The sequence below is a fragment of the Orbicella franksi genome, chromosome 7, assembly GCF_964199315.1.
Source record: "Orbicella franksi chromosome 7, jaOrbFran1.1, whole genome shotgun sequence".
In the NCBI taxonomy this organism is placed as follows: Eukaryota; Metazoa; Cnidaria; class Anthozoa; order Scleractinia; family Merulinidae; genus Orbicella; species Orbicella franksi.
Window position 1 is genome coordinate 9,675,817 of NC_138151.1, and position 128,858 is coordinate 9,804,674.

General features: G+C 40.5%; 12 protein-coding genes and 2 pseudogenes across 18 annotated transcripts; 6 read left to right on the forward strand and 8 right to left on the reverse strand.

Annotated features, from left to right (window-relative positions):
• The first annotated feature begins 5,922 nt into the window (after window positions 1-5,922).
• LOC145493215 (transcription factor Sox-14-like) lies at window positions 5,923-7,394 on the forward strand. The gene has a single exon (XM_081472630.1). The coding sequence runs from the start codon at window positions 6,155-6,157 to the stop codon at window positions 6,893-6,895; it is 741 nt and encodes a 246-aa protein (XP_081328756.1). The 5' UTR covers window positions 5,923-6,154; the 3' UTR covers window positions 6,896-7,394.
• A 2,881-nt stretch (window positions 7,395-10,275) lies between these two features.
• On the forward strand, window positions 10,276-22,572 carry LOC145491957 (vacuolar protein sorting-associated protein 37A-like). Its single transcript, XM_081471258.1, has 15 exons — window positions 10,276-11,000; window positions 12,758-12,832; window positions 13,488-13,569; window positions 13,973-14,005; window positions 14,568-14,668; window positions 15,135-15,333; window positions 15,867-15,967; window positions 16,405-16,474; window positions 16,958-17,015; window positions 17,123-17,181; window positions 18,277-18,345; window positions 19,370-19,438; window positions 20,237-20,261; window positions 20,400-20,449; window positions 20,946-22,572. The coding sequence occupies exons 1-15, from the start codon at window positions 10,891-10,893 to the stop codon at window positions 21,003-21,005; spliced, it is 1,161 nt and encodes a 386-aa protein (XP_081327384.1). The 5' UTR covers window positions 10,276-10,890; the 3' UTR covers window positions 21,006-22,572.
• Window positions 22,573-22,949: 377 nt separating this feature from the next.
• On the reverse strand, window positions 22,950-31,896 carry LOC145491955 (uncharacterized). Its single transcript, XM_081471257.1, has 5 exons — window positions 31,640-31,896; window positions 28,201-28,421; window positions 27,227-27,765; window positions 25,057-26,104; window positions 22,950-24,220 (listed from the first exon to the last, which is right to left on the reverse strand). Exons 1-5 carry the CDS (start codon window positions 31,726-31,728, stop codon window positions 23,892-23,894), a joined length of 2,226 nt encoding a protein of 741 aa, XP_081327383.1. The 5' UTR covers window positions 31,729-31,896; the 3' UTR covers window positions 22,950-23,891.
• A 3,440-nt stretch (window positions 31,897-35,336) lies between these two features.
• Window positions 35,337-45,802, forward strand: LOC145492154 (uncharacterized). 3 transcript variants are annotated; one of them, XM_081471493.1, is made up of 3 exons: window positions 35,337-35,705; window positions 41,786-43,326; window positions 43,845-45,802. In XM_081471493.1, the coding sequence occupies exons 1-3, from the start codon at window positions 35,570-35,572 to the stop codon at window positions 45,102-45,104; spliced, it is 2,937 nt and encodes a 978-aa protein (XP_081327619.1). In that variant the 5' UTR covers window positions 35,337-35,569; the 3' UTR covers window positions 45,105-45,802. The 3 variants fall into 3 exon arrangements, with proteins under 3 accessions (XP_081327619.1, XP_081327620.1, XP_081327621.1); XM_081471494.1 differs by lacking the exon at window positions 35,337-35,705 and adding an exon at window positions 36,377-41,008; XM_081471495.1 differs by lacking the exon at window positions 35,337-35,705 and adding an exon at window positions 36,377-40,780.
• A 2,517-nt stretch (window positions 45,803-48,319) lies between these two features.
• LOC145493216 (uncharacterized) lies at window positions 48,320-55,106 on the forward strand. 2 transcript variants are annotated; one of them, XM_081472633.1, is made up of 6 exons: window positions 48,320-49,374; window positions 49,804-49,833; window positions 49,948-50,271; window positions 51,895-51,985; window positions 52,812-52,887; window positions 53,530-55,106. In XM_081472633.1, the coding sequence occupies exons 1-6, from the start codon at window positions 49,302-49,304 to the stop codon at window positions 53,536-53,538; spliced, it is 603 nt and encodes a 200-aa protein (XP_081328759.1). In that variant the 5' UTR covers window positions 48,320-49,301; the 3' UTR covers window positions 53,539-55,106. The 2 variants fall into 2 exon arrangements, with proteins under 2 accessions (XP_081328759.1, XP_081328757.1); XM_081472631.1 differs by having other exon boundaries at window positions 52,812-55,106.
• A 2,901-nt stretch (window positions 55,107-58,007) lies between these two features.
• LOC145491764 (uncharacterized) lies at window positions 58,008-94,990 on the reverse strand. Of its 3 annotated transcripts, none has more exons than XM_081471017.1 (24): window positions 94,800-94,990; window positions 85,731-85,767; window positions 80,872-82,667; window positions 80,263-80,458; window positions 79,293-79,562; window positions 78,089-78,427; window positions 77,283-77,618; window positions 76,415-76,774; window positions 75,485-75,805; window positions 74,836-74,994; window positions 74,162-74,302; window positions 73,116-73,403; window positions 72,026-72,538; window positions 70,871-71,176; window positions 67,918-69,141; window positions 67,212-67,382; window positions 66,283-66,612; window positions 65,476-65,565; window positions 64,562-64,783; window positions 63,950-64,082; window positions 62,787-62,980; window positions 62,048-62,138; window positions 60,493-60,543; window positions 58,008-60,077 (listed from the first exon to the last, which is right to left on the reverse strand). In XM_081471017.1, the coding sequence occupies exons 1-23, from the start codon at window positions 94,803-94,805 to the stop codon at window positions 60,504-60,506; spliced, it is 7,563 nt and encodes a 2,520-aa protein (XP_081327143.1). In that variant the 5' UTR covers window positions 94,806-94,990; the 3' UTR covers window positions 58,008-60,077; window positions 60,493-60,503. The 3 variants fall into 3 exon arrangements, with proteins under 3 accessions (XP_081327143.1, XP_081327144.1, XP_081327141.1); XM_081471018.1 differs by lacking the exon at window positions 94,800-94,990 and adding an exon at window positions 86,385-90,420 and having other exon boundaries at window positions 67,918-68,196; window positions 85,731-85,772; XM_081471015.1 differs by lacking the exon at window positions 94,800-94,990 and adding an exon at window positions 86,385-90,420 and having other exon boundaries at window positions 85,731-85,772.
• Window positions 93,446-99,059, forward strand: LOC145491775 (uncharacterized). Its single transcript, XM_081471034.1, has 4 exons — window positions 93,446-94,583; window positions 95,396-96,061; window positions 97,125-97,587; window positions 98,403-99,059. Exons 2-3 carry the CDS (start codon window positions 95,407-95,409, stop codon window positions 97,583-97,585), a joined length of 1,116 nt encoding a protein of 371 aa, XP_081327160.1. The 5' UTR covers window positions 93,446-94,583; window positions 95,396-95,406; the 3' UTR covers window positions 97,586-97,587; window positions 98,403-99,059.
• Window positions 99,060-100,267: 1,208 nt separating this feature from the next.
• On the reverse strand, window positions 100,268-100,819 carry LOC145493567 (uncharacterized). The gene has a single exon (XM_081473065.1). The coding sequence runs from the start codon at window positions 100,817-100,819 to the stop codon at window positions 100,268-100,270; it is 552 nt and encodes a 183-aa protein (XP_081329191.1).
• LOC145491770 (uncharacterized) lies at window positions 100,815-102,163 on the reverse strand. The gene has a single exon (XM_081471028.1). The coding sequence runs from the start codon at window positions 102,160-102,162 to the stop codon at window positions 100,819-100,821; it is 1,344 nt and encodes a 447-aa protein (XP_081327154.1). The 5' UTR covers window position 102,163; the 3' UTR covers window positions 100,815-100,818.
• A 172-nt stretch (window positions 102,164-102,335) lies between these two features.
• Window positions 102,336-103,782, reverse strand: LOC145493568 (uncharacterized; annotated as a pseudogene).
• A 4,870-nt stretch (window positions 103,783-108,652) lies between these two features.
• Window positions 108,653-113,340, forward strand: LOC145491774 (uncharacterized). Of its 2 annotated transcripts, none has more exons than XM_081471033.1 (3): window positions 108,653-109,288; window positions 110,103-110,768; window positions 111,828-113,340. In XM_081471033.1, the coding sequence occupies exons 2-3, from the start codon at window positions 110,114-110,116 to the stop codon at window positions 112,286-112,288; spliced, it is 1,116 nt and encodes a 371-aa protein (XP_081327159.1). In that variant the 5' UTR covers window positions 108,653-109,288; window positions 110,103-110,113; the 3' UTR covers window positions 112,289-113,340. The 2 variants fall into 2 exon arrangements, with proteins under 2 accessions (XP_081327159.1, XP_081327158.1); XM_081471032.1 differs by having other exon boundaries at window positions 108,654-109,107; window positions 111,828-113,339.
• A 1,595-nt stretch (window positions 113,341-114,935) lies between these two features.
• Window positions 114,936-115,388, reverse strand: LOC145493569 (uncharacterized). Its single transcript, XM_081473066.1, has one exon. It carries the CDS (start codon window positions 115,386-115,388, stop codon window positions 114,936-114,938), a length of 453 nt encoding a protein of 150 aa, XP_081329192.1.
• Window positions 115,389-116,040: 652 nt separating this feature from the next.
• LOC145491778 (uncharacterized) lies at window positions 116,041-116,907 on the reverse strand. Its single transcript, XM_081471039.1, has one exon. The coding sequence runs from the start codon at window positions 116,898-116,900 to the stop codon at window positions 116,043-116,045; it is 858 nt and encodes a 285-aa protein (XP_081327165.1). The 5' UTR covers window positions 116,901-116,907; the 3' UTR covers window positions 116,041-116,042.
• Window positions 116,908-117,127: 220 nt separating this feature from the next.
• On the reverse strand, window positions 117,128-118,316 carry LOC145491773 (uncharacterized; annotated as a pseudogene).
• Between the last annotated feature and the right edge of the window lie 10,542 nt (window positions 118,317-128,858).

Here is a 128,858-nt window from a genome sequence, read left to right on the forward strand (position 1 = left end):
GAGGCCCAACAAGCCTTGAAACAATGCTACAATTTTAAATATACATACGTAAAAAGCACTTCTTTGACAGTTCCGCCTACACTTTTAGGAAGGCTTCGATAACCTTTTTATAGGTTTTTTTTCTTTTATTCCTTTTCATTCTGGGTTACTTTGCAGCAATTATAAGGAATCTTTAAATAAAAATAAGAGATGCAAGTATTGTTCGCGCGAAACAATGCTATTGAAGTCGCACACGAAAAGCCACCAAAGTTTTAAACTGAACTCTGTTGAAATGGTTCGCTTGCTGAGAAAGCCTTTGTTTACGCTCACACCACCATAAGAATGAAAGCAATTTTCCCAGTGGTGTAGAAATCTTTTCAAGCTCTTTTACCCCCAGCTGATATTTACATAAACAACAAATTTTCGAATGTTATTTCATCCTTGGCAAACAATAGCGCGAGTCTTTAGGTCTAATGAAAATTCGGCTCCATTGAATAGTACAAATTACTCGCAAAGTTTGGTGTTAGCAGCTGAGACAATGAAGCATTGTTTAGCGAATGAAAGTCAAGAGCTAAACAAAGAAGTCGGCACGATAAAGACGACGCTATGCTAAAAGAACACTCGTAAATAAGCCAAAAATGCTTTCGCGGGCGTTCTGTTGCTCTAGAACACAGACTAACCTCTTAAATTCATTTATGTTTTGCAATCTTAATCCAGAGACATAATCCCAAAGGGTAAAACAACTTAAGTTTTAAATGGTTTGAGTATCCATATTTTTATCTCGCTGCTTGAAATAAGTTTTTTTAAGTTTTTTTTTTTCTTTCTACAAGGGCAAAATTATCTTCGAGAGGAAACCATTTTAATGCAATTCGTTGAAAGTCGCAGGGCGAATTATTTTTTTTCTTAGCTTATGTGTTGGATTACCTTAAACGATGTTCCGTTTACGATGAAAGCGTGAACGTTTACCAATGTTTACCGACGGAGTAGAATTTCACCGTTATGCAAACGAAACGTGGGTAAGATGAAAGTTTGCATGATTTAACAAAAAGCACTCTTCCTCATTTCGCAAAAGAAAAAATAATAATAAACAGATCACCTACAGAAAAAATTGGATTCTGTTTTTATCCCCGATTGAAAAGATCTAACATTTTAATTTCAATCGAGACAATTACAGATTCATGTGATTATTCAGCCTTTAAGGAAAATAATCACCCATATTTACATTGCAGCTTATTTAGTTGTGTCTATCTGCTCTGTTGACGAAATTATCGAGATATATTACACTTGCCCAAGGGCATGTTTCAAGGCCATCAAAGGTTCTATCTTTTAAGTGTATAAATTGCAATTTTGGTAACAGAGAGAATATTACACCATCGTCAATTTTCGTTTTTCTGCCTTTCTCGTCAAACCGAAAAAGGCGCGCGCCGTATCGCAGACTTTTCCCCGTTTCATTATGCAGTTGCGTCTGTGAATTACTCATTCAAGCATTTTTTAAGCAGATGACCTTGGATTTAAGTTTTGAAGCTTTCTCGGAAGTGGTTTCGAAACAAACCTCTTTGGGTTAAGTGCTAAAGTGGCCTGGTTATCCATGTATATACTTTTTTAAAGGTTCTAAATGCCCTTCGTGTCCAGTTTGACTTATTTGTTTCGAAAACATGGCTTCACAAGCTTACAGTTTAAAACAAGACCACGCATATGTATTTATCTCGTGTTATATGTGATTTCTTCGCGAGATTAGAGGCGTCGATTTCATTCTCAATTGCGTCAGTGATTACTGATTTGAAAGGACTAGATGTAAGGTCAATAACTTGCTAGCGAACAAATTCACAAAACTGGGAATCTGGCATGTTAGACTTTATACGTCGAAGGAATTAAGCTAGAATCTTCTCTTAAGTATGGCTATAAGTCGCGCGGATTTTGCGGTGCGGTAAAACAACTTTATACCCAGACAACGAGGTAAAATATGTACAATATGTTTGTCGTAGTTATTCTTCAGAAATTAAGCTTTTATACCGAGTTAACTACCTAGATATCTCGAGCAAACAACGTAAAAATACCACAAAAGAAAAATTCGAAGAGATGCATTGGTAAAGACTCATGAAATTACAGGCCTTTTGAAACGCTTCAAAAAATGATTAACGCACTTTATCAGTGTATTTACTGAAGGGTAAATCAACTGTCGAAAGTTTCTTTTTAAAATGTGAAATATAGCTGGCTCCTTCTTTACCCATGAAACGATTAAAAAGCAGCTCGAAATTTAATTCTAAATTTAACCAATTTAGAAAAATTGCTTTTCAAATCTCTTCTCCCATAATGATTAAAGAAGGTTTCAATCGAGTAATGTCGCTTTGAAGGTGTACAGATGACATTTATCTAAATATAAATCGTGTGAATGTGTAGGCTTTTATTTGATACAGCTACGGGCTAAAGCTAGAAAAAAATGACTTGAAACAGGCAAATAGGAGACACCAATTAAACATATCTCACCGAAAATTATACCCATCTCACTCCAAACTCATAAGATTATTACATGAAAAGTTGTTTCATTTGCTTCGCACTGTCGGTGAAATAAAAGATGTATTTTTATTTCTAAATTTGCTGAAGGACTAAGCGAAATAATATTCAACTATCTTATGACCAAGACAAGTATAAAAAAAAGTAATGTTAATCATTAAAAATAAAATAAATGTAAATAGATGGTTCAATGACATACGCGGAAATTTCTGACTGTCGACAAATCAACACTAAGTTTCCCATCTCAAATAAAAAGCCGCTGCGTCTTCCAGTCTTCGAATTTTAGATGGTATAGTTGTTCACCGATTAAGACTTGCTTTCATTTTTAAAAGTTTTGTACTCCAGCATAGAGCAAACTGCAGACCACTGACTTAAATATCAGTCAGTCAAACAAGAACTGCAATACATGACTGACCGCGATTGACTTAACAACCTATTATCTCCACAGAGGATACAGACATGCGTAAGAGATCGAAAGAAACTCCGTTTTAAAAATACGACTCAAAGAGAATCTTTAATAAGGAAATATTTATAAGCGAATGTCAATTTGCCTCATATTTGTTTCAGTATCGGTACACATATCTTTTTCAACGATATGAGTAGTGCTCCGATCATCAGTTTATCAGTAACAAATAGTAAACAAGTTATCTAGAAGGACCGTTAAGAAATGAAGAAATATCGGCGCTATAGTCTTGTCAAACCATATTTCATTTTCACTTAAGGTAGCAGCCCGATTTATTTCAGCCCGAAGCAATTAAAATTAAAAAAAGGATGCATTACTGAGAAAAATCTTAATTTGTCTTCACCAGATTTAAATGTATGGCGAGTGATTGATTTGATAAAAGAAAAAATCAATCAAAAGTCAGTATCAATTCGAGTACGCCATGACAGCTATGCTCATTTTTAGTCTAGCGAGAGATGGACTGGTAAAGCTTAGTAAATAGAGCGGACAGAACGACACCTAGGTGAAGTCTAACGAACCCAAAAGACTGTGTTTGTTTAGTTGTTCACCAAGGCTTCTTAAACAAACCAAGCGTAATTTTGCATACATTTTCATTTATCTGACTCTTAGAACTCAAATAAATTGAAAACTGAGATGGTTTTCTTCAAGTCCCTGGTTGTTATGGCGAGAACAGGTCACGCATGGAAGGAAGTCCAAAATTGTTTTATGCAATCATGCATAGATGCGCAGATGGGAATTAAGCCGTGAACAGCTCATTTCATACGTGTCTTCTTGTTTCTCTCCTTTGTATTTCATTTCAATGGCAATCTAGTGGGTTGATGAGCGAAACGTTTGTGAAGCGCGTACAGCAACACGAGTAACAGTCTCAATTTCCTTTCGCTCTTCATCAATGACAGGAAATGAGGGATGAACTTCAACAAAAAACTCTCACATCCTTCAGCGAAGTCAGGGGAAATTTCAATATAGACATGCATATTCCAATGTTACATTCACGCTTCTTAATCTAACCATAAAACAAAGAACGGGAAAAGTCTTACAATAGACGCGATTAAACTTTAGAATGATGTTCTACGCCCAGGCCGCAAACAATCTCCGTGGACAAAGAAAGCCCTTTGAAGGGCAAATAAGTTTTTCGACCGTGATGAATGCCTTTCTTGCAAAAACCTCTCGAAACTATTTATTTTTGTTTGCTCTGAGAAATACCGCTCTCTTTTCAATAAATTTTTAAAGAATAGGGCGAGCTATTATTAAAATTGGGTTCGAATAATTATTTTTTGCATCCGCCTGAAACATTTCACTTTTTCTAAAAGAAAACACACACAGAATTGTAAAGGCTTAATTAGTCAGGTCGTTATCAATGGTCTGTACTGTTAAACGGAGCAAAGATATACAATGATAACAAACCAATTCATTTTACAAGCAAACAAGCATAGGTAAACGGCGAGAAAAAAGATCTTTCGGTGTGTTCAGAATTCTATTTTTGTGGCTGGCAATTTTTTCTCCAACACAAAAGCGCGCGCAATTGTTTTTTCGATCTAATTACCAGGCCTAAAGCTTCAGATTTTTCGTTGCGGGTCGCGTTTGGAATATCACTCTTTCAAGTTCCGGCTCGTTTGCAGATCTCATTTTCGATAAGATTGCCTAAAATTGAAAATAATTCCTAGCCTCTCAAGATTGATAGCACCGACTGATAGAAAGGTCATTAGAATAATAAGATCCAAAACAACTCTTTTAAACATGTCACATTTGCGACTTTTTTGAACAGCGCGCTGTCGAAATGTTTAGTTCTGCGGGGGTACATTTTAAATAGCTCTCTTAGAAATTGTGGGGAAAAAAACGCTTAAATGCGACACTGTTTTTTTTTAAAGATCTGGGTACAATTTTAATTCGAAATCTGTTTCACACAGACGATGCTATTTAGATGATTCATTCGAGCTTTTTTCATGGTAATACTCTCAACGGAACCCTTCTAACAACAAGCTTTCAGGAGTTTTCATTCAGGAATTACCATGATAACGACTGATCTATTGTCCGCAAACAAAAGATTATTAAACGAAAGGAAGTGGGGTCTTTCATAAAGGGCACTTATGTTTTACTGCCATTCACTGCCTAGAGCGATTAATCAGCCAGCTTTATAGGCAAGGAATTGAAAATGCAAACGAACCTTCATCTCGCGATAAGTAATGAAAAAGTAAAACCAAACTCCTCCGACCAAACCATAATTGAATAAATTGTGAAAAAAAACTTCAATAAACTCACCACTTATATTAAATATCGATGTACAAAAACTGGGAGAAACGATACGCTGCTTTAGGCAAATTCGCGCGAGCGAACGCAGAATTGCTGCCGAGGGTCAAACGCTGGAAAAGAAAAAAAGGTTCTGTTGTATATTACTGAAATATCTCGTCATTGCAGTTAGCAATTTCACGGCGAGACAAAAGCTTTCATAAGCGAAAAGTATTCTTATGCTAAACGGGCGAATAAAAGGCCCGATAATTGATCATTTGTAAGGCAATTCGTCGCAAGAAAATGACAGACCCACAGAAAGAGTCGGATATTTACTTTGGTTTACTTTCAATATAAATTAATAATTTCCCAGTGCAAGTTGAATATTAACGCAATGTTTGTGAAAACTTCTCGCCAGGAGCGATGGAAGTGCGGAATTGAACTTTCAAAAGAAAAACATACTCGCCATTGTTCTCGGCGGCTTGCCTCACAAGGGCCGCTGAAAGCATAAAGATAGCTGAATTTTGAGTGCATTGTCTCTGAACAATGGGAAAGCAATTGATGACTAGAAAACAAAAGTTCGCCCATTGTACTTTCGCCAAACCAAAATAGAAAATTATTTACAAAATCCAAATATCTCTTTGAAACGCCAATCAAGGTAATATCGCAAAACATTTCTAAGGAACCTCTTCAGGGAAATTTTCAAATATAACTTCCTTTATTTTAATTGGATAGCCTTTTCGTAAAATGACGTGGTCCGAATACTTTGTGAAAGCGAGAATGAAACTCAATTATTTCGCACGCATGCTCCGAGGTGCCAGCTTTGATCTTTACCGCGTGAAACAATCAGCGTTGAGTTCAGTTTCAACGAGCTATCGACGAGCACGGATCGTGTATTTACTCTTGACAACCTAGAAGTCTCTGGGAGCTTGAATATTCCGAACAGCGCGCGCTACGTAAAGATTCACTGACATGGCTAAACCAGTGGAACACGTCAAACGCCCCATGAACGCTTTTATGGTTTGGTCCCGAGAAGAGAGGCGAAAAATCGCCCAAGACAACCCGAAGATGCACAATTCTGAGATCAGCAAGAGGCTGGGAGCGGAATGGAAGCAGTTGACAGACGAGGAGAAAAAACCGTTCGTCGAGGAAGCGAAGCATCTGAGAGCGCAACACATGAAGGAGCATCCAGACTACAAGTACAGACCTCGGAGAAAACCCAAATCACTGCTCAAGAAAGTGGATCGCTATCCATTCCCTCTGCCGTGTTTACCAACTTCTGACGAATTGCTGAAGTGCAGTCCGCCTGGTATTCCGACAACGTCTTTCGTGACTGATCCTTACTCGACCACCGTGAACGGCAAGACGCGATCGTTCCTGCCCGTATCATCAGGGTACACTTACGACTCAAGTTCTGGGCACTCCATTACCACATCAAGATTTGACCGCGGACTAGAGATTCCAAGTGCTGTACGCCCCGATATGCTGACGGGTGGGCAAATGTACCCACATTCACTGTACCCAAGCGCTCCAACCACAAGTTCTCCGCTTCTGAACGCCTCTGGAATGCCCGTACTTCCTGGGAGCCAACTCAGCCCCCATTCCCATCTTCACGCCGTTCAAGGGGCTAACGGACAGTACACTGTCCCCTGTAACTGTACGTCGTGGCAAGGACAAGATGTTCGTAGGCCCGTGGCCTATCTACTCCTTTAGCTCAAGTAACTGACTCTTAAATCTATTTATCACAATGAAACTATTTATGTATAATACAGCAACTAACTGGTGTAAATTATTCTTATCGAGCAAGCAAGAATTTTACTATCCCGTGCGAGTTTCAAGCGAGTTTTTTTTCTGGGTTCACTGATCGCCGACGAAAACATTTCACAGCGTGGAGATGTTGAGTAGCTCAGACGAACAAATTTCTGACCACATAAACCGTTGCTTGCTCGCGGCGCGTCAGAATTTGTATATTATAAGGCTAAATGTGTGAATATTTGAATATTGAAATAATTCTCAATCGACCTCATTTCAAGGGTAAGTTGCTTAAAGGACCTTCTTCAATTTTCCGACTCGGTTCGCCAGTTCCAGAGCGATTCTAAATGGTCCGCTCGCGCGCTATTTACAAGAGCGAATTTCACTTGTAATTTAAATTTGACAAAACTAACCCAAAGTTTTCACCGATCTGTCACATTAAAATTAGCATTGAATGTAATTTGTTGTCAGCTTTTGTTGTCTCAGTTGGGTTTATTTGACACTAGCCTTCACGGTGAAGGACGAAAAAATACCGTTACCATCGTAAATTTTCCCTTGTCACTAGTTGGCAAGCCTTTCCTCCCGACTATACGTGGCTACTGCGTTCGTTTACATCCTTTGTGTTTAGGTGTAAACTATGTGTGTGTGGTTTGAAAGAGCAAATAGTTTTGGTGCTCAGTCAGAGGAAACAATCTACGGATAACAAGCATTTAAACGCGGCAACTAAGGGCTAAACACACAAAATTTGGCGAGAGAAAGTTTGCGTATGGGAAGCACACTTTCTTCGGGGTTTCCTTCGAGTTCAAAGAAGGTGAATTTGTATAATAATTACAGAAACCCTAAACAGATGGCGTCCCGCGAAGAAAATTATTTCCTTCAAATGCATCTTTGAACGGAAGCATCTGTAATCTTATTGCTGCTTAGAAAGCCTTACAAAAAACTCCCCCTTCCATCGATTTAGGTTGGCATCCCGTCGTTTCAGTGAAAAACACAGCTGTAAAAAACCGTGGACAGAACCTCCGCGGCAAGTCATTGTAAATCTTGCTTTCGCATGTTGATAATTGTATAAAAGAAACAGAGAGACAAGGGTCGGGAATAACAACATAATAAAAAATACATGAGGAGTTGAATGAAAGAGATGACATAAATAAATAAATGGACGATCAAGACGAGATAAAATGAATAACAAAGGTGAGTGAATTACAATTGCCTTAATACTAATATCTCCATAACAATAGATTACATCCACAAAATACAATCAATGAATAGCGGCACAATGAGGGAATCGGTAAATAAGAGAAAAGCAGGAATGAATGGCACGGCTTTCGGAATAAGCGAGGCTGTGATGAAATGGCTCGAATGGGTATTACATGTTTGTAGATGCTTAAAGAACGCGGCAGGCCACACAATCAGTTCAAAGAGGCTACCGCTTAGAGCGCGCCTTAAACAAACACCGAAAGAAAGGGGGTCGAATAGGCCATAATCGAGCCTATTCTAATCGTCTTTTAAGCCATTGAAAAAGGGAATCGCGAGAAATATTTTGCGTTGATTCGCGAAAAACCTGAGCAAAAAAGGCCTCCAGTACAAAATCGCACGGATTACATTAGCGCGTGAAGGCAGATGGTGAGACAGCGACGGGTCTTTGTAAACTCGGTGCGGCATTTATTGGGCTTAAAGAGGCTATGCAAGTGACAAAAATCAAAGCTTTCAATTATGGCCATTGTCTTTGTTTTATAAAACACAGGGATTGTTTGTAAAATGTGTTCGAAATGATCTGTTTGCCGATTTACGAGAGCGTTTGATTTCGGTGAGTTTCGTCGATTTTTCCCTTTTTGGGCGCGCGACTGTTTTTTTTCTGATGGTTTCCGCGGGAAAACTTTCACGTTAAACGTTGGCTGTCGCGAACGTGACAACGCGGGAGCGTGTGGCGTTTTTCGTCAAACAAGTTTCCCTTATATATAGTAATAGCCCAGTCATTAGCTGTCAATGTGTCTTTTTCGGCACTTGAATTTAAGAAAACATAATCTTTAATCCCACGCTCGGAGGTGTGAGCCAGAGAAAGCGATATCCATAATCGATCAGTGTTGTTTGCCGAGCGATCTCAGTTCTTTGGTAAAAGACACTCCAGTTTTATCGCTCCTCTTAAGATAATCAACACCGACAAGAATTGTACCTCTGGGCAAGGAAATGGAAAATACAAATTTGCTTTACACCGACATTTGTCAGTAGAATTTTCCACTTTTTTTTTCTTCTTTCTCTTAATTGTTTAGCCTTGAAGATCATCAACACCTTACCAACGGGGTTGCCAAAACTGTTCGCCCCGAAATTACAGCATTATATTTGGTGACCTGTGTTTAGTTGTTTTCAATTCTGCCTCCCGCTGAAATAAATGGAAAAAGAAGAGTACTTATTGCAAACAACGCCAAATAGCTTTGATTGCCTTTCAATGCCTCGGTAAGCGGCCGGTAAGCGGCCTTCAGCGTCGCGAGTTTTTAAAAATTCGTGAACGCTGTGATTTTTCCACGGTAATTACAACGTTAACTTTGTCTAAGCGGTTTTTTGATCTGTTCGTGCGACATGGAGAAAAATCATCATAATAAAAGGGGTCCCCCTTTACGACTAAAAACGCACGGAAAACATGCTAGAAGACATTTTAAAAAAGTCAAGACGAACGATGGGCTGAACGTGTGATTTGTGGACTTGGCCGCTTGACTACAAGTTTTTCGCCTATTGAGGCGACCGTAGACCTTTTCTAATCGCTGTTTTAAAAGCTCGCTTGGTGAAAACTGTACTTCTGTCAAGGCCGCCTGTAGTGTTTGTACTTAATTACTGGCCAAACAAAGAGTCGAAACACAGGTTTTAAGTTTTCGAAAACTATTACAATTATTCAATTGCATTGAACGCCGAGACAAAGAGAGCGTCAAAGCTAAAAGTTTTGATTCATTAGGGCCGACGTGAAATTGAGCCTAGAAAGAACCGAAGCCAAATAAGTCATTATAAGAAAATAATGGGTTGATGAGCGAGTGGCTGGCATAAATATAACCCCGTATTATTTATTAATGCAAATGTTTAAACTAAAATGAAAACTTTCATTACGAAAGGATGTTTCTGGAATAATGAATGCCGTTAAGTCGCATTTTATCGAGGAAGACAGCAGATTCTAAAGTGGATTTACACTCGTCATTCGCCAATCCAAACAAGATCTTCGAATATTCGGCAAGCGTATCGATTTCAAGTGCGTTTCGAATTAAACGTGCTAAATTTCTCAGGTACTTTACCTTGGATATTAAAACACAAAACTGCGAATTTCAAATCGATAAAAATTACCGATAGGGGGTCAACGTCGAAACATATTAATTTCTAAAAAGCGGTCCATTTCTGTTTTTCAAAGCTGGGGGAAACGTTAATAAAAATAAAGGACGCACTAACGACAGATCAAAACAAACGACATTTTCTGTTGACCAATTTCGACTTTCGGGCGCATCAACGTCAAATGTAACTTTTCATTTTGTTATTAGCTTTCAGCTGACACAAAGTTATCACGTTTTCATTAGGAAGGGATTACAATCAAAATTACTTGCTATGTGTCGGGTATGCAAATATTGAAGATAAAATCCCCATTTTTGTCTGTCGATAACATCAGTGCCAGAAGCAAATTGTCCCGTGACGCTGTCGATCGTATAATGTTGATTGAAAAGAGAGCACTGTTTTGCGCCTGCAAAACTAAACAGTTTCCCTCTTGTCTTTTCGTATTTGGTTGAGATAGAAGTATCCGCACTTTTTGTAATTCCTCCCCATGCTACAAAAGAACTCTGGGATATCCTGAGCCCACGATAGTCAGCGGCTATTCACCATTTCATCATGCTTATAATTAGTTCAAAATGGCGGACGAAAAGGCCGCAACATAAGCTTTAGCGGTACATACTTCTCGGTCGATCTCTCGCAGTTTAAGCATTATGAGTTGGATATTTGGGTCATCGAAGACGCCAAAATCTCAGCTACCGCCTGCAACAGCTCTTCAACAACAAAGACTAAAGCAAATTGAATCACTGCGTACCTTTCACAAGTAAGTCAATTTGTTCCTTCCTTCACGGTTTTTCATTGATTCCAGCGGAACACCTTTCATCTGCTACCACGTCACAGCCAGTTTTCTTTTTAGCTTCAGTGGTTCTTTTTAGAACCCGAATTACTCCCAAAATGACTTCAAGTAAACAAGTTATCGTAAGGTTAGAGTCTAGCTAGGCAAAACTACTAGACCGGCAAGTGGGAAATTTAGGCTTAAAGGTCGACACAAACTAGGGAACATGTTGCAGTTACGTGAAGCGGGAACACGACCCTTCGCGTGTACGCATAGGACGCATGTTGCAGGGACAGTAAGCAAGCTGGTGCACACAAAGCAAATATTGGTTCATTTCTATGTTGTAGCGGGGACAGTTTGCAAGAGCAGTGCAAACGATGTGGCATTGAAAATTGAGATCATTTTGTCCCTGCTTCATGATGCACGAATTCAAACCAGCTGATTTCATGCCACGTGTTGCAGGGACAAAATTTTGCCTGGGAAATTTTGTCCCCACACCATAACTTTTTCGCTTGAAACAGGCATGTCACGCAAGGAAAACTGTCGCTGCAACATGTCCCCGTACACGCCCATGAGGCAGATATTGATTCATTTCTATGTTGTAGTGGATCAATACGACAGTCTGCAAGAGCAATGCACACAATGTATCGCTGACAAGTGAGGTCATTTTGTCCCTGCTTCAGAATGCAGGAATTCAAACCAGCTGAATTTCATGCAACATGTTGCGGGGACAAAATTTTGCCTGGGAAATTTTGTCCCCGCAACATAATATTTTCGTTTGAAACAGGCATGTCGCACAAGGAAAACTGTCGCTGTGCACAACATGTCCCCGCTGAATTAATGTATTGACAAGAAACACATAACAAGAAACACATAACAAGAAACAAGATGTGTGACCAATCAGCAACATCAGTCGCTTGACTGTCAGTCAATGATCTTGCTAGCTTGGATCCAGTTAGGAAATCTTAGCTTAAACTTGCATCAATGCAAGAGTTTCACTTTCTAGTTTTTAAGCCAAAAACATCTATTCAATTTAGAACGAATGTTCCTACCTCGTTTCACTTCCCCACTGGATATACCTTCTTGTGAACTTCTTTCTAGGTCCTCTTACCAGAGTGAATGTTCAACCAATTGTAACTTTACCTTTTTAAAGCAAAGAAAAACTGAGGTTCAGATGATAATCATTTGCATGTACCTGTGCTATTCAGTATAAAAAGAAATTCAGACATGAACTTTCAAGCAGAAAGAAAGAAGTCTTTGTTTTAATATGACTTTTGATAACCAAGTTAGAAAGTCATGTAAAAATATCAGTTTTCACTTTTAGCATGTCATGTTTTCTTTTACACTGTAGCAATGTGTAGTTCCAGAGAATATCCATAACTTCCCCAAAGAAGGGATTTTTTCAAAGACCCCCCCCCCCCCCCAACGCCTATGGAAATTACAATTATACTTCATACATTTCTTTAAATTTTTGGTCCTACAGAAGGCTCACCCCCCAGGAAATTCCAGTCCCTTCTGTGGGGGGGGGGGGGGGGGGAGTATGGGTATTTTCTGGAACTGCACAGTCATATTTTTACTACCTCTTCCTCTCCTTCTTGTCTTTTTTTCTCGTTCCATCCTTCCTTCCTTCCTTCCTCCCATTCTTCATTTCCTTTCTCTCTCCCTCCCTTGTATTACATTTTTGTATGCATTATGTTGTTTACTCTTATGGTTCATGGGTTCATTATTCTTTCTCTTTTTTTCAGCATCACAGAAGTACAAAGGGATGTGGAATACAGAGTTACCTTCAATGTGGGGAATTCAACTGTCTTTCTGAACATGTATGAAACAGCAACCAACTTTGATTTAATTCACTTATGCAATTCACTCATTAGAATGTTTATTTGATCAATCTGCAACTTTTTTAAATACTCATTAGTAATAACCCCTGTAGTGTGCAACTACAATGTCAATAACATTCCTTACAAAGTGAGCAGACACCCTGACAGTCCATATTAGGGTTATGATGTCATCTGCCAAATAGAGCCCATTTATGATCATGTCTTGACAGTGCAGTGTTTGCGATTAAAATTTATTTGCCATAATCATTTGAAATGGCACTGCCCTAGAATGAGCGCTGGTGATGAAAGCAACACTAGCAGCCCCATGGCCCACTGAGGACAATAAGGATTAACAATGATGATGATGATGATGATGATGATGATGATGATGATGATGATGATGATGATGATGATGAAAGCAACATTAACAATTAGCATGAGGCCACTGCGCCTCCCAACTATATTGTATTAAAGCCGACAAAATACCTGGCATTGATGATATGGCATCTTAAGCTTTTTTTAATAGACTTGACTAATCAGAGTACACACTAGAAAATCCTGACCAAACTTTTGTTTCAAAAAAGAGAATTTTGTATGGTGGGAAATGCAGTTCTATTTAATTAAAACCCTTGTTTGTTCTTCCTTATCGTAACAGAACTCTACCACCACAATTTCCTAATGAGAGACCTATGGTCAAAGTGTCACCTCCCTTGCGTCATCCATGGGTTAATGATCAAGTAAGAAAGCTTTTTTTGTCACATACTCATCGCCAATCATCTATATTTTATGAAAATAAAGTTAGTTTACAATTAGTGATTTGCATCTTATAGTTATTTTCTCATTTACTGACATCTGGGGATAAACTGTAAAATTGACCAATGTCAACCACTGATTTCTGAACAGATTTACTTGTGTTTAAAATATTTTCTGCAATAATTACAAACCTCAAATCAATAAGGTTATGTACACTGCAGTGCCATATGAAAGTGGAGAAACTCTGCAATAAATATAATATTGGAAACTTATGTAATAAAAATTATTAACTAAACTAAAGATTGGAGGAATAATGGTAATTAACAGAAAGTTGCAACAAGGTATGTTCTTTTCACATTATTATTATTCTTATTTTTCTTTTTTTAGATGGTGGTTGTGGGATGTCCTGGCATAAATAGTGTAAGAACATTTTAAATTGAGTGATCTTGTGTTTTTTCTTCTTCTTTCCCACACATGAAAGCATTATTTTACTTGTTAGGTGGCTATACTTATATCTTTTAGTAACCTTTTGACTGCTAGCAGTGATAGGCAGTAACAATCATTACTGCTCAACTACAAAAAAATGATTATTTGATTATGCGTTATATAATATCAAGAGCAGAAACGTGTTAATAAAGGAAGGGAATCGCAATCAATATTTTTAATTAGTAATTTTAGTATTTCAAGTTTGGGACAGAATTTATTGACTTCTTTATCTCCCAATTTGTCTTAAAACACCCAGAACTGAAAACTGTATTTTTTCAAATTATGTAACTCGAAGGCTCAGTGAATTTGGGACACAGACCCCACGCCCCAACGTCTTGTTTTGGATGTACATGCAAATAAAAGTCAGCAGATTGGTCAGCATTTCATCTTAATACATTTAATCAACTAAAACTGACAAGCGCTATCAGGGAAATGATTCATTATTTGTGGCCAATTCAATAATTATAATTTACTGTCTAATTTGCTTTACCTTTAGTTTTACATGCACTCCAACCTGGGTAGAACCATCACAGAGATTGTCAACGAATTCTCCGACCACCCCCCGCAGTTTCTTGGTCCACTGACATCCCAACCACAGTGAGTATTGTTTAATTTTTATTTATTAATTTTCCCTGTTAGTGCTGTAATGTGCAATCTAAATACAGGACATAGAGCATCGCTATCTGGAACTTGGTTATCTCAAACTCCTCACTATCTCAAACTCAAATCAGTTCCTCTTGGACATAATTTTCAGTCACTTACTATTGGCTATCTTGAACCCCTGACATCTTTTGGTATAATTTTTTCATTTGCCTTAGGCTTAAGAGTTCAAGTTGGTGGTGGTCAACTGTAGTTACAATATTCTTTGTACTTGTCATAATTTTTTTTTTATTTGCTCATTGGAAAGTTGATCATAAATTAAGGCCTTCCACTGCAGCCAAGCCTCATTTTCTGACCATAGCTGTGTGCATGTGATCAAATATGATATCAATTAAATTCAACATGGGTAGCTTTAAACGAGCATTTTAAATTAACAAAATTCTCTTCAATTTTAATTTTGCAGATTTCCAGCAAGTTCTAGTGGATATCAACCCTTAAACCACTACAGCTTTTCTGGTTTTCCTGGCTTTCAGTATGCGCCACAATCTACTGCACCTTCCAGTACACCCTCTTTTTCTTCACTTCATTCACCAATAAGCCAGTATTCACCTCTAGCCATTACAAGTGCAGGAGCTATGCCACACTTGTCAGGAAACTCTCAGGTACCGTGTTCAATTTGAGTTTGAAAGCAGCGTAAGCCTCTCGCAACTTCGTCGCTCACTCGGCAGCTTCATGACCTAAACAACCTCGTAGCTCGCTTCACTCGTTTAGCTATTCTACCCTGAAACTCACGAGGTTGACTTTCAGTACGTCTGGGGGAGAGGGAGGGTATGCAAATTCAGTTGTAAAAATAGAGCTGGAAAACAGGTCTGAAAGGACTCAACCCCCTTAAAATGAGTTACACTATATCAAGCCAACTAGAAGCTGGTAACTTTCTGAGTTCGTCATTTTCCCCGTAGAAGATGAAGATATACAGTGAGCATAATAATTATAAAAATTATGAGTTTGAGAGTGAGGTAGAACAGAGTTACTGATTCAGATGAAAAGATATGATATGTTAAGCTCTTTGATAAGAAAAGCCTTTTGATAGAAAACTGCACAGTCACGCAGACTTGCATGTGGTAAAAAATGCTTAAAAAAGAAATAATGACAAAATAACATTTAAGACTAATAATGTTGGTGTTTTTTCCATTAGATCACTCAGACGACTCCGTCAAGGCCACCTGTTCCACCCAGGCCTTCCCAACCAGCCAAAGTACATGTATCAAGCTCCATTCCAGAACTTGATGGTTTGAGGTAAGATTTATTATATACTTGGTACCCTGTTCAATTTTTGAGGTAGGTGAGGTCATGGGACAACAACATAAATGTTTGTGTTAGGACAAGAGGGGCTATAATTCATCTGTTGCTACTCGCAAAATCTTAGGGGATTCAAACATAAGTGGAAGCCATTTCTGCAGTGTGAGAAGGATGCTTCATGATAGCTTCATGAAAGGGATGGAGCCCCTTCCTTCAACACTGGCTTCCTGTCTCAGTTTTACATGTAGGTATTCATGAACAACATCAACCCCACCTCTCTCCAGCTATTTCCCCACATCCTGTTCTTGTAAAATAATGGCAAGCTGCTATAATACCTACTTGAAAATCCCTCGACTCAAAAGTGTTCTAGCCTGCAATTCCTAACGGTTGGTTATTTCTAGTACTAATAATACTTCTGTTGATTTGTATTCCAGTCTAGAGGAGCTGAAGGATCTCAGTGATAAACCTGAAATTATGGACTTATTCTTGACAAAACTAGAATCAGTAAGTAAACAAATCATTGGGGACACTCATTTGCGAAGAGAATTCTTTTTACTGAAAAGATCATTATCATATTCAGTTGACTCTCCTTGTTTCCTGACATAGTGGCTTGCCTAATGGTTGGTGTGTAGGACTACAGATCGAGTAGTGTGGGTTCAAGGACTGGCTGTGTCCATAGTGTTGTTTTCCTGTGCAAGGCACTTAGCAGTCAAGTGTCAAGACAACCTGGCAAATGCTGGGGCCTGGGAGGCAGAAGGAGGGGGAGGGGAAGGGGAAGGGGAGGAGGGAAGTGGACGGAAGGGTTTATTCTGGAATGGACAAGTACCTTCCTTTAGAGGCAGCTAGCCGCACCCTTGCTGCTGCTAGATTCACAAACTGAAATCAACCCCGATGGTGTTAGTCAAGTGCTCTAGGCCCAAATGCACCCTTTACTGTGGAAGTCTTCTTCTTTTTTTCTAATTTTATTTTATTTATTTTCTCTTTCAGGTTAAAAAGTTAGAAGTTGATAAGGAAGAAGTGGAGAAGAAAAATGAAGAAATAGCCAGTAAGTTTTTGTCTTGTCCATATCAATGGGTGTTTTATATCATGAGTAGAATTCCCGTTCCATGTTGTAATTTGGATTTCAATTAACTGAGCTGTATTTTCCGACAGGGTTTAACTTGTCCCTGCAGTCTAAATTGGAGGGTAGCAAAGATGATCTTTTAAAAAAGGTGAGAGATATTTTAGTTCGCCTCTGAAGCTATTTTACAATTAAAAATTATTCTACGAGCTCGCGTTGGATATCAGTTGGCTATAGTCATCTCATATCCAACTAGCGCGAGTGGAATAGTTGTTTTGTTAAAAACGCCATCAAAATATAGAAAACTAAAATAAGTTACAAACAAAGACGCCCCAAAAAGTCACGCATACGCTTACCATATTTGTAGAGCAAATTATTATTATTTATTATATGGTATAATGGCTCATATATCACGATGGCTAAGCCAATGAAAACTCTTGAATTGCATTATCAAATGATCCAGGTTTGAAAGGAGCTCAGTCACGGTATTTTGAGTTATTTTAGCCACATACAAAATTACCTTTAAATGGTAGGAAGCCTGAAAATAAGAGTTTAATAAGATAGAAAAACTCCAAAGTGATAATGATAAATCATAAAAGAACAAGGATGGCTAAGGATGGAGAAGATTAACACGGATTACAAACGACGAATTTGAAAAATTGAGGCGAAACTTTTCAATATGCGCAAACCGTTACTGAGCCCCTTTAACAATAATGAAATAACTCGAGTAGATTTTGAAGAATATCGGTAAAATCAAAGAGGGTACTTGCAGTACAAAAGTTTTGGTTCTTCCAACGTTAATGTCTTAGAGAATCGTTCACAGTGCTTGCATATACTACCGTTTCGTGGTAAAATTCCTTTACTGATGTCCCCTCAGTTGTGGTAATTATTATGTTTAGTAATACTAACAAAGTATATCACACAATTTGTCGAGGTTAACAAAGGAAATCACGAAATACCGTAAATCCTCGAAGTAGCGCCCGGGGCACTTATTTCAAATTTAGGAGAAGACGGGGGTGCTTATTTGATTTTTCCCAAATCGTGGCCTGACATGATCATTTTTTGAATACATCATCTGCGCGTAAACAACAACATAAGCTGTTTATCGACATAAAAAGCTTATTCTAAAGTTTAAATTGCGGCACTGTTAGCACTTGCATTTTTTTTCCAAACTTAACGTGCTCACAAACTGAAACAATGTTCAAATCTAATACAACCTTTGTTGTCTCCTTAACTTTCTCTGCAGTGCGAGCGTGTGTCTGAGCTGAAACAAGAGTTTGCAAATAATAGCCAGAAGCAAAGAAATCTGACTGAGGTAATGCTTTTGAATGAAATAATCTGCAGGGGTTATTCAACCATAAGTTGTGAAGAATTCTGCAAATGTAGATAGCTTGGAAAAAAGGGGAAAACAGTAGACATGGCTGACTCTGACCGTGATCGTCGCTTTTGATTCTTTTCCAGTGAAGTACATCTGATCTTAACTTGGAAAGCCAACTAAAGGAAAATAAACTGTTGAATAAACAACAGCCAGAATTCCACTCTACGAACCTTAAGCCCTGGTCAAACCGTGTCGCAAGTAGACCCAAGTCTTCAACTTGCGTCTACTTGCGAGTCCGTTTGGCCAGGGCTTTGGCAACAAATGCCTTGCTAAACTTCGTCGAAACCGAGTAGTGTTGTGAAAAGTGAACTGATCAAATGACAGGAGCGTGGGACAAATAATAAATCTGAGTCCCCGACAAGAATCGAACCCATGACCTCCCGAACACTGGACGGGCGCTATATCCACTGAGCTACGAGAACTCATGGAGAGCAAGGTCATTTAACTGAGTTCATAGGTGACAGGGGTCCTGTATACTGCTGCGATCACCACTGTCGAAGTCATCGTGAGTGTGATAAGTGAATAAAGATGGTGAATTCTAAGCTCGGTAATGAAATGTGAAGGGTGAACTTATCAACATGACACGAGCGTGGGACAAAGGAAAAAATTCGAGTCTCGTGAGCTGAGTAATGTTGTTCACCAGAAAATTCACTCTGTATTGTTAACATTTATTCACTGGACAGCGATTTATCTAGCTTGAGATTCAGGAACCTTTTGGGTATTTCTATAAGGATTTTTTCAGGTTGCTCGTAGCTTTAGAAGTAAAACAGAATGGCACATCATTCTTCTCAAACGAAGTGATTTGTTTTGTTCTTCTGTTTTTGTCTGTTTGTTTGTTTGTTTGTTTGTTTGTTTTCTATCAAGGTTAATTTAACCAGGTGGGAGGGGGCGACTCTGTAGTTTCCAGTATTGATGCTTGACCGATAAGCTCTGCGTGATTTGCAAATTTTGAACTTTACAGGCACTCTCCATAGCCGCGATACAAACGCATTTGCAAATAGCTGCCACTCAAGCTGAAGAAGAATCAGATGTAAGTGAATAACTACAGAAAGATTTATGATCAACATTTATTACCGAGGCAAAAAGCTAGAAAATGGCGTATAGAAATTGAAAGACGAATGTTCAAAAAATGTTCAAATGTTGTTGTTAATAGTTGTCAGTGTGCTTAGCAACACCTAGCTAAGTTCACAGGCATGCCACTGACTTGAAACTGAAAGAAACAAATATATCAGCTAAATGAACAGGCTTAAAAATCCCAGCTAGCGGGAGGCAGACTAGTTGGCTATTTACAAGCATGACCGAGGAGTTGAACCAGGGTCTACCAAGAAAAAACTCGAGCTAAGTGGTCAGAGCGGGCCTTGAAACCGTGATCTCCAGATTTCAAGTCCGGCGCCCTGACCATTCGGCCACAATGTCTACTATTACGAGCCGGAAGAGAGGTTACGTATTCTTTAGGAAGCTAAGGAACCTGAAAGAGTGATAATTGATAATGCCGTTCTCATTGTGAGGTAGTTGAAAAAAAAATCGATAATAAAATTTCATGAACATGTTCACAAATGGTCAGGATTTTAAACTGGGATACAGAGCCTTAACTTTGACTGGTTTGTTGATCGAAAAATCATTTCTCATTAGAATATCAATGTATTGGCAAGTAACTAAGTGGTAAGAATAACGAAAATCATAAATGACAGGCAGATGTGTTGTCTTGACGTGTCAGACAATTCTTTGACCTAGTAGGAAAGAAGTGTATGGTAATTAGTGAGCAGAATTGATGTGCTAATGTTTGATGTAATGAGCTAAACGCTTTTCTTCTTTTTTTTTCCCCAAGGTCATCGCAGATGAATTTCTTTCAAGTAAGTATACGTGTTTCCACTTTAGTTCTGGAAAGTCACATTGCTTTGAAAATGACATCTCTTAATTTGGCTGTTCGTTCATTCGGGTTTGTTTGTTTGTTTTTAAATTTGCCTCAATTACCTTGTTGTCCTTCGCAGAAAACATAACACCAGACGAATTTATTCAGAAGTATCTAGCAAAAAGAAAGGTAAGAGTTTATTTGTAGTTGACTCTTAGCAATAGAATTCTGCCATTTTCTTTTCTCAGTCATAGTTGAGAATCGCCTCTAAACCCATTCAGGACGACTGGAAACAAGTCAGTCTTCTTTCCGTCAAAATATGGAAAAACAAATATTATAAATTGCCTTTAACAAAAATATGTTGTCAATGGCTTAAAAGATTATTTCAGGACGTTTAGGTTGCTGCTGCAATAGGCCATTTTACAGTTGTGTGCTCAGTTACCTGGCCTTTGAATGCAAGCGAGGCTGGAGGTGACCTTGCTTTGATACAGATCTCTGCTTTTTCATTCAAATGCCAACTAGTTAGCATAAGAACAACTTGATTTACACAACAAAAGCATTGAGGTCTGTATCACGTAATTGTTACGTAATTATTACGCAAGGTCCCGGCAACAAGTTCAGCGTCGGTGCGAAAACGAAGGTTGCTTTAATTCAAGTTATAATTTCCCTTAATTCTCCATTTCAGTTGTGCCACAGTAGAAGAGCGAAAGAAGAGAAAATAAGAAATCTCCACACAAGATATTGATTAGAAACTAAAAGCTAGTCAAGGAAATATCCGACAAAAGATTTCCAGATGTCTTCGTGAAGGCACGAACCACCGAGTTCGTCTTCGTTGTGTTGGATGGTCACGTGACAGTTCAGTGAGTCACATGACAGTTCGGTAGTCAAGTGACAGTTCGGTTAGTCACGTGAACGTTTCAAGATCGTTCAAGAAACGTCTCGAACTAATCAAACGTTGTGAACAAGCGGATTTGCGTAAAACTCATTTCCATTTTTCGAAGTGAGTTTGCATACAATACGAAGCGTTGTAAAACTAAATTTTCAGCGCTCGCTTCAAATTTTGCAATTATGTCGTCATTTTAAGACACCTTGAATGACACTGTAGATGAACATTTGTGTTGCAATGTTACACGTGTAAATACCAAAACTAAATGGAATCTGGTGACAATTTTATGAATTCTATCAAGAATTGTAAAACCCATCTTGAATGATGTAAAGCAAAATAGTTTAAAAGGGATATTTAGGAATTTATTGCAATCGCCGAGGTGAGTTTAGATTTCATTTATAGAAAAGAAGTAGCTGAAGCCTTGTAAAACTCGATCGAACGCGATAATAAAAATAAAGAAGTTTTCATTTCCAGATAAGCATAACGGTAGCGTGGACGCCCACAACACAAGCATTCTCGACCCCAGACCCCTCGCTTTCTTGACCGCGTGCGTCATGCGCAAAAGAGAAGAGCTCTGGGGTCGAGAATGCAACACAAGCAGAAGCAGGTAAGCATGCACAGAATGGATACTTGTCTTATTTTCGGTTCCATACTTCCACTATACAGTAAAACAAGATGGCTGACTTTCGCTTAGCTTACAGCAGCGCTTTCTCACCTGACATAAGCATTAGCACAAGCACAAGGGAGCCACAACGTTGTTCTTCTTATGCTAGTGTCGCGAGCGTCCTCACTACCCTGTGCTTATGCTAATGCTAAAGCTGTGGGCATGTCCTCACTACAAATAACAGTTATGCTTATGCTTGTGTTGATGTCGTAGTGAAAACCAGGCTTAAAGATGATTTCCAGTTAGTACTGCGCAATCTCAGCACCCTAATGTTTACAAACAAAAAAAAATCTCACTCGATGGAATGCGAATCGATGTTATTCGTTACGAGCCACATACCTTTTAAAAATCTTTGAGGCCTTTCAAATTCTCTTTCCAGCTGCCTCGATTCATTGATTTTTACAGCTGCAAAGTTGTTTCATCAAGTGATACGAGAAAGAACGAAACAAAGTTTCGCGTCCATAATGGCGGTGGACATGGAACTTTGAATTTACTTCATGTAAGTAGTTGTGAAATGTTCACATTTTGTTATGTCCTACATAACTCTCGAGAGTGCGCGGTACGGACTGGAAATCATCTTCAATGTGTAAATGTATAGAAATGAACTACAACCTTGTCGGTTGAGACAATAATTACAATTTAAAGAGGCAGCACTATTATGAGCATGACCTCGAAAAGGTTTAATACATAGCCTCTTACGGGAACTTGAAATGAATAAATGAAATAATTTTTTTTCGCCGAGGCATGTGTCTTTTTTCGCTTGTTACTAGCTACGGCCCTCGCATGGAAGATTTCACGGTTCCGCCAACGTTCGCAGAAAGCGCGTAGACACCCTTGAATATTTCTACCCATTTTTTAGAACACCGAATTTAACCTCGAATAATAGTTTGACAAGACTTATCAGTGAATTCTGTCATCGGATTTTCATTAAACGACTGCATTTCCCACCAGTGGGTACCCATAAATGGTGGCCACGACCGGTTGTGTGATCTGATCGAGTCTTGGCCTGTACGATTTTTCGTCGTAAAGAACGCAAAATTATTGGCAGCCTCCTATTTTATCCGTGAACCTAATACAAGATATGTTTGAAAATTCGCAATTCATTCAGGGTGAATTTACTTCTATCATTGAATAAAATTAGCTCTCGGACTTTCCCGAGTACTGTGTGATTGCTCTGTTTTTTGCCAAACGTTTCCAGGCTTATTGTTTGTTGGTTGGTTGGTTGGTTGGTTTTGCTTTACAATCTGTCTAATTCCGTGTTATGTGACCTCTTGTTGAAATGATCAGGCGTTTGAAGAAGAGAGAGAGATGGGGAGGAGAGGGGTGGTGAAGAGGGCGATGGTCAGTGTTCACTACCTGTCGAGAACTTACTATGGCAAGTGTTAAATTACAATAATCATCAATAAAAGAAGAAAACAAAAATGGTCAATAAAAGGACGATTTTAATTGTTTTCAACCGACCAGTCGAAAATGAATGGTCAAAACGTCGAACTTCATTGCCAATTGTTCATCATAACTTTCGTAACTGTTTAACAATGCAACAGTAAGCATAGTAAATATTTAGACGTTTTTCTGTTTTAATTTCGAGGGAAACGACCTTATTAGAAATCTCGGAAAATACGAGGAAAAAAGGCCTTTGGAAAGATTCCAAGAAAATACTGTTCAGATACAACATTGGGGAAACGACAACGCAACAGCCAACCTTGAATAGTTGTAGAACTAAGAATGAAACTTCTGAAACGACGAGTCTTCAATACGAGAAGAAATCTGAGGCGAGTCTCTTCGCGCAGTGGCTTGTGGGACCTCTTGTGTTTGTTTTGCCCCCAGCATGCTGAAGTCCCAATACGAATGCGAGGTTAGACTCGTTCAAGATTTCTTCTCGTTTCTAAAGTGGTGAATTGTTAATAACACAACGCGCAAAGCTTAACACAACGTACATTCCGCGACGTCAAGTTTGCTTGACGTCAACATTTTGTCACGCTATACCTGTTTGCCAACCTGTACACTGCAGAAAGAATAACCAACGCTTTTAACGATTCTTGAAAAAAGTTTAATTGTACAATGGGCGAAGTATCGAGGAATCAACAGGATTCAAGTTCATCGCTAGGGAGATTTTTCGTCGCCATTTTTTCGATGGTCTGCAACAGCTCCTCTTTCTTGAGAAGCAGGTCACTAATCTTGCTTTCTCGTAACTCAAGCTTCCTTTGAAGTATGTCGTCATCATATACCCAGCATTCCTCGTGATCATTGGAAGCTGATGAATCGGTGTCATCGTTGATTGACAAGTGTGACCAACTGACGTCACCAGTGACGTTGAACTTCGCCGGGAGTGGCTCTGCGTCGCTGTCCTCTACGTCGTAATAAGTGACTTCACTCTTGGCCGAGATGTTTTGTTGCTTTTCAGCGATAACTAATGAGGAAAATAGTAGCCTTTATTTTGTGGTGACTAAGAAGAATTTCCGGGATTTTTTCAGTCCTTCTAATTTGATGAATCAATACCTCCACTGTTTTACAGTTAATGCCACAATAATGACATTAAAAAAACGCCCAATCATTGGTTAACAAGTTATGATCATTTTCTTGACTTGCAAGTTACAATAAAAACGGTGTGACCTGTTAAAAAACACCCTTAACTGCGTATAACTAAAAAACCGGTTTCTCATATTTTTTTTGTTTAGGATTATGGCAAGATTCAACTTTTCACAAAGTTAAAAGACTTTAAATTTTCGTAAAATTAAAGTAGTTGTGAAGCCCCTCGCATGCACAATTTTTTTTTTTTTAAACTTGGCAAAAAATTTTATTTTTTAAAACTAAAAAGTAAAAACGGAGCTCTGGATCGAGTTCATCCATGTATACAATTCCTATCAGAGTTCCATATATACAAACTCTTATAGTACGCTTTGGTCATATGCATCGCGCGGAAAATTACAAACAAGAGTGCCAAATGTGTGGGTGGCTGAAACACAACTCCATTCCAAGCACACTGAAATCGTTTTACTGTGATAATACTGTGATAAGTTGCATTTTTTTCGGTGTGTAGCCGGTTTAAACATGACTTCTGCATTCTACTAAATTAGCATCGGATTAACATTGGAAACTGAAACACAGCGTGTGGGATCGTGAAATGCAAGTTTTCACCACTTTGAACTGATCTCAAATCGTTAAAGAGTGTTTAGGGCAATTCTAGCCGATGGAAACGAAAGTATTTAAAAGCTTACACAACCTTTCATTCAAACAATTTCTTACCTTCCATTTTCTCTTGATCTATATTTAGCGGAGGCGGTAGATATTTCCAAACCACCTTCCTCGGCAAAGATTTGCAGCGTCTCTTGGCGGATAGACCATTGAACACACCGTCTGCTTGCTTTCTCTTCGGCACCTCTTTGCTGTCATTAACTCTGCGGTGATTCTTGGACCCGCTTCGATTGAACGTGTTTGTTAGAGTCTCGTATTCGAGCTTGTCTTCGTTGTTCCTGTCTGCCGATTTCACCAAGATGTTCACGTTTTCATTGAATTCCTGATTATCTTTACTGCCCGCTAATGGTTCAGAGTGAGATCGAAGAGCATCAAGTTCGCCTTTCTCCTCAAAAACTTTTTCCGAAAGTTCTTCGTCGGGTTCTGTTAACACTCCACGTGCAGTTGTTTTAGAATCGCTTTGGTCATGATCTATATCGGGCGAGGAATCACTGTAAGTGGACACCCCGCTCGAGCTGTCTTCTTCATTCAAAAGCCCCAGTTTCTCAAACACGTTCATTCTTAAACCGTTTCCACACAGATCCCCTTTTGGCTTTTCTGAACTTAAGTATTCTCTCGTAGTCGTGTTAACTCTAAACTCCGCTTTCCAATCTTGAATTCCTGCATCAGCCATTTTTGCACGCTCTGTCATCTCCTCATTTGGCGTCAATGGTGAAGTTTTGACAGGTGTAGCACTCAAAGGGCTTTCATCTTTTCGTACACTTTTCCCTCCTTGTGAGCCGTTTCTAAGTAGCCCAATCTCTCTTTGCAGCATTTCTATCTTCTTAAGAAAGCGTGCTTTCTTGCGTTCTGATTGCTCATGTTTCAGTCGTTTCTCTATTTTATTGATTTTTCGCATGCGATGCGAAATTAGTGCAGTTTTCGTTATCTTTAAGGGTGGTATATTCGACGAAGTCGAGGCACCCTGCTCTGTCGTTTCTTGGCGAGGAGACATTAAATCTTCTTTTCCTGTTACTGCTGATCTACTTGTGCACTCCTGAAGATCTGTGTTTGATAATCCTTCAGCAGGGGTTGCGGATTCGGGTGCACTCTCTGACAACTAAAAATATTGTGCTTCGTTTAGCGCAGCCCTTGAAACTCTCCCTTTCTCGCCCCATATGAGGTATTGAAGGAAGAGTTTACTGTTTTATACATGCACGGAATACCTCAGTGATACATGAAGTGATCCAAGCTAAACACAGGTACACCATTGGCAACTTACTGTTTTAGTTATGTTTTGTTTTCTTGTTTATTTGTTGTTGTTGTTGTTGTTGTTTGATTGTTTGTCTTTTTTGTTTTGGTTTGGTTTTTGTTCTCGTTTTATTTTTGGACTGTATACTCTTTTGCTCAAGGCCTAAAGGAGTTGATAAAGCCTCCTGATTCGTTACCTGCACACAGGTAACGTTGTCGAGCGCGCAAGCAGTTTTCGTCCATCACATCGTATCCAATTTGCACCATGTCGCCGTAATCAATTTTCGAGTATTCGACAGCCCGTTCGCTTTTATCTGATTAGATAACACGATCCACGAACTCCATGAATGAGTGTTCAAGATTTGCGAACAAATGCGGCTGTTCTATCGATTGGAGTGTGTGATCTACGTTCAGCTGGATCGAGGACGTGAAACAAACAAAAAACAATTGAGCAATCTGGGACGAGCGATAGACACGAAACTCATCGGAGCTTCTGTTTACGTACCGAAAGGTTACGAACATCAGGAACGGTTTCCGAAGATGTGTAGAATCCAGGACTCGCGCGCACTAGCCAAGCGCGCATAAAACATTCACATTCGTGATCAATAAACAGATGACATGGCAGGAAAGAAGGACGTAATCCTTCAGGGAAAGATCATGGGACAAACTTATGTTGATGAGATAGCTGTTACATGCTTCTTGAATTAGCTATACTTAGAACAAGTTTCATCATTGCCTTACTCTGATTTCGCAGTGACCAATCCCGAGAAATTCATGAAACAAAGAAGAAAAGTTCATTGGAAAACCTTTGTCTTTGTTCACTAGTCATCGCTAACATGGCGGCGGTGACATCAAACGCATAAAAACCAAGAAACCGGGGGAGAGACGCCAACCTCGATCCCAGGCTCTTTCTCCTCTCTTTGCCTTGCCGTGGGAGGAAAGGGAGAGAAAGCCTTCAATCGAGATTGGAACAAGGACAAACTCAGCTTACCTTCACGCTTTCGTCCTCAGTTGAAATGCATTCAGATTGCTTTCCAAACTCGTTTTCATCAGAATCGAGGCTTTTTCTCGCATTATTTCCCAGGCTGCAAACTTCAGAAAGAGGATTAATACTGCCAAAGTTCTGAACAGGACTTGAAGAGGACAGATCTAGAATCGTGGATATCGAATGATTAGTTGGCTTTTCTACGTCGGTGACATCTTCAAAGACATTTTTCGCTTCTGCGTGAGGGTTACAATGGCAGTCTGCTGTAGCTTCACTGGTGTTAGATTCCTGATACCTCTCAGCCATCGAGTGCACTGAAATGATCTTCGGAAAGTCACCATGATCGTAAGCCACACCGCCGAGCAATCTTCCAAGTCTGTTCTCCGTGGCTGTGTCGAGATTTGCGTGATTTGGGGCAGCGTGATATCCTGTGGCGATACATCCGGTATCGTTACGTTCTGTAGCGTGATATCGCGAGAAGTGAAATGCCGCGGAGGAAATGTTTCCTGGTTGATGGAAAGCGGCGTGGTGAGTCACTTGTGAGGCTAAGGGTACAAAAATGAAAACACAATTATAAAAAGGTTTAGAAACAAAAGAAAGGTCTTGATAGACTGACAATGCGTCATCGTAGAACCGTCCTCTTTAATTAACCCTCGGGCGCACAAGGGGGCGGAGGGTTGGGAGGAACCCAAAGTTGTAAGTATTTTGAGAGCATGATTTATTCTCCGATGTCGAAACTTTCAGTGGCTGTCCATTTATCCCTTGCGGAAAATTTGATGTGTCACCTGTTTCTTCACGTCATTTGACATTGCCATAGAAACCGCACTTTGACATATGCAGGTCAAACCAAATGCCGGATTAATTGCCCATTAATTTATGTTCTGCTCTGACTTTAATTTTTGAGATCACGGTGAAATCCAAGATGGCGGATCAAGATGGCCGATTCAGTGACGTTATGGCCAACAAACCACGTAACAAACCTCTAGTGACGTAATGCCATCCAAAGTAACATGGCCTGTGCCAGTAAGGTGGCTCATACCCAGTCCGCGGTGCCAAAGGCGTGGCCGCTTGAAGGCTTGTTTGGGAAAATTGAGAATTCGTCCAAGAGGAAATGTAAGGCATTGGTAAGCCAGGGGGAAGAGTGCTTTCTACTTCTTTCAACTTCTTGAAGGAACAGGTATCACAAGAACACAGGACTTCGCTGCAAGGAAAATGTACAAGAGAGGAACCCATCAGAGTGAGACAACGATGTCATGTGGCGATGGCAGGCTTAATTGAACAGGAACAGGATATGTCAGATTGAAGCCTCAAAATTACTAATAGAGGTAACTCTCTTATTTTCAGCTGGTTGCATATATTGTCGCAGCGAGCACCGTAACCAAGTTTTCTCTAAGGGTATGAATTGTATCTAAGCAAAACACGTGACGAATTGCAATGAAGCAATAATATAGAATGATGTAGCTAATTACAGGTGTAAATGTGTGAAAAGTTCCATAGGACAGGGATAAGTATTGCGTAAGGTTTCCGCATAAGCAAGAGAAACACACGCAGACGCAGTCAGGCGCTGCTAAGTAACACCTATTGCCAGGACATTTTCCAAACAAAAGGCGCTAATTACCAACATCTTATTACGTCTGCGTAAGTTGCTTATGCAAGCTTATGCTTATTAACAAAACGCATTGCAACCACACTAGAGATACTCTTGCTGCAGAGACAGATTTTGCATGGTGTACTATTCTAACCGTCGCAGCTATGATAAAAGAGTATTGGCAAGAGATGGAGAGCTTGAGCAAACTACGTCAACAACAATCGGCAGCGTCGTCAAGCAAAAGGTTTAGGGAGAAGTACAATACTCTTGCACGTGCGTTATAAATCTTGGTACAGTTTCTTAGCTGTCCTAAAAATTAAATGACCAAATTCGGCGTATTTTGAAGACTGTGAACCACAACCGCTGATTTTTCCTACTTGGAACGGAACAGTTCCTTTGCTTGTCAGTGAGTTTACTCAAAATGACAACAAGAACGACCCCAAACAAAAGGCTTAATGAGCAGAACAGAGCCTAACTTGTATCATACATCTGGGTAGATTTCAGTATCCGTCCTATGCGGAAAGTCAACAAAGTAGAACGTTTTCGATCTGGAGAACGGCAGCCACCACGGCGAACTACTTATATTGGTTTTCTATTTAGGACTAAACGTTGTCTTTACAAGGTGAGAGGAGGATACCTTAGAGGTTCATGAAAGTTTTAAGAACTGGTCGGTCTGACCGTCGTGGTTGCGTTAACACCCTTTTTGTTCACAATCCAATGAAAAACATAGTCTCGATCACAAACTGTATAGTACAGTACATAAACTTGCACAAGTCGACCTTCGCTAAATCCTTGATCATCGCCTGTGAGCAAAGTGAGCGGAAAACGATCTAAAAGGCCAGGGAAGTATTATTGGAGGGGACTTAGAAAGTCTATACAGTATCGATCCACAAACAAATCGACCTAAAACCGTAAGACCAAACTCGAACATGAAATGAGAAAATATTGAAACTGACCATATACGGCCGGAACTCCAGACAAAGCACCCAAAACTCGAAAAAGAAGCACTTGAAATTCTAAAACGAAGGACCTAGAGCTCGATAGGGAAGCACGCAAGATCGGAAAACGAAATAGCCAAAAACCAACCAGAAGTCGAAAGGAAAAAAAATCGAAAGTTAATTTTAAAAAATCAGAAAATGAAGTAAACAAAGCACTAAAACTAGACGAAATTGAGACATTCGAAACAACAATAAATAATGTTAACAATAAATACATAAATAACTTGAGAAGGAAGAACAAAAAGAATAATAGCTGAATAATAATTTATTTTTTATATAGCGCTATTTACAACAAAAAGATCAATAGCGCAAACACAAAACCATGACGAAGTACATGTCCTCCCCATAAAAATTAACTGGGCGTGACTGTTGGAAATTTCAAAAGGAACCCAAAGCTTATTGAGTTCGTTTATAAAGTAATTTTATCATACTAACTGAATTATGAGCTCGAGATTTGTATGTGAGGCCCAAGGCCGAATCAACTATCACCTCCGTACAAATAGATATTGAGCTAAGCGGGTTAGCCGCGGTTACAGTAGGAAACTTATCTGCGCAATTGTGTTGCGACACAAGTTGCAAGAAAAACTACCATGCGTGAACGCAACGTTTTCGTTGCGGGAAGCGGTAATTTTATATTCGATTTTTACTTTTCACCGGACAGCGTTTCAGCCAGAAACACTGTAAGAATTGTTTTGTGTTGGCCAGGGGTGACTGAGCGATGTTTCTAGCACGTTGCACTAATTATGTTAAAGCGCCTGTAGGAGTAAAAAGCGATGTTGCTTTATTTTGTGAGACAATACTGTCATGTAAGTAGATGTTGGAAAAATTAGTAATCAGTCCCCCCCCTTCTGTTAGGCACCCCCCCCCCTCCCCGCTACCCCCTATTATTCCAAGGTCACATCAAAATGTAGTCAAACAGCCATGTGAGAAAACTCGTCTTCTCGCAGACGGCTGTAATCGTATTGCATATTTCCAACAAGACAATTTTTCCGAGGTTAATAGCGACGTCCGCAAACGCGCTTGACGACAGCTAGAATATGAGATGATTGTATCAAACCAAATGGATCGCAACGTCAAAATTAGCTTTGTGGCCGAGTTTTGAGCGCAGTTCGTTTACGAAAGTCTGCCTGCTTCGTGACACTGTAGGTCTTCGTTTGTTTTGGACATGTATGCTACCGGATACATGCACTGTAAATATTGAAGAACTTTAACTCGAAGATCTTGCTTGCGCGGAGCGAAAAATCGGAGAATAATCAGCCGAGCAAGGATTGGCGTTTCGAGAAACAGCGTAATTAATTCTAACGAAAAAAATATATATATATAATTGCTGGTAAACGCCTCCCAAAGCGATGAGAGCCTGTGCAGTAACATGTAGGAAACATGAACAGCATCAAAATATGTTTAATTAGGTGTAGTGAAGCCTGAATTTCAGCCGCCTCCTCCGCTCGGTAAGTGACTTAGCGAGCGGAGGAGAAGGCTGAAATTCAAGCTAGGTGTAGTGCCGCTCACTTTGTTTCAGATCATGGTCAAGAAAGATTGACCATAATATTCTGCGCGAGGAACTTCAAACATGATTTAACAATGCTGGGCTTGGGAGTCGATTTCCTTTCTTCAGTGTTGGCCGGCGAGCATAGGAGTGCCTGATTGATTCAGCCCAGCTCGTTAGCTGGAAGAAGCATAGAATTTAGAGACTTTATACCCTTGCTTTATAGCAAGCGATTTGTAATGATGACTCAATGTTCATATGAAACTAACCGTAGAAACAATTGAGTTTAGCGCACGTTTCTCAAACCTGGAAAATGCAGAGATATTGTTCACAGGCTTGTCGCTTACCTTAAAAGTCCGCCGAGAGTGGAATCTTCAGGTTCAGATCTTGATGTGCTTTCAGACACATTCGTCAAGCCTGCAGTAACAAACGACATTAGTTCTGCAAAATGAACCGCCTTTTCCACATCAGCTCGACGAAAACCTTAGTCTTGAGTATAAGAAAGTGACGAGGAATGCGGAATGTTTCGACAAAGTGTGATGTTTGATTTCGCACGTGTCCGTTAAAGAATGTTCCGACAACGACCTCATCAGAGTAGTTTTGACCCGACGAATCAGAAAGTGCCATGTTAATTATCTAATCACAAGTGTCAACGTTACAAATTGACAATTCCCATGTGTAAAACCCAATTTCATTAGATGTTGCAAGTTTTCACGGTGGTAAAGATGTCTGCTTTTTCTCATTTGGCAACAAAGCTATCTGTGGCTATGCAATCGCTTGCAAGAGAAGAGACTCACAAACTTTCGCAATCATCATTAATTGTGAGTTTTCTTGTTTGGTGGGGGAAAAGACAGACCTGACCCAGTTACATAATCGGTTTCTCGCGAAAAAAAACCTGTCTGTTACCGGCCCGAACTTACTGAACTCCACTGTAAAACAGACAGGCATACACTAGTTTTTAAACGGGGAAAGTGAAACCTTTCAGTTTTGAAAGGGTGGCCTTCATTCTCGCCGGGTCCCAGTCACGCAATTTAGGTCAGGCATCTCACGTTGCGTGATGATTCACCCCGCCCTACGACCACCCCTGTGCGGCCACCTCGTTATTACGTCCACTTTATTCTGGCTGGAACAAAAGCTCAGTCTGTTAATTAATACGATCAGATTTTTGTGGCCCACCGGACCGGATTATATTATAAACGGGGTTCCACTGTACTACAATAGCTGAAATGGAAACGAAAAATGCTATAAACCTATTAATTCGTTTCAAACATCTGTCCTTTTTAAGTAAACAAATTCAGGGATAAGATTTGACAAAGTTTGTCTCCTCACAGGTAAGTTGTCTTGGCTTCCGGCTGTAAAAGTATTTTCATTCGTGGATGCATGGTCATGGTTGTTTGTATTTATGAAATATCCAGTGTACATCCGCCCCCTCCCCTCAAAAAAATTCCCGATCTTTTTGAGGGGAGGGAGAGAGGAAAACCTGACGCGCAAAGCGCGATCAGAGCCGGAGAGGGAGTCGCTCTAGCCTGTGAGCAGGTTCATCTTTGAGTCACGCGGGCGAGCGGCGAAGAGGAAAGGGATCCGGCGAGAAGGAGTCTGGTGAAGAGGTTTCTCGTCTCGCGGCTTCGCGGCTCGAACGTGAGCCTCGTCGCAAGCTAGAGCCCCTCTCCCTCCGATCGCGCTTCGCCCATCTAGTTTTCCCCTCGCCCTCGCCCTCCCCCTTTGAACGCCTACTGACGCTGTCACTAACTAACGGCCGCCTTTCTACAACGACTTAATTTTGGTCCCGGTGGACAGTTCGTACATTCACTCTTATTTTTAACCTCTCTACAACGACCACCTCTCCACAATGCAACGGCAAATAAAAAGGTCACCAAGCTTGATTCGTACTACGCGAAGTGGTTCTCAGTTTCTGTTTCTTTGTTTCTTTCTTTGTTTGTTTTGTTTTCGGGTTGTTTTTCTCCCTTTCCAATGATATATTTTCGGTTGTATTATGTATTTATAAGCTAAAATAAGCATTTAAAAAAAAAATACATCTTAAATGTTGCACCCCCAAAAAGGGCAAAGGCCCGTTTCTGGAAGGTCCCGAAAGGTTTTCGCAGCCGAAAAACCGTAGCAAAATCCCAAACCTTTTGACTACCGAGCTATTTTATTCATATATTCTTAGTACGAACAGAGGCTCTCTACATACAAGAAGTTTCAGCCGTATACACCTCTCTGTCTTTAAGTAACGATTAACAAAATGGGGCTTTTGGGGCCCAAAAAGATTCCGGGGCTTTCGAGAAACAGGCCCCAGGTGTCATATTACACCCTTACCTTAGCCTGCAGTACAGGCGGATTAGCGGGGTACACGAGCGCGCGGCGAGAAAAATCCGCCTGTCGATTGGTTGCTTTAAGCCACGTGACGTCATACGCGAGAAAAAACAAGATGCGTTTGATTCGGGTGACAGGCCTACACGGACTCCTACGCCGGCTCGTGACATTTCTACATTTGCCGTTCTCACATAAATTCCAGGCTCTCAACCTTTCATTTTGCTCTTCACTTGTTTTTGAAAGGCATTTAATGTTGTGTAATCAGGGTGATTTTTTTAAAAGTAGAGTAGAGCCGTCGGTCAGATCAGAGCTCTGCAGAGTTTCAGTTGTTATCTATCGCTTTGTAGAGTTTGACACCTCTGTAATTTGCCATGTGCCGAGTAGTGTGGTTTGTCTTGCCTCATTTCTATTGCAGAAATGTACGTTTATTGCAGAAATGTATCTCTTTAATTATTCGCTGTCGGTGATCAGTCGGTGATCATCAATGTTGATTACTTGCATTCTACATTGTCATGCAGTGCCCGGTTGTTAGATTAAAACTGTGTTAAGCTATATGGCTGTTTACCACGGATCATTTTTAGCTTTGTCCCGCGTCAATTTAGTTAAATTTAGGTGTTCACGTCTGTTGACTGTTTTGCGTCATATATACATTTGTAAATTGGTTATTTGAGGCATTTTTTCGCGCCACGGTAAATTGAATTGCCTTATTCCCTCTCATTCTTTCATGTCAATCATTTCAAGGGGGCGGTAGAGCATAAACAATAGTTTGAATACAGGAGGATTTTTCTCGCCTCGCGCTTCGCGCCCGCTCGTGTTTCGCGCTAAAGCCCTCTAATCCGCCTGAACTGCAGGCTACCCTTACCTCGGCTGTCTCACTTTACATTTTGATTTTTCTCGTCCAATTCCCGAAACTCGTAGACTGTTCACAGCACTCTGTTCTCTTGTATTTTCATGCGATCGTTGAACGCGTGGATAGAATCGCGAAAGAACTCGACGCCAGCGCAGAGCGGGATTCTTGCTCGCTTCGCTTCGCTTGCAAACCGAATCCCCAGCCCCAGTGCGTTTCGCTCGCATTTTCTTTCGCTTGCGCGTACATAGAGAGGCTGCGAACAGTCTACGAAACTCGCTGAAGCTAGACTTTTTTTTTTTTTTTTTTTTTTGTAAGAATTACCACATGAAAGCTGATGGACGGCTCATATTTCCACATATTTTCTCGTGGTACTGCCCGGAACTCTATCACAGCCGAGTGGAAACAAAGAAGTTGTTTCACGATAAAGTTCGTGCCTGATATCCATATCGCGTGCATTTCGAATTGAAATAGACATTTTGTGCACATGCTACCACAAGAACCTCTCGCTGATTTGTATAGAAAGAATGATTCTTTCATGCCACAGCAAACTTTATTTGAAAACATTTTCCGTGAATTTTTCTGTTTCCGTTCACGATATTATATCAAAGTGGACCCCAGGTCAAAAAATTTCAATAAAATGTTATGGAAAGATTTTTACTCTTATTGAAAGGAAAAGCGGTACCGGAGTAAGTCAGACTGGGACAGTGGGAGTATTATATAAAACAACAGCTTACGGTACGTGCCTCGGGTATGGTTCTTTAAAAGACTAGAACCTACTCTTTCCTGCGTGACTCAGCATATCCTGCGTGACTAATCGCAAAAATAGCTGCGAGAGGGTGATTTGACACCCATACCGACCGTTACAGTTCACTGCACGGAGGTATAAAATAGCTGTCAGGGCGTAAAAACGCCTGCAATCGTTGATTGATTTGTTTACTCCACGCAAACCTTTAGTCCATTTTTAAAAAAGGATTTGTTTTCTCGTACGTTCTCAATTGCAAAACGCGCAAGGCGTTTACTCTCGCAGATCACATTGATTGCACGTGGTTCACGTTTTCGATTTCTATAATCGCTATTTCTTATTCAAGAAAGCGAAACAACGAGGAGCGCGCGTATGGATTCATTGATTTATCAGGGAACAGACAAGCAGTGGCCAACCAGAGTTGACGGTCCTCCGCGATCGTCGGCCTTCGTCGATCTCACTTCGCAGAACGAACTTTACCAGAGAAATCAGGGGACATGTGGCTATGGTAAGTGCAACGAGGGTTCATCTCGTTTATTTATTCATTCATAATACTACCTAATAGTCTCGACGGATGACAAAATATTCACAACCACCTCACTACCTGTATCACTGTAATGTAGTAGTGAAATCGCTTTGACAACTTGATGTTTACTCGAGTCTGGGGTAAATCCGACTGTTTCGCAACTATGTACGGATTTTAACAGTTAACCCAGTGTGAGAAAGATAATATGGTAATGTATGTTGCAATTTAAGATCATTTTGTCGTGGTACTGGGCCATGAAGCATAAAATTACGAAATGTGTAGTCAAAACATAAGAGTTTGTATTCTTTTGTCTGGAAAATGCATGGTAAATACACGAAGGTTTGTGACGAAATAGGAGTAGGAGGTCGATGGCTTTACGAACAGAAACGTTTTAAGATATTTTCGCTTCGATTTCCCTATAATTCTCGTGCAATGCTAGACATTTTGGGATTCACTGAAAGAGGAGTAGAGCACTGAAATCTGAGCTCAATCGCTAAAAGGTCACAAGGGAAATCGAGAACTGCGAACGAAGCCCGGATTCGAGAAAGCCGTGCATTGGAAATAAAAGAGAAAAAAAATGTTTTTCTTCATTTATTTTTTTTATTCCCCTACCTTTCCCTAACTTACACTCTACTGTTCCATTACGCCCTACACGAATCTTTACATTTTATGCACAAAGACCTGTGATTAATGCGCAGATAAAAATCAAGAATGGTATTTCCCTTTCACTATCTAGTTATTTAAACTTCAAAGCATGGAAGCGACACATTTCTTATAGCATTACTGAGATGGTAGAATTTGTTAAAACTTAAAATGGCCATATTTCCTTATTGCGGCAATTACAGACTGTTTTTGTTTTCTCCTTGTTTCAAATTATGCAAGGAAAGAGAAAAAAATAAGAAGGAAACAAAATCAAACTAGCACGCTACAAACACAAAAACGGTGTGACATAATTTTAAAAGTCATGTTATATTTTGCTCGTTTTAGTCATGTTAAATTTCGCTCGAATTCGCGCCGGCTTTGCCTCAGTGATTGAACTACAAACGACATTTTAGGAAAAAGAAACTGGGCATTTTTGTTTCTTTGTTTTTGTTTTGTTTTTTTCGCTGTCTGATATTTGTTCTCTTATGTTTTGAGCGTGGTCATTTACATGTTGTTTCTTTGCGGTTTACCCGCTTTGAAATTACTCAGCGCGTTTTCCCGCCCTTGCACCGGCTGTGCGGCGGGCGTAAGAGAGATAAACGCTGACTCATCTTTGCCGGCTTTAGGGTTCCGCGTAGCGTAAGCCGATTTCGGGAACGAAGGCCGACTACTCGTAGCCTAACGCCGACAAGAAAAAATGCGGCAAAGTGTAGCCTCTTCCAGCCTTTCATTTAGGTGGAGTGCAGTGCGAAAAACGGGAAACAAAAAAAGGAGAGAGGGGCTTGGTGCCAGGAGCGCGCTGCTTACAAATCATTTCTTTCGCCTTATTTCGCACAGTGCATCTTTTAACCGAGCGCCTGCAGATCCCTGTAACAGCCGGGCAGAGTAAAGATCTCAAGAAACCGCCTTTTCGTTTATTACTAGCGATAATTCAGCCTGACGTGACGGGTACCGCCGAACGCGGAGCTGCACAGAAAAGTTGCGATCAGCAGCGTTTTCGTTCCTCCTACCACGTTTTTGTAGGCTTCTTATTTCAGCAGATTTCAACGAGTAAATTGTCATGTCTAGTTTTCTTATGCTTCCTATACTAATGGACTGGAAAATTTTAAATATATTCAGGTATTAAATTTAAGGAACAGTGGCTCTAAGAATATAATGTATAAAATGATGATGATTTTTTATGTTTTTTTTATTTTTTTAATTTTTTTTCACTTTCTAGTGCGAGCTCGAGGTTTTGTTTTCAGTCGTGGCTAATGGCGAGTCATTTCTTTTTCGCTTTTTCTTTTTCTTTTTCCATTGGGGCTAAAATTATGGCTTACGTATGAGAAAGTAGAGTTGAATTTCCGGATTTATGCGCCAAAATCGGATTTTTTTTTCGCCGAACAACGTCATCAAAAATACTGTGAGCGTGAAGTGGTTTATTTCTTCTGTCAAGCACACCCCAGAAGAGAATTATTTACATGTTCTTAGAAATTAAAATAAGCCTGTGGTGATTGTGCTCTCCAGAGTCTTTCGTTCTGCTGACGAAACTGCACCTGCTTGCTCTAAAACCTTTTTCAAGTTCTACCTGCCAGTGATAAGGTCAATGATTGTTATATTGCGTGGAGACCGGTGTTGAAGCATTTAAGTTTACTAGTCCAACCTTTTCCGCTTAGCCTCGCGGAAAAAGACCCTCGGGGCTTGCGACACCAAAAGGACTATTGTTTTTTTTGTTTTGTTTAATTACCACACTTGCTCCGATGCGACAAGTTTTCTTACAAGTTCTGGACGTTGCTAACTTCGGTTCCTATATGCAGTAACTGAGCTGGTGGTTGAAACCTGATCTAGGTGAGAAAAGTTGTCGAATATATTCTAAAAATACTTGTCCCAGAATTCAAGAAATGTTGAGGATGTCGGGGGAGGTGAAATGACCTCAACGTAAACCGGACACTAGAGAGCGGGGCAACTCGAGCTCTACCTGCGTGAAAACGTCTACCAGTTCTTTTCACGCGGAGAAAAGTGACGTTTGCGGAGCGCCTTCTCTAGTTGTCCTCCAGTATCTTACTGTTCACGTTTTAAATTTCGCTCAGATTATGGTTATGAGTTTAGCTGCGGTGACAAACACGATTCGTGGCTTTTGCTGTTCTCTTAAATTTCGGTCTAACGACCTATGGTCCATTTATTCTGAAGAAACAGTAGAATACTGCAGCACGATTAGTGACAGTGCTTCGCAAACGTCACTTTTTCAAGTGGTACATCAGAACATCCTTCTTCTGTGCTTGTCATTTTGTTTATTATTTTTGTCATTAATTATTCCTTCTATTATTTCTTTATGTAACGTGAGATCTGAAGTTCACAGAATTTAGTGGAAATTTATTATGAAAGTCATCAGATATTCAATTCTTACTTAAAGCTCCTTCAATGCACAGATTGCGAATACACAGTTCTCTTCTATGTTTGTCACTGTTACGGGTTTCCACCAGTCACAGATGACTGTCTTTTGTAACTCGCAGAAACCCGGAACAGTAACAATTAAGGTTAAAGGAGCTCAGTCACGGTTTGCGCATATTGAAAAGTTTAGCCTCAATTTTTCAAATTCGTCGTTTGTAATCCGTGTCAATCTTCTCCATCCTTAGCCATCCTTGTTCCTTTATAGTTTATCATTATCTCTTTGGTGTTTTTCTATCCTACTAAACTGTTATTTTCAGGCTTCCTACCATTTAAAGGTAATTTTGTATGTGGCCAAAATAACTCAAAATACCGTGACTGAGCCGCTTTAAGATTGCAAGGGATAATGTGTCTGCGCATGCGTCGATAACCACTGGCGTACAAAAGAGCAACAATGGCACCATCTGGACCAATGTTTTAAAAACTGTCCGTTATGTTTGTCGGACCAAACAGCAACGGTAGTGACTAGCAACTGAAACTTATACGATATCCTTCGCAGGCGTATTTTATTTTTAAAGTTTATTTACACCTCTGTGTGTGACAATCATTTTGAAACGCCTCACAAACCTGAGGTCACCTGAGTTCAGAGCCGACAGAAATGAGCCTTCTGTCTTCTCCGGTGCAACTGTTAGCACACACTAAATGTTACCTTTTAATTTCTTATTCTCTTTTTGTATATTTCCATATTTTGGTCGATTTGCACGCTGTGAAATTATTTTCGCGTTGTTTCAATTTATCACGAGTGGAGTTGTTTGATCGAGTCAACGTTTTCCGTTGAATCGGTTAAGAATGATTTTTGTTGTTAGCTGTAAGTTTTAATTAAAACGAGATCTGCCTTATCTTTACCAAGACCAGATTACTGCCAAGTACCCTGGTCTCAGAGGTTTTTCTTCATTTTTCTTCTTTTCGCGTAGCGGCGCTCGTGTTCGCCGCTTCGCGGCTCCTCGCAGCTCTCTCATGCGGAGAAAAATCAAGAAAAACCGCTGGGACCAGGGTAACTGCCAAGCAACCCACGCTTGCCAGAACTTTCCTCAACCCACAGTTTATGCTTAGGCGCACGTCCTCGTGGTACATTTACACGCGCAAACTGGAAACGTTTCTCGTGGGAACTTTTTCACACACTAATCTCTTCATCCGTTTGTTTCCTTTGCGTGGTTTACATACTCCAGATACAATTTAGAACTTTTCAGTCGAAATTGTAAAGAACTATTGTTTTGCGAAATTAATTAGTTCAAGTTATCGTTTTCACCCGACACTTGAGGAACACTCTGATTATCTTTTTAGTTCGGCTAGCATTTGTAATTTTAGCTAAGGGTAAATTGTGGCTGAACGATCGCGGCCTTTTGACCACCACAAACTGTGAAACAATTGATCCCAGACAACTTTGTGAACAATAGACTACTTTAATCTATTTCCTCAAAATATTTAAATGTTATCGCAACTGCCTTTTGTGTCTTTTGATATATTGAGACGCTGTTCTGAAAACAGATCACGTTTACAAAATGTAACTCGTCCAATCTCTAGAATCTAATTGTTTCAGGAAAGACGTAAATTTTATTTTCATTTTTACCATCCTCTCAAACGAACCGTCGCGTTAGTTCAGTTTTGTAGGTTTTTGCTCTGGGCGTTTCCTAGCGAAAGGTTTTGGCGGTAAAAACAACGCCGCCGTTGCTAATTTCGGCAACAATTTCAAAAATAGCTCAGTTTAGCCAATCACAATACGTTGCGTAATTCATTTTAACCAATCACAGCGCGTTGTAGGCCAGGAACGTGTTAATTCATAGCGTCACGTGAATTGAACGGTTCACTTAGTAGCTTGAAGCCAACCTGACAACACAGGTTACAAGTACTGAAGACGAAAAATTGGGACTTGAAGTGCCTTCCCCAAAGAACCGCATGAAACTTAAAGTCTGCAATCCCACACGTGTACCTCTGGAACTCAAACGAACTTAATTTGTTCATAGTTTCACGTATTGCGGCAGGGTCAGGTTTGTATTCCGGATGTCGCCTGTGTGGTAATTCTTAGGAATTCAATCCAGTGGGCGCTTTCCGGATGTTTATATAAAAGGTTTTTCATCCTTTCGTACAATGTCTATAGTACCATTCGCTTGTTATCCTACAGTAAACGTAAACTTCCTTGAAGCGTAAACAGCTTGTCCAGGATTTAGAGCTGCACAACATCTGAAGCCGGAATTTCTTTCCGCGACACTGCTCCGGTAAATTTTATATAGTTCATAAGCCTGAGTTCTTCGGCAAACTTGAAACGAATTTTTCCGTTAACTTGTAGCATTTTTGGCTATTCTCTCTTACAGCAGTCATACTGAAGTTAACTGCCAACCGTAAACTGATCCAAAAATTTTGATTCGACCGCCAAACAGTGTAATCTTTTCTTTCTCCGTTAAAGGTTTTGAGTATATGATTTGCAAGAGCTTTTACTTAAAATAGCCTATTGTTCATTGTCCAGTTGCACATAGCCTTTCGGTTTGTAGTCCCTTTAACTCTCGATTATTTCAGTTATTTTATGATCTTTTATAGTCCACTTCGTGACAGAAGTGACAGCTAGGTCTCCTCTACGTCCGAAATAAACTTCTTGTAAATCATGTTATACCGCACGTTATTTAGCAAAATGAGACATTTATGATAATATTCAGAATTGATATTTTGCAACTTGTCCCGAGAGATTCAGATGACAAAGGCCTGACGGCCATGTTTGATGACACAAACAAAAGAACTTATATTGGCTTCGTAGAAATCTTTTGTTGATGTCATTCAATATAGCGGCGATGACATCAGGTGAAAACAAATGCAAGAATTCAGTGAAATCTCTATATATCGGTGTAACGTAGAGTAAAGTAGTTGAGACTCGCACCCGATATGCATACAAATCGACTTAAAAAGGAGTCAAAATACTTAAGTTAACGGTGGACAAAACAATTCAAGAGTTTTTCAGTTATTTCAGTCATTTTATACACCATATTGTGCTTCTATTTCAGAACCACAACCAAGCTCGTCTTCCAAAGGAGAGATGAATTTGGAGGATGTTCCTGTGGTGGACAAGTCATTTTCATTACCCCAAAATGTCTTTGAAAGGGTTCTGGCGGCTCAAACACGTGTTTCAACTACCTGTCCTTCTTCGCCGAAAGGATTCCTGAATCCTTTTGTGAACTATTCTGCAGGTCAACAACAAAGACGGCGTACTTCCGGTGATTACGTCACAGAGCTTACCGAAAGTGAAGCTAAGCGACCTCGCCTATCACCACCCATTACCTCCGAGCAAGATCTCGCGCAGAGAAGGCATAATAAAAAGCTTGAACGAGAACAATTTAAGTTACAGATCTTACGAAGACTCGATAACACCAAAAATAACATTTTAAAGCTGCTAAAGTTACAACATATGCAAAATCTGGTTCATTATTACGAGAATGACCCGCTTTTCAATCAAACCGACAAGTCCGGTAGCTTTCGAAGAAGTGAACTTCGGTTTCATTCTCAGCAGGGTTCAGCTTATGAGAGACAATATCAGACCCCGACTTTAGCCCCTGTGCAGAATGATCCTAGGCCAGTTTCTGTTTCACCAAACGCACAGGGCATAAGCAGATCGTCCCATCTTCACTCCTCATCTCACAATTTTCGACGCGTGCCTGGGATCAGCATTGTTACTAATGCTGATCAATGGAAGGAACATAGGACTAGTTATTCCTTCAAGTCGTCTGATTCGGTTGGCTTAGCCTGGGACCACAAAACACTTCCCAAAATCGTCGCGGTTCACTCCATGATAAACAATGCAAACGCTAGTGTTACGAAAACCGTAAATCACCCTACTCCCGGGAGGACCGTTGGCCAGGCTGATTATGCGCGCGAGAAGAGTGAGGTCCGGCAAAACCAGTCGCAGGCACCAGTCATAAGTTTAACAAGTGGAATCAACGATAGAGCCACGGCCGTGACAGATCGTAGATACAGTCACGAAGATGAAGAAGTCGTTGTGACAAATGTTCTTCCTGAAAGACCTCGCTGCTCGATCAGCACGGAACAACAACGCACGAAAACAAAGTCAAACCACAATGAACGTTCTGTAGACGAAAGAGATAGTTCACCAAATGACCTTCAAGTAAACAGGCGCAATTTCACGAGGATTGTCCTCGATACAAGTTATGACAATAAGGATATCGCTGATCCCGGACATGCTGAACAATCTCTGCTTACTGAAAATATAGCGCGTGCTGAACTTTCGAGACATTTTGATCATCCGGGACATACTGAACGCCTCAGACATGTCGATTATCCGGGACATGTTCAACATCCGGGACAGGTTGAACATCCAGGACATGCTGATCATACGGGACATTCTGATCACACGAGACACGGTGATGTGGAGACAGTCGAGCGAATAGACTTGACAAATGGCTATGCCCACAGTGATAGCTCTATGACCAGCCAGGGCATTGCAGCTAGTGCTTCTCAGATGGAAACAGTCGAAAGCCAAGATCATGTACATCCAGGTTTTCTTCAATACCCGGAGCATGCTGACTCAGAGGTATAATAATTGGGACGTTAAATGTTCTCAGATTCTTCGTGATCTTATCTTGCCAAGCTTAGTTGACAGACGAGATATTAAGACACCGATGTACAAAACTATATGAATAAACAATTCCCCAAATATGCTTCAGAGAAATTCACCTTAGCAAGTACCATCCACAACTACATTTTCAGGGGATCCGCACGTAATCTTTTTATTTCAGATAGACCAAATACAATACAGAAGCCCTCGAAAAGAACTTTGCCCAGAGAGTATCTGTCCCAGTTATGGAATAGTCTGTCACCGGAAGCAAAGCAAGCCCCTAGTTTATCCTCCTCTAGAAACATTCTTTAATGAAAACATATACTACGTGCTATAGTTAGTTTAGTATATAATATTATTCTAATTTAGGTAGTTACATTTTAAATAAGTTTTTTTTCTTTCATTATGATTCTCTTTGTAATTTGCACAGCACAATGATATGAAATGGATACCGTGGGTAAATAAAGATTTTATCATTGTTTATTGTTATATAGGTATACTTGGGCGGCCCCCCTCCATACCTTCCCGTTCTCGACAGTTCGGAAATGGCTGAGCAGGAGAAGGAGAGAAGATCGCCACCCGAGACGGGAGAACGTCGAGGCAGTAATCCCACTTCACCCAGGCTCAGCAAGACGGTTCCAGAAATCAAAGAGAAGCTCAGGGAAACAAGAGAAAGAATGAAGAACGAGACCATAGAATGGAAGAAAAAGATACTCTACAAACTGGAGAAACGGTTGATTATGAAACTGAAGCGAGCCGAAAGTTCGACGGATTTGCAGGAAGAAGGTGCAGATAAGGGAAAGAAGCGTGGAAGTCCATGTCACGATAGAAGGAGCAGTGGTGCGGGTAGCGTGACGGACAGTGTCACGGATAGCGTAACGGACGACGATGATAAAAACCTTGAACACTCCGACAATCTTCCTCAAGAGTCAGTAAACGTAGAGGAATCAGACGATAAACCCCATAAACGTCCACAAGAAGATAACAAAAGCGAAGATCTCTCCATGGAGCTCAAGGACAGTTGTGAAGAGGTGCAAGTTGAAATTCCACGCACCGAGGAAGAAAAAACGGAACACAGTGAAACTTCCACGAGAGTAATAAACGAAGAGAAAGTGAATCAATGTTCCAAGAGTTTCGAACAGCCATTGAATGCATACGAAGAGGAGTCGGACGATAACATAGTCAAAGTAGAATGCGGGACAAACGAACATTACGAAGAAATTAAATTTCACAGTGAAGAGGAAACGAGAAGTGGAAGCGAAACCTCTTGCACCGTGAGCGCAAAGGTAGCGCAACGCGAAGGCACTGAAACGCCCATTAGCACTGAGTTATCCGAGAACAAACGAGTGAAGTCACCGCAAGAGTCCAATGATTTGAAAACGGAATGCGTGACGCTTGCCGGTAACGCAAACGAAAAGCCAAAGGAGGGAAATAAAAATCTATTTGAGGCTTTTTCGTCTGGATTCCAGGCCCCCGCCCTGAAGACGGACAAACCTCAATTGCCAGAGAATACTGAGCAAGCGTCCCTAATTACAAAGCAAGAAATGGCTTCCTCTCCTCCTGAAACGAAGAAGAAAGATAAGCCCGCTGAAACAAAGAAACTGGTTCTAAAGAGTGAGAAACTCTTGACGAATTTGAGCTCTCTAAAGAAAAGACTTCAAACTTGTAGTAAAGAAGTACTGAAAAAGAAAACAGAGACTGTAAGATGTGACCGAAATATCTGGTCAGTCTTAGAAAGAAACGGTATTTCTTAAACTTGTTTCATTTCGCTTCGCTTTTCGAATTTTTACGCCTGTATTATTTGAAGGCTTTGTTCTATTTCAAGATCGTCTTGCATGTCACATACAGCGTTTAGGTATAGAGGTTATCTCATGGGTATGTCACACAACGTTTTAAAAAACGCATGAACAAAGCCCCTTTTATTAGGCCTCCAGCTGTTTCATGCGTTTCGTTTTCGACACGTTTTCCACAATATATGTCGATTTCCACAAATCGTCTCTTCCATTTGTTGCCCGTTAATGTTCACGGTATTCAACGTCAGCGTACAAGTTTTCCATACTTTTTTCATATATTTGTTAAAGTATTCACTATGAAAAATTTCATCGTATATCAAGATAAATTTCTTTCAGTGACCATTTGTTTTATTCCAGTGATGTTAATGTAATAGTTAGTATTAATGTTTTGAGTAGGTGTATTTTGATCGCTGCTAAGGCTGAAACGTGTTATGAAATAATAAGATTGTATGAAAAGAGAAGGCCAATTCAGGGTTCTCTCTCTAAAGCTTACCTATGTTTTTATTCTACTAGTTTTTTTTCAAAGTAAACGAAAACTGGAAGTTTTCTCCTCTCTCCTCTAGTCTATTAAGTTCCATATTGTTAATATAATAGATTTTTATATCTTTGAATGAAAAAAAGAAAAAGAGAGCTTTTAATAAATCCCTTATATTCTTTAATCTGTTCTTTCATTTATTTGCGTATGTAACCCAATTTATGAACAAGAAGAACTGAATATTCTACAGGGGTTTCAAACAAGAAAATAAACTGCTACCTACGGTGGCCCATAAGTGCCACGCAGAAAACGATTTGTTTTTTTTTTTAAACCGATTTAGCGACTTTCTTCGCCACTTTTTACGCGACGTTTTTTTTTTGTTCTTATTGCAAGCTGGTGCGCTGAGTCTGCGGACTTCATGATCAATATACAAAATTGCTATACTCCTAAATATTTCACATTGCTTACTACACTTTTACTTAACAATAAGTAATATTTTCTTATTAACCTTAACCCAAACAGAGACCACTACTGTATGATTTGAATATTATTTTATTCACAAGACTTGTATCTTTGAAGACATAGGAATTGCTACGGTTTTCACAGCAAAAGTAAACGACGTTTTAATCAACTTTCTATATACATTTACCTCATTGAACGTTTGCCACTGTAGTCTGTAGTCTACAGTCTATAGTCTAGGAAGTGATCCTGTTTTAGTCTTCCATACATACATTTGTTGGTAAGATCGACTTAAAACTTGTGGCGAAATTTGGCTGGAACAACCCAAACGTAACATATATGTTTCTCGAAAAACCTGCATCACTAGTTCTGACTCCGTTAGTCATAACTGAGTTGTGTCGCAAAGAAGCATTATAGGCCATAAATATTTCAGAAATTGAATTTTTCGGGAATTTTCTCATGTCAGGTTGCCCAACGTCTACACCGCATAAAATGGCGGGAAAAAAAGACCTTAGTTGCTACTGTACTTAAAAAATTTATCACGCCCACTATGCAACTAAGAGATAAAAAATAGTAGCGCCTACAAGTTTGTTTGTTTGTTTGTTTGTGAGTGTGTTTGTTTCTGCTTTTTTTTCCTAGGAGTAAAGTAACGTCCTTTTTGGAAGCTGATGCTTTGCAATGCGACGTTGTTTACCATATACGACCCATAGTAAAGAAAAACTTGTCAAGTAAAAATTTAACCTTCTGTACCAAAAACTGTTATAAATAGACAATAAAATTTCCGAGCTCTAGAAGTATACGAAGCTCGCCAGATACAGTCAAACTTGTTTCGCAATCATATCAATTAGTTTAAAAAAAGTATTGCACAAGTATCGAGCATGCCCAGGTGCAAAATTTTTACACGATTCCCTTAATTAAGATTCTGGCATGAAGACTATTAAAAATGTCGTGAAAAGATTAATCGGGGAGTCGAGGTTCGTTTTTTCATAAACGTTTTCGAACGTTCTTGAAATCCAAAATTCGACCTCGTGTTCTTAATAGTGCAGTAATCCCGAATTTTTGACAAATTAAAATGGTGTTAAAACCAATCAGCTTCCGAATCTTGAAATTGTGTTTCATTCTTCCAGATGCTGCCAATAACTTTGCCATATATAAGCCTCAACGTTTAAGTCAGTCATTTCAAACCAAGGACTTGTATTTCATTCCGTGCAAAATAATCTCTTTCTCTGTGTGTTCTACTTTATCCTTAGCAGCAAGGGATCTCTTGGATTTTTCCTCGCATTGTTCAATGGTACAGCACATGTATCGCAAAACGACGATGAAAAGAACCAAACCAACAATGCATGCTAGAAGAATAAGGCCATCTACGTTAGGGTCCACTTGATTTTTCTTGTGATTCTCTTTCCAAGTCGTTTCTTCTTCTGCGGTTTCCTGTAACTCTCTGTTCTTTTCTGTCGCTTTCGTGCTGTCTTCGTTTCCTTCTGGCGATTCAACTTCGGCTTTGACTGGCACGTCCTCGTGATGTCCATCGGGTTTTCCATCAGCACTAGCTACGCCAATGAAAATAACTAACGCGAGCAGCATCGCGCCGAGGAATAACTTTGAGGAAGCCATAAGCGTTGTTTGGCTTACACGAGGTTAATGCCGAATAAGGTCGATTGGGTTCTCATAAGTGCTCCGGTGTGATAAGCGAAATTCTGTCAAACGTTCGTGAATATTTTATTCAATATCTCACAGCTAAGGTGTGTTTTGACAAAGAAAAGTAAAATATGTCTCCGAAATTGCGTCCTCGGGCAAAAACGGCAATTAACGTCAAAAGATGGCTGCATTGATATGTTGTTTTCGTAGTGCCCCGGGTTATTTTAAATCAGCACACAAAAACTAACACTTAAAATGAGACGAGTTGATAAAAGGAGTAAACCGTGATGTTACGAACATTAATTAAGAATCTTGAGATAATGAAAATCACGACGGACTTGGCTCGGTTATGGAACATATTGTAAGAATGGTCTGAGTTTGAAACTTGGGATAAAGTCGTAACGAACCCTCTTCGAAAGTATTCGTGTTTTTTCGTAGACATTTGTTGCTATATGGCGCCGAGACCTGGGTGTAAAATATATATGGTTTAATTAATTTCCATTTAGATCCCAACTTAACTTGTTTTCTCGTTTTTCCGGATGTTCGGTGGTAGTATCTAAAGAATTCGGTTACTTGCCCTACGTTTAAGTCGCGCTAGAAAAAAAAAACAAAAAAAAACTAAAATTGTAGGCTCGTTGACTTGGAAATGAGGTTCTGCATGGGAACGAGGTTGAATTGAGTCGTGTTTCTGCTTGCCCCTACTAGCACGATACAAAAGCTCCATTTTTTTACCGTCTGTAACTTCTTCAAAGCTCTTTTATCTCAATTGAACCGGTCATTGATAACACTTACCTGTTAGTTTCATTTTGGCTTTATCTGAGTGGCTGTATTTAATTCATGTTAACAACCGGAACTCGAATTATAGGAAGCTTCGTCTTTAATAGAGCCGAAAGACGGCCGAAGCATCATAATCGGGATCACTCGTCAAACGATCGGAAAAAGCTCGTTTTTAAGCCGACTGTTTGATTTTCCAGTGTTTGCTTTAGACGGGCACCCGTTGAGTTTAAGACTGGTAAAACTTCACGGTAAAATTGTCAGGACGTAACTAATTCCCCATTAAGTGATAAAGTAGAGTGAAATTCGCTCACGTCAGTTTTGAAATGATTCAAATTTAGCAGTGTCAAAGAACTTTTCTTGGAACATTAATTTGAACTTAAATCAAATCTTCCGGCTTGATCTGTCCTGGTGACAAACAATAAATGGATTGTATTATCAAAATGGAATTCGGTGTTCCATTCATTGAACCTACGTCATAGTCAGTGTTTTGTTTCTTTTCAATATTAATGTATTGTTTACTGGCGGAAGGGAAAAAAAGACAACTTGAGAAAAAAAAAATTGCACAAGATTATTTCGCCTCATCCGTATCCACATTGAAGTTCTGGTATTGCGGGGAAAGATAACAAGGGACACTGATTTGATTCGTCGAGAACAAGGCTGGAAAATAGGGAATTAACTTGCGAACCATGATGAATCTTTGACGAAACAACCGGAACGGAGTGTCGCCGAGTCATATTTTCATCAGGATTCGATTTTTTTTTTTGCACTTTTGGTTGGCTTATCTAGCACTCGAAACATTTAGAAGAAATATGGACAATTTAATTTTTTACCTTGCGAAGATAGCTTTAGTGCTGGCTTTCTTGGCAACGACACCTACTAGAGGTAGGAAGGAAGACGAAAGTCTGAAACTGTGCTTATAATTTCTCCTCACATCATATTTTTAACGCTATTTTCTCTTTAATTGATTAAAACTAAGGCAGGGACGTTCGCTAGAAGACGGAGAGCTCGGCTCTTTCGTGTCAAAAGTTGGCCTACAAATAATTCGATTTTCCGGTCTTTAGTTGACGGGTAGAGTTCTGTTACATTATATGATTCGAGATGAAGGAAGGCAAATCGTTTGGACGTAAAATGAGAGATATAATCGTAGTTTAAAATTTGCAGAATTCTACTGCCAACTATAAGCTGCGTTAACGTGTTAATTGAAGATAAGGAGATTTGTTTTCTTGGTGGTACTTAATGCAATGAAATTTATAGTAGTCTTTATGTGAAAGTTTAATGACCTTAGATCTTTTGTCTCATTCTGATCCACAGGAAACGATTCGTTTTTTGGTCTATATCGAGGTAAGCAAATTAAAATGTTTGTTTTACACTGGGAAAGCTTCATCAGTGTTGTTACTACTCAATGCAAGTAGTTAAAACGTTTTTAAGCCTTGTTCTTTCCTTACTTCATGTTAGCAACACGCTCAGGTCCTCCTCTCGCCATCAATCAAAATCCCGTATGTAAAAAAGCCCAGTTGCTGCACAGCGACGTAGTACAGAATGCCTCTTTGGAGGGCCAGCTGCAAGCCGGGAATTTTACATTTCTCGGGGCTGTCAAAGATATGGAAGAATGTATGTCACTGTGCTGTGCCAGCAAACGTTGTCAACTGGCATACATGGATAAGGCCAAATGTTATGGCGTCAAGTGCTACAGCGAGGAACTGTGCAAAATAACAACTGGTATCTCAACGAATGACGTCAAGATATCGCTTATGGTTAGGAATGATATCAACAGAAAAGGTATGGCGATAACAGCAACAGGAATATTATCGTAGGTTTTTCTATCTAAACATCCCCTTTTTAAATATATGTCTTTTCTGTCGTGGGCAGAAGTCTGTAAGTAGGTTATAGACTTCAGCCTGCATTGTCATTTTCTCCAGCCCCTTTTATGCAGAAAAAGTACTAATTGCATCAAGCTTTCCAGCTGGTTGTTTATGTTCTTCCGATTAACTGCTGATAAATGAACCGCGAGCCTTTTGAAAAGTTAATGAATGTAAAAATTAGAAACAAAAGAAGTTGTTTGGAAATCCTGGTAGAACATTGATGGAAAGGTTCTTCAACCAGTTGGAAAAAAACTGAACAAAGTTAAAACGGGCTTATAAAATGTTACGATTTGAAAGCTGTCAGACTCCCACCAGAATCAGTTGTATGGGCCAATTTGCCTGAGAGCCTGTGATGTTTTCACAATACTGAGTGTTAAAACACCTAGAGATTTTTTTGTTTGTTTGTCTCGTTGTTTATTGGTTTGCTGGCTGGTTAACTTCTTTCTTTGTTTGCTCGTCGGTTTATGTTCGTTTTTGTAAATATTGGTAGGAATGCGTATATTCATCATTTAATAGAAAACATTTCGTCGCTGCAAACAGCTGTGAAATATGCATATGCAAATGAAGTCTTGATTCTAAGCCTGTCTTATCAGGGTTGCACTGTCACGCAATAAAAAAATAATAATAATTCGAAACCCATTCAGTGTATAAAGTCAAGAAATTATGACGTTATAGGAGATTAATAAAGAAGACACTTCGCCAGGTTTTAGGTCTGTACGTTTTCCCAAACTTCAAATATTCGTCGAAATATTTTGCACAAATTTACAGAGCCCAGTATGAAGCCGCCATGTTGGAGTACCGGCCGGAAAATAGTTCGAACATCTGGAACTTACTTTGCCTATCTAGGCGACTGATTATTTGAACTGATCGAGTAAATAATTTAACTTCTAAAAAGGCTAAAAATCACGAGATAAGTATATTTTTTTCGACAAATGCGTTCGTAGCTTTATGTCACGCACCGCCATATCTCTCAAATTCAAAATGTGTCTGTTTTCAGACGAAGCAAGCTATTGAGCTGAAAAGTTGTTAGCCGATATAGCTTTATGCCTGGTGAAGATAATAACTTTGGTGGCTGTTTAGTTTTGGAGTTTAGAAAATGATGACGTCACATGCATGATTTCTAGTCCGTACTGCGCAGTCTCAGCACCTTAATGTTTATAAACATAAAAAACCTCACTCGATAGAACGCGAATCGATGTTATTCGTTTCGAACCACATACCTTATCTTTGAGGCCTTTCAAATTCTTTTTCCAACTGCTTCATTGATTTTTACAGCTGCAAAGTTGTTTCATCTAGCGATATGAGAAAGAACAAAACATTATGCTTCGCGTTCATAATGGCGGGTGTCATGAAACTTTGAATTTACTTCATGTAAGTACTTGCGAAATGTTCACATTTTGTGACGTCATTCATTAAACAAAACAAAAAACTTTGACAAACTCTCGAGAATGCGCAGTACGGACTGGAAATCATCTTTAAGGAACTCGGTAAAACAATCGACAACCTATTAAAGTTATTAAAATCACCATTTGTCCTACAGCTTACGTAACAGCTTACATTGTGGTGGTAGTTGTGGCATTTGGGGCTGCAGTGTCTGGAACTGTATGGGCTGTCTTTATTTTTGTTAGAAGGTGAGTTACTTAGCAAGGATCCAATAAGAAACCTAGTTAACCCTTACCTCCCAAGAGGGCCAAAGTTTAAGCTCGGAAACAAGTTGCAAAATAATAATAACAATAATGAAGTTTTTTGGGCGCATTTAGAAAACTCAATGCGCTTTCATTACAAAGTGTTAAACAAGAAGTGCTGCCACTTAAACGTACTACACAATAGCTTTCATTTGATTGGTCACACACCAGGGTTTTGATCTGCAGACGGAAAATTAAAGTTCGAACCTCCCTTTACAGTATGATGCTCTGAAACATCACCACATCTAAGAACCGCTCAGCAGCTCAGGTTCGTTTGAAATAATGTCACACACCGGAGTTTTACCCACAAAACGTAAAACTGAGAACAACCTCGCTTGTACAGCGTAATAACCAGTTCCACATAAAAGCATGAACTGCTCAAAAGCTTTCATTTCAACGCAAGAGCTTCATTCGCACTCTCAACAGTTAGAACTCCTTTGTTGGTCACGAGCTTTTAATAAATTAAAGTGTGGAGACGGACACGTTGACCGTTGGCTTGATGTTTAGCACGCTGTTCGCGATCGAGCAGTCCAAGTTTAACCCTGTCCTTAGGTAGGGCACTTTACCCTCAACGTGCCTCATTCCACACAAGAGTGGAAATGATCTCAGGTCCCTTGTCGCTACACGCTACTAGTGACTGGGATAAACAACCACTTTGTGCGCTACATTAGCATGAATACGTAAAGTTCTATCTCGACTCTGGCTCGTTACACTGTTCTCATACTTCTTCATATCAGTAATTTAGTTAAAAACACTATCCATCCATCATTAGGTATCGAGAAAATGGCGGACCGAATTCAAGCAAGGGTGAAGGTGACGAAGAAGAAGATATAAATGCTGAACCTAAGGTGGATATCTCCTGTAAATGAAAACAAGTTAGAATTTTACTAATTGAAGTTTCCTTTATTGAAATCTTTTTCGACTTTGCCCCTTTCATGGACCCCCTTCCCTCCGTTGTAGATAGCTACCCTTTCACGGAGAGAGCACATCTTCGTTGATATTCCTTCCGATTGCAGGGTTATGCAAATTAGCCAAGTTCTAAACGAGAAAGGGACTGGGTACGAATATTTGAAATCGATTAGTTTGAAAAACTGAGCCTGGTACCTGAAAGAACTTCTAAAAGTCAACTACAAATCATACAAAGCTCTCCTGAATCACAGTTTTTCAAAAGTGTATTACATCTTTGTGTCTAAACCAAAACACTGACATTTGGTAAATTTACTAACTTCTAGATGCTCCTTGAAGCTCCAGGCTCAGGTTTTTTTTTCAAATTAATCGATTTTAAATATTTGTACCATGCAGCCCCTTGCTGGTTGAGGTCATGGCTGTCCTCTTTTTTAGCTTCTTGCTTTACAACCTCGCCTTGGATTTTTCTAGGGGACAGGACTGAAGACCCTGGGAACAAACTTGTCGTTCAAAGAATTAAGGTATATCGCTTGACCACTGACTTATACAACTGTTTTTTTCTCTTGCCCTCTTTCCCATTACAGGTTTATTGATTCAAGCAACCAGAAGCAGAGGATAAACTTTGAACTTCTTAGTCAATTAGACACCTTCAAAAATAGACTTCATGACTCTGGCAGCTTGGAGCCGAGGAACAAAATGGCAAAAATTTAAATATGGAAATTATATCACGGACGAGATAAATGAAATAAATGGCGGCATTTCGTCAGAGAATGTATAACTTCACTGGTCTGTGCAGAGATAATGTTGATGACCAGATATGTACCAATCATTCTTAAACATATCCGCAAGTAACTTTCGATTTTACGACGAAATCGATTCCTTTAGAATCGAGTTGACCATGATGATCAATGTTCTTTAATTTTTTTTTCTTTTCTCTCAAATGTATCTCATTAAGATCGCTTGGTGTTGAACATTGTCAGAGACAAGAAATCCACATTTCTCTTCTTAACGGGAGGAAAAGGACAAAAAAGAGATAAAGGCCGTGCTTACACGAGGAGAGAGAAAATTGTTTCATTTCTTGCGATATATTGCAGAGTTACACTGCTGCGGAAAGTTGATCATTACTAAAAGTGGGAGAACTTCACCTGTACTGCGAAAACTAATACTATTAGTCAGCACACATGGTGAATCTCGAGAATTTAGTCTGAATTATTGAAGTTTATCATTGGTGGTCTATCTTAGGAGTAAGCTCTCTTCCCAACTCTCAGATTGAGAAAAAGATCCAAGAGAGCTCAAAGCGCTAATTAATTTAAAGGTGTTTTCACAAAACGTGACTAGATAAGCCACAAAGTACGAAGGAGCAATAGAAATCTTTTTCCATATGTTCATGGTAGGGAAAAAATCCTGCAATTATCTCCCGAGATAATTGCCAGAACATTGTATTAGACATTGCATGTAACACGGAGTTTAGAAATCGTTTTCGTTGCTTGCGAATTCGCGTTCTCAATAGTTTACAGTTGCGTCCTTGTCACTTAATTGAGAATACTGTTTTTGTCCGTTCGTCGTTGGTGAAAAGACATAATCCTCGAAAGTCTGCAATTTTAGCAAGAGAAAATGAGACCATTTTAGCACCAGGCAGTACATTTACGTTCTACACGTTTGGATGTGATTGGCAGTGTAGACTCGAAGTGAATTAACATGGTATTTTGAGTTATTTTGGCCACCTACAAAATTACCTTTAAATTAAAGGAAACCTGAAAATGGCAGCTTGCTAAGACAGAAGAACACCAAATAGATAATAAACAAACCATAAAGAAAGAAGGATGGTTAAGGATAGAGAAGATTGACACGGATTACAAACGACGAACTTGAAAAATTTAGGCTGAACTGTTCAAGGTTTGCAAATTGTGACGTAGCTCCTTTAAAATGGCGTTGTTATGGAAGAGCTCGCGCCACTTAATTTAGATAAACATTGTATTGCATTTAGTCTGATTATTACCGACAAAGACTACGTTAGTCGTCATATATCACAAAACGCAAATAAAGTTAAAGAAAATTTTGAATACTTCAAGAGTTGCATTTTGAAGAAGGAATGCTGCTTCCCAAACTACTTGGACCGGAATTTTGTTAGGCCGCCCCGGGAGGGGGCTGGGGGTTGAGCTGAGGGTAAGTTCCCGCACTGATATTAAAGGATCTTTCTAAACGTTATGTCTGGAACAGTTTGGCATGACATCACAGTTTTCTTGGAACTTGATGTTTCCATGGCGGCAATTTTGAAAGGCATGTTTTGCCAACTAAAGATTTTTCTTTTGTAATTAATAGAAAAGAAATAAGCATTTTTGCAATTCTTTTAAAATTTCAGTAGACTAACCGTGTTACCATGCTAATATTCCAACAAACTTTGAGGTGGAATGGTCCCCCTAAACTGGAGTAACAAGTTTGTTTAAATATGGAGAAGAAAGATCAATTGCGTGCGATTGCACTCATGAAGAGAAAGTAAATTTTTAAGGTTTTATTTTATAGCATTAACGCCAACAGTTCCCGCTCTTTTTTAAAAAAAAAAAAAAGATTAGACTTTCAAACAAGCATATCTTGTAAGTTTCTGTTTCGCTCTATGCAATAAACTAAAGTTTGACAGTTAACTCTTGTTTTCGGTGCTTTTTGCAGACCTTACTTGGAGATAACCTTATTTTGCACCAAATCCAGTAAAAAATTAATTAATGTCACGTGACAGACGATAAAATGTTATGACTAAGACCAATACGACTATTGATCTTTGATTACCCCAAAATTCAGGAATTTTATCTTAAGAACCTTCCAAAGCAGAAATATTGGCGTTAAGTCAGTTGGTAGACCTTTGAGAAAAATGCACTTTTAAAAGTTTCTTACGTGATGGATTAAGGGCCCATTAACCGATTCATGCGCGCGCTCGCGCGCGTTGCTAAGGAGGTGAAATTTCACTTTCGGTCACTTACGTCAGCCTGAGCACGTAAAATAAAAACAACTCAAAAGCTTGCAAACTCGCAAACATTTTAGATGCTTTTCTTTGTGTTTCGGAAAATGCAAAGTAAAAAAAGTACAAGCAAAGACAAAATAAGAGAAAGACAGAAAAACAAGAGCAATAGCAAGAGAAAAACTAACTCCGTGTGGCTTTGTTTGATCTTACCGAAGTGCGCTGGTAGTGTAAATTGCGCACGCGCTGATAGGGTAACTTCCAATAGATATCGGGCGCACTTCCGGTTTCTTTAAATGCTAAAGGAAACGCGGTTTTTCATTAAATTCGGCCTTTTTCGACGAATTTTGATTAAAGTCAACGTTGGCAACATAGCTATGCATTCCTTTTTCGAAATCATGCTTTTTTCAGAAAATTACGAATTTGTCAATATTTTGAACTGCTCTCAAAATCTGACCTTTTAGAAATGAAACAAAATCGATGCATAGCGTAATGAGGATTTAAATTAAAATATCAAATCAATGAAAAAAATCCCGAGGAAGTAATTTGCCTGGGAGCCTTTGCATTTTTTCTGTATTAGTCACATGACCATGGGCGTGGCCTGATGACGTCATCACTAGTGTTACTGGTCATGAAAAAGTTGAAACACATGAAATAACTCTGAACTAACTGAAGATGAGGAGGTTAGATGAGACTGAATTTTCCTTAGCAACGGCTCGAAAAGATCGGTTAATGGGCCCTTAAGCATTTAACAAGCCAAACATTGCGGGGGGAGGGGTGGTGCAGATTGGATCTCGGAGGAGGGTGTAATGGTTGTTCTATTTTGTAAAAAGTTACCGCAGTTGTTAAAAATGTTCCTTTCATAAGGGAAATGAAATAGCCTGTGATGGTAAATCAGGTAAAGCTTTTCTCAAGTAATTACACCAATCGAGTTGTGCATCTCTTCACAGCTTTACTACAAAGTATCGTTCATATATGTTAAAACTAATCTATATTTTTGGTCATGTTCTTACTGTAAACAGCCGTTGTTATGACCGTTGCTACGTAAAAACTTATACCACTATGTACTTTCCTTAAACTTCATACATACCTAGAGGCAAATTCGGCAAGATCGTTTCAAAATGTTTTTAACAAGTGTTCAAGGGTCTTAAATCTTGTAATGGAATTCTTCGGGAACATCGCCATATTTTTTGGTATGTACCAAGTGACGTTGTAACATGGTACATGGTGACAGGGTATCGGCTAATAGGCTAACATGCAACCATTCTGACATGTTAATGTATTGATTTTTCTACGTACTCTTAACGTGTTTAAAGTAGTACGTAATAATATTAATGACTTCCATAACACTTGCATAATAATGTCAATCAAATACCTGTCAAATTGCATTGCTACCAGTCCACAGAAAAGCTTCATCGTGGCTGACTAGAGTACGCTTTCAGTACTGTTTTTAAAGGGAGGGTTTCACGGTTTGGTGCATGTCTCTACATCAAAATACTTTAGTTCGCTTCTTGTCAATGTTATCGCTTTAAAAACCCAACTCGGTTGTAGTTCAGTAATCACACACTGCAGTTAGTCGTGGCAGAATGACGGATGACCAAATTTTCTCAGAAGATTTCAGTGGATTTTACCGACGCTGGCGACCGTTGAATTTAGTGTTGACCGGTACGATGAATTCTACAGTTGACGAGTTTACGGCTATTTGCATGCATGCGAAATTAGATAACTGGCTTACGATTGGTTCATAAACAATGAAAAACTGGGCCTTTGACAAAAAGCGTGCGAATAAATAATACAGACATGCCCGTGCCGTAAAACCATCCCCTTAAATTTCTCACATCTTGGTCCCAATTCAGAGGTAGTTTCAGTTATCGCAACCTCGAAGAGGTTAAACGTACGGCAGTGAGCGAGAGCCGTAGCTTCCCATGATGTCTCATCCTTTTTCAAGCACCTGAGCCAGTTTACCGAATTAGTTTGATGAAACTGCACAGAACCAGAAGTAGTCTTCTCAAACTCATTAATAATTCATCAAGTTTGTTCAAAACAAAGGAAATCATGACCGTGACGATGTTTAGATGTCTGATCTTAATTAGCATAGATTTTTACGATGTTATTTCTCTGTTTTCTCCTTGGTTTTAGTTTCGATTGAGGAGATATATCAAACACTCAAGACAGTGTTTGACCACATTGCCTAACACCTCGAGGATCATCAAAAATACTCCGCTGTGCGTCGTATTTTCCAACTCTCTTCTCGGTGTTTGGAAATGTGATAAAACATGGTCTTTCGTGTTTGATATATTACAAAAAGTGTGGAAAACGCGTGCTTTATGCTAAGTGAAAACGGACGTGTTTCGTCATAGCCGTATCAGTGATGAAGACGTCTTAGGATAGGAAGGGTGGCCATAACATACTGCATGGGTTTGGGAGGATTGAAAAAGTTGCGACAGAAGATAAAAAGTAACCGACCAAAATAACTGTTCCTGGATTTTCACTTACTGATGCTAACTTCTGAAGTATTCCCTGGTTTCAGTCTTCAAAGAATTCTGAATTAAGTAACTGTAAGTTAATGTAAAAGTGACAAGATTCTAGTTTTGACAATAAATTTTATTACAAAATACATTTAACCTTTCTACGGTAGATCAGCACACGTTGCGAAAAATAGTTTTGGTAGCTTGTTACAGCGTTTAGTATTTATTCATTGTGACAAAAGATTTGAGTCGCATATATATGGGGTTTTAACTGTTTGTCTGTGACTGAAATCCTCTAATGTGACCAACCAAAGGAAGGCTAATGAGCAGTGCTTTTCTGTGATACGATCCATTTTTCAGTGTTTCCCAAGTGGAAAGTTTACAAGTTATCACAAGTTTGTATCTAGCTTTGCACTTTGTTACACTCTCAATAGCTAAGAAATTAATGTGTGTAGTTTCTCTTATATTAACTATCTTATTTATCCATTTTTATTTTTCAAACCTGCACTGTATTACTTCTCAGATCAGTAACACTAAATTAAAAATGTAATCTGGCCCAGTTTCTGTTGCATGGCAACCACATGTATATGTCTTTTGCAGACAGAACGACTTGAGCTTGTCTTGAACATCAAGACGCAACTTTAGTCCCCAACTAGGATTGTTTAGCGCTAACTAGGCAGTGCCTTTTTTTTTCACGAATGCCAGTAATTACATAAAGCGATGAAAATGAGCATTTAGGATAAGACTAATACCGTAAATCCTGTGGTTAAGAATTTTGAGGAATGTTTAGGTAATGCAGACAAAAGGAAAGTCTGCGTTCGAACGTAATGGCTCATCAGGCCCGCACGTATCTCCGGCTCCGTATCATCAAGCGACTAGGAGTATTTCTACTACCCCCCTGGATGGGATGCTAATTCCATTGCAGGGTTACCCCCAGCATTAAATTCGCCGCGCTGTGAGAGCAGTGTCATGCCCAAGAACACATAGATTCTTAGTCGATGAGGGCATCAGTATGTTACATGAAGACCAGGGAAAACTAAATAAAGTTTGTGGCCGTGCGAAGCACTGACAATTTGTGCTATAAAAAGAGGGAGAGGGTAAATAGAGTATTTATGACAAGGCATACAATAAGTATGAAACTAAAACTTTTGATTCAAAACGCGATTCAATTCACCAAGCCCCAAAAGAGTTTTCAGTTATTTCTTGGATCAAAAGAGGTACCCACTTTAGTATGAAATATGGATATTAATTTTGTTGTAATGGTGACTTATGATACTACAATAATTATGATGCTTGACGTATGAATACAAAAATAAATAAATAACTATATAACTACATCAATACAGTATTTGCCTGATAGGAAAAAGTCGACATTTTAGCTCTTCCGAATGACTTAAACCCACTTCGTTCCTAGGCCTACTTCTGCTTAAACGGAGAAATAGCGTTGAAACAAGGTTCACCTTTCATTAAAAAAGTAGCAACATCACTTCTCAGTGTTAGAAACATGGATGCTTTGATGCTACAGCACTCAGCTATCAGGGTGCGTCAAAGGTCTGCTACACAGGCTTAATCTGAATAAAACTAGAATTTAAAAAAAGGTAAACTGAAACTGAGAAAATCTTCAGACTCCAGTCGAATTAAGTCACTCAGACATTTTTCGGCCTATTTGTCTTCAGGCCTCGTCAGAGTCGCATCTTCTCCATTGCGTTTTCTACATGAGAACAGGAGGTAAAAATAGAATGACTTAGAAATGTACCAGGATGTATAACACACGCACAGAGACAATTGTAATGCTTGTTAAGAACCAAACTGATTCAACTTCTAATTAGAATGAGACGACCTAAATGCAACGAATTAAAGTTAAAGCTTCTTAGTTTGCAGTTTGTTAAACTATTATTACTAAAACACTAATATTGCGATTTTGTTGGTTAAATATCTGCGCCAGACCAAACGGCCTATACAGACCGCTCTCTCCGAACCAGCATTAATTTGGCGGTACCCGTTTATGCACCTGGGTGTAGAGGCACTGCGATAGTATAGAACAACGCAATGTCCCCGACCAATAGGGCGATTTTGTTGCAGGATGGAAGTTTCAATTTAATTAAGTAGACCTCGTCAGCTTTTACCTTTCTCAATACTACTCCGTATTCTGTCTATGTCTTGATCGTAAACGATGCCTGGAAAAACAGAAACGAGAATAAACAATCGATAAGTAAGTCACACTTTTTTGCCTTGGCCCTAAGGGAGTATATGATAGCAAGGGAAAGACACGACGGTAGAAAAACAACAACAACAAAAACACCAACAACAAGCACGCAAAAACAAACCAACAAACAAAAAAGAAAACAGAAAAAGGTCGGGGAGAATTAGAAGAGCTATTTTCTTCCTCTCTTTAGCCGTGCTTCTCCCGGCCGTTTCAAAACTGTCCCTGGGTATCCGAAGATGCACACTTTCTAGACCAATGTGTAATATGTGTGATAAACGAGTGCCGAACAAATTACTCAACTGGTGACATGGCTTTGTCATAAATAAGGGCGACCTCTTAAGAAGCTGTCAAATTTTGCGATGAAGAGTATTTTTCTGGAGTTAGAGGTCTCACTCTAGCAAATGTTCACACCGTTTGCCAACGGATAGCCCAAGTCTAGGAAGCGTCTCAACGCGAATCGCTAGCTGCACATTATACATTAGTAACTCAACAACAATACCAGATAAGAAGCCTCTAATGTTTTGTTTACCTAAGGTATCTATCTTCTTCGAAGGGGTTAACTTGGTTTTTGATAGGGGAGTAAAAGGACTGAGCCGGGAAAGTTAATTAAAAAATCACTTTATATAAAGTGATCAAAGAAGCCCTTCATATTGAATGGGAAAGACCCGCGTTGAATAAACAACTCAAACATGTTAATTTAGCACTCCTACCTCAATTACTATTTGTATTCAGTATTTTTCACAGATTTGTACTCGCAGCTTTTTTGTATCCCTGAAGTATTATGCAACTTTGTCACTGATTTGTACTATTATTCTACAATTTGTAATTTACACCTACTTGTTACCTACTTTATATAAAGTCACTCACTTGTAAACATCCTTTAACTGAAGATGGATACTGAGTATCCGAAACATGTCTTACAAATTTAAACGGTGTGTCGTCTTTTTTAAATGTTTGACTTTATAAAGCTGATTTGAAAACAGAATAAACTGTATGTACCCTACGAAGTGTGTAAGAATGTCTTGCAGCAAATAAACCCGCATGTAAAAACCTAGTGGTTTAAATACCTGTTGGTAGAAAAAAAATTTCCATTTTTGTGCCCAAAAATGTAAGAATCTGTTTGGGGAAGCAAGATCAAGCAGGTTCTTATATGGGGGTTACCAGGTAATTTATGATAAACATTTTAACTAAGGAGTGTGACTTTGAGATGGGAAATTTATATTACAAGAAAATATTTAATACAGTTGCGAATATAAATACTCTATATTCAAGGACCGAACACAAGTTTATTTATTTTTCTGGTAATCAACAGCTATATCTCATTCATAGAAATTAAGAACCTAAATAACAAAAAAATGATTTAGAACCTACTTAGTCTAACTTACCAATAACTACCCCAAAATGCAACAACCTATTTTCCCAGACGTCAAAAAATGTAGGTTCTCACACGCGGGTTTTCATTGTATGTTGCTTACCTTCGAATAAACATGCACACGGCCCACAAAATACCTCCAGCACCAGCAGCGAATCCAACCACACCGATAATCACATACACTACCATGGAATCTAAAAGACAAAACATACATACGACTTTCTTGCCTATTTTTGTCTTTTTTCTGGCCGTCGCTTTCATGCAATGGATTTTTTGAGGAATTGATTTGACTATTGACGGCCTGCAACCCATCCCGAGAGATTGAAATGACTAAGGCCTACCGGCCATGTCAAATGACACAAACAAAAGAAGTTAGTTAGGAATGGTTTGTTAATATCATCCAATATGGCGGCATGACCTCACTTCAAACCCAGTCTTGGATTACACAAGCTATATTTAGCATTTTATGGGGCCATTTGACGGATGAATGAGTAAAGTAATCGATATGACATAATGAAACAACCCAACCAACTTTATAGACTAGAGAACCTAACTTTCGGGAAACCAAACTGTATTTTCTCGATAGTTTACTTTGTAAAAGATTTATAGTAAGTCCTGGCGAGCGCGGAAAACCACAGGAGGGAATTTTTCCGATCGAGAAACGGCTACAATGGCTATGCTGTGTGATTGAAGTTATCGATTCAACCAAGAACGCTGATAAAAACAAACAAACAAAACAAAAACAAAACAAGACTACGTTTCTGACGGATGGGGCCGAATTTGGCCCCCAGACACTTAGCTATAGTCTCCCTGTGAAACAGAACTATCCCATTCATACTCACGTTTTTCGGCGGGTCTTTCAGCGGTGCTTTCCATAATGGTAGAAATCTCGACGTCGCCATTCGTCGAGGATACATCGCTGATTTTACATAACGAAGGTGAAAAGCAAGCGACAGAGAAGCAGTTCTTGTCAACCATGTAGGCGACATTACAACCTCGCTGAGCGCAGCATCGATCCATGCACATGTCCATATCACTGAAGCAAGACAGAGAGGTAAGTAAGACACTCACAGCGCTTAACTCTGGGTTTCGTGACGTGATCCTACTCCCCCCTGGATTGGATTATAGTCCTTCGTAGATTCCCCGCCCCACACCCAAGCATTTTGTCAGGCAGCCTCAACAACTCGCCGGAACACTTTTATACTCCTCGGTGGAGGGAGGCACTGTGAGATTCCAGTGCCTTATCTACCGCGTCCTCGCTATGTGTGTGCATTGTTAGAACGTGTCCTTTCGGACATGCTCTAACTATGATGTACTAGCCCTAAATCCGCTCTCATTATGCCCCAAATCTTTCTTCTCTTACAGCTCAATTACTTTCCCAAGAAACCCCAGTTGCCCATCGGACGAGCCACAGACAAAAGGCATTGGCCCCACTAGACTTTTTTTGTACACTGCAAACCTGTATTTATGTACACGTACAATCGTTTGCTACACTTAAACCTTGTTTAACCTGTTAATCAAGAGCAAAATCTAGTTCATACTACAAGGATGGCTGTATCAGTGAAGAGAGCCTGTTGAGGGGCAAAATAGTGAAGTAAGTTATTTTGGTCACGTACAAAATCACCTTTAAGTTGAAGGAAACCTAAAAATAGTAGTTTACTAGTACAGAAAAACACTAATAAACAATAAAAGAACAAGGATGGTTAAGGATAGAGAAGATTAACACGGATTACAAATGACGAACTTGAACAATTTAGGCTGAACTGACTAATATGCGCAAACCCTGACGCAGCTCCTTAGAAAACTCCACTGTTGAGAAGCTGACCACAGGGTCGTTTACACTGCTACGGTTCTGGCGTCGAACCTGAGGCCAACTTTTCTCAACTCCAGATGACCGTCATGAGATTGTAGGGATGGAGCCAGGCACACCAAAATTTAATGTCCAACTATAAGTTACCGGGTATAAGCAAATTCCAGAATGATTTTAGCGCCAAAGAGACCGTACCTTACAACTCCGACAAAACTGAACCTTCCTGCCTCTAATCCTCCAACTAAAGTCTTGTTGCTGACTATCTTTGACCGAGACTTTTGATCAGCTCGACAAGTCGGCGTCTGGTCGCTAGCAGAGAACATTGTCCCTGGAAAACAAAGGTTTCACTAAATGGATAAGTGCGCTATGTCACCTTGTGACCCTTCGTATAGCCTTGTTTCTTCGCATCATGGATAACGCTACTGATGGGATAAACCATTATCTAGTGGATAGCGCAATTTACTAGAGATTTGTCGATTGAAGAGCGTTATCGACCCTTTAAGCAAAAGGGGCCGGCTTGCTTAGACTGGCCGATAATATGGCTTAATATCGGACTATTATGGACCGATCACATGGTCCCAGAGAAACTAGCATTTGTGTCACCTCTACCTCAATAATACGGACACCTCCAAACGTCCATTAGACAGACACTCAGCTCTGGCCCTTTGTTGTCCGTATTAGAGATGGTCTACTCTATGCTTAGTTTTCTCCTGTCACCAGTACCGGAAATTTTAGATGACAAAATGCCAGCTTACGTCCGCAAAACAAACGCTACGAAAACAAACGCAATCTGTACTTTAGACCTACCCTTGTCTCTATCATCGTCGATGAACCCTCTCGTCACATAGGACACCTTTGGCTCCAAGTGAGATGGTTTGGCCAGCACAGCCTGACATAACTTCTCGCTCTGACATTGCACCGAGTAACAGTGGTCGCCGAACATGAAAGCGAGGTCACATGAAGCGTCGTCACAGCATTTTCCAATGCACTCACGCATCGACAGTATCCCAATCCTTTCCGTGAAATTACCTGAAATACAGACGCGTTGAGTGTCTTGCGGCATAAAGGCCTTTCCTGGTCAAAGACCGTACGCCATTTGAAACAGGGAATGAATTTTAAGGAAAAAGAGGGAGGGGACGGTAAGGTGATAGTTTAGTACTAGAGATGCTATGTCGACGTGCGTTTAGGGGTGGCGTTTAGGAGATTGGGCACCAGCATGAGATCGACTTTTCACTTTTCGATTGGTCACATTTCAGACGAATCTCGCCCTGATAGTCTCTTATTCAACTGGACAGTAACACGGGTGGATTATTGCCCTGGGAACATAATTGAACGGAAATCCGGAAGCTGTATTGCTATCTTGAAGTCCGATAATTTAGTTTTGGTTCGCGGGGTTCCTTGAGTTAATCGTTACACTCGTTTGTCGGCGGACGATTAAAAGTCATTAGACTGTTTGATCAGTTCAATGAAAAGAAACAACAACAACAACAACAAACGACGATATTAAAGCACTCGAAAGTGATCGATTGAGCTTTTCCTCGGACCAAAAATGCGGTTTTAATAATTAAATGATTAGGTAGTGCCTCTGGTTTAACTTATGTCCCTGCAGTATGCGTTTGTGTCGGAGATCATTTACACATAGCAAGAGATTATTCTCTTGCGTATACACAAGGCGTCCACTTAGCGATGGTGTTCCTGAGCAGAAGGTCTTCAGCACTTACCCGCATCAATGCCGCCACGTAACGTCACGTTGTATGTGATGGTGCTGTCCCGGCACTTGTCCTGTGGCATGATTAAGTCATTTGCTACAGCTGAAAGGTAAAAAACAAATCTGCGTTGCAGTTTTTCTTACAGAGAAACGATAATTTCAGATGAAATTGACCCGAGTATTGAAGAACATTGGACACCTCATGAAGTGAATAAATAGGAATGAACCATGTACATGTACGAACAAACAAGCAATAAAATGTTAGTGCCCATATCACTCCAGTTTACAACCCATGCTCGCTCTCGGATTCTCTTGGTCAGCACCGCAAATCCCGACTGTAGTTAGTTATAATTTGACCATTTCCGATTCATAGGTAAAAAGGTAAAGTCGATCTGCATACGAGCCAAGTGACCCATCAGGCCGGAGCTTATACCGGTTTCTTTAGCATGAAGCGACTAGGAATATTTCTACTCTTCCCTGGATGGGATGCTAGTCCATCGCAGGGTTACCCCCAGCATTAAATTCGCCGGTACCCATTTGTAGACAAGCGTAGAAAGAGGCACTGTGAGAGTTAAGTGTCTTGCCCAAGAACGCAATAGCAATTCATAGAAATCTGACTGGCCTACAATCGAAAACAAGCACTCTGGCTCTACGCATTTGAAAAAAGATTGCTTTGGCTACAGGGCAATGGTGCACTTCAAGGAAAATTATATTCACCGATAAATTGTCCTCCTAATTCAAGAGTAACTGAATTAACTTCGAGAAAACTACGCTATGTACACAGCGCAGAGTGACTAACGCGAAAAGCGTTGGAACTTACCGAGAGAACTCACACCAAACCGAGACTTCTTCTTCAGGAACGAAATTGCAGGATTTAAGTTCAACCGAGAGATACTGGAGCCAAAGATGGGTACGGTCTTGCACAGATCCGCACTGTAGCAATGCACGGCATAGCACATGCTGCCTAACATGAAGGCCACATCACTGTTGGGTTGCTTGCAGCTCATTTCTATACAGTCGTCCATGGCATCCACTCTACCGATCTTTTGAAACACTCCAGAGTGCAGACCCATTTTCAGTGTGACGTTGTACTCTATGGGCGTGGCATCGCACGAGTGGGTCACTTTGACAGGTGAATTCAACGAGGCATCTGTTGAAATTAAGAATAGCAATGATCAGAGTAAGAATTTAAGACTGAATTCTTGATATGTATCTTTAAAATACATTCGCTATGCGAGGATGTCATTTTAAATGATAGGCAATTTTCGTTTTCGGTTTTCACTCAAATGGCGACGTAAAATTGGTGTTTCTTTCTAGTCTATCCTTTTGTCTCTTGGGAAGCTCAAAAGGGCTCCGGAGCACGCTTCGTGTAGACTTAACGGTCATTTATATTTCGCTTAATTATCTTGTTCGTTATTTCTATTCATTTATGTCGAATGTTTCCGACACAAAACTCTGACGTCATGCGAATTCGTGGCTAACTGGTGAAGGCTTTCTTTTTATCGGCCTGAGTTCGAATCCACTTGATCTTTGACAAAATTCTGTCAAATGAATATCAAAAGCAACTGGAGAGGAACGGCCTGACACAATTACAAGTAAAGAGAATTTTAACGAAAAAGTGTCATTTACTACCCACCCCCCCCCCTTCTCCCTCTATTCGTGCACCCACCTCCACCTTCTTGTAAATACATACGAGTTGTACTTGAAATTTTCTTCCAATGGAAGAAATACTAAGATAAGTAGGAGTACCTTCGTGTGCTTCCAGAATGGGGGGAGAAGTGGGCGGCGAGGGAGATGTAGCAGGCGTCAGGGACGAGGATGACGACGGCGACGGAGTCGGTGATGATGATGGCGATGTTAATGGTGATGATGTCGCGGGTGTTGAAGACAAGTCCGTGGGTACTTTGACGTGATAATCTCCTGTTAAGGGCGAATTTCGATATGAATATCAGTAGATAGATATAGCTCAGATATAGATGTAGCTTAGATATAGCTCGCTGGCATACAAAGCTCTGCTTTCATGTCCAGTTTGAGCACTCTACTGGGATGAGTCGTTACTGTTGCAATTGCGCATGCTCACTAGCTCGCTAGTTTGAGCACTCTGGTAATGGCTTAGATACTACCACATGTGTAGTATTTGGGGCGGCTTTTTAAGCTTAGCCTCCATCCCAGTCTTCAGCACTGCACTGATGAGGCCCAGAAGGCCGAAACAGTACTGTCTGCAGTCAGTAAAAATATATATATAATCGTAGTACATTCTGCACAAGCAATACTTTCATGCTGCGTTGTTAATCGTTCTGATCATTTTGAGGAAAGTTTTTTAGTAGTACACTCCTTCTGACGCTGTTTTATACCCAAGTAAAAAATCTATACTTTCCAATTTTAGAAAACTAGGGCTTCCAAAATTTACAAAGCGACCCTTGAATATGAACCAGATTTTATAAGAAATGCCTACCCTGAGGTCTTTTCCTTATAGCAATGCGAGGAAAATAATGAGTCGGCCTCGCTTTTCTGGGCTCACAAGCTCCGTTGCTGTTACAAGCCACTGAATAGCAGTCATCCTCGATCATAAACGCCAGGTCACAAGCTTGCCGCTTGCAGCAAAACTGCATGCAAATGTCCATGTTGCTGGTCTTTCCGTTGTCGGTGAATGTTCCCGCGTTAATTCCCCCCACTAGAGTGTAATTGTGAAGAATTTCTCCGTCCCAACACACACTTTTCTGTTGCGTGGAAGCTGTAGGAGAGAGAACGAAGAGACCGTTTATTTTCTGCGTGATTTGCGGCGTGTTTTCGTAAACGCGAAGCGGTGGGCGGTTCGGGAAAGCGTTTGGAGAGGCGAAAGCGTCTTGTCTGTGTCTTAAACGTTCCATCGCGTAGTCCACGAATCTGTCTAAGTCTTCATTACTCAGTGACATGAGATCGTTGTTTGTGGTGTCATAGTAACCAGGTAGTCCTTCGTTTTCGTCTCGCCAGTTTCTGGTGTGTTTGTTTACATGAAGCCATTTGTGGAAAAGCCCTTTTAAAACCTTGTCAACAGTCAAATCAGTTGATTGGGAATTTGACAAAACGAGATTAGCACGTGAGCCATGATGCGAGGTATCGTTTCGAGGGTCAATAATTGCCGGGCCGGAACTCGCTGGTTTACGAATATTAACGTCTGACAAGTGACCCGAAGAAGTCACCTGGTCATTTTTGGGTGAATTCATTTGCTTCATGAACAAGCCTAAAATATTCGGCGAGGGCGAGCTCTGACCTGTCTTCTCTCCCAAGCCGCTTAAGCTGTCGACGCCTTTAAGTGGGAGCGGTGTGGTAACTGTCTTAGATGGACTACTATGAGAGTCATTCTCATTATAAAATAAAGGAAAAGCGTAAACATTCATTTGCCCGCCCTTAATGCTATTAACCAGCGTTTCAAAGTGCATTCGTGGAGTTGTTGGCGTAAACATGTTCGTGGAGAAACTTGCGTCAATGTTTTTACTGTTAGAATGACTGTCGCTGGGAATGGTGCTAATGACGTCATTACTGACGTCACCAGTTGCGTCACTGTCCACAGAGAAGTCAGTGTTATCAGCGTACTTGTCGTTTACGGGTAGAAGTGTTGCTTCAGTCTGTAGCGTCTTCCCGTACAGCAGGCGTTCAATCGTTCGCATGAGAGCCCTGAGTTTTTTATGTCCCAATGCTGTAGAAGTAAGGTTTGCATCAGATGATTGTCAATATATGAAGAAAAGAGAGAAAATTGAACGTCCAATATGTTTTATATTGCATTGGAGTTAACCAGTTAAGCCATGACCAGTTCTGGATGGTTTGACGGAGGTGTCGCAAGAATGGAGAATTATTCACCGAACTAGAGGTGAATGGTGGTAAATATTTACCGCGTCGCGAAGCTGCACTGTGGTAAATAATTTGTATCAGTATATACCACATAAGCTGAATAGCTAGTGGACTAAAAAAATGTTTTATTTCTGGAAATAAACCGACAAATGCAGGTGAATATAATCACCTCCGAGTCAAACAATCAGAAGACGTAAAAAGCACTATTGACTAGTGTGGTATATACTAAGGATAAGTCGAGAGGAACATTGAGGTCGAGGGGAAATAAAACTCACTGTTTCCCGCGCGACCTGTCATTAAGTGTTTTGTTATACCTTCCAACTCAAAAGTAGAAAAAAACTGCGAAGAAATCATTTGCTTGACGCCGGCTGGCTCACAAATTTGCCGCGGTTTCAAAGAGCACGACCTGATCACGTGGGAGTCGAAAGTTCAGGTTGTTTCCCTTGGGAGTTAGTGAGCTTTGACCCACGACACGTGACACGTTCTCCTCCAGTTGGAAAACGTATTTGAGTTTGTAGGTATAACAAAGCATTTTTTCAGCAGTATTCGGTTGAAACAATAGATAACTGTTAAGCCTAGTCTCTTGAGAATAACTGATCACGTCATTAACAAAAATGTTAAGATTACGTTTTAAATAATATCCTGGTATAGTTTATTTTTAACCCTGTTTAGCCTCGGGGGGGGGGGGGGGGGAAGAGGGGGCACAAAGTGCCGCGTTGGTTTCAATATTTTCTTATAAAAAAGCAGTCGAGCTATGTTGAGCAAACTTTGGGACTGTTTCTAACAATTACCTCGGAACATTTGGGTGTTTCAATCTAAATAGGGTTAAATCTTATAATAGTGGCAAACTACATGATGTCTTGTAATGAAAAAGACACAACGTGGTGTTTATCAAAGTTCATCAACAATTTTTATAAGTAAAATCAATCTCGATAGGTAGATACGATGTCACCGACACGGTTCACTGATTTCTGCCTTTATTTGCACTACAGTTATAAAATCTGACATGGGGCCCGTTTCTCGAAGGTCCCGAAAAGTTTTTGCACCCGGAAAGCCATAGCAAAATCTCAAACCTTATGATTACAAAGCTGTTTTATTCACATATTCTTAATATGAACAGAAGTTCTCTTCGTACAAGTAGTTTCAGGCGTGTACACCTCTCAGTTTTTACAAACAGATAAATTAAAAATGGCTTTATGGGCCCGAAAGGTTTTTGGGGCTTTTGAGAAACGGGCCCCAGGTCTCTAATAAGAATACACAGATTTGGCTAACGTGTTCACAACCTTGTTGCCACACAATTCAGACCACATGATGATTCATTCTAGAGGATACAGTTGTGCAATTTGTCGTACAAACAGAACAATTTTAACCTCCCAAGTAAATCACCACGTGGCCTGAATTGGGTGGCAAAAAGAATGTGAACACGTTAGCCGAATCCGTCTATGAAATGCCGATTTTTGAAGACGAAGTTTCTTAAGTAGACATTTCGAGTTAAAATAACGTAACGAGAGCCCAGCTAAAGAAGACTATAAAAGCTTGCTAAAAACGATAAACAGTTCGGTTTGGACGATTCCTACCTTTATCTTTCTTCTTGTCGTGATACACATAAGCAATTTTCGGGTTGTACCTCGCGGGATTCCTCGCAGGACGCGTCTCACACAACGACTCGTTCACGCAGCTAACACCATAGCATTCCCCCTCGAGCATGAACGCTACATCGCATGCGTCCTTCATGCAGCACCGCTGAGTGCAAATACTGATGTTGTCAGCGTCCCCAAGATCGGTGAATTTTCCCGCGTTTATACCTCCCACCAAAGTGACGTCATTATGAACTGGGCTTGTGCGACATTCGCCGAATTCCGACGATGGTTTGGTTTTGTTTGCTGGAAACAAAAAATATAGCCTGTAAGCTGAACACAGAAGTCATGTTTTATTGGAATATACCTTTATTCAACGGCAACCACATTTGTTTACTTAGGTTCCAGCACCCAAAAAAACAAGCTATAGCTGGTTATGGACAAACATAACCACCATAGGTACATATTCAATCAATCAATTTTCAAACAATCAGTCAATTAGTGTCCTAGCGTAAGACGAGGTTGCCGCCAATATCCAAGCCAGAGCCTCATGTATAAAAATAATAGAAATTATTATGCGCAAGTCATATTTTCTCCAAACTCACATTTTTATTCAGAGATTCTTAAGGTCATTGAAAACAACTACAATCCAACCTACACTAACAGCCGTCTCTCTACAACGGCCTCCTCTCTACAACGGCCACTTTTTTGGTCCCGGCGGACGGTCTATTCATTCGATCTTATTTCAATCTCGCTACGACAGCCAACTCTACACAGCGGCAACGGTAACTAGGGCGCGTCCCAGCTGCCAAAATAACCTCTCGACAACAGTCAGTTAAATCAACGACTGACGAACAATATCTAGAAAACCCCATTTTCTTTGGAAAAAGGTCATGATATTTGATCTGTACCACACGTCGTTGATCTCTGTTTCTGTTCTGTTTCTGTTTTAATATTATATTTGCATTGTGTTACATATTTACATGCTAAAATAAACATTTTTTAAAAAAGGTAAAAATGTCGCAGCCCCCCCAAAAAAGTGTGATATTACACTCCTACCTCCCCATAACGGCCACCTCTCTGTAACGGCCACTTTCCTCTGTCCCCAAGGTGGCCGTTGTGGAGAAGTACGTTCGACTGTATTTTCTTACTTACCAGTCACGACAACCTTCGTGTGTTTTACAAACGCGATCTTTGGTTTATAAAAGGGTGAATACGCAGGCTTCGTCAGGCAGAGGGCGTCGTTATAACAAGACACAGCGAAGCATTGCTTCCCGAGCATGAACGCGAGACTGCAGCTTTCCATTCTACCACAGGCTCTCACACACTCCGACATGTTTCCTACTTTCCCTTTGTCGTTAAACTTTCCCGCCTTGATGCCGTACTTAAGCGTGACATTAAACAGAATCTCTCCGGCCGCGTACGTGTTCTTGTGCGGCAAGCCGTCCTGAAGGGTAAGGTAGTTTTCGTGGATGGCCGGTGTCGGCGAGGGTGATGTTCCCGGCGATCGCTGGGTTCCGGTAAGCGTGGTTGGCGTAAAGTCGGTTGATGCTGTGCTGGAAGAGCTTGCAGCGGTACCCGTGCTGAAGGTTGAGGTCCCTGTGGTACCAGTCGGCGAGGTTAAATTTCGGGTACTTTCTGTTGGCCCAAATTCCAGGTCTAAGTTATCTAAACAAATGATATCAGTTAATATGATGCACTGACGTGTTTAGATGGCACCACGCAAACAAAAAATGGAGGATATTACATGAACGCGCGGAGAAACGAAATTTATCTTCGAGTGTTGAAAAATATTACGCAAGTGAGTGCAGGGAACGATTGAAATATTTTTCAACTCGAGAAAAGAAATTTCGTATCTCTAAGCGGCCAAGTAATGATCTATTTATTATATACTGTAAACACTAATGAAATACCAAACCGTTTCACTTTCGCTGCGAAAGGCGCAATTTATTACGTAACCATAGCGACAGTGATCTTTTTACGTGTGAAGATAACATGTTATTTTCAGTTGTTAAGATATCATGTTTTCGCGCGAAAGCTCACCTGGTATTTCATTGGTGTTTATAGTAATTAAAAGAGTTCTTCTATAACGATAAGAACTTCTGGGATATTATTTACTATATTTCAAGCTAAGAAAGTGAATAATTTAGTCAACTCTGGTAAAAGTCTCTAATATACAAGCGGCAGTCACAGCTAGTTTGTAATTTTACAACTTTATAAGTGAATAATAGTGGTTTTATCTTACCTAGCAACCTATAAACACTGTTAGCATAAGGTCCCCCCAGACCATCGCGACATCTCCTGGACATCCCATACTTCCGGTAATCAATTTCCGCTCGGGGCCCGCCGAAGCACATTCCTCCTCGCTGAAGAGCAAACACATTATAGCCTCGTTTTCGCGCCACCTCTCCGCACTTGCGCAGTGGATCTGAGCGAGACTTGTAAAAATCATCCAGTTGCGCATCAGAGTGCTCGAGTACCGGGAGGGTGTGGACTCCAGAGTCATTCCAACAACCAATGGAAATGTAAGAACCTGATATACACAATTTACACTCAGTCTATCATCATCATTATCATTATTGACACTCTGTCTTAAAATTAAAACAAAGAAAGAGGGCCGGCAATGCACGAACTAGAAACGGTATATTTGCCCCTTATAGAAAGGAGCCTTGCGAAGAAGACCCGTGTTTTGGTCGTGCATACATTCCCAGAGCTGTTTGCCAGTTTCTGAGGTCGAGTGCAACGTTTTGTTAGCAGCTAGGAATACGCTTTTTTGCTTGTTCGTGTTTTGATCTACTCTGTAAGGGGCTGTCAAACATTAGAAAGACGATATGTTTCCTAAAAACCGTTTAGTTCATATAGGCAATTATCTGTACTTCAATACGTTTACACATATAGTTAGTCGGATAATTAATATAGCGGTTTTCACCTTATTGTTGAAAAGTACTTGGTTTTGCATTAACACAGTACACGATTGGCTTAAAAAGACTCGCGCCACTTTTTTACCCAATCAGAAGTAAAACCAAAACCTATCGCGCACGCGACCTATCGCACGCGTTTTCCTGCGGTTTGCATCAGCTACATGCATTTACTTCGAGTTTGGATTGGTTCACTGGATTCTCTGTGTTATTTGTGATTGGTTTAAGTGATTCCTTTGGTTCCGGTTTTAAGACTGTCAATAGAAAACCGCTCTGTGATCACTCCATATCGCGAATTGTTCACATCGACTTAAGCCGTCAATTGAATGCAATTTTAGCGCAAGCTAGGCTTGTCCAACTCATTTATACTCACCAGAATCCGTCAGTCGGTAGACATCATTAGCGAACAAGCTTCCTTTTCCTGCCTTACAAGATGATGACTCGCCAAACTGGTTGAACCTGCGCCCTGCCGTGGGTCCACTTAGGCATGCTCCACCATTCTGGATAGCAAACACTGAAACAAAAAGTGCAACACGCGTGTTTTCGTAGGGCTTCGTGTTGTCCCTATTTCGCTTACTTCGTCGTGCGTGACGCGGCAAAAAGCGCCATTTTTTCCTCGCGCTTTTCGTTTTCGCTTTACGCCTAACGGACTAAGCGAGAGAACACATATTCGTAGTCTAGTGTTTTCGTGGCTCCAAGTCATTCCCTATTTAAATGACGAAGAATAGGTGATGTAGCTATTGACCATAACCACGTCATTTCTAATTGAGTTTCAACTTACGGACTGTTTTGAGATAAATTTCAAGTACTGAACCACGTTTTCAGTTGTTTAAAACTCGTAGAACTTGTGATAATAACACTATCAACAGCAACTCTCTGGGACTGACTTTCTTGATTATCATTGTAACAGTTATTCTATATCGGTGAGTAACATTAGCTGCAGTGAGCAATTGCTGAACACAAGAAAGTGTACCATTAAAATTCAAATGACCCACCCACCCCCCTCTCCCCTTGTCAATGCCAAAAGAGCAAAGGGTTTCACTTTACCTTTGAAGTCATGCCTCTTTGCCACTTGAGCGCATGTATCAATGGGCTTCTGCCGCATGGCGTACGGCTCAGTTAGCAGGGGATCTGAGCCCTCTAACGAATCAACGGCAAATGAATCCGTGTCTTTCCAGCAACCAAGAGACGCGTACCACCTGTTTGCTGCAAACAAAATGACGATATAACAATTGATTCAGCACCAAAATCTAGCATTAACTTTTCACAACTTTGGAAATCTTCAGGGCAGCAAGAAAGTAAACGCTGTATGTTTCGCAGATCTTAGACGAAAATACTTCTTCCGCGATAAGCTCCAATCCCCTTTTCTTCCCAAAGCACGATTTATTGTAAGATGATTTTCACGACATTTGAGGAAGTCGGCGCAAGAAGATCAGACTAAGTTTATCACCATTTTACAATTAAGTACATAACATAAGATTAATAACGAAATATACAGGTAAAAACTACTCCATCCCTTAGCCTATGAAAAAGCCAACTTCTTCAGACCAATGAAAAATTTCAGCTGCTTTTGTAGTTGCGCATTGCTGCTTAATTTCGTCGCTTTGCGTCCTTTTGAGTATAAAATACAGACTTCGAAGAGACAAAAAGGGTAGATAACAAAGGCATTAACAAGATACTTAATCAAGAAAATTACCTGGAATTTCGTCATCAGGCGGACTCCAGTTAACATAGGCCAGCCTCGGGTGATAATACTCAGACAAGGCTGGCTTGACTTGGCAAGAACTATAGTCTTTGCACGAAACCAGGAAGCAATTGTCCCGTATGAGGAAAGCCACGTTGCATTTCTCGTCTGCGCAGCAGAATGCTGAACATTCGTCCATGTGTTTGACCACGCCCTTGTCGGTGAAGTTCCCTGATTTGATGCCCCCGCGCAGTGTCACGTTGTATATGGTGTTGCTAACGCTATACTTGTCGCATGCGTCCAGGCTTGGTTTCTTAGCGCCTGGTAAAGGATCTGCAAGAGAAAGAAAAAATAAAGTGGTCTGTGCGAACTATAGATGTAAGCGGAAGGACGATTGGGTATACTAGTGAAGAGTTGAGTGTTCTCTAGTGCCCTCTCTCAAGCTTTATCAAATTTAGGTGTGCAGCTATGGTTTTACATTTGCACGCTCAGTGTAGGCCATTTCTTAATATAACTACTAAATGAATTTCCGTCAATCCATATAAACCCGAGGCTGAAAAGTTAGTTTTTTGCAAGCCAGGAAACAAGCCAGGGACTGTCATTTAGCTCCAAAATCTTCGAAGGATAACATTAGCTTCTATTGCTAGCGCCAAAGGAAGGAGCACGGACGGTCATGATGAATGCTTCTTCGCCCTTTTTGAATCAGTTTGCACTACTGCTGACCTTTTTGTGCATCGGTAATTATGCAAAAAGGGCTCGATTTGGTTAGAAGTCCTTTAGCACACGAGGATAGACAGAGCCTTACATACAACGGCTGAGCTCTGTAGCTAACAAAAACAAGACACTGCTTAATTTGTTGTGGCCTCTTCTAAAAATACTTAACTGGAATATTTTGAATAATTTAAATTAATTAATTAACCATGAACATTTAACCACACTCACCTCCTACGGGTCTCTGATTGCCGCGATACACGTACGCCACAGTAGGGTTATATGAGGAAGGTTTTGCTCTCTTGACCTGACACCCCTCAGTATCCAAACACTCAACTGCATAACAATTGCCCTGAATCATGAACGACACGTCACACTTGTAGTCACGGCAACAGTGACGTATGCACTCGCCCATGGTGCGGGTTCGACCGTACGTGCTAAATTTTCCCGCGTTTATTCCGCCGACCAGTGTCACGTTGTAGCTGACTTCCGTGTGGTGACACAGTGGTTGCGGCTGTGCAGGCGGTGTTGTAGGTTTTGACAAACTAGGAGTCAAGGCCTTGCTGTAAGCGCTTCCGTCGGCCGAAAGTTCTGACGAGGAGGAAAGAGATAAAACGGTTATGACACCTTAGGAAGTTAGGAATCCCAAAGGGAAGGAGGCAAGGTGTACGAGTATTTGAATGTCGCAGCAAACACCTCATTAACACGAGAGCCCATCACTCATTACGTGATAATCCATTATATTTATGCCATTCCTGCGATTCGTATTGAATTTTAATTGGAAAGATATCTGAATTACTTCTGCGGTCAGGTTTTTTTGTTCGTCTATGTTTTGCTATGTATATCGTTCAGTTACTGAGAACTGCTGATGTTTTGCTCTTAAACGCTATCTATTCCGCTATGCATCACGGGAGATCAAGACCAACGTCAAAATCATTCACACATCTGTGTTGACATTGAGTAACACATGTAACATATTTATATTTTTCACTTCATGTTACGCAAATATACATACATCGCTAGTGAAATGGCAATTCATGAGTACCATTCGCCTGGTAAGATTAGCAAAGTCAAGAGCTGAGATAACACATTTATTTACCTGGCTCGGGTGTTAGCGTTTGTAAGTGAGATACGAAAGTTATCCTGGGATTCATATTCGACGGCCGTGCCTTCTTCGTCTTACAAAACACCGCATTGTGGCATTGAACCAGATAGCAAGAGTCCCGGATCATGAAGGCCAGGTCGCATGACTTTCTCAGACAGCAGTGTCGCGTGCACAAATCCATGTCGTGCACGTGCTTAGCTTCAGAGAAGATCCCGGATTTAATGCCACCGACTAATGTAACGTTATATTCGGGCCTGGTGACGGCACATCTCTGCGAGTCATCAATAGGAGCGGGCGGTCTTTCAGTTTTCTTGGTTTGACGAGATGTTGCTGACAAATATCAGGTCATAATTAAATGTTAGTTGTCGGTGGGTAACAGCCAAAATAGGTCTTTTTCGATATACTAAAATTTAAAAAGCCCTTCAGGCTTTGAAGAATAAAGGAAAAGATATCGCAGTCAAGGATGAATAAAACGAGGACTTCTTTCATTTGGTTAAGTGGCGGAAGCAAGTTAGAATTTTGCAAAATCGCAATTGAACTATTAAAAAGGTTAAGCCTGCATAGGAGCCAAGGGGCCCATCAGGCCGGAGCTTATCCCGGTTTCTGTAGCATGAAGCGACTAGGTGTATTTCTACTTCCCCCCTCCCCCCCTGGATGGCATGCTGGTCCATTGCAGAGTTACCCCCAGCATTAAGATCGCCGGTACCCATTTATACACCTGGGTGGAGCAAAATCGCAAATGGACTATTACACGTGCAAAGCTGACTACAAAGAATACGGTTGTGGATTCATTTCATTACCTGTATCGTAAGATATCAGGAAGCCTTTTCCTTCTGCTCCTTCGGTGCTGGTAAACTGTACCCATAGCTGATTCCCACTTGATGTTACTTCGGGCGGCCGCTTTACTCCGCAGTAAACTCCAAGAGCGTTAGCATTTTCATTGCTTCCGTCTCTGACCACAAGTTTGGCCTTACCGCAGGTTCCGTCCTCATCTAAACTAAAGCTTTTAAAACTAAGTGCGATTTTCTCGCTCGGATCCACGGTAACATGCCACGTACAAGACGTTTTGCCTTTGTAGCTTTTGGGCCATTCTGGAGATTCGAAAATACCAGTTGGACTGAAGAAGAAACCACCGCATTCTGAAGAGACGAGAAAGTTGACGTCAGTTTTCATGCGTCTGTCCTGTTATATATTGATCATGAATTTCGTCATAACATTGTCAAAGTAGCTGTGGATCCATGAGGCGATGACGTCAATTTGTTTTTTGCGATAACAAATTGTCAAATTGTCCTCACTCGCTTGTTGATGTATCGCATAAATTATAAATTCATGTGTCTGTCCGCATATTGACAATGAAAATTAGCCAATGAGTGTGCGAGAATTTCTGTAGTTATCGTAAAAAACTAAATTGAAGACAAAGAATACGAGAAAACGTGAGAGGTAATAACATTCTTAATCTCCCAAAGGTATAGACAACTAAGTACGGCCTTAAATCATGGCGATACTCTGGATCCAAATTATAGAATAGCCTCCCGGACTCGATCAGATCCTCTGCCAGTTATAAAGCGTTTAGAACTGCATTAAGTGTTGTGGACATCAGCTGTCATATGTAAACTTATTTTAACAATGTTTTCCTTTTTATATCTTACTTATGTGTAGTTTTTATCTGTACAATTTATATACATTTTCTTTAAATGTTTATATATTTTATATATTTTATAGTAGTTGAGTTTGATAATTATTCCGAAATGTACATTTTTATTTTGTTATTTTGTTTTCTTGGCGCACCTGTAAACTAGCTGGTGCGTCCTGTAGACTCTGCTTATCAAGTCTATGGGACGCACCGTTACCATAACTAAGTGTGCGACCGAGTAGAATAAAATGTCTATGTCTATGTCTAAAAGATCAAAACGGTAACAGTGGCAACAACAAAAACAAGAATGTTAGAAGCAATAACAACAGTGACGCGAAAAAGAAGGTACCAATAATAACAAAAACACTCACCTCTTTCAAAACTGCAAGCTTTCGTAAGATTCTGAATTTCCCCCTGTGACAGAGCTTTGTTGTAAATCCTGAACTCGTCCACCTCCCCCTGGAGAAATCTTTCATCCTTGTGTTTCCCTATTCCCGCATGCGCATCCCAGTCTTGAGACAAAAGACCATTCCCAGCACCCTCTGCCTTCAGTTGACCATTAACGAAAATCTTAGCGAGACCAGAGTGTACGTCGTAAGTTCCAACAAAGTGGTTCCAAACATTTGCGGGAATTATTGGATCTGCAGAAAAGTTAAAGGAAACATTTATTGAGCAGCTTCCGAATTATCAGCTTTGAAGTGATAAATGTATACTATTTTGTTTGGCTTTCTGAGTTTGGTTCTGGATTAAGAAGTCTGATTTCGAGATCTGGCAGCCGGGTTCTTCTGCTGTGTTCTGGAGTGAAATACTTTGCTGATACAATGCCTCTCTCTATCTCGTCCGCTGTTGAACAAAAGCCGATGAATACTATCACAGTTTGATATTGGTCCACTTAAAGTAAAAAACAAAGAAGCTTAGGACAAAACAAACAACAGCATCCACACATTAACAAAGAAAGCAATAAAACTTTTCTATAGTCACGAGCACAGGCCGGCAAAGTGGCGGGATAATTAGATTTCTTGAGCTCTTGTGCGTAAAACATAACCTTTCACAAAATTGCTTTTTTTTAAGACGCTTACCGCAAGAGGTTTGACAACAAATTAAACATTCCGGCAGGTTGTGGATTGTGATGCAACCCAAACCAAACCCCCAAACTATCAAAAATAACTTTGCAAAGTTTTGTGTGGCATACGAGAGTCTTAATGCAAAAATCCAAGTTTGGAGTCACATTACACTGAGCCTGCCCAACATACCTTTTTATTTTCTTTTTTTTTTTATCTTTTATTTTGTGTGTGTGTGTGTGTGTGTGTGTGTGTGTGTGTGTGTGCTCCATACACGTACCTGTCTCGACACTGAAGATTTCATCGCCCGATTCATTCCTATGAAACCACCTAACACTGCCATCTTGTACTTCGAAATGGTATTGCCCGTTTTTATGGACAGAATGGCCACCAACCGTGTCAAATATCGAGTGATAACCCTTGTTGGTATCCAGCTTGATCCACGCTGCTACGCTTACGGCCTGGCGCGGTCTTTCCTGATGACAGATGCGAAAAATAAAAATCAAGAGAAAGATACACTGTCTCATCGCTAGGGATACCTCATTCACGTGGAGGTGGTAGGCGAGGCAATTGCATTGTCAGAGAATTCTTGGTTGCCTCTTCTCAGGGTAGTACAAAAACCACCAGGCTTGGCGGGAATTTAAATTATCTTCTACGACATTGCTTTCGTTTGTTTTCGAATCGTGAATTATGGATGCGTTTTACGTGAATTTAGAGAGCGTTACTACGCCTTGAATTGCCTAGATCAAACCTTTTCATCACGTGAGCAAGTGTGCCAGTAAAAAGAAGTAAGTGTCCCGTCTCTAAAAGATGCCCCCCCCCCCTCTGCTGACGAATAAGCGTGCCCTCCCTCCCTTCCATTTACAGCTAGTCCATAGATGCACTTTACCTTTAACTGGTTTGCGTTCAGTAGTATTTCGCTGCCACTGTTTAGCCTTGCAGCTTTTCCACACGATCCAAAAGATCTTGTAATCTCTGTCCGCTTGTCCGTGTCAGTAACATCTCCCTTCCAAGACGCGTACGCTGCCCTACCGTTTTGCACATCCTCGAAATTCAAGTACATGAGTAGCCCTTGAGAAACACGTGACCTCCGCAACGCGTCGCCATCAACGCTCGCGTGATCGCTCACGTGATTGTTTGCGTTCAATGCCGGCAAAAATGGCGACCACGGCGGATTCATCCTTGCTCTTTCTTGAGGGAAAAACTCGGGGTTATTAGGTCCCAGTTGAGAATACAAGGGTGCTTTTTTTGGGCTACCACCCGTAAACGGCATCTGAGACTTGAGAAACTGAGGCTGGTAATCATATTGATGTTTATAACCGTAAAATGCACGCTGAACAGCAGGAATATACTTCTTTTTGCTTTGATCGTCGGCTTTGAGCAATCTGCTTCTCTGGGGCTGTCCATTCACGATTTGAAATTTGACTGGCTGTTGAATATTCGTCTGTTCAATCACCGCTCCGTTTTGAAACCTTGTGTTCCAGGCTGGTCGAATCTCCGGACTAGCCATGGCAGAACGATAGGGTAGAGCTACAAATTGAGCTGGCTCTTTGTTTGCAAACTGATTTTTCTTTGTTTCAATATTCCCAGGCGATAAGGGTGCGGAGGGCGGTGTATTGACGTTATAAACACCTTGTCGCCGCCTGTTTAGAGCTATGTATTCCTCCGGATTGGTAGATAAGCCGTATGGATTCATTGACAGAGAAGACGCCCGCCCCCCGAATACCAAAGGGTCGTATTTAGCTTGAGATTTAGCATTATTATTTGTAACAAGAGCCGTGTTGAGGGGATTTCTTCTTAAACCTGGTCGTTTCCAAGCCATACTTCTCGGGTAGCTTCCTCTTGCAAACTCATTCAGAGGAAATATGACTGGATTCGATCGAGGCACCCTTTGCGTCTTAGAATGCCCGCGGAGGGCTCGACGGCGTTTTTTTCGTTTGAGTTTCTTACGGGCCTTGGACGGCTTCTCATCATCATTATCGTCTTCAAGAAGAGACTTGCGTTTAAATCTCAACAAAACTCTCTCACTTCCGTGAAAAAGCGGATATCTCTTGTTGGCCAGAAACGGCGGTTCTTGTTGCAAAGATCTTCGTCTCTTCGTGAAGTGTTTTCCGTTCAATTTACCCTCAACGCCTACAACGGAATTGCGTCTTTGAAGGTTTGCCTTTCTGTGATGATGACGGTAATGTGTACGATGATGATGAAGATGACCACTATGAATTGGCGAAGAATATTTTCTTTTTTTCTTCCTTCTCGATTTAATGTAAGTTTTAATAGTATCACTAGGGTTCTTCCGTTCATAGCGCTGATGCCTTGGAAGCCCTAATTTATTTGATAAAAGTTTCAACTCCTTCTGTGTAATGCCATTTCGACCTCTCTTTGTTTTTCGCGGTTTTGGATGACTACCAGGAGAAGTTAGTGACGTAGTTCGAGGATGTTTGGAATAATTCTTAGGACGCGTTACGTTATTCAAGTGCGTGACATAATCAGAGGAATGCGTGGCGTTTTCAGTCAAGTGTGTTTTCTTGGAATCTTCGTCGGAAGAGGAATGGTGGCGACCGAGATGAAGTCTTTGTCTCTCCAAAGATGAGTGTGTCTTGGAAGTTCGCAATCCATCTTTTCCAGGAATTGTCGAGGTAAAAGCTGATGAGTCTAATGATTGATTGTGAAGTGCACGTGGAGAACCTGTAACCAAGGAAACAGATATGTTAATGAAGATCTCTAACCAAAGGTGCTATGCGTCCTTATAGTTCACCACTAAATTTTCTCCGATTCTTATTGGTTTAAACTGATCACGTGACGCAATAGTGTTCATCCGCGGAGAGACACTATCAGCCCATAGTGCCCGTCCGAGGAAAATACCCGGATGGATAGTACTCGTCCGCGAAAATACTTATGGCAACAAGCGGGCTTACAGAAAATAAACAATTGAATTTATAATGAGAGGGTTTTTTTTGTTTTCTTTTTCAAATTTTACGTTTGACTTTCACGGCTTTCATCTAAAAAAGTTGAAAATAATTCAATATGATTTTTGAACTGGCGCACGGAAGAACATTTAGTGGTGAACAATAAAGACAATATGATAGTTGCCCCTTGGAAATTTGATGTTCTTAAAACTAGCATATTTGCCCGAGAAGGGAAGCAAATATTTGTTTTAAGAACATCAAATTTCCGCAGGGCAACTATCAGCCGATAGTTCCTCGACAGAAACACTCTATTGTTTAAATAGAGAAAAGATTTGAGACTAAACTAAAGATTCCATCAGCTACAGTCCCTATTTCGCAAAAGTCATAACAGAATGAGAAAAGTGACCGCGAGAAAACTGGGGAAAAGAAGAATGAGAAGGTAGCCCGGCGTCCAAATCGCGGCCATTTCCCTATTTTCAGGTGGGGTGGGGAGGGGAAGGCTTGGAGGACAGCCTTCCATTGTTACCAAAATACACCGCAATGCAAACATAAGACTACATTTCTTCACTGGTTTCCAAACAAACGTTGTCGTATATAGCAACGATAGTAGTATCCCTTTCTCTATAAACAAGGCTGCTTCTGTTTTGAAAATCGTGTCAGAAACTTTGTATCCCTTTATTACTGCCAAGCAGGCCGCTGTAAAAAAAATCCCTAAGGAGATTTTAGAGTAAAAAGGTAAATCTTTGTTTATTTTCCACACTTTTCAGAAAGTTCAAACTTTAAAGTGAATAGCGTTGTTATGACTACGATTTCATGAGGCCAGGTCTTACTAGCTAATATAACACAATGAATATTAGGTGCGATCTAAAAAGGCTTTAAAATATTTTAAATGCTACCGTTCCATAAGCAGCTGTCAGTCAACATCACCCTGTAATTGTCACCCGTCCGTGAAAATATAGCTGAGTTGTGTGTCTGCTGTCATTAAAAATACGATCTGATTTGTCATTTGTCAGTAAAGATATTAGCACAGTTTCATGTCTTGTAAAATGTCGATCTTTTTTTTTTTAGTGCGCCAGTTAAAATACTTTGTTGTCATTTAGTTATACGTTCCTCGATCTGTCAATCATTTCACTGAGTAAATATGACCCAGCAGAGAGGTTTGTTGGTTTGAATATTTCTCATGCATATTTCTCGTAAAAATAAAAACCACGCCTTGCTTTAAAAAAAGACAAGTTGACTACATTGACATTTCAGGTCACAATGTTTGCGAGGATCCCGCCTCTCAGACCAGGATATTGTATTTGTCAGGTAATTAATGTACCGCTCTTGTTTTTTCTCAAGACAAAAAAAAAAACATAATATTAGCAACTAAAATGATAATCATCCAAACGACGTTTGCGTCATTTCATTTATTACTTAATCACATTTTGATGGTTTGTTTGTTTGGTTGGTTGGTTGTTTGTTTGCTTTTTAAGTGATTAGTGCACACACGATTAGAACTTCTTGCTTAGCGAAAAAGCTCGCCAGTTCTCTCTAAATCTCTCGTAAAAGAGCAAAGGAACCTATCTTTGTTTTTTACTCAGATTTTCAGTCCAGCAACCGTCCTTTTTCCAAAGAATGAGCGTGGACCAATTTGTACGACAGAAAAAATAGACCATCACTGAAAAAAAATTACTAAGTACAAATTCATTTTTTCGAAATAGATATTGCAACTAACTTGTCTGCGGTACCATCTGAATCAATCATTGTTAATTGTTCATGTTACTACATATTTCGAAGCACCAAATCTCAATGATGACCTTATATAACATCTCCATCACATTAAAGTATATCTGACGGGAAGAAAAAACACTTAGTACCTAGTAGGGCGTTTACTCTTTCGTTTTCTTCTATTTTCCAACTTTTTTCTTGGCCACCGACGCAAAATCAAATTTGAACAGACACGTTTGCGCTAAACTACAGAAACAATAGAAAGCGACCTTTTGCTAGGGAAGGGTTTGTTTTTCGTTGAAGTATTAAATATTGGACTGACACATGTGATCACCTTTCTACTAGCTTTGACACCTGAACAAATTTCAAGTCATGTTTGGACAATCCAATTAACCCTGGAGCAACAAAACAAACACATACCTCAACTTATGAGCGAGTAAAAACCTCAGGACCTGTCGGGTTTTCAAAAGTGCTCATGCTCGAGTGGTCTCGATTTTTTATGGAAGCTGAGCAATATCACCTAGATTAAGCAGTTGCCAGAGTTCAACTTTTACAATCTTTGTCACTTTAAAAGTTTTTAAAGACATAAATTAAAGCGAAGTTACAATGTTCAGATCGCAAACAAAGAGAGAAAAAAAACATTATCACTAGAAGAAAATAAAAATAAAAAACACTCAACGATCACAAAGGTACGCCCGAGGGAATAAATTTGTAATAATTAAATAGCTTCCCCTCGCAAGACACTGCAAGAAATGTTAACTTTATTTGTAAACTAGTTTTACTTTTGACGCTAAATACATGAATCTGCTTTTAACGTAATGGGGCGTTTTCTCTTTAAATTTAAAAAAAAGAACTTATCCTCTCAGATTCAATGAACAAGAACAAGGGCTACGGTGAACCTGACGTAGCAGGTAGCTCAGGCCAATGTTTATGAAAACACAGCTAGAAGGTTAATCTCACAAGTACCAGTTGAATCATCGCTGTATACCAGCTTTCTAAATCGACAAACTGTTTTTTTTTTTCCTTTCAAACAACAAAGCAAACGAATTTCTTTAATTAGTATCTGTTTCTTGTCACATTTCTGTTTTGAACACGCAGTTTAAAAAACTAACAGTAAATTATTTACACTCACCTGTTTTGGAGGCGTGATCCGTAAAACCTTTCGCTTTCTTGACTTTAAGGCAAAGACAAACGAAGAGAAAATTTACATTAGCAATTGAAAGACAACCATTTCCTTTCTAATTCTAAAAATTTACGCCGTGGAAAGGTGCTTTCCGTCTATTAAACAAAGATGACAGCCAGTTGTTGTTATGCGGCACCAAAACACATGTACGTAACGGCGACAAACGTTAGAATCAAGTAAAGTCAGGATAAGTGAAATGAAAAATTCGCTTCCTTTAACCAAAAATCTTTCAGGCTTGGCCTTAGATGGTTTCCGCTTCTCGCTAAACAAGTAATGTCGAATAAAAAAGCGATATAGACTAAAATAATTAATCAACTCAAGAGGTTGTTAGCACAAGTGGCCACGAACTGTGTTCCACTTTCTAAGAACCAAACAAACACTAATTAAGTTAACTACAATGATATTAAACGAGTATTCACTGCGCTATCTCGTTTGGTAAAATTCTCCCCCTTTAAGAGAGCTTGGAGCAATTCAACTAATTACGCGCCAAACGTTTTAAGGGGTGAATTTTACCAACGACTGTGATCAGTTTACGATGAGTACTTGAGTTTCCACCAGAAAGAGATTAATATAAACACAAGCAAAAGCATTTAGCACCGATACCTTGGAGCAAGCAGATGGCCGATACGAATAACCAGATGCGCTTAAAACGCGAACTTCTAGCACTGGGAACATTTCCAAATATTCCTTCCCTTATGTACATTGAAAATCAACCATTCGACAAGTCGTTACTCCCCAAATTAACATGGATGCAAGTTTTTTTATCCTCTTCGCGACTAAAGCGTTAGCAAAGATGTGTCGCCATAATAGAGATCGCTCAATCCCCGCACAAACATTCCAAATCCAACGAGATTCGCATTCCGATACAAATTGAAAATCGCTGCCAAGAAAAAAACCCTGAAAGAAAATTCGAATATAAAAAATATAGAGTTTCAAGTGACGCGCGAACCGACAACTACTGGAACCCATCTAGGAAATCCTGGTCATGGATCACCATGACATCACAAGGCGAGAATTCCGGCAGTTTCAAACAATTACGTCATGGTGGCGAAATCCTCGCGCTTGTCGGCACTGAAACGAAAAACATTCACACTCGTTTGATTTCAAAGCAACATTCAAGGCAAACAGTGAGTTGAACAAAAGGCGTTTTTTCCGTCGGTGAACGCTCCGCGAAATGCAAAGGAACTCGTCGCGTGGGTTGAACGCGAACACGGCAATCCCAGACGTGGGCGGAAGCGAAAGTTGATAAAGTCACGGTAGACGGAGAAAGGGACATTTACGACCACTGAACCGTTTGAAAAACGGATTTCCGAACAATATAACAGGTGGAATGCTCATTGAATCCGCTCGAGTGGGCTGCATACGAAACATTCCCCGATTTACCTGCAAGAAACTATACCTTGTTTTACATTTTATCGGTCTGTTCGTCAAGGATATGTAAGGCCTAAAGATCTGACGGCGAAACGCCAGAAAAATGGGGCGGGTAGTTTTATTACATACTCGTCAGGAGAGGCCTTAACGACCGCTCTCATAGAAAGAACAAGCAGTTACAATCGCTATTCATCTTGTTCTTACGCAATGTTAAACACTGTCACACCCCCGTGTATGCAAGCGCCAATCAAAACTGACAAGCGTGTGTTGAAGGTGCTGAGAGCGTCTCCGTCAATTAAGTAATGCCCTTGAAATGGATGACACAATATTATCATGACATGGTCGTAAAGCGCCTTGCCATTGACACCGTTCAATTTGTACTCGGCTATAACCTCATTGACATCATAGTTTCTCCAGGACAACTCCGGGTCAAGGGTGAAGCATTCCTTAGAGATTCCCAAATATGGTCGTCGATCGGAAATAGCATAATTTAATTCTCCTTGACCTACTGTTGGCTTTAAATGCGAAGACTGAGTTCGTTCGCTTTATTTGATGCAAAGAGTAAATATTCCTACACTAGAAAAATCCTGACCAAACCGTAGAGGACCGTTTCTTCTCTATTCAATTCGAAATTCGCCCCTAATCCTTTGGCTTTCAAATTAAAACCACCTATCTTTGTGCGCTCTCGATCGACGTTTCTCAGTTGTATCGCTTTGATCGGTTAACAGTTAAATTGTGTTTAACTCATGGTAAAAATGGAAATGAATTTCTCCTAGATAAAATATAGCACCGTGTACAATTTATCGAAAACGCAGTGAGATATCACACCGATAAGTACCACTTGATTACAGTAATCCGCTTAAGATTGACGAATTTTGTTTCAATATTAATAACGACAGAGGCAAAAGGAGAATAGTTAAATAAAAGAATAAGATACACATGAGTTAAAATTCAAAGATTGTCTTGCAATGAATTGTACCACGGTTTTTAATTTGAAACACACTCGTCAGGAAATTGTGTCCGAGCTAGGCCGAGACAATGCTTCTGTCATGGGCAGACGAACCCAATGTCTGAACAGTGTTCTTCATGTAAGACGTCACGTCAAGTCGACAAATTTTAGTTGCTTTTCTTGAAAAAAAAAAAAAAATGAAGCTAATTTCAAGTCAGAAGCAACAAGCAATCAGAAAACGAAAGAAATTCGATCGTCTGAATCTAATGAGCGAAAATTATGAAATTCATGAAAATAAGTCTAAAATAAATTCAACCATTGTGAAACTATTGTCAAGTACCAGTCAGATCATTGTTTGAAGCGAAACACACATAAACAAATTTCAAGCGTCTTTAGAAAACGGGAATGTGAACAATTTTGGTTCAATCCTCCCAGCTTCCGCATCACCAGGGGACGGGTATCTGAAAAGCTAATTTTCAATTGTTTTTGGAGGATCGGACGTTATAGGGATGGAGAAGAGAGTTCACTCTGATTTATACATAAGTGAAACGGGCGTCACTCAATTAACTCAACATGTAGGATCGGGGCCAGTGTGACAAATTTCATCTTAACGGTATAATGAGCAAATTCATTACAAAGGTTGTTAACCAAAATTATCATATAGCTTTGTTGCTTAAAATTCGCCGTAATAGACATCATGGTGGTTGTGTTCATCATCTTAGACTGGATATTTGTTTTGTTGAATACACTGAGCTACCATGATTCCCTAAGGACCGTTTCGTAGAAGGAATTGGCCATTGAAGATCGACGACTTTAAAAACACTTAGCAGTTTTAGATGCATTTCCAATACTTTTATGAGACCCAAATATAAAAATTCACCAGATGAACCAATTCTGCTCACGCCCTGGGCGGTTTGGAAACACGCAGTTAATTTTGCTCCTTATCCTGTTTAGTCCTGGTTCAACTGGATCAACTCTTTCTTCTTTTGCCAAGACTTTGCATAACACCATCAAAATGGTGGTAATTTAAAAATCCTGAAATTTGTTTTCTTTTCTCAGAGGCTACTGTAGGGTCGTCATAAACAGCTAACGGCATTACGTTGAAGGCAGTTTCCGGAGCAATTTTTATTTCCAGCATCTTTTTCTTTAACATAAAAAGTATTCCTAGTAGGTAGTAATGGTAACAAGACTGAGTGGAGTCCAATTTGGTCTGTAATCACACGAGTGATAACCAAAATCGGACGAGCGCGAAGCGGGAGTTCGATTTGTTAATCACGAGTGTGATTACAGACTGAATTGGACGACACGATGTCCTGTTACCAATTAATCATAACAATTACAATTTCCCAAAAAGCAAAAGTTCATTTGAAAAAGAACGTTTAATAGTCATTTTTAAATATCATAATTAAAAATATGGAGAATAGCTTGCAAAATGGCTGTTAAGTTTCTTTCAAAACAGTCACCAGAGACTAAACCTCCACAATTTTACAAAGTCAGTCTCTTGAACTAGTTACTATAGTGATTGCAATCAATGTTGTGATTGGTGGATTTAGTGAAGAGGACTTAAAATGATTGGCTCATGTAACTGTCCGATTACACGTGTCCCATTACACTGTCCGATTACAGCTTTGCAGATTAATTAGAGCAAAATACAGCAGTTTATGCACCAATCACATTTGAGGAAATTGTAATTGTTATGATTACAGTAAAACCATGCGTGTAAGAACCTAGTTTTTGAAGTCTGGCAAAATAGGTTCTTGTATTTTGGGGTAGTTATTGGCAATTAGGCTAATTGGTTCTTAATCTGATTAGGTTCTGAATTAATTTTCTCTGAAGGAGAGATAGTTGTTGATTACCAGAAAAATAAATAAGCATGGGTTTGGACCTTAAATAGACAGCATTTATTCACAACTGTATTATGATACGCCTGGCACAACTGGTGAGAGTTTGTATATGTAGTGTTGTCTCTATAAAAAGAGTTCATAATTTAAGTGAAACTCACATATAAGAACCTGCTTGATCTTATTTGGCTAAACAAGTTCTTCTTGTATGTCTGGGCACCAAAACGGAAAATTTCAGCCAGCAAGTTCTTAATTCACTAGGTTCTTACACGCTGGTTTTTAAAGTGGAACATGAAGTTTACTGTAAGCTTTTGCCTTTTCGGAAAGGATTTCCTGTTGAGAAAATCTGTTGATTGGAGGAAAAACTATAGAGAAATACTATTTCTGCAAGATAAGGATGATTGCTCTGAAAACGTTGGCCTGGCTAGCGAACGACAACCGTGAAAATGTCGTCTGCGAGAGTCACTGGTTTCAGTTATCCGTAATAATAATAATAATAATAATAATAATAGTAATAATAATAATAATAATAATTTTTTATTATTTAAAAAAAGAGGAGTGTTTATTGTGACAAAAACTAGAGCTAAACTTTACAAAATATAATAATAATAATAATAATAATTTATTTCTAGCGCATTACATTAAAAAATCTCAATACTCTTACAGAATAAAAATGAGAAAAACGATAACGAAACCAATATAAGGAAAATATATTAATTTACAATGGATGATCAAATACTAAAATTCATTAAATACTAAAATTCATCATAAGATACTAAAATTCATTATAGAAATACTAAAGATCATTATCCGTAGAGAAAAGATGGCGACTGGGCCCATGACCCATAATTCTTAGCGCACGAAAAACTTAGCAACGCTCATAAAAAAGTTAATAAATCAGTAATAAAATCTTATTAATAAAATCTTCATGATCAAGCCTAGTCTTAAGAACAATGAAAAATATTGCAAAAATACGTGTATAGCTTTCCTTGTGCCGTAATGGGTTGTGTTAAGTTAGCAAGGTTTTGTGGTAAAATATAGAGCCACATATACAAGAACCATTTTTGCTCGTGTCCTTTCACCAGCCATTCCACAACAATAAACGCGCCTTCTATACCTGTGAGAATAGTTGGACTACTTATTCATACATTGGCTTTGACTCAAATCAGACGAGTATGTGGCATTCCGTCAAGCATGCGCACTAGAAACGCAGCAGAAATTACAATGGCTTCTACGAATTTTAACGATTCGCATTCAAGGCGAACAAAACTTAGTCTCCTCCGCAGCCGTTGTTAGGGTCGTCACGCAACGCTTCTCCCCCACTAACGGCTGCTTAAATCCGAACCCCATTTGTTTCCCTTTGTTTAGAGTTCACGTGAAAATTACACAATGCTCCAATCACACGTTGCCTATTGTTAGCTCTGAAACCAATCACGTATCAGTAGTTTGTCAATGACGTCAGTTTCCCGCGTAAATTCATCGCCTCCTTCGCGAGATGTTGCGAGACATCCCAGAGATTTCCTATGGATCTCACTCCGAAGAAAATAGTCGAAAGTAGCTCTAGGTGCTTCATTTGTTCGTCGGCTTCCCTCAAGAATAACAAAATCTTTATTTTCGGTAAGAGTTCACTCGACATTGCTGAAGTCATCCGATCCTCGCTATCGATGGAGCATGGAGTGAGTCGTTACTCAGAAAACAGCGAACTGTTCGTCTGTAGAGACAAATGCTACCAGCGTTTGATAAAATGTAATCGGGTATCGGATAAGTTGAAGGAGCTAAAGAAAGAAATCGAAGAAGTCTTCAAGGCAAGAGAAAATCTCAGGGTAAATCGCCTACTACATCCAGATGAGAATGCCGACAGAGGTGCCAAAACAGTACATCAACTTCATCACCTCGAGGAAAAGCATCCAAATCGCTGCGATTTGCCGATACCACTTGTACTTCTTCTGCCTTCCACGAAGATTCGGATGCGTTGGGGACACCAATTTCTGCTGACAGAACGCCGCTGGGTTCCTGCTTATCACCGATTCAAAGTCATCCCTTTGGTCCGGTCTTACGGGCTTTTCCAAATGCACAACTGAAAGGAAGTTCTCCCCTTCCAATGTTGACATCGACGCCGATTTCTGGCCATGGCTCTCGTGATACAAGTCAAGTCAAAGTGTCCTTTGAGTATCCGAGTAAAAATGTGAACAAAACTTTATCATCGACTCATCAGTTCGTTGGAAAGGCCTCGGCTCATGGCGTTCCATAGCAAATCGCGGGAGCAATAATAAATTGTTAACCACTACGACAACACAAGTGGAAGAGCTTGATAAATAAGAGATTTGTCGCCAAAGCCGGTAGCCAGGTTCACAAAAACATCTTTCCTATTTAAAACTATTTTGTCAATTGCCAGCTTCTGATGATAATTTAAAGTGGGGATTTTGAACTTGGAAGACACCAAAATAAAGGCTTCTTCGAGCGACGCCATGTTGGTTTCACTATCAGTAGCCGATAGAACACGAGTTGTGATTGGACAATTTAGTCTTGGCGCGACCGCCTCAGGAATATGTGAGGGATATTGTGATTGGCTAATCCGCGGAAATAAATGAGGTTCAGGTTTAAGAAGCTGTTAGTGGGGGAGAAGCGTTGCGTGACGACCCTAATAACGGCTGCGGGGGGACACTAAACAAAACTAGTCGCGCCTTGAAATACGTCCTGCACGATCGAAATCATACAAATAAATTGAAAAATTGTACCTCAGTGACAGGCAGGAAATAAAAAATTGTTCTCCATATGCACTTTAATCCAAAAGTCTCGTGAAAATCGCAATCTTAATTATGGCAGTGTTTATTGGTACACGGTAGTCGAAAAACTTACTATCAATGGTAACAGCACGGAAAATAAAAGTTTTATACTTAAACTCCATCTGTCGACTTTTCTCCTGGAAAAAATATCATCGCAAGTCAACGCAAGTGCACGCAAGGCCTGACCAAACGGGCTCGCAAGTATATAGACCCAAGTTTTCAACTTGCATGTGCTGTACTAGCGAGTCCGTTTAGCCAGTTTGTTGGCTCTGTTGCTGTTGTGCTGTTGTTGTTTTGGTTTTGCTGTTTGCTTTTTGTTTGCTTTTTCCTGTGGAACATGTCGTTGTCGCTTTTTGAGTATTGTCAATATCTTTTGTTATTCTTTACGTGGCAAATAAATGATAATGATAATGATGATGATGTTGATGATGGTGTGCACGGACAACTACGTCAATGAAACAGACCGGCACTAATTCATGAACTTGACACGCGAAAGCATGACGGGCGTGGCTTATTCTTCTAGAACGTTTTTCATACACGTGCTAAATCGCACAGGCGAAAAGGTATCGTTGTCTATATCGTCGGATCAGAATGGTGTTTACATCAAATGTCTCGCATGAAACACTCGAACCGATAACAAAGAAATATATTAGAATTTCACATTTTTGAGTATAAAAATCGTATCATTTATTAGTCCAAACTCAAACTTTATTAACTTCAGGCGAAAAGTCATAATCCCATTTCTACAATACAGGAGAATTTAAATTTTAAAATTCGCCTCAAAACCTCTCCAGACTCCTCATTCATATTAATTTTCTTCTTCAGCCCTCGGTGACTTAGCTCCGCGAAGCAGGTTGCCAATATCAACAAAGCTTTCTTGGAACAATGAGAAGTACAGTAAGCCTCTAGCTTCCTTTAAAACGTTGATAAATTCAGTTACCGGGAGATCAGTCAATTTGATTTGTCTATTACTAATGTTCATCAATTTACGTGACTTGAATCACGATGGCGCACTCACTATTAATTACTGTTCAGCATTTTTCAACATATTACTTTCTAATAAATAAACTTTCTTTTAATATTTGAAATTTTGCAAATTATCTATCGACGAAAGATCGCGCAAGATTCACAATCCATTCAAAACCGCGTAGAAACCGCAGAGCGAGAGCATGCACAAATTATGAAACGTAAACAGTGCGTGTGTGTTTTTCCATCGCGGAACGACATTGACCTTTCTATTAAAAGATCAACATACTACGATTATCAGTTGAGTAAGGCGGGACGAAAGTTTGGTCACGAAGTTTTAACGTAAAATCGTGTTGTTGTCACGGGCAACTTACCTCGTTTCCGTTGGTAACAATATCAACAGCCGTTGGTCGCTTGTCGCGTCGCCTACAATTTCGCGCGCTTTGCTGTCAATTGACGTCAAAGGCCGACAAGTTGCCAATGGATACGGAGCCAGTTGCTCGTGACAACAACACGATTTTTACGTTAAAACTTGGTGACCAAACTTTCGTCCGCCTTACTCAACTGATAATCGTAGTAACACGCATGCAAGTTGTCACGAAACAATAAAACAAATCGAGTATATAATCCGATTGAAATAGTGTTCAGTAGGTCATAAATTCATCGAGAAGAAGAGAATCGTAGACGAGAACCGTCCTGTTTGTAAAGGTGAACGTGTTCTTCCTGAAATTTCAAAATTAGTACTCGATATGATTTTAGTATCGTGGAAAATGCGAAATTTATCTTTGTCTTGTGATGTGGTGGGCCCGTAGGCTCGTCTGCAGACTTGACCTTTACTTTTTATGATGTGAAGTAACTATACCAAGATGGCGAAATTTCAGAAGCTATGGTATGAGTCTCCACAATCCAGTATATGAAAGTACATGTACGGCATTTTATCAGTAGAAATGAATTATGCATGTGGTAGATTAGGAGTAACTGCAGAATATCCTGCCACCAGCATCATTTTTTTTTCTTAACGATGATGATATGCATCGCTTCTGCGATAAGACTACTTCGAGATGAAGTGCTAGCATATAATTTATACAAACTCGAAACGACTCACCGCCATTTTGGATTAACTCTGAGCCGTTGCTTCATGCTTGAAGTTGAAGGTTTGTTTGTTAAGGTTCGGTTCTTCTTATCGCGCTTTCCTCAACTGAGGAATTTAACTTCCAATGACTCCTTCCAATACACTTAAAGAGTTCACTGAGTTTAATGAAATGAGGTTTTGGTTGTACCTCATTGACAAAGCCACTAGGCTCCTTCAATCAGTTTATACATGTACTTCTGTCGTCGTGACCTTGGTCACGTTATTTTTCGTCGTTGCGTGACGGTCTGATGATTACTTATCATTATATTTCGTCCTGTAGAAAAAGACGTACAGACAAAAAAAACCTTTCTCGAGTTTCAATGCTAACAAACAAATAATTTTGTCAGCCATCACTAAATTTGTTTTTCTTATCAGCTAATTTCTTTATGCAAGTCCCATTTTCTTTCTAAACTAAAGCTGACATCAGAAAGCCGCGAAATTTGGAGCATTTCCCTTCCGCCGTTCTCTCCCCACAACTCGCCTCAAATTTTATAACGAGGAATTTTTCCCTGCAGTGGTTAGATTTTTTTTTTCGCCCTACTCTCCGTATCTCCTTTCATTCTTTTTAGCAACGAATAAAATGGGAGACGGAGTGGATCCGAAGCCAACAAGTGCTCCTGGTGGGGTTATGGGCCGTTTCAAGAACATGCTCAATAAAGCGAAAGACGCAACAAAAAATAACATGAACATGGGATTTATGGGCTTGTTAAAGGACAATCAGATCACGTTAAAGAACCTTCTCGTGTCCGGTGTTACCGTGGGTTTACAGGTACTTTTGAGTAAGGAGGTGTTCGACTGTCCCTTGAACCACCACAAAGCCTATGGAACTGCGTTTCTGGTGGCTCCAGTTTTTATAGTTTTCTTCGTCAATCTAGTGGTCCTTGGTGAACTTTCCATACTTACAGACAGAGTCTGCATGGGAAAGTATTACCGGTGGTGTGACTGTGGTGCTCGTGTCTTACCAGCCATTCTCAAGGCTTGTTTTGGACCGTTCTTTTGGATGATCGCTTCTTTTGGTGACACTACGTACTACGTCTGCAGGGAGGTTGGACAGGCCATCGAGAAAAGAAACCTGACTAACGAGACAGAGATCAAAATATTACAAGAGAAATTTGCAGAGGCCAAAAGTCATTCCCATGTGTTGGCTTGGGTGTTATTCTCCATTTTGGTCTTTGTAACAGCCACCGTAATCATTTCGGGGAGATGTGCGCTCAAAGATAATCACCTTTCAGAAGGTTAGGCATTAGTTTGCCAGATAACGCTTTGCAGCCCTTTATCATTAGGTATCTTGCGATGAAAAATGCGCTGGGGCTCTGAATCCACTTTGCATTATACAGTATATGATTTTTTTTGTTATTTTTTTTATTGTTATTATTATTTGAAATGATCTGCTGGCCAGAAATGCGTCAACAAGAAAGTAGCCTTGGGTGAGGGTGGGGGGAGGGGGGTTAGGGGAGGGAGCAAAGTACTTACGCTGATCTCAAATTTTCGTACCATAGGCCGTATCTTTCAAGCTATAGTGGGCAAACTTAGGGACATTTCCTCACATTAATCATGGAATATTTTGGTGTTGATTGTTTGGTCATCTGACTTCACGTTTCTATGGCAGCCATAGACCCACCCAAATTTGCTGTTTTGTATAGCCAGGAGCCCGTGGGCTCCTGGTATAGCTTAAATAAGAAATTTTTGGAGATTTAACTCCAAATTCTTTAACAATATATTTTTCATGTTTTTTTGTTTGTTTGTTTGTTTTTTACATCAATTTTGGAGTTGTTGTTGTGATATTTTTGAAAAGATGGTGAATCCTAGATGGCCGGCATTTTGAAATATAACGTCATTTAGTCCTGGTATGATGTCATGATTGATACGTCATTGTCGCTTAAGTAACTAAGTTTGGATGCTTTACATGTCATGTAAGTTTGATCACGACTAAGTCAATACTTACGTTTGGGGAGGGGGAGGGGTGGGCACAAAAACCCCCAACCCCAACCCCAACCCCAACCTTAACTCTCAGGCTGACGAACGGAATAAAAAACGGGATTAAGATTTTTGCGAAGTTATCATCCACAGATTGCCTCCTTTATAGATGCGTTGCATCGAACGAATCCTTATTTTCCCTCAGAATTGCGCAGAACAAACTTAACCTTTTGATTATCGAAGATATTAGTTCCGCAGGATACGTCCTTGGTACGTTTGAATCCTCTGGCGTGTGATAAGATTACAAGGACGGAAAGGTCTGATATACACCCAGCCATTGCGCTTTAGTTTTTAAACGTGTTTCTCTCTCTGTATATCTAGATCGCTTCAGTCTTGAGAGACGTGAGGCTGTTGCTGCGATGATTGCCTTTCACGAACGTACCAGACATCTCGACAAGGAGAAGAACGATAAAAAGCGACAAAAAGAGGCTATCACGAGCGACGCCGATCCCGAAACTATCACCAGAGAACCTGAAAGCAACGAGGATAACGACAAGACGACAGAGGAGGCAGCAGAGAGTGAAACATTCCGCCTTTTGGGGAAGTACAGAGAAATCACGCTTTACCCTGACGGCGCCCCTGAAGAATTTGCCCAAAAAAGAGTGGAACAATTGTTTGAGAATTGGTCCAAAGAGGACGACTGGCATTACCTTAAAGTGTATGAAGAATTTGCTGGAATGTATCCCAGAGTCACGTGTGGGAAGCCATGGGTGCCATGGGTGTCTGATTCCTTGCTCAAGACCAAGAATGTGTTAACAAAAAGTGTCTCGCCATCTGATTAAGTGTTTAAATTGCACTAGACAGTGAAACAACACCATCATATCACGGCAATTTTTGATCCCGTGAACTTTTGGTCAAAACGATGCCTAAATTATCACTGAGTATCTTCAGTTGTACACAGTTAAGTAAATAGTTAAAGGGAGATAAATTCCTCTAAAAGAACAAAGATGGCGACTGCTACATTTCCCCATAATTCGTAGCGCCCAAAAACGTACGCAGAGGTACTAAAATCTCCTAACTTGCACAATGTCGTTAGTACAGAGGAAAATAATGCAAAAACATGGCTTTCCTTGTGCCTGATGGGCTGCGATGGGTTTGCCAAGTATTGTGGTAAAATGTACAGCTGCCATCTCTTTTTCTCATGGAGGACATAGTTAGTTTTCAGTGATTTTCACCAGACGGAACAATACAATTTGAAAACGAGTGCCGATTTTTTTTCAAATTGACATCGTCACCTTGTGTGCGTATAACCTGTTTCAACATATCTTTTGTATTATAGCTTAAGTGCACATTTCTACCAACTTTTAACGAAACTAAAACTATTATATTCCATTTAGGTTTCCATCGCTGTAAACATGTACATTAGGTTTTGACTTAAAAAGTCGCGCCATTGATGCTTGTGTTATTGCCCCTTTAACTGGGCCTAATATTGTAGTTTAAATATCAAAATCAAACTTTTTCTGTCTGCTTTTACCATTTTGTGCAGTTCCCATCGGCTGGTATTGGGCCTACGGCAGAGCCTGTGTAGGGTAAGACTAAAGTTTTCTACATTTATGTAACGGATGTATCAACTTATTTTTAGGATAACCCAGTAAAAAGATTTAACACAGTAGGTTGGTTTCAAACTTGTCGTCCCGTCTCGAGGATGGCAACTGTTATATATTGAGAACATTAATTGGGCACAACAAGTCAGTGTTATACGACGAGCTGCTCACTACGACTGGCATGAAATCCTTATATTGTAGGCACTTAAATCAGGCGCTAGTACTTCTTTTTAAATGCTTAAGTGGTCTGGGACCTACTTATCTTGCAAACCTTTATAAATATAGGCATACACCCTACGGTCTAAGAGGAGAGAGGTCGACTTTGGAATTACCTAATTTCAATCCTAAATTCAAAAGGAACTCTTTCTCTTATTTATTAACTAAGTTATGGAACAGTTTGCCCTCTTAGGTACGTCTTTTAAGTGATGTAAATGACTTCATAAGTAAATTGCAAGATTGTAGCTTTTTAGAATGTGTCTTACAGCTTCTCTGTTACGTTTTTAGCTATCTTATAGTCATTTACCCTTTTTTTTTTCTATTTTTGTGGGGCTTATATCTATTAAGTTGTTTTAAAATAGAATAACATTGTTACCTAGAATAGAATAATATTATTAGCTGTAATTACTATAGTTTTTATTTATACAGGTTCGTATTTTGAACGAGTTCTTAGCTCCGCGACGAAACGTGTTAAAATAAACGATTAATTGATTGATTGATTGATTGATTGATTGATGAACACCTATTACAGCCAACCTTCCCGTCGTGCACTGCGCGTATGTCGCATTGATTTTATTGGCTACTGTATTTTCCATGGCAAGGTATACAATAATTATGCAACGCTTTTTAGCGCTTAGAGAAACCATGATTGCCTAGTCTGCGTGCAGACGGTTACAATTTCCTACGGTGGCCCGCAAGGGCCACCGCACATACAAACTTTATATTCCTCATACAAACTTTATTTAGCTCTTATTAACCGAGCAGGAGGTCTGTATGGGAGAATCTTGACCGAGGTCGTGAGTACAGACCGAACGCAGTGAGGTCTGTACACACGACCGAGGTCAAGATTCTCCCATACAGACCGACTGAGCTCGGGTAATAAGATGTTTATTATATATGCAAACAAGAAACAAATAATTCGTTTAATGTAACTGGTTTGTACTAGCTGACATTTTGCTTGTGAACGGCAATGAGTTGAATTGTAATCTGCCAAAGTTTGCTTGCCCTCTTTACTTTTTTTTCCATCAGGCTTGGTTCCGAGTTAAACCATTTATTCGAATTTTAACTGAACATCAATTTCCACGACGAATTTGCGATCCTAAACTAGTGAAAACATTTCCTCGTGGTGGCAAAAGAAAAACATCCACTAAGCGTAGTCACATGACCCAAGCATTTGCACTTTAAATACGCTATAATAAAGTGTCCTTCACATCATACTCCCCCTTCTCGATGGGCCAGTAGCTCATCGACCTATCAATAGGAGTTTCGTGTGTTTCTAGCTTAAAGTTCACTATAGTTCTAGTTCTCTTAAAGTTTGCTGTTGTCCTATTCTTCTGCGTCATCTTCTGAAAGGAGTTCTGATGGGCAAATTCTGGTGATCGGTCTTGATAATTCCTTGCGGCCAACTCTGACTTTGACAGCTCTCACGTGCTTGTCCTTTCCTGGAAAGACCGCTAGGACTCTACCGAGCGGCCACTGCCCACGCGGTGTGTCCGGTGCCACTACCAAGACTACATCATTAACTTGGACGTCTTTCTGTTCCTTCTGCCACTTGGACCTAAGATTCAAAGTTGGTAGCCACTCTCGCAGCCACCGGTGCCAAAAATGTCGCACTAGTTCTTGCACCAGTCTCTATCAACTGATCCAGGAACGAACTGGCCTCCTACTTGTCCAATCAGGAAATGATTTGGGGTGATGGGTGTGTCATCTGATTAGCAGCTGATACGTTAAAGGCCTGGAATTTATGAGTGCCTCTGCACCCGTAAATGCTGTCATCAGTTCTTCATCGGTCACATCTGCAGTTCCCAATATCGCATAGGTTGCTCTCTTCGCTGACTTGATCATTGTCTCATGCACCCCACCAAAGTGAGGTGCCCATGGTGGGTTGAAACTCCACTTGATTCCCTTGTTGGCAGCTGATTTCTCAATCTTGTCCCGCTCCAGTTGCTCGACGAGCTCCCTCAGCTCTCTTTCCGCGCCTACAAAATTAGTTCCGTTATCAGAAATCATCTCTTCTGGCAGCCCTCTCCGATTGGCCATGCGATAAAACGCGTTCAGAAAGGAATGTGTATCCAGCCCATAGGCCATCTCTAGGTGAATAGCCCTCGATGGTAGACATGTAAATAAACAAAGGTATCGTTTAGCTCTCTTCTTGCCCCTCCCCTGAACAGTTACAAATGGTCCCGCAAAGTCAACCGCTGTTCGGGCGAATGCTCGTAAAGGCAGTCGTAGTCGAATCTTCGGTAGGGGGGCCATTATCTGTTTAGCAGCCTTCGCCTTTCTCTTCCGACATTCACAGCACTCTCTTTCCCAGTCACGAATCTCCTCTCTACCTCGCGTGATCCAGAATCTGGCTGACAGCAAGGACAATGTGTGATGATTCCCACTGCATGGTTACTTCTTTCATGATAGGACTTCACAATTAGCCTGGTCACCCCACTCTTCCTTGGTAGAATGACTGGATATCTAGCATCGAAAGGCAGGTAGTCTGCATAGCGCAATCTCCCATCTGATCGAAGCAGACCCTCTGCATCTATGGTGGGGTTCAAACTTAGCAACTTGATGCTTTGCGGAACAGACTTGAAATTGACCAGCGCCTTGTATTCTTCTTGAAAGGCTTCTTGTTGTGCCTCTTTGATGATGCCAGTCTCTGCATCTGAGATCTCTTGACTGCTAAGTTCTCCAGAACTCCTCTCCTCTAGCGGCGTTCCGCAGTTGTTCACGAATCGATGTACCCATGCCCCAGCTCTCAATAATCTGGTCCAGCTTGAATATCTGCTGGGATTTAAACGCCAAGTCCTTTGCGGGGTAAGCGCGAATAGTACTGGTTCTGTGCCTGGCACATCAAATGTTGCCCTCGCTTTCTTGCGGACTTTTAGTGTTGCTTCAGGAGTTACATCAATCTCTGTTTTTGGCCATGCGTCCTCTGGCATGCTCAGGAACTTCGGGCCCTCCCACCACATCTCGCTTCCTTTTACCTCAGTCACAGACATTCCTCTGGTTGGTAGGTCAGCAGGGTTCTGGTGTGTGCTAACATGACGCCACTGAGAAGGACTGCTTGAATCATGTATTTCTCCTACTCGATTCGCTGTGAACGGTCTGAAATTGCGGCTGGGTCTTCGAATCCACCACAGCACATTCATGCTGTCACTCCAGAATGTGAGTAGGCTCTGGTCAATCTTAAGGACCTTGGCTATAGACAGGGCCAATCTTAATCCCAAAACAGCTCCCATAAGCTCGAGTCTTGAAATGCTTGTAGCTGATGGTGGTGCCACTCGTGTCTTGGACGCCACTAGGCTGGTAGATACTGTACCACCCTTGTACTGGTACCTAACGTAAGTTACTGCACCATACGCATCCCCTGATGCATCTGTGAAAGTGTGCAAGGTAACTGTTTCAACATGTGAGTTCAACTGCAGGCAACGAGGGACTTGCACGTCTGACAACTCCGCGAGTTCCTCAAACCACTTCTTGGCCTGTCTAGCTTGGCTCGGATCTAGTGGGTCATCCCAATCTAATCCTGAAGTCCACATCTCTTGCGGTAGAATCTTTGCTCGGATCACGTGTGGCGCCAGAAACCCCATAGGGTCAAACAGCATGGCTATCTTACGCAGGAAATTTCGCTTGGTCAACTGGAACTTCTCATCTGGTGGATTCACTCTGTAAGTTAAAACAACCACAACACACCAAGCGTTTTCATTGACGGCAAGTTTCCTTTGTCTAAGTCCACTTCTAGAGTCCTGTCTTCTTCAGGTATCCTCTTACGTACTTGTTATGAGTTGGAAAGCCACTTTCTGGCATGCATACCTGCGGACCCCCACAGTGCTGATAGTTCCTCGTTAAGTTTTACGCACTCCTCTTCGCTAGAGGAAGAGTCCATGCTGTCATCCATGTATGTAGACTCCAAGATTGTCTCGGCAGCTCTCGGGTAGTGCTCTTGGTTTTCCCTTGCATGCTTCTGAGAAACAAATTGTGCCTGATATGGGCATGAATTAATTCCAGAGACAAGGCTATTGAACTGATAAACATCTGGAGGTCTTGACTGATCTACGTCCCTCCACAAGAAACGATGGAATAGTCTATTCGAGGGTGATATCCCAATTCTAAGATACGTCTCTGCAATGTCACATACTAGGGCTACTGGAAAACGTCGAAAACGGAGCAGTACGTGAAAGATATCCCTTTGGAGTTTTGGTCCTTGGCAGATGACGTCATTCAATGGCATTCCATTAAATTTTGCAGAGGCATCAAAAACCACCGTAGTCTTTGTAGTTGTCTTTTCAGGTCTTACAATTGCGAAGTGTGGAAGATACCGGGCCTTCTCCTCTGTCTTAGAGGGTGTCACTTTAGAAATGTAGCCCTTCTGTGTGTACTTGCTGATGACTTCTGAATACGACTCCGCTAGCTGAGGATCCTTTAGAAGTCTCTTTTCAGTGCTGATCAACCGGCTCACTGCCATCTCATAGTTGTTTGGTAACTCGGGGCGTTTGGTTTCCATGGCATCCCCACTTCATATCTCTCCCCTTTGAACTGTACTGAGCTCTCAAATGTTTTTATCGCCGACAGTTCCTCTTTTTTCAGCAGTTCTCTTTCTGTGATTGACCCAGATGAGTCGATCTCCCAAAACTTCTGCAATACAGAGCTCAATTCTTTCTCTTGTTGGTGAACGAAGTAGGCCATGTTAAAATTTGTCTGCTGCACGCTGTCCTCTTTCAGCTTAGGTGAACCAATACACGTCCAGCCTAACGGCGTCAGTCGACCCACCGGCTCCCCAGGTTGGCCACGGACATCTCTAATGGAAAAGTGCAATTCGGCATAGTCTATGCCAATCAACATGTCAATGATTGGCCAAGGGCCAAGATTTGGGAAGTTAACACCTTGCAGGTGCTTTCACTTTCCCGATTGCTCTTTCCAGTTAACTGGTCTCGTGTTCCCAGTCACCGGTGTTGCTGTAAATGCTGAAATTCTTGCACGAGTGCTAGTCTTGCCATCAATACTCTGCAGGTCTGAAGGAATCTACTTCGCCATTTAACACATTAACTGTGATTCATTGGGTGCTTCATTAGCTCAGCAGCCACATCACCATTTATGTAGGTCTTTGTGCTTCCGTCATCTAGTAAGGCATTTACAATCATTCTTCGCTCCCCATTCTTCACCACCACCGGTACTGTACGCAAGGCAAGATACTTTGCTGGCTCTGGAGCTTTTGTGGTAGCCATGGTTGTTGTCAAGGAGTGTTCAGGACGGGTGCTTCGCTCCTCTCCGTGCCAGAACTGTGTACATTGTTTTCACTAGCCTCCACGTCCAAGAGTAGGCCCCTCTCTGGCTCTATCACTAGTGACTCGCTAGCACTTCCACCATTTACAAACTGATCTCCATGCAGTGCCCGATTGTGCGTTTTCTGACAGCCATCAATACCACACCGACTACTTTGAGCACATCGCCTTCCCTAGTGATTTCTTCCGAGGCAACGATAACACAGTCTTAGCTGTTTAGCCTTTCGCCAACGACTTTGCACATCCATTTTCTTAAACTCTGGGCACACTGGATGATTTCTCTTACAAAGTGGGCAATTTGTGCTCACAGGCTTTCCTGGACCGCTTGTCCGACCAAAGAATGTGTGTGAGCTATCTCTTCGTTTTCCTATCAGCCCACAAAGTGTCTCTGCCGCAACAGTCTGGAATTCAGCTTCTTGCATGATCCACTCACGAAGTGTCTCAACAAATTCCACTTTTTTCTGCTCAAACACCCACCTGTTGTAATTAGCAAGCATAATGCTGGTCATTTTCTTTTGTACCTTCATGTATAAGGACCCATTGCCAAGTTCCTCTTTTCTTCCGGCCTCTTTCAGATTTATGACAATCACGTCCAGTAAGTCTGCCAACCTGTCTAGATGCTTGGCGTTTCCAGGACGAATCGGTCGGAACTGGTCCAATTCCTCTAAGTTCAAATTGATCTGACGGCGTTAACCACCGAATTTTCTCTCCAATCTGCTCTTGGCCGCTTCATAGGCCTCGGCCGAATGTCCTAAGCTCTCCACTGCTGCCAACGCTTCTCCAGATAAATACTTCTTCGACTGCAGCAATTTATACTCTGCAGTGGCTGGCGCTTTGTCAGCCATAAATGCTGCCTTCCAGCTCCTATACAACCGCTTGTCTCCACTAAATACCGGAATAGAAACCCTCGTCAATTGTTTCCACATGTCTTTTCCGAGCTCATGTTTCGGTGATTCTTCTACAGTCTTCTCCTCCTCTTCTGGCTTGACATCCCTTCTTGGGGGGCTCGAAGGCGACAACTCAAGCTCCTCGTCTATGGCACCCTCGAGCTTCGAATATTTCTCTTTGCAATCTCCTTTTGCACGGGCTAATTCCTCCTTCGCCTCTCTAACTTCGGCTTCCATTTCTTTTTGACAACGGGCATATTCTTCCTCCATTTTCTTTTGAGCACGCTTGACAGATTCTTCTTTTTCGCGTAATCGCTCCTCGAGCTCGGTCACGCGCCGGCGAGCTTTTGTTTCTTGTGAATGCAAATTACGTAATTTCCCGGAAAATCCCGACACTTGACTCGATAATTCATCCTTATTGGCGTCCAAATATTCTTGTACATTTTCTTGGGTATTACAGAATTCTTTCTCGATTTCCTCAAGTTCGCGGCTTGTCTTCTCAACAGCATGTCGATCTCTAGCTTCCGAATACAACACAGCCAACGACATCAAATCTTCAACAACATTCTCTTGGGCTTCGTCAAGTTTTTTCCTCGAAGCTCTTATTTCACGGTTACTCGCTACTCCATCTTCTAATAAATCCGCCAGCTGATTTTTTCGTCTTCTGAACAGCGATTTCGATTTGGCTTTCTTGATCTTTTGCTCCTCTATTTTATCTGCAATTTCGTCGCGGATACCTTCGCCGTCGTCTGCGCCCTTCGCTCGGTCGCGGCGCTTCTTCTTCTTCGAATTTAAGGCCATTTTCTTGAATTCAGCGAATTTCCCCGACGTAAACCTCGCTCTGCTACCAATATGGTTCCGAGTTAAACCATTTATTCGAATTTTAACTGAACATCAATTTCTATGACGAATTTGCGATCCTAAACTAGTGAAACATCTCCTCGTGGTCGCACAAGAAAAACATCCACTAAACGTAGTCACATTACCCAAGCATTTGCAATTCAAATACGCTATAATAAAATGTCCTTCACATCAAGGCTTTGTGTCATTTCCACTAATATTTGTAGAAGAAAATAGTCAATAGTTTTGTATTTTAGGTTGACACTTTTTCACCCAAAATGTAACCGGTCTAGATGGGAAAATCTACACCGCGGTCAATACCGATTTAAACCAATCAAATTCGAGAATTCGGTAGTTCCCAGTCCTTGTGAGACACGGCTATATGATAAATTCCTCATACAAACTTTGTATCGAAAGGCAATTTTTGTATTCCTCGTGCAAATTTTAAATTCCTATACAAACTTTGTATTTCTCATACAAACTTTGCATCCAGATGCAAACTTTTTATATCGAAGTGCAAACTTTATACAAAGCACTGATCCGGAAGGAATCTGGGAACGAGTTTAGGTATTTCAAGATGGCGGACGGTGAAGGTGACCAGCGAGATATGATCGTCCGCTTTTTCTTTTAACAAAAAAGTGTTCCTAGTAAGCAGTAACAGTGTCGAACCTTTTTTTGTTTTGGCTGAAAGTCGATTACATTAAAATCTTACGTGTAAGAACCTACATTTTTTTTAAAGTCTGGCAAAATAGGTTCTTGTATTCTGGGGTCGTTATTGGCAATTTGGGCTCATTGGTTCTTGATCTGATTAGGTTCTCAATTTCTCTGAAGGATAGATAGTTGTTGATTACCAGAAAAATAAATAAGCATGGGTTTTGGTCCTTAAATAGACAGTATTTATTCACAACTGTACTATGATAGGCCTGGCACAACTGGTTACAGATTGTATATGCAGTGTTGCCTGTAATAAGAGTTCATAATTTAACTGAAACTCACATGTAAGAACCTGCTTGATCTTATTTGGCTAAACAAGTTCTTCTTACATTTCTGGGTACCAAAACGGGAAATTTCAGCCAGCAAGTTCTTAATTCACTAGGTTCTTACACGCTGGTTTTTAAAGTGGAACATGAAGTTTACTGTAAGCTTTTGCCTTTTCGGAAAGGATTTCCTGTTGAGAAAATCTGTCAGTGTTTGGAGGAAAGACTACAGAGAAATGCTATTTCTGCAAGATAAGGATGATTGCTCTGAAAGCACTGGCCTGGTTAGCGAACGACAACCGTGAAAATGTCGTCTGCGAAAGTCACTGGTTTCAATTATCCGTAGAGAAAAGATAGCGACTGGGCCCATGACCCATAATTCTTAGCGCACGAAAAACTTAGCAACGCTCATAAAAAAGTTAATAAATCAGTAATAAAATTTTAATAATAAAATCTTCATGATCAAGCCTAACATGCACAAGGTCTTAAGAGCAATGAAAAATATTGCAAAAATACATGTATAGCTTTCCTTGTGCCGTAATGGGTTGTGTTAAGTTAGCAAGGTGTTGTGGTAAAATATAGAGCCACATATACAAGAACCATTTTTGCTCATGTCCTTTAACCAGCCATTCCACAAATATGAACGCGCCCTCCATACATGTGAAAATAGTTGGACTACTTATTCATACATTGGCTTTGACTCAAGTCAGACGAATATGTGTCATTCCGTCAAGCGTGCACACTAGAAACGCAGCAGAAATTGTAATGGCTTCTACGAATTTTAACGATTCGCATTCAAGACGAACAAAACTAGTTGCGTCTTGAAATACGTCCGACACGACCGAAATGATTCAAAGAAATTCGAAAATCGTACCTCAGTGACAGGCAGGAAATAAAAAAAATGTTCTCCATATGCACTTTAATCCAAAACTCTCGTGAAAATCAATCTTAATTTATGGCAGTGTTTATTGGTACACGGTAGTTGAAAAACTTACTGTCAATGGTAACAGCACGGAAAATAAAAGTTTTATACTTAAACTCCATCTGTCGACTTTTCTCTAGGAAAAAAATTCTTTGCAAGCCAACACAAGTGCACGCAAGGCCTGGCCAAGCGGACTCCCAAGTTTTCAACTCGCATCTACCTGCGAGTCCGTTTAGCCAGTTTGTTGACGCTGCTGCTGTTGTGCTGTTGTTCTTGTTTTGGTTTTGGTGTTTGCTTTTTCCTGTGGAACATGTCGTTGTCCACGAGAACAGCAAGTAGTTATCGATCTCACCATTGTCGCATAAACCTTAGCCAATTTACCATGCTCTACCAAGGCCCTTAAATTTGGAATTCTCTACTAGTATCTATAATTCGTTTCACAAGCTTCTCCAAATTTAAGAAAACGTTGATCACATTTTTATTTACAAAATAATGAATTGGTCATGTCGCGACCGCAGAACCGTATATTATACTTCTGGGGGGGGGGGGGGGGGGGGACTCCGTTATAATCCTAGTGGTTTCTTTTTCTGGTCTCCTCGCCGCTTTTTGATTATTGTCAATATCTTTTGCTATTCTTTACGTGGCAAATAAATGATGATGATAACGATGATGATGTTGATGTTGATGATGGTGTGCACGGACAACTACGTCAATGAAACAGACCGGCACTAATTCATGAACTTGACACGCGAAAGCATGACGGGCGTGGCTTATTCTTCTAGAACGTTTTTCATACACGTGCTAAATCGCACACGCGAAACGGTATCTTTGTCTATATTGTCGGATCAGAAGGGTGTTTACATCAAATGTCTCGCATGAAACACTCGAACCGATAACAAAGAAATATATAAGAATTTCACATTTTTGAGTATAAAAGTCGTATCATTTATTAGTCCAAACTCAAAATTTATTAACTCCAGAAGAAAAGTCATAATCCCATTTCTGCAATACAGCAGAATTTAATTTTTTAAATTCGCCTCAAAACCTCTCAACACTCCTCATTCATATTAATTTTCTTCTTCAGGCCTCGTTGACTAAGCTCCGCAAAGCAGATTGTCAATATCAACAAAGCTTTCTTGGAACAATGAGAAGTACAGTAAGCCTCTAGCTTCCTTTAAAACGTTGATAAATTTAGTTACCGTTAGATCAGTCAATTTGATTTGTATATTACTAATGCTCATCAATTTACGTGACTTGAATCACGATGGCGCACTCACTTTTAATTACTGTTCAGCATTTTTCAATATATTACTTTCTAATAAATAAACTTTCTTTTAATATTTGAAATTTTGCAAATTATCTATCGACGAAAGATCGCGCAAGATTCACAATCCATTCAAAACCGCGTAGAAACCGCAGAGCGAGAGCATGCACAAATTATGAAACGTAAATAGTGCGTGTGTGTTTTTCCATCGCGGAACGACATTGACCTTTCTATTAAAAGATCAACACAACACGCATGCAAGTTGTCACGAAACAATAAAACAAATCGAGTATATAATCCGATTGAAATAGTGTTCAGTAGGTCATAAATTCATCGAGAAGAAGAGAATCGTAGACGAGAACCGTCCTGTTTGTAAAGGTAAACGTGTTCTTCCTGAAATTTCAAAATTAGTACTCGATATGATTTTAGTATCGTGGAAAATGCGAAATTTATCTTTGTCTTGCGATGTGGTGGGCCCGTAGGCTCGTCTGCAGACTTGACCTTTACTTTTTATGATGTGAAGTAACTATACCAAGATGGTGAAATTTTAGAAGCTATGGTATGAGTCTCCACAATCCAGTATATGAAAGTACATGTACGGCATTTTATCAGTAGAAATGAATTATGCATGTGGTAGATTAGGAGTAACTGCAGAATATCCTGCCACCAGCATCATTTTTTTTTCTTAACGATGATGATATGGATCGCTTCTGCGATAAGACTATTTCGACATGAAGTGCTAGCATATAATTTATACAAACTCGAAACGACTCACCGCCATTTTGGATTAACTCTGAGCCGTTGCTTCATGCTTGAAGTTGAAGGTTTGTTTGTTAAGGTTCGGTTCTTCTTATCGCGCTTTCCTCAACTGAGGAATTTAACTTCCAGTGACTCCTTCCAATACACTTAAAGAGTTCACTGAGTTTAATGAAATGAGGTTTTGGTTGTACCTCATTGACAAAGCCACTAGGCTCCTTCAATCAGTTTATACATGTACTTCTGTCGTCGTGACCTTGGTCACGTTATTTTTTCGTCGTTGCGTGACGGTCTGATGATTACTTATCATTATATTTTGTCCTGTAGAAAAAGACGTACAGACAAAAAAAAAACCTTTCTCGAGTTTCAATGCTAACAAACAAATAATTTTGTCAGCCATCACTAAAAGTGTTTTTCTTATCAGCTATTTTCTTTATGCAAGTCCCATTTTCTTTCTAAACTAAAGCTGAGATCAGAAAGCCGCGAAATTTGGAGCATTTCCCTTCCGCCGTTCTCGCCCCACAACTCGCCTCAAATTTTATAACGAGGAATTTTTCCCTGCAGTGGTTAGATTTTTTTTTCGCCCAACTCTACATATCTCCTCTCATTCTTTTCAGCAACGAATAAAATGGCAGACGGAGTGGATCCGAAGCCAACAAGTGCTCCTGGTGGGGTTATGGACCGTTTCAAGAACATGCTCAATAAAGCGAAAGACGCAGCAAAAAATAACATGAACATGGGATTTATGGGCTTGTTGAAGGACAATCAGATCACGTTAAAGAACCTTCTCGTGTCCGGTGTTACCGTGGGTTTACAGGTGCTTTTGAGTAAGGAGGTGTTCGACTGTCCCTTGAACCACCACAAAGCCTATGGAACTGCGTTTCTGGTGGCTCCAGTTTTTATAGTTTTCTTCGTCAATCTAGTGGTCCTTGGTGAACTTTCCATACTTACAGACAGAGTCTGCATGGGAAAGTATTACCGGTGGTGTGACTGTGGTGCTCGTGTCTTACCAGCCATTCTCAAGGCTTGTTTTGGACCGTTCTTTTGGATGATCGCTTCTTTTGGCGACACTACGTACTACGTCTGCAGGGAGGTTGGACAGGCCATCGAGAAAAGAAACCTGACTAACGAGACAGAGATCAAAATATTACAAGAGAAATTTGCAGAGGCCAAAAGTCATTCCCATGTGTTGGCTTGGGTGTTATTCTCCATTTTGGTCTTTGTAACAGCCACCGTAATCATTTCAGGGAGATGTGCGCTCAAAGATAATCACCTTTCAGAAGGTTAGGCATTAGTTTGCCAGATAACGCTTTGTAGCCCTTAATCATTAGGTATCTTGCGATGAAAAATGTGCTGGGGCTCTGAATCCACTTTGCATTATACAGTATATGATTTTTTTTGTTATTTTTTTTTATTGTTATTATTATTTGAAATGATCTGCTGGCCAGAAATGCGTCAACAAGAAAGTAGCCTTGGGTGAGGGTGGCGGGGAGAGGGGGTAGGGGAGGGTGCAAAGTACTTACGCTGATCTCAAATTTTCGTACCATAGGCCGTATCTTTCAAGCTATAGCGGGCAAACTTAGGGACATTTCCTCACATTAATCATGGAATATTTTGGTGTTGATTGTTTGGTCATCTGACTTCACGTTTCTATGGCAGCCATAGACCCACCGAAATTTGCTGTTTTATATAGCCAGGAGCCCGTGGGCTCCTGGTATAGCTTAAATAAGAAATTTTTGGAGATTTAACTCCAAATTCTTTAACAATATATTTTTCATGTTTTTTTGTTTGTTTGTTTGTTTTTTACATCAATTTTGGAGTTGTTGTTGTGATATTTTTGAAAAGATGGTGAATCCTAGATGGCCGGCATTTTGAAATATGACGTCATTTAGTCCTGGTATGATGTCATGATTGATACGTCATCGTCGGTTAAGTAACTAAGTTTGGATGCTTTACATGTCATGTAAGTTTGATCACGACTAAGTCAATACTTACGTTTGGGGAGGGGGAGGGGTGGGCACAAAGAACCCCAACCCCAACCCCAACCTTAACTCTCAGGCTGACGAACGGAATAAAAAACGGGATTAAGATTTTTGCGAAGTTATCATCCACAGATTGCCTCCTTTATAGATGCGTTGCATCGAACGAATCCTTATTTTCCCTCAGAATTGCGCAGAACAAACTTAACCTTTTGATTATCGAAGATATTAGTTTCGCAGGATACGTCCTTGGTACGTTTGAATCCTCTGGCGTGTGATAAGATTACAAGGACGGAAAGGTCTGATATACACCCAGCCATTGCACTTTAGTTTATAAACGTGTTTCTCTCTCTGTATATCTAGATCGCTTCAGTCTTGAGAGACGTGAGGCTGTTGCTGCGATGATTGCCTTTCACGAACGTACCAGACATCTCGACAAGGAGAAGAACGATAAAAAGCGACACAAAGAGACTATCACGAGCGACGCCGATCCCGAAACTATTACCAGAGAACCTGAAAGCAACGAGGATAACGACAAGACGACAGAGGAGGCAGCAGAGAGTGAAACATTCCGCCTTTTGGGGAAGTACAGAGAAATCACGCTTTACCCTGACGGCGCCCCTGAAGAATTTGCCCAAAAAAGAGTGGAACAATTGTTTGAGAATTGGTCCAAAGAGGACGACTGGCATTACCTTAAAGTGTATGAAGAATTTGCTGGAATGTATCCCAGAGTCACGTGTGGGAAGCCATGGGTGCCATGGGTGTCTGATTCCTTGCTCAAGACCAAGAATGTGTTAAAAAAAAGTGTCTCGCCACCTGATTAAGTGTTTAAATTTCACTAGACATTGAAACAACACCATCATATCACGGCAATTTTTGATCCCGTGAACTTTTGGTCAAAACGATGCCTAAATTATCACTGAGTATCTTCAGTTGTACACAGTTAAGTAAATAGTTAAAGGGAGATAAAATCCTCTAAAAGAACAAAGATGGCGACTGCTACATTTCCCCATAATTCGTAGCGCCCAAAAACGTACGCAGAGGTACTAAAATCTTCTAACTTGTACAATGTCGTTAGTACAGAGGCAAATAATGCAAAAACATGGCTTTCCTTGTGCCTGATGGGCTGCGATGGGTTTGCCAAGTATTGTGGTAAAATGTACAGCTGCCATCTCTTTTTCTCATGGAGGACATAGTTAGTTTTCAGTGATTTTCACCAGACGGAACAATACAATTTGAAAATGAGTGCCGATTTTTTTTCAAATTGGCATCGTCACCTTGTGTGCGTATAACCTGTTTCAACATATCTTTTGTATTATAGCTTAAGTGCACATTTCTACCAACTTTTAACGAAACTAACACTATTATATTCCATTTAGGTTTCCATCGCTGTAAACATGTACATTAGGTTTTGACTTAAAAAGTCGCGCCATTGATGCTTATGTTATTGCCCCTTTAACTGGGCCTAATATTGTAGTTTAAATATCAAAATCAAACTTTTTCTGTCTGCTTTTACCATTTTGTGCAGTTCCCATCGGCTGGTATTGAGCCTACGGCAGAGCCTGTGTAGGGTAAGACTAAAGTTTTCTACATTTATGTAACGGATGTATCAACTTATTTTTAGGATAACCCAGTAAAAAGATTTAACACAGTAGGTTGGTTTCAAACTTGTCGTCCCGTCTCGAGGATGGCAACTGTTATATATTGAGAACATTAATTGGGCACAACAAGTCAGTGTTATACGACGAGCTGCTCACTACGACTGGCATGAAATCCTTATATTGTAGGCACTTAAATCAGGCACTAGTACTTCTTTTTAAATGCTTAAGTGGTCTGGGACCTACTTATCTTGCAAATCTTTATAAATATAGCCATACACCCTACGGTCTAAGAGGAGAGAGGTCGACTTTGGAATTACCTAATTTCAATCCTAAATTCAAAAGGAACTCTTTCTCTTATTTATTAACTAAGTTATGGAACAGTTTGCCCTCTTAGGTACGTCTTTTAAGTGATGTAAATGACTTCATAAGTAAATTGCAAGGTTGTAGCTTTTTAGAATGTGTCTTAAAGTTTCTCTGTTACGTTTTTAGCTATCTCATAGTTATTTACCCTTTTTTTTTTTTTTTTTTGTGGGGCTTATATCTATTAAGTTGTTTTAAAATAGAATAACGTTGTTACCTAGAATAGAATAATATTATTAGCTGTAATTACTATAGTTTTCATTTATACAGGTTCGTATTTTGAACGAGTTCTTAGCTCCGCGACGAAACGTGTTAAAATAAACGATTAATTGATTGATTGATTGATTGATTGATTGATTGATTGATGAACACCTATTACAGCCAACCTTCCCGTCGTGCGCTGGCGTATGTCGCATTGATTTTATTGGCTACTGTATTTTCCATGGCAAGGTATACAATAATTATGCAACGCTTTTTAGTGCTTAGAGAAACCATGATTGCCTAGTCTGCGTGCAGACGGTTACAATTTCCTACGGTGGCCCGCAAGGGCCACCGCACATACAAACTTTATATTCCTCATACAAACTTTATTTAGCTCTTATTAACCGAGCAGGAGGTCTGTATGGGAGAATCTTGACCGAGGTCGTGAGTACAGACCGAACGCAGTGAGGTCTGTACACACGACCGAGGTCAAGATTCTCCCATACAGACCGACTGAGCTCGGTTAATAAGATGTTTATTATATGGCAAACAAGAAACAAATAATTCGTTTAATGTAACTGGTTTGTACTAGCTGACATTTTGCTTGCGAACGGCAATGAGTTCAATTGTAATCTGCCAAAGTTTGCTTGCCCTCTTTACTTTTTTTTTTCATCAGGCTTGGTTCCGAGTTAAACCATTTATTCGAATTTTAACTGAACATCAATTTCTACGACGAATTTGCGATCCTAAACTAGTGAAAACATCTCTTCGTGGTGGCAAAAGAAAAACATCCACTAAGCGTAGTCACATGACCCAAGCATTTGCACTTTAAATACGCTATAATAAAGTGTCCTTCACATCATACTCCCCCTTCTCGATGGGCCAGTGGCTCATCGACCTATCAATAGGAGTTTCGTGTGTTTCTAGCTTAAAGTTCACTATAGTTCTAGTCTCTTAAAGTTTGCTGTTGTCCTATTCTTCTGCGTCATCTTCTGAAAGGAGTTCTGATGGGCAAATTCTGGTGATCGGTCTTGATAATTCCTTGCGCCCAACTCTGACTTTGACAGCTCTCACGTGCTTGTCCTTTCCTGGAAAGACCGCTAGGACTCTACCAAGCGGCCACTGCCCACGCGGTGTGTCCGGTGCCACTACCAAGACTACATCATTAACTTGGACGTCTTTCTGTTCCTTCTGCCACTTGGACCTACGATTCAAAGTTGGTAGCCACTCTCGCAGCCACCGGTGCCAAAAATGTCACACTAGTTCTTACACCCATCTCCACCGCTTCTTGGGACTGAACTGGTCACTATCAACTGATCCAGGAACGAACTGGCCTCCTACTTGTCCAATCAGGAATGATTTGGGGTGATGGGTGTGTCATCTGATTAGCAGACTGATACGTTAAAGGCCTGGAATTTATGACTGCCTCTGCACCCGTAAATGCTGTCATCAGTTCTTCATCGATCACATCTGCAGTTCCCAATATCGCATTGGTTGCTCTCTTCGCTGACTTGATCATTGTCTCATGTACCCCACCAAAGTGAGGTGCCCATGGTGGGTTGAAACTCCACTTGATTCCCTTGTTGGCAGCTGATTTCTCAATCTTGTCCCGCTCCAGTTGCTCGACGAGCTCCCTCAGCTCTCTTTCCGCGCCTACAAAATTAGTTCCGTTATCAGAAATCATCTCTTCTGGCAGCCCTCTCCGATTGGCCATGTGATAAAACGCGTTCAGAAAGGAATCTGTATCCAGTCCATAGGCCATCTCTAGGTGAATAGCCCTCGATTGTAGGCATGTAAATAAACAAAGGTATCGTTTAGCTCTCTTCTTGCCCCTCCCCTGAACAGTTACAAATGGTCCCGCAAAGTCAACCGCTGTTCGGGCGAATGCTCGTAAAGGCAGTCTTAGTCGAATCTTCGGTAGGGGGGCCATTATCTGTTTAGCAGCCTTCGCCTTTCTCTTCCGACATTCACAGCACTCTCTTTCCCAGTCACGAATCTCCTCTCTACCTCGCGTGATCCAGAATCTGGCTGACAGCAAGGACAATGTGTGATGGTTCCCACTGCATGGTTACTTCTTTCATGATATGACTTCACAATTAGCCTGGTCACCCCACTCTTCCTTGGTAGAATGACTGGATATCTAGCATCGAAAGGCAGGTAGTTTGCATAGCGCAGTCTCCCATCTGATCGAAGCAGACCATCTGCATCTATGATGGGGTTCAAACTTAACAACTTGATGCTTTGCGGAACAGACTTGAAATTGACCAGCGCCTTGTATTCTTCTTGAAAGGCTTCTTGTTGTGCCTCTTTGATGATGCCAGTCTCTGCATCTGAGATCTCTTGACTGCTAAGTTCTCCAGAACTCCTCTCCTCTAGCGGCGTTCCACAGTTGTTCACGAATCGATGTACCCATGCCCTAGCTCTCAATAATCTGGTCCAGCTTGAATATCTGCTGGGATGTAAACGCCAAGTCCTTTGCGGGGGTAAGCGCGAATAGTACTGGTTCTGTGCCTGGCACATCAAATGTTGCCCTCGCTTTCTTGCGGACTTCTAGTGTTGCTTCAGGAGTTACATCAATCTCTGTTTTTGGCCATGTGTCCTCTGCCATACTCAGGAACTTCGGGCCCTCCCACCACATCTCGCTTCCTTTTACCTCAGTCACAGACATTCCTCTGGTTGGCAGGCCAGCAGGGTTCTGGTGTGTGCTAACATGACGCCACTGAGAAAGACTGCTTGAATCATGTGTTTCTCCTACTCGATTCGCTGTGAACGGTCTGAAATTGCGGCTGGGTCTTCGAATCCACCACAGCACATTCATGCTGTCACTCCAGAATGTGAGTAGGCTCTGGTCAATTTTAAGGACCTTGGCTATAGACAGGGCCAATCTTAATCCCAAAACAGCTCCCATAAGCTCGAGTCTTGAAATGCTTGTAGCTGATAGTGGTGCCACTCGTGTCTTGGACGCCACTAGGCTGGTAGATACTGTACCACCCTTGTACTGGTACCTAACGTAAGTTACTGCACCATACGCATCCCCTGATGCATCTGTGAAAGTGTGCAAGGTAACTGTTTCAACATGTGAGTTCAACTGCAGGCAACGAGGGACTTGCACGTCTGACAACTCCGCGAGTTCCTCAAACCACTTCTTGGCCTGTCTAGCTTGGCTCGGATCTAGTGGGTCATCCCAATCTAATCCTGAGGTCCACATCTCTTGCGGTAGAATCTTTGCTCGGATCACGTGTGGCGCCAGAAACCCCATAGGGTCAAACAGCATGGCTATCTTACGCAGGAAATTTCGTTTGGTCAACTGGAACTTCTCATCTGGTGGATTCACTCTGTAAGTTAAAACAACCACAACACACCAAGCGTTTTCATTGACGGCAAGTTTCCTTTGTCTAAGTCCACTTCTAGAGTCCTGTCTTCTTCAGGTATCCTCTTAAGTACTTGTTCTGAGTTGGAAAGCCACTTTCTGGCATGCATACCTGCGGACCCCCACGGTGCTCATAGTTCCTCGTTAAGTTTTACGCACTCCTCTTCGCTAGAGGAAGAGTCCATGCTGTCATCCATGTATGTAGACTCCAAGATTGTCTCGGCAGCTCTTGGGTAGTGCTCTTGGTTTTCCCTTCCATGCTTCTGAGAAACAAATTGTGCCTGATATGGGCATGAATTAACTCCAAAGACAAGGCTATTGAACTGATAAACATCTGGAGGTCTTGACTGATCTTCGTCTCTCCACAAGAAACGATGGAATAGTCTATTCGAGGGTGATATCCCAATTCTAAGATGCATCTCTGCAATGTCACATACTAGGGTTACTGGAAAACGTCGAAAACGGAACAGTACATGAAAGATATCCCTTTGGAGTTTTGGTCCTTGGCAGATGACGTCATTCAATGACAGTCCATTAAATTTTGCAGAGGCATCAAAAACCACCTAGTCTTTGTAGTTGTCTTTTCAGGTCTTACAATTGCGAAGTGTGGAAGATACCAGGCTTTCTCCTCTGTCTTAGAGGGTGTCACTTTAGAAATGTAGCCCTTCTGTGTGTACTTGCTGATGACTTCTGAATACGACTCCGCTAGCTGAGGATCCTTTAGAAGTCTCTTTTCAGTGCTGATCAACCGGCTCACTGCCATCTCATAGTTGTTTGGTAACTCGGGGCGTTTGGTTTCCATGGCATCTCCACTTCATATCTCTCCCCTTTGAACTGCACTGAGCTCTCAATTGTTTTTATCGCCGACAGTTCCTCTTTTTTCAGCAGTTCTCTTTCTGTGATTGACCCAGATGAGTCGATCTCCCAAAACTTCTGCAATACAGAGCTCAATTCTTTCTCTTGTTGGTGAACGAAGTAGGCCATGTTAAAATTTGTCTGCTGCACGCTGTCCTCTTTTAGCTTAGGTGAACCAATACACGTCCAGCCTAACGGCGTCAGTCGACCCACCGGCTCCCCAGGTTGGCCACGGACATCTCTAATGGAAAAGTGCAATTCGGCATAGTCTATGCCAATCAACATGTCAATGATTGGCCAAGGGCCAAGATTTGGGAAGTTAACACCTTGCAGGTGCTTTCACTTTCCTGATTGCTCTTTCCAGTTAACTGGTCTCATGTTCCCAGTCACCGGTGTTGCTGTAAATGCCGAAATTCTTGCATGAGTCTTGCCATCAATACTCTGCAGGTCAAATTCCACTGGCATCGTTTCAAAGGAATCTTCCTCGCCATTTAAAATATTAACTGTTATTCGTTGAGTGCTTCATTAGCTCAGCAGCCACATCACAATTTATGTAGGTCTTTGTGCTTCCGTCATCTAGTAAGGCATTTACAATCATTCTTCGCTCCCCATTCTTCACCACTACCGGCGCTGTACGCAAGGCAAGATACTTTGCTGGCTCTGGAGCTTTTGTGGTAGCCATGGTTGTTGTCAAGGAGTGTTCAGGACGGGTGCTTCGCTCCCCTCCGTGCCAGAACTGTGTACATTGTTTTCACTAGCTTCCATGTCCAAGAGTAGGCCCCTCTCTGGCTCTATCACTAGTGACTCGCTAGCACTTCCACCATTTACAAACTGATCTCCATGCAGTGCCCGATTGTGCGTTTTCTGACAGCCATCAATACCACACCGACTACTTTGAGCACATCGCCTTCCCTTGTGATGTCATCCGAGGCAACGATAACACAGTCTTAGCTGTTTAGCCTATTGCCAACGACTTTGCACATCCATTTTCTTAAACTCTGGGCACACTGGATGATTTCTCGTACAAAGTGGGCAATTTGTGCTCACAGGCTTTCCTGGACCGCTTGTCCGACCAAAGAATGTGTGTGAGCTATCTCTTTGTTTTCCTATCAGCCCACAAAGTGTCTCTGCCGACACAGTCTGGAATTCAGCTTCTTATATGATCCACTCACGAAGTGTCTCCACAAATTCCACCTTTTTCTGCTCAAACACCCACCTGTTGTAATTAGCAAGCATAATGCTGGTCATTTTCTTTTGTACCTTCATGTATAAGGACCCATTGCCAAGTTCCTCTTTTCTTCCGGCCTCTTTCAGATTTATGACAATCACGTCCAGTAAGTCTGCCAACCTGTCTAGATGCTTGGCGTTTCCAGGACGAATCGGTCGGAACTGGTCCAATTCCTCTAAGTTCAAATTGATCTGATGGCGTTAACCACCGAATTTTCTCTCCAATCTGCTCTTGGCCGCTTCATAGGCCTCGGCCGAATGTCCTAAGCTCTCCACTGCTGCCAACGCTTCTCCAGATAAATACTTCTTCAACTGCAACAATTTATACTCTGCAGTGGCTGGCGCTTTGTCAACACAAGCCATAAATGCTGCCTTCCAGCTCCCATACGACCGCTTGTCTCCACTAAATACCGGAATAGAAACCCTCGTCAATTGTTTCCACATGTCTTTCCCGAGCTCATGTTTCGGTGATTCTTCTACAGTCTTCTCCTCCTCTTCTGGCTTGACATCCTTTCTTGGGGGGCTTGAAGGCGACAACTCAAACTCCTCGTCTATGGCACCCTCGAGCTTCGAATATTTCTCTTTGCAATCTCCTTTTGCACGGGCTAATGAATGAGTTGCCAGTAATCGGATACCCATGTTTGCGCAAAGAACTCTGGGATCGTCAGGGGGCAAACATTGCAAGTCGCTAGAAGGAAATGTATGGCGAAAAGTTGTTTCGACGCCCAAAAACATGGTTTTGGGGCCAGATCAACGCTTTTTCGCCGTTGTTTTATCGCGAATGGATTTTGGCAATGTTGATACATGGAAAATGTAAGTTTTTGTTTGAATAACCGTGAAATAAGTGATAAAATTTACCGATAAACTCCCTTTTGCTTGCGTGAGGTTTATTGTGAACTACATTGAAGAGAATATTGAAAATTTCAATACGCGCCTGATCTCGAGAGGCTACCCGGAGCAAACAGTAGAAAAGACCTTCCGAGAAGTAAAGACAGAAAAGAAGCTCTAAAACAGAAATCGAAAATTGCAGAAGGAACTACTACCCTTTGTGTCGGGTAATTTCACTCAACCGTCAATACCAAACTTTGGAAAGCATAATCACGCACAAATGGCACTTTTAAACACAAATACTCAGAGATATATTCAAGGAGCCATCCTTGATCTGTTATAGAAAAGGAAAATCACTGAAATACGTGCTTGTAAAACCAAGGCAAAGGCTTTGAACAACACAGTAGCCACACAGCATGAGTCGCGCGGACTCATTTGTCATTTAATCAACTCCAGACAGTACAATGATCGCCACCGGGCTTATTTCCAGTATTATTTGTATGACTGAGCTTTCAAATAAGCCAAAAGTAGCCTGTACACAACTTTAAAGGCTTTACTGGGTTATTTCCTCTCGATTTATACCTAATTAATTTTATGATATTTTTAGACCATTACGTGATGTAAATTTCACAATAAACCTCACGCAAGCAACGGAGTTTATCGGTAGATTTTGTCACATATTTCACGGTTATTCAAACAAAAACTTACATATTCCACATATCAACATTGCCCAAATCCATTCGCGATAAAAACGACGGCGAAAAAGCGTTGATCTCTCTCAAAAATCGTTTTCTTGTACCTCGAAAAAACTCTTCGCCAATCAAATTCGAGAATTTGGTAGTTCCCAGTCCTTGTGAGACACAGCCATATAATAAATTCCTCACACAAACTTTGTATCGAAAGGCAATTTTTGTATTCCTCGTGCAAATTTTATATTCCTATACAAACTTTATATTTCTCGTACAAACTTTGGATCCAGATGCAAACTTTTTATATCGACGTGCAAACTTTATACAAAGCACTCATCCGGAAGGAATCTGGGAACGAGTTTAGGTATTTCAAGATGGCGGACGGTGAAGGTGACCAGCGAGATATGATCGTCCGCTTTTTCTTTTAACAAAAAAGTGTTCCTAGTAAGCAGTAACAGTGTCGAACCTTTTTTTATTTTGGCTGAAAGTCGATTTCATTAAAATCTTACGTGTAAGAACCTACATTTTTTTAAAGTCTGGCAAAATAGGTTCTTGTATTCTGGGGTCGTTATTGGCAATTTGGGCTCATTGGTTCTTTATAATAGTAATAGTAATAATAATAATAATAATAATAATAATAATAATGGCATTTCGGGCAGTATATCCACAGGGTGGATCTTCACCTGCCCGATGCTAACTAAATTTACAATTGTAAAAAGGTTAAAAGATATCAAAAAATTTATATCTATATGTAAACGAGATAAAATTGTGTTTTAAGATATGCTAAAATAAATAAATGAATAAATAAATAATTAAAATTATGCCAGATGTTCTAAAGCTATCTTAAAAATAATGTTTTTGGTGTCTTCACAAAATTTAATATAGTCTTGGCAGCACCTGACGTTGCTGGACAACGTGTTAAATAAACTTGCAGTCTGTTCCTGTAGAGTATTATTAATTAAAGATCTCTCTAACTGAATGCTGTTACTAGATCTTAAGCATCTTTCGTGTTGAAATACATTAAGTTTCAGATAACTTGGCCAATATGGGTTGTGAAGGGCTTTGTGAGTTGCCTTAAGTAGGTTCCGTTCGCGTTGTTCCTTTACGGGAAGCCATTTATGTTTCGTAAGGATGTCTTCGGATGACGCAAATCTACCAAGCACAAAACTAGCTGTAGCCTTTTGTACTCTCTGGAGATGTTTCATTAAATAATCCGGGAGTGAGTGGTATACTACGTCATTATAATATAGCTTGCTTAGAACCAGTGCCTGTACCAAATTCTTTCTGATATGGAAAGGCAGGATGTTCTTTAACTTCCTTAGGGTTGTTAGAGTAGCATAGCAGGACGCTGCTACTTGTCTGACATTTCCTTCCCAGTTCAGATGCTCATGGATGTGAGACCCGAATAATTTAGTGGTGGTCACTCGTTCCAAGGGGATGCTGTTGATTGTGATGTCGAACTTTTCAGTGTTTAAATGATGGACCTTTGATAACTGCGGAGTAGATAATAACATCAGCTTAGTCTTGGAAGGATTAATGACTAAGTTTGCTTCACGTGACCACGCTTCCAATTTGCCTATACTTGCAGAAAGTTCAGTTAGAGTTGATTGAAGATCTGCTGGTTTGCAGTGTGTGTACAATGTGGTATCATCAGCATATTGATGACATTTAACTCCGCGTACATATGACTGAAGGTCAGCGACGTAAAGATTGAAAATGAGCGGCCCCATGATAGAACCTTGAGGTACGCCAAAACTCACCATACAAAGCTCTGACGTTTTGTCGTCGACTTGCACAAAGTGTTTCCTTCCTGTAAGATATTGGATCGTCCATTTAAGATATTCCCTGGAAAAGCCCAACAGGCTAAGCTTTTCAAGAACAGTCTTGTACTTGATGGTATCAAACGCCTTAGAGAAATCGGCTAGCACCATGAGGGTAACTTCTCCTCGCTTCATGGCGCGAATAATGTCATCTCTGATCCCTAATAGAACAGTAGTCGTTGAGTGTCCTTTCCTGAAGCCTGAGATATTCTCTTTTAACAGGACGTGAGAATCAATGTAATCGATCACTTGGTGGTGTACGAGTCTTTCAAAAACTTTTGAAAGGACCGGAAGTATTGATATCGGTCTCATGTCTGATACACTGAAGGTAGGGCCACTGGTCTTAGGGATTGGGGTTATCCTCGCAACTTTCCAAGCGTCGGGAAATGTTGATGTGACAATACAGGAATTTATCACGTCTGTCAAAGGTCCTGCAATCAGGTCGGCTACAGGCTTTAGGAGCTTAGCTGGTATTTGGTCAGGTCCTGTCGATGTATCGGAACGAATTGATTTGATTTCCTTGAGGACCTCTTCATATTTAACGTGGCGCGAGGTGAATGATCTTTCCCCTATCGGGCATGGCTGCAAGCTATCAACAAAGTTCAGTAGGTATTCTTTTGCGTCAACGTCTGCATTTCCGGTGGTGCGTTGGGCAACTTCTGCAAAATGCTTGTTAAGCTCATTGACATCCAGACGTAAAAGCTGTGGAAATGGGTTCAAAATACGGTGTATAATACGCCAGACCTCTATCGGTTTCGTTGATGATAATGCCGTATTGATGAACGATCGTTTCGTCTCTTTGATCGTTGTTTTCAGACGATTACGGACGTCGCGAAAAGCTTGCCAGGCATCGGGTGTTTTTAACGAGTGTGCCTTGTGTCTTAGTACATTTCTCTGATTTTGAAGACCTACAATTTCCTCATCATGTAACCAGGGAGCTGGTGGCCGTGTGACCTTTGTGCGTGTCAGTGGAGCGTGTCGCTCAATACAGTCAGAGATGAGTGTAGTAAACATCTCTAGCTTTTCTTCAGGATCATCTGTTGCCTGAATGACACTAAATGGAAGGGATGTAAAGTCGCGAACGAACTCTTCTTCCTTAAACCCACGCTCTTTTCGAATCATTTTAAACCTCGGAACAAAGCGCTCAGCACGAATGTTGAGGCACGCATAAAGTGCATCATGGTCGCTCACATTTGAGCATGGAAGAACATCAACATGTGTAACACGCTTAGGATCATTTGAGATTATGTGATCAATCAAGGTCTCACTGTGAGGTGTAACTCTTGTTGGCTTTTGCACGTGCTGTGTTAGGTTAAAGGTGTTCAATAAATCTGTGTACTGTTTTGTCAACGGCGCATTTGGCTTCAGCACGTCAATATTTAAATCCCCAGTAACAAGCAATAAACCGTCCCACGAAGTTGACAGATCCGCCAACATGCTCTCCATTTGGGACATCCACCGTTGGGTATCTAGTATTCTTGTGGATCTGTATATGGTTCCCATTAATAAGTGACTATGTTTATTGCGTCCTTGAATTTCAAGCCACAAGTGTTCTAATTCAGGGTATCTTGATTCAATATCCTTACGCCTTTTGTACTTCACACTTTCCTTAACCGCACCGAGTTAAAACGCGGCCTGTAATTGGCTAATGATGATATCATCCCACTTGCCAAATTTGGCGACAATTGGAAGTAAAACCGCTTCCCAGCCTCACTTCCGATGTTTGGTTACTAGAGTAACCAACATCGGTCCAGTGGTCGGCATTGAGTTTTAATGTATGCACCAACGCCTCCACCTTTGATTTTATCTCTGTTCCTAAACTCGTTAGCATAGCCAGGAATAGTTACATGGCTAAGTAGTTGTGGGTTGTCTTTGAGCCATGTTTCGCTAAGCATGACCACGTCAAAACCATATCTTTGAATGACGAGGAGTAGCTCGTCGAATGTTGATGTCATACACTGCGTGTTGATGTGCATAAAAGAAAGCTGTTTTGTCTCGCAATGAGAGCATCGAAGTGGCGGTCGGAATTCCAATGCAAATCACTCGCAGCATCATCTGTCGTGTCCAAAGCGACTAGATCTTTTACTTTAAAGAAGGGAAGCTCAGATAATGTACAAGTACTACATGTCCAAATGCCAGGCTGATTAACTTTGATGGTTTTATGGAAACTGGCGTTGCTGTTTACACAGCGAACATGAATTAAATCATAACACTTATCGCACTGAAGATGTTTATGGTTTCGCTAAACTGGCTTTGAGCACTTTGGGCATTTGGCAGTAAATCCGCTTTTTGGTTTTAGGTTGCTCGAAGACGTATCCAACACGGGTCCAGGATGCGGATGAACGTCCCCACAAATTAGTATCGCTGAGGCAGTAACATTGAATGATACGGTAGAGTTGTGATAGTAGAGTGGGCGACTCTTAAGCCATTTGCATTTCTTCGTGGTTGATGTCGGCGAATTTCGACTCCATTTGATAGGAGTTTCGATGAAACACCGATTACTTTCGATTGAATTCACCTTTAGGTCCGACTTGTGGGTAGAAATTTCAATATTCAGAGCCAAAAGAAGCAATAAAACGAAATTAACTTCGGAGACTAGGAAGACGCGTCTTTCCATGACCACACCTTCACACCTCAAGGACGTAAACCTTCGTCGGTTCTTGATCTGATTAGGTTCTTCATTTCTCTGAAAGAGAGATGTTGATTACCAGAAAAATAAATAAGCATGGGTTTGGTCCTTAAATAGACAGTATTCATTCACAACTGTACTATGATAAGCCTGGCACAACTGGTTACAGATTGTATATGCAGTGTTGCCTGTAATAAGAGTTCATAATTTAACTGAAACTCACATGTAAGAACCTGCTTGATCTTATTTGGCTAAGCAAGTTCTTCTTACATTTCTGGGCAACAAAACGGGAAATTTAAGCCAGCAAGTTCTTAATTCACTAGGTTCTTACACGCTGGTTTTTAAAGTGGAACATGAAGTTTACTGTAAGCTTTTGCCTTTTCGGAAAGGATTTCCTGTTGAGAAAATCTGTCAGTGTTCGGAGGAAAGACTATAGAGAAATGCTATTTCTGCAAGATAAGGATGATTGCTCTGAAAGCACTGGCCTGGTTAGCGAACGACAACCGTGAAAATGTCGTCTGCGAAAGTCACTGGTTTCAATTATCCGTAGAGAAAAGATGGGGACTGGGCCCATGACCCATAATTCTTAGCGCAGGAAAAACTTAGCAACGGTCATAAAAAAGTTAATAAATCAGTAATAAAATTTTAATAATAAAATCTTCATATCAAGCCTAGCATGCACAAGGTCTTAAGACCAATAAAAAATATTGCAAAAATACGTGTATAGCTTTCCTTGTGCCGTAATGGGTTGTGTTAAGTTAGCAAGGTGTTGTGGTAAAATATAGAGCCACATATACAAGAACCATTTTTGCTCATGTCCTTTAACCAGCCATTCCACAAATATGAACGCGCCCTCTATACATGTGAAAATAGTTGGACTACTTATTCATACATTGGCTTTGACTCAAATCAGACGAATATGTGTCATTCCGTCAAGCGTGCACACTAGAAACGCAGCAGAAATTGCAATGGCTTCTACGAATTTTAACGATTCGCATTCAAGGCGAACAAAACTAGTTGCGTCTTGAAATACGTCCGACACGACCGAAATGATTCAAAGAAATTCGAAAATCGTACCTCAGTGACAGGCAGGAAATAAAAAAAATGTTCTCCATATGCACTTTAATCCAAAACTCTCGTGAAAATCAATCTTAATTTATGGCAGTGTTTATTGGTACACGGTAGTTGAAAAACTTACTGTCAATGGTAACAGCACGGAAAATAAAAGTTTTATACTTAAACTCCATCTGTCGACTTTTCTCTAGGAAAAAAATTCTTTGCAAGCCAACACAAGTGCACGCAAGGCCTGGCCAAGCGGACTCGCAAGTAGACCCAAGTTTTCAACTCGCATCTACCTGCGAGTCCGTTTAGCCAGTTTGTTGACGCCGCTGCTGTTGTGCTGTTGTTGTTGTTTTGGTTTTGGTGTTTGCTTTTTCCTGTGGAACATGTCGTTGTCCACGAGAACAGCAAGTAGTTATCGATCTCACCATTGTCGCATAAACCTTAGCCAATTTACCATGCTCTACCAAGGCCCTTAAATTTGGAATTCTCTACTAGTATCTATAATTCGTTTCACAAGCGTCTCCAAATTTAAGAAAAAGTTGATCACATTTTTATTTACAAAATAATGAATTGGTCATGTCGCGACCGCAGAACCATATATTATACTTCTGGGGTGGACTCCGTTATAAGCCTAGTGGGTTTTTTTTCTGGTCTCCTCGCCGCTTTTTGAGTATTGTCAATATCTTTTGTTATTCTTTACGTGGCAAATAAATGATGATGATAACGATGATGATGATGATGTTGATGATGGTGTGCACGGACAACTACGTCAATGAAACAGACCGGCACTAATTCATGAACTTGACACGCGAAAGCATGACGGGCGTGGCTTATTCTAGGACGTTTTTCCTACACGTGCTAAATCGCACAGGCGAAACGGTATCGTTGTCTATATTGTCGGATCTGAAGGGTGTTTACATCAAATGTCTCGCATGAAACACTCGAACCGAAAACAAAGAAATATATTAAAATTTCACATTTCTGAGTATAAAAATCGTATCATTTATTAGTCCAAACTCAAAATTTATTAACTCCAGACGAAAAGTCATAATCCCATTTCTACAATACAGCAGAATTTAATTTTTTTAAATTCGCATCAAAACCTCTCAACACTCCTCATTCATATTAATTTTCTTCTTCAGGCCTCGTTGACTAAGCTCCGCAAAGCAGATTGCCAATATCAACAAAGCTTTCTTGGAACAATGAGAAGTACAGTAACCCTCTGGCTTCCTTTAAAACGTTGATAAATTTAGTTACCGTGAGATCAGTCAATTTGATTTCTATATTACTAATGCTCATCAATTTACGTGACTTGAATCACGATGGCGCACTCACTTTTAATTACTGTTCAGCATTTTTCAATATATTAACTTTCTAATAAATAAACTTTATTTCAATATTTGAAAGTTTTAAAATTTATCTATTGACAAAAGATCGCGCAAGATTCATTATCAATTCAAAACCGCGTTGAGACCGCAGAGCGAGGGCATGCACAAATTATGAAACGTAAATAGTGCGTGTGTGTGTTTGCATCGCGGAACGGCATTGACCTTTCTATTAAAAGATCAACATAACACGCGTGCAAGCTGTCACGAAACAATAAAACAAATCGAGTATATAATCCGATTGAAATAGAGTTCAGTAGGTCATAAATTCATCGAGAAGAAGAGAATCGTAGACGAGAACCGTCCTGTTTGTAAAGGTAAACGTGTTCTTCCTAAAATTTCAAAATTATCACTCGATATGATTTTAGTATCGTGGAAAATGCGAAAATTATCTTTGTCTTGCGATGTGGTGGGCCCGTAGGCTCGTCTGCAGACTTTACCAGTACTTTTTATGATGTGAAGTAACTATACCAAGATGGCGAAATTTCAGAAGCTATAGTATGAGTCTCCACAATCCAGTATATGAAAGTACATGTCGCCAAATTGGCATTTTATGAGTACTGAATTAATTATGCATGTGGTAGATTAGGAGTAACTGCAGAATATCCTGCCACCAGCATCATTTTTTTTTTCTTAACGATGACATGGATCGCTTCTGCGATAAGACTATTTCGACATGAAGTGCTAGCATTTAATTTATACTAACTCGTAACGACTCACCGCCATTTTGGACCAACTCTGAGTTGTTGCTTCATGCTTGAAGGTTTGTTTGTTAAGCTTCGGCTCTCCTCAGAAGATTTATCGCGCTTTCCTCAACTGAAAAATTTAACTTCCAATGACTCCTTCCAATACACTTACATGTAAAGAGTTCACGGAGCTTAACAAAACTAGACGCTTTGCTGCGTGTACCCAGGCAGTCGTTATACTGAGAAGCAATAGCTGTATTGCAATTGAGCTAAATGTTCTGCATTTGAAGTTGTACGAAATTCAATCGAATTGATGTGCTTAAGCTATTCTGTTTTTGATTGCTTTCTTGGAATCGATTAATAGCTTATTACTCGTTTGCAAGTGTTTAGGGTGTGAAATGAGTCAAGGTCTTTATATCAACCTATAAACCTTTCAGTCTATTTTCCTTAGCCTTTGTCGTTGTTATTTGCGTTTCTCAAGTAAGCGAGACATTTTGAATTTCATAGTTATGGCGATGCGTGACAGACCTACGAACGCGGTTGTCGAAATCATATACTTATCTCGTGATTTTTAGCCCATTTAGAAGTTAAAGTATTAGGAAAAGTGCTTATGTAAGTGCTTGTTTGTTCAGTACAGATAATCAGTCGTCTAGATAGCCAAAGTAAGTTCCAGATGTTTAC

Coding starts and splice junctions, on each gene's coding strand:
- LOC145493215 (XM_081472630.1), top strand. CDS start 6,155: ATGGCTAAACCAGTGGAACACGTCAAACGCCCCATGAACGCTTTTATG.
- LOC145491957 (XM_081471258.1), top strand. CDS start 10,891: ATGAGTTGGATATTTGGGTCATCGAAGACGCCAAAATCTCAGCTACCG. Junction 15,968..16,404: donor CCAGAACTTGATGGTTTGAG/GTAAGATTTATT, acceptor TTTGTATTCCAG/TCTAGAGGAGCTGAAGGATC. Junction 17,016..17,122: donor GAAAAATGAAGAAATAGCCA/GTAAGTTTTTGT, acceptor ATTTTCCGACAG/GGTTTAACTTGTCCCTGCAG.
- LOC145491955 (XM_081471257.1), bottom strand. CDS start 31,728: ATGTCGTTTGTTACTGCAGGCTTGACGAATGTGTCTGAAAGCACATCA. Junction 28,422..31,639: donor ACTCTCGGCGGACTTTTAAG/GTAAGCGACAAG, acceptor TTTTCCTTGCAG/CGAAGTCCTGTGTTCTTGTG. Junction 26,105..27,226: donor CTGAGGACGAAAGCGTGAAG/GTAAGCTGAGTT, acceptor CAATATTTTTAG/TTGTCAGAGAGTGCACCCGA.
- LOC145492154 (XM_081471493.1), top strand. CDS start 35,570: ATGGATTCATTGATTTATCAGGGAACAGACAAGCAGTGGCCAACCAGA. Junction 35,706..41,785: donor TCAGGGGACATGTGGCTATG/GTAAGTGCAACG, acceptor CTTCTATTTCAG/AACCACAACCAAGCTCGTCT. Junction 43,327..43,844: donor CGGAGCATGCTGACTCAGAG/GTATAATAATTG, acceptor ATTGTTATATAG/GTATACTTGGGCGGCCCCCC.
- LOC145493216 (XM_081472631.1), top strand. CDS start 49,302: ATGGACAATTTAATTTTTTACCTTGCGAAGATAGCTTTAGTGCTGGCT. Junction 50,272..51,894: donor GAATGATATCAACAGAAAAG/GTATGGCGATAA, acceptor TTTGTCCTACAG/CTTACGTAACAGCTTACATT. Junction 51,986..52,811: donor GTCTTTATTTTTGTTAGAAG/GTGAGTTACTTA, acceptor ATCCATCATTAG/GTATCGAGAAAATGGCGGAC.
- LOC145491764 (XM_081471015.1), bottom strand. CDS start 86,484: ATGTACATAAGGGAAGGAATATTTGGAAATGTTCCCAGTGCTAGAAGT. Junction 69,142..70,870: donor CGACAAGAAGAAAGATAAAG/GTAGGAATCGTC, acceptor TTACTTCTACAG/CATTGGGACATAAAAAACTC. Junction 62,981..63,949: donor AGTTTTGTCGGAGTTGTAAG/GTACGGTCTCTT, acceptor GTCTTGCTTCAG/TGATATGGACATGTGCATGG.
- LOC145491775 (XM_081471034.1), top strand. CDS start 95,407: ATGGGAGACGGAGTGGATCCGAAGCCAACAAGTGCTCCTGGTGGGGTT. Junction 96,062..97,124: donor AGATAATCACCTTTCAGAAG/GTTAGGCATTAG, acceptor CTGTATATCTAG/ATCGCTTCAGTCTTGAGAGA.
- LOC145493567 (XM_081473065.1), bottom strand. CDS start 100,819: ATGGCCCCCCTACCGAAGATTCGACTACGACTGCCTTTACGAGCATTC.
- LOC145491770 (XM_081471028.1), bottom strand. CDS start 102,162: ATGCTGTTTGACCCTATGGGGTTTCTGGCGCCACACGTGATCCGAGCA.
- LOC145491774 (XM_081471033.1), top strand. CDS start 110,114: ATGGCAGACGGAGTGGATCCGAAGCCAACAAGTGCTCCTGGTGGGGTT. Junction 110,769..111,827: donor AGATAATCACCTTTCAGAAG/GTTAGGCATTAG, acceptor CTGTATATCTAG/ATCGCTTCAGTCTTGAGAGA.
- LOC145493569 (XM_081473066.1), bottom strand. CDS start 115,388: ATGGCCTATGGACTGGATACAGATTCCTTTCTGAACGCGTTTTATCAC.
- LOC145491778 (XM_081471039.1), bottom strand. CDS start 116,900: ATGCTGTTTGACCCTATGGGGTTTCTGGCGCCACACGTGATCCGAGCA.